General features: G+C 43.8%; 4 protein-coding genes and 3 long non-coding RNA genes across 10 annotated transcripts; 4 read left to right on the top strand and 3 right to left on the bottom strand.

Moving 5' to 3' along the window:
* The first annotated feature begins 23,640 nt into the window (after nt 1-23,640).
* LOC146431202 (uncharacterized) lies at nt 23,641-26,101 on the top strand. The gene is made up of 4 exons (XR_014854828.1): nt 23,641-23,756; nt 24,235-24,443; nt 24,825-25,092; nt 25,549-26,101. It is a non-coding gene; the product is annotated as an uncharacterized LOC146431202 (long non-coding RNA).
* An 11,778-nt stretch (nt 26,102-37,879) lies between these two features.
* LOC146431203 (uncharacterized) lies at nt 37,880-42,343 on the bottom strand. Its single transcript, XR_014854829.1, has 3 exons — nt 42,142-42,343; nt 39,444-39,507; nt 37,880-38,098 (listed from the first exon to the last, which is right to left on the bottom strand). It is a non-coding gene; the product is annotated as an uncharacterized LOC146431203 (long non-coding RNA).
* A 92-nt stretch (nt 42,344-42,435) lies between these two features.
* On the top strand, nt 42,436-56,557 carry SLC25A48 (solute carrier family 25 member 48). 2 transcript variants are annotated; one of them, XM_085073571.1, is made up of 9 exons: nt 42,520-42,584; nt 44,369-44,412; nt 44,761-44,876; nt 47,789-47,860; nt 48,530-48,782; nt 49,979-50,227; nt 51,475-51,608; nt 54,814-54,943; nt 55,518-56,557. In XM_085073571.1, the coding sequence occupies exons 4-8, from the start codon at nt 47,795-47,797 to the stop codon at nt 54,934-54,936; spliced, it is 825 nt and encodes a 274-aa protein (XP_084929697.1). In that variant the 5' UTR covers nt 42,520-42,584; nt 44,369-44,412; nt 44,761-44,876; nt 47,789-47,794; the 3' UTR covers nt 54,937-54,943; nt 55,518-56,557. The 2 variants fall into 2 exon arrangements, with proteins under 2 accessions (XP_084929696.1, XP_084929697.1); XM_085073570.1 differs by lacking the exon at nt 44,761-44,876 and having other exon boundaries at nt 42,436-42,584.
* Nucleotides 56,558-56,614: 57 nt separating this feature from the next.
* On the bottom strand, nt 56,615-59,550 carry LOC146431205 (uncharacterized). Its single transcript, XR_014854905.1, has 5 exons — nt 59,407-59,550; nt 59,021-59,190; nt 58,856-58,947; nt 56,798-56,959; nt 56,615-56,710 (listed from the first exon to the last, which is right to left on the bottom strand). It is a non-coding gene; the product is annotated as an uncharacterized LOC146431205 (long non-coding RNA).
* Nucleotides 59,551-59,678: 128 nt separating this feature from the next.
* Nucleotides 59,679-67,251, top strand: LOC146431206 (uncharacterized). Of its 2 annotated transcripts, XM_085073202.1 has the most exons (9): nt 59,679-59,732; nt 60,632-60,831; nt 63,648-63,767; nt 63,936-64,110; nt 64,935-65,053; nt 65,147-65,191; nt 65,287-65,313; nt 65,971-66,099; nt 67,090-67,251. In XM_085073202.1, exons 5-9 carry the CDS (start codon nt 64,946-64,948, stop codon nt 67,195-67,197), a joined length of 417 nt encoding a protein of 138 aa, XP_084929328.1. In that variant the 5' UTR covers nt 59,679-59,732; nt 60,632-60,831; nt 63,648-63,767; nt 63,936-64,110; nt 64,935-64,945; the 3' UTR covers nt 67,198-67,251. The 2 variants fall into 2 exon arrangements, with proteins under 2 accessions (XP_084929328.1, XP_084929329.1); XM_085073203.1 differs by lacking the exon at nt 63,648-63,767.
* A 13,985-nt stretch (nt 67,252-81,236) lies between these two features.
* Nucleotides 81,237-94,780, top strand: LOC146431207 (F-box/LRR-repeat protein 21-like). Of its 2 annotated transcripts, none has more exons than XM_085073572.1 (7): nt 81,237-81,392; nt 84,649-84,744; nt 86,169-86,309; nt 88,803-89,252; nt 89,986-90,108; nt 90,604-90,775; nt 91,958-94,780. In XM_085073572.1, the coding sequence occupies exons 4-7, from the start codon at nt 88,881-88,883 to the stop codon at nt 92,599-92,601; spliced, it is 1,311 nt and encodes a 436-aa protein (XP_084929698.1). In that variant the 5' UTR covers nt 81,237-81,392; nt 84,649-84,744; nt 86,169-86,309; nt 88,803-88,880; the 3' UTR covers nt 92,602-94,780. The 2 variants fall into 2 exon arrangements, with proteins under 2 accessions (XP_084929698.1, XP_084929699.1); XM_085073573.1 differs by having other exon boundaries at nt 81,252-81,392; nt 84,623-84,744.
* Nucleotides 94,781-95,590: 810 nt separating this feature from the next.
* LECT2 (leukocyte cell derived chemotaxin 2) lies at nt 95,591-99,860 on the bottom strand. The gene is made up of 7 exons (XM_085073574.1): nt 99,752-99,860; nt 99,048-99,180; nt 98,023-98,174; nt 97,340-97,510; nt 96,895-97,009; nt 96,239-96,390; nt 95,591-95,827 (listed from the first exon to the last, which is right to left on the bottom strand). The coding sequence occupies exons 1-7, from the start codon at nt 99,831-99,833 to the stop codon at nt 95,637-95,639; spliced, it is 996 nt and encodes a 331-aa protein (XP_084929700.1). The 5' UTR covers nt 99,834-99,860; the 3' UTR covers nt 95,591-95,636.
* Nucleotides 99,861-128,168: the final 28,308 nt, after the last annotated feature.

Raw genomic sequence — 128,168 nt, forward strand, 5'->3', positions numbered from 1 at the left:
ATGACACAGTGAAAACGAAAAGAGGAATAACAAGGCATTGCTGGGTTTTTAAAGGTGATTTACAGAAGAAAGGAAATCCTAGAGATTAAGAAGTTGTTTAAATACCAGTGACAGTCAAACATAGAAACATTCCAAAGTCAGAGATTAGGGAAAAAAAAAAAAAAGAAAATATAGGAATTGCAAAGAACAAAGCCACAAAAAGGGAAGGTGTATTCAAAAATAAAAGAGTATCCATGGAAAGGAAAACAAAAAGCCTCTTAAAACCAGAAACAAAGCACCTGCTATTCTGGCAGTTACTAGCACCAAGGAAGACTCCACCTGCCAACCCAAATTTTTTAACATCAGTAAATCACCACGAGGGTAAAATAACAGGATGTTGGAAAAGAAACAATTGACACTAATTAGTGTATCAGATACCACTCCCACACACTTGCTGCTCGCAGCACTGAGCTAGAGCTCAGGGTTTGCTCCCACTCAGTGGGGATAACCCTCTTCCCATCCACACAGGCACGTTCCTTTGCCTGGGGCTGCAAGGTGGGGATGCCCCATGGTGAGGGAGGGGAATGTAGTTGCCCATGAGCCACTGTGATCCTCTGGGATCCTCCAGCTCAGGTGCCAGCTGAGGAACTGGTGAAACAGGGAAAGTTGGATGAGAAAAAGGATCTTGAGATGCTGAAGCTAATCCCTTGGCAATGCAGTGAATTTTAAATACTGGAGAAGGAGTAATCAAATCTGTTGAGAAAAAGAAGAGCAGCTTGGTTGTATGAAGATCACCCCCATTAGCATGTCACATATGCTCATACTCCAAAATACTCAACAGCTCAACCCAGGCTGTGTATGAAACAGAAAAGCAGCAGCACATGAATGGAATTATGGGATGGGGGAATATAAATCATAAAATAAATCACCTAAATAGAAAGCTGAATTTCAAGCCTCTGGACAAACATAAAGTGTGTCATGCATGTGGAGTCATGGCTCTTGTTGAATTTAATGGGAGTGTTATAGCTGGAATCCCTCACATTGCACCACATGTGTCAAGCTTGCCCTTGGTAGAAACCATTGATGGTCAGTGAATTTGATTTTATCTTACACCATTGTGACTTAATATTCCCATGAGCACTTCTGGCCTGTGATGTTTGCTTGGCAAAGCGTGTACTGAGCTGTGGCCAATGCTGATGTGGAGAAATCTCCCTAGGAGTCTGTGAAAACCCTAGGATTTCAGAAGGAGGGTAGGAGAGCACTTAGTTTTGCAGCGTTTGAATATCTGAATTGTGTGCCAGCACTGAGTTCAAGTTTATTTGTGAAAAGCAAGAAAAGAGGAAATAATTGCCTAATCACAGTTGCATACTGATGTTGATGCAAATTTGGTGAAGGTGCCTAGTGAGAATCATAACTGAAAATCTCTGGTTAAGTTGTCCTTCAAATAAGTGCATAAAAATGAAGTAGATCTCACAGGTGTGTTTAAGGGAATTTTTGGACATTTTGTCTGCCAGTCCAGATTGGGTTGAACTAGGCAGACAGCCAAGCTCTTTTCCTTTTAGTGATCACTAATGGTCCTGCTCCAGTGAACTTGTGGCTTGATATTTTAATTGACTGGTCAGAAAGAAGCCTGGAAAAGGTATCAAGGGCCTCCATCTCTTTGATCAGTGATCAGAATCCCCTCAATGTATCTCATTCATCCATATCATCAAAGCCACGGTAGAGACCATATGAAAATTACAGCCCTGTTAATACAAATTAAATAGTGTTTCTTTAACAGATGGGAAACCATAAACAGTTTCCTAAGATGCATAAACAAATTAAAGACAACTTCCAGCTTTGACATCTTAATAGGCTGTGATGAATAATTTGGCATCATGACAATATCTCTGCCAAGATAAGGAGCCTTTGGTTGAAATTGCTCTTTGAAAGAGTTATTTAGTAGCTTTCCTATCTGAGCACAGATTATCTGCTTTATGGAGGACAGTGGAAGGTCTTGCTAAGGAAGTTTATCTGATTTGGCTCTCAGGGCTTTATCCTGTCACCAAGATGATTACCATGATACCTTTCATGTGAATCAGCTCTGTTCCTCTATTTTTCATAAAAAACAATGTCTGACTCATATCCCACAAATAAGATTGGTACAACAGGAGAAGGGCTTAGTTGTGTGTTGAAGGAAAAAATATTGGCCTCTTTTATTATGGCTAGGTTATTTTCTATAATAACCAAATAAACTTACCAAATAAATGTTGCTACCTGCAAGAAAAAAGACAGTTGTAGCTGCTTACTGTTCACCAATAATTCATTAAAACCAGTGGCAAGAATAAATCCTTGAAAATAAGGCTTCACATATGCACATATTTCAGACTGCGACTGAAGTAAGCAGTGATTCATGGCAAATGAAGTTGGAATTAATTAGCCATTCCCTGGTCTGTGACAGTCACCCTGCTTTCTCTAGACATTTGATGATTTTGGGAAGATAAAGGTTATTAGCACACACAGTGGTGCAATAGACCCATGACCAGGTTTTTCCACTTTCTCCAGAGATGAGCACTGTGCTGCAGCAGAGCAGGGCATTGTAACCTCAGGAATAAGGATGGGATGTTTCACAATGCAGTTTCCATCCTGCCCCCTCTTGGTTAGTAATTGCAATTTTCAGTGTAAACAGAGCTATATCTGGGCCAAGGCTTGGCACAACTTGGCTGCTCACATCTTGTATCTCAGGAAATTGAAAATGCTCCAAGGCCCAGCCAGCTCAGTGGGGCTGCAGCTGCAGGGAGTGGAAAGGGGAATCCTGATAGAGAGGCCATGTAGATGTCCATGTGTGGAGGTGGCACTTGGGGACATGGGCCAGGGGACTCGGCAGTGCTGGGGGGAATAGTTGGGCTTGCTGATCTTTGAGGTCTTTTCCAACCACAGTTAAGCACAGAAAGGTCAGTGGCCTCAATCATTTGTGATCAGAGCTCAGGCCCTGCCCATACCCTGCTCCACCAGGTAATATTAAGCAGATAAAGTCCCTTCTGGGACAGGGAAAGCTGCAAACCTGAAACTGTTGAGCAGCTCAGGCTTTAGGTGCCATTTCCCTGTGCATCCATAATAATCCCTGAAGCTGCTGTCTTGGTAATAATCTAGCAATTAAAAGAAAATATTGGTATTTAATTAAACTTGTCAATCAACCAGGAATGAGTTTTCCTTATCAAGGGGAGCTGGATTTGATTTTGCCACTTAGAAACGAATGTTAAAGACTCTTGTAGAATAAAACTTTAATTAGGAAAGGAGATTTGGATTAACATGTAAGGCAGTGAAAGAATGAAAGGTCCTCGAAAATCATCTGAGTATGATTCACAGGAAGAGAAGAACCTAAATATGGGAACAGATTTTTATTTTTTTTAAGAAAAGAGCAGCTATATGGTGATAAAGCTCATGGATAGAAGAGGCACAGGAGGGATTTTGATGAGTCTAGGATGTCTCTATTCAATCCACTTTCCTGCTCTTCATATGTAGTTATTTCAGATTTTCAAAGTCCAGTCAGAAAGTACACACATACACTGTGGGACATTAGAAAATCCTCAGGATATGAATACCTGATTCTCATAAATTTAGATATCAGAGGAACAAATGTCTGTTCTGAAATATTTGAAAAAGGTACACTTTTTTGTCACTTTCTGGCAGTGCTGGTGACAAGGTGGATTCTACCACTTGCACCTCATTCCTAAGCCCACAGAGCCCTGGTTCTGCCCTGGCACATCCACAGCAGGATCTTCCCCAAGTTCCTGTGACTGTGCCCTGATCAATACCAACATGCTAAACTCAATGCTCAGCTCCACAGTTTTTTCAGGCTTGTTCCCAAGAAATACTGAATTTCATGGAATTGACTCCTGATCCTTGGATGGCTTCTTCATCCCCATTCAGGTATGTCTCCAACAGTTGGTGTCTCAAGGATTCATAGTAAAATCACTTGCATTTTTATTTTCTTTTGGGTACTTTTATTTTATTTCCGGTTTCAGGGGAAACAGGAAAATGTTGAAAATATACTCAGAGAAACCAAAATTCATGAAAGTCTGCTCTGCTCTGTACATTGGCTGAGAACAAGGCTGGATGCAGGGAGATGTTGCCTGGAAGATGGCAGTGCTGCTTGCTGTGTAGACTGGAAAACAGCTCTGCTGTGACTCCAAGATTCTTCCAGCTGAGGGATGTTGAAATCCATGGTCTGAATTCTTGGGTATTTCTACAATGTGCCCAAAAATTCAGTTCTCCATGGAGCAAACTGGCAAATATCACAAGGCAAGATGAAATCTCATAAGAATGTACTGAATGGCCAATGTCAATGGAAATGTACTTCATACATTGCCAGAGATATTTTCAGGCAGGAAAAAAATCCCAACCTCCCAAACAAATTATTTCCTGTCCATTTACAGTTCTTTAGTGCTTCCCTCTGAAAAAATGGCAGGAATCAGACCCAGAAGATATAATTAATCCCACATTAGGAATCTGGGAGGATGCTGCTGGAGCAGGCAGGGGTAGGTGTTCCACCAGCACACTGACCAGGATGAAACTGGGCTGGAAGGTTTCTGCCTCGTTGAAGAGTTGCTTTTAAACTTTCTTCTTGAAATACTCTTCTGCTCAGTCACTGGTTTCTCCATTGAGTACATTACCCAACACCCTCCCCCCCCCCAAAAAAAAAAAAAAAAATCATGTTTTTTTTTCTAATCTGTCCGCCTGGACATGTTTCTGGATATTTGTATGATAGAATACAAATGGAATAGAATCACACCTGTGATAAGCATAAAATTTGCCTGTCAAAAACCTATGAGAAATATTCAGCTTTACAGCTGAAAGAAAAATGTTTGTCTCTTGTGTGATCTAGCCTGGACGACGGATTTTTCCCTGCAGGAATTTTGCTCTAAAGTCTATCAATAATAGTTTAATGGTGTTAGTGGAGACCTTATCCTGAGCCCTCAGGCTGCTCTTCAAATTCCTCTGGACAGAGAGCTCTGGTTTGAGGAACAAAGGCTTTGTTTTTTTCTCATTTTTGTTGCGTTGCTCACAATTCACCTCTCTGCTGGGAGCTGTTCCATGCACCAAGATGCAGGAGGGCTCTGGGGTTGGCTTTTTGAAGGTTCAGGCAATTCTCCGTGGTTCACCAGCCAACAAAACAGGGATGGGAGAAGCTCTCCCCAGCCACAGGGAACAGCAGCTCCTTTCTGTTCTCATCTGGAAAAGCAACACCCAACACTCCCCCCTGGCCACTCATAGGTTCAGCTTACAGAATCACGGAATCATAAAGGTTGGAAAAGCCCTCTGAGATCATTGAGTCCAACTATTAACCTAGCACTCCCAGGGCCACCACTAAACCATGTCCCCAAGTGCCACATTTGCATATTTTTTGAGCACCTCCATGGATGGTGATTCTACCACTTCCCTGGGCATCCCATTCTGATGTTTGAGCACTCTTTCTACACAGAAATTTTCCTTAATATCCAAACTAAATGTCCCCTGGGGGCAACTTGAGTCCATTTTATCTTGTCCTATCTCCCACCTGGCTATACCCACCTGTCAGAGAGTTGTAGAGAGCAGGAAGGTCCCCTTTGAGCATCCTTTTCTCCAGGCTGAGCTCCCCCAGCTCCCTCAGCTGCTCCTCACCAGACCTGTGCTCCCAACCCTTCCCCAGCTCCATTGCCCTTCTCTGGACACACTCCCATTCCTATTGCTAGATGTTGCCTCTTCATATGCAAAGCCTGGAATTTAATCCCACAGCCTGGATGAGACAGCCATTAATCTGCAGGCAGATATACTTTCCTTCTTGCCTCACACTTGTTTTCCTCTGATGATTGTTTTAGATGCATCTGTGTTTGCTTTAGGACTCAGGCCAGAGCTATGTACTCTTCAGCAGACACTGGGGCTTTCCTGAGGTCTTCCATGTGTTGTTTTCATTAGCATCCTGGTTGAATCCTGCAGAAAAAAAAATTCAGTGTTGGAAATACCATTTGGCCAACAGGATCATACATTTGTATTATACAACCCAGCAGTGGGGTTCCCTTTTTCTGGGAATTCTTTGTTCTGGAGAAGTAGTGCCAAGGCAGTGAGATTGATTTATATCACCAACAGAAACCAAACACTCATCGCAGCATTTCACAAACAGCAAACAGCTCCAAGGGCCTTGGTATGGAGGTGACTAATGCTGCTGTCCCTGAACCCCACAGCTCCCTCCCTCTGCCACCAGACACAGGGAACAAAGTCTGGACACACCATGCTGCCCTGCATGGGGTAGGTGCCTGCTGGGCTGCTCATCCCACCTGCAACTCTCTCCTTTGAATGCGCTGCTGAAAGAAATGACCCAAGCTATTTTTGGGAAGCAGAGGAACACAACAGATTAAAGGATGTAGGGTTTTTAAATAATTAAAAAAATCCCTACCTGTAACCTGGGAAAGTAAACTGGGGGCACATAGTCACCTTGTTCCTGCAGTCAGGTCTGTGGTCCTCAGACATGTGGGGTTGGCTGCAGCTGACCCCAGAGTAGTTTGACCCTCAGTGCCCACTGTAGCCTTTCTTACATTTTTACATTAATCCATTTGTCTTACTGCCAGGATGAAATACATTTTCCCTGTCCTGATTTTCCTCATCCTGGCTGTTCCATGCCCTCAGTCCCTGTGTTCTTTATCTATATGATGGGACTCATGCAAGGCTTTTAGAGTGGTTGCCTCCTACTATCTACCCCAATCTACATTCCTGGGAAAAACCCTCTGCAAGTCCAGTGTGTGGACATGCATTTCAGCAAATGGCTCTGCAGCACCAGAGAGGATCAGATCAAAGTGCACATCCTGGTCCAGGGCTCCCTCCCAGCCTGCTGCTGGTGAATTAATGCCCCATGCACAGGCACTGAGCTCCACCTAACTCACTCAAGATGTGCTGCCTGCATCCTGCACCTTGAGAACACCACATGTGTTCATTGTATTTAATATAATCACATCTTAACTCACAAGATCAGGGGTCAAAATATCCTAGGTGATCCCAGGGCAGCATGAGGAAGCTGTTTACTGCTGGCTTTCCATTCCCTGTGTGCAGCAGTGTCTGTTGTGTGGCCAAGCTGACATCCACGGTCCCTGGAGCCCTGGATCTGCAGATGGAAGGGGTGGGCAGAGCATCCCTGATCCCTGCATGGCTGGATCAAAGCTTTGAGCACATCTGCCGTGGGGCAGAGCAGAGCATCCCTCCTCACCAAGCTCTGGGGCTGCCTGCCCTTGGCCACCATGGAAGGGAAGCACAACCCAGCTGTGCATCTCAGGCATCAGGAGGATATTCCTGGGATGGAAAACATAAGGATTTAAGTAACAGGTGTTGGCTAGGGAAGCATTATACAAGCAAAACTTCAGAACACAGAGAAGCACCTTTCCTCTGTTGGCACTTATTTTTTGGGATCTCAAATTCCTGCAAGGTTTTCTACTTGAAACACAGAAAGGTAAAAGAACAGCACCTAAACCATCATTTTGTTTGCTTTGCTTGCACTGACGTAGAGGTCAAGGAAGTGTCATAACGTGATCTAATTCACTGGCTGGCGTGACTTCCACAGCTATAATAAATATCATATAATGCCAGAAGAGGATGTAAGCTATTAACCACACTGAGGTAGGAAATCCAGGGATAAGGAGTTAAGTGACTGTATTAAACATTAAATTAGCTCATTTATTTGAGATTCAGATGTCTCATGGAAGAACAGAGAGCCTTGAAATGAGATCCAGACCAGCTGATGGCTTGGATGGGGCCAGGCTGGATGGGGCTTTGGAGATCTGATCTAGAGAGAGTCATCCCTGCCCATGGCAAGGGGGTTTGATCTTTAAGGTCCCTTCCAACCCAAACCATTCTGGGATTCCATGGTTTCTGTGAAGACACCAGTTTGCACATCACTGGAACCACTCTGATTGCTGCAACAGGGATTGTGGCACTTACAGGTGTGGTTGTAGGAAATGAAAATAAGTGTTGCAAGAGATGCATATTCAGCATTTCTGATCAGAACAATGTGAAAAGAACAGAATTCCTCTCACACACCAGCCTGAGCAAAACTAAGTGTCTTTTGCACAATGCTCACCAAGAAATCTGCAGAGAGAAATCCAGCTCAAGGGAAATTTCACAAAGGAAGATCATGACCCAGTAAAGGCAAAGGCATATAAAAGGAAGGTGTATTTCAGCAGTGTTCACAAGTAATGGGAGCGAGACAGTGCTGCCCATTTATGTGCCAGAGGCTTTTCTTCACTTCTGAAGCAGCAAAAGAATAGTTTTAGCATATTCTGACATTAATTGAAAATGCATTAGTGGCTGAGAGCAAACATTAGCTCTTGGTCTTGAGAAATTTCCTTTGTCACAAAAATAATTGTAATAAAAACTGAAACACCAAAATAAATGTTAGAACATTTAAAAATCATAAAGCCTTCCCTCTTTCCACTTTTCTTCTGCAATAAATTAAAAGCATGAGAAATTTCCCCTGAAGACACAAACATTAAGAAATCATTCGGCAAATGACTTTTTTCAAGCCTGGCATCTCCAGCCTGGGGAGAGCTTTGGAAAGGTCACAGGAATTTGTCCCATGAACGGCCTCTCTTCAAGCCTGGGGGAGTAAATCTGTGGATCTGGGGCATCGAGATGTTGGTCTGGCAAGGAGAAGATGGCAGATTGTGGGAATGTTGCCTGTTCTTTGCCAGGTGAGTTGTGCCACCTCCCCACCTTTATCACGTGCATAGACACCTTTGCTCCAGGAGGCATCTGAGGTGTGTTTTAGTCTCAGTTCAGAGGAATGTAAGTCCTTTCCTAGAGATCTTTCCTGAACAGCGGCCAGGAGTGATGACATCAGTTGTTGTGCTGCCTTGGGCAGAGACAGGAGCACCTCGCCAGTGCCAGGATGCCTGACAGTGCCAGCAAGGCTGGACCCACAGGCTCCTGAGCCCGAGGATGGACAGACTCTGCCCAGCAGGTCAGGAGGAGGCAGCAGGCTTCACATGCTGCCTTCTCAGCACACAACCCACAGATCACAGTGCCAGCCTTGGCACATTCCCCTTCAGCAGGAAAACATGGGATCTGCAGGGCAGACAACAACGAAGACGTTCAAAGCTCACATTTGGCTTGCTACCTGCAGATCATGGAGCTCATCTTCAGGTGCCTGAGTTTAGAAAACCCAGAATCTCTGAGTGTACTATAATTTCTTCAGACAATAAAATCTGCTCTGTTTCAGTCTCTGTACTCCATGACAGAGCGCAGATTCTGCATCTTTGTGCACCTAAATTGTTTCTCTCTCACAATAAATTTGGGACGTGCAGACACATTTTTATCTCTGCTTCTCATGGGTGCTAGGCTAAGGACCCAAGACTGCTGTGTTTCATGGAAGATAAGTGTTGCAGTGTGAGAAATAAAATACCCATCCCTAAGACACTGCTCGTTACACCCTTCTTGTGGCTGGCTCTTTGTTATTGCTACCACACATTAAAATGCTGCTGGGTTTCTACCTTGTTCACAATTGGTGTCCCTCAGAATCCTAAAGGCATGTGGAGTTCCCACTGTAAAGTGAATTTTTATGGGGAAAGTATTAAGATGAATTATTATGTGTCCAGCCACCAGAAAGAATATTCTATGTCCAGAAGAAAAAGAAGTGCCATTTCAAAGAACTAATTACCAAACTTTACATCATCGGCAAACGCACACATTCTCCATGGGATGAGGGTGGAGCTGCAATCCCCCTGAGAGTGGCAAGTGTGGCCTTCCCTTAGCCAGCAATCATGGGTCCAGGTTTCCTAAAAGTCATCTGTTTTGCCATTTATGGCTTAGTGTGAGCTAGAAAAACTGTTGCAACAAGCTGTTGTCATCTCTGGGGACAATGCCTTGCTCCTGCCCTGTGTTTAGGGAGGGTGACCCCTGTGAGGCTGGGAGCCAGGGGGTGACACCACAGCTCCCAGAGATGGCCACCATGCAAAGCAGCAAGGTGGAATATCTTCCCATAATCCCCAAGTTCTGGGATTCTGTCTTATTTACCCACCAGGCAGGAGCTGCAACCTCAACATGTCACACTGGGGTAAGAGATGAAAACCTTCACCCCAGCAGATGAGGTCCAGGGTGATTCAGTCCAGGTGTGATGTGGACTTTGAAGCTTCCTTGCACAGGAGGACCTCCCTTCTTGCCTAAATGGAAGGACAAAATGAAGCAAAACTAGAAAAAACCCAGTCCACTCTGCAGGCAGAAGGGAAGTGTCACAGACCCATGAGACATTGCAGAAAATGGGTAAATAAATAAAAGGTCCAAAGATGCCTTTTATTTTCTGGTGGAGCAAGATGGAATCAAGTGTTTGTGCAACCAGAGTGAAATGACATTTGAGCAAAAGCTCGTTTTATATCCACTCATGCTAAAGAAAGGATTTAAGTTCAGACAAGGTCTGCTTCTGGCTCTCTAACAGTGCTGATTTCTACTCAGGGAGAACAAATACATCTTTGCTCACATAACAGTATCTTGGTCTTTTCCTGAACGACTTTGCCGCAAATTAGCCAGAGGGAGAGAGCTAAAGCTTGAGATAGAAATAACTCTCATCAGGAACAAGTGCTCAAGGGGCTTACAAATGTGATTTTATTAACTTTCTGTCAGTTTTCAGTGCAGGATAAACGTCCACTTAAGAGCATTAGCAATGCATTGCCTCAGAAGAGAAATTTGCAGGACCTCATTCTTCCCAAACTTCTCACCAGCTGCTCAACTTGCTTTGAAAGGGTGAAAGAACAAGCAGTTGGAAGGGCTGGGAAAGGATGGAAGTGGAGACAACGTGCACCAAACCTATCCAAGGCTGCATTCCAGCTCCTTTGGCACCAAGTCTTCAGCAGCTGATGCTTGGAGCAGGAAGGGGAGCAGCAGTCAGGGCAAGGAGGGGCTGTGGAAAGTCCCAGGAACAAGCAGGTGCTCACTTGAGAGTTCCGATGGTTTGTTCTGAGAAGGAAGCAGGAACCTTGTTTGCACACTGGGCATGCAGCAGCTCACCAGCAGGAGTGCAGGGATTGGCATGGCACAGGCAGAGGTGGCTCCCACCTGCAGGATCAAGAGTCAAATGGGATGAAAAAGTGCTTTTAGCAGGCTAAGCTTAACACTGCTGAGTTAGAGCATGTGTCAAAGCTCACTGAGAGCCTGGACACTGGTAGAAAGGGAGAGTCTGTTCATTTATTGTGCACCTAGTTGATTCATTTCCTGGCTGAAGAACAAAATAGGACCTGAACTTCACTTGGGGCTTCTGGGTGCTGGGACTGACCCCAACATTGAGGACTGTCAGCTTGTAAACTGTAAATCAGTCTGTAAAATCTACATTTAATTAATGCTCACCACTCCCTACTCTGGCCAGCCAAAAGGACAAGCTGGTGCCCCAGGAGCAAGGGTGAAATGCTTCCTCACAGCATCTTTGGAAGCAGCATCTGGAAGATGCACCTGATGCCTGCTGTCCCACAGTCAGGAGATCTTCCCTTGGCATTGAGTCCATGTCCTCATCTGCTCTCAACAGCAGAGGTTTTGTATTCCTAGATGCCCCTCTAGGAAATCCATCTCTGCTCAATTTCCAGAGTATCCAGCAGACAACAAGGAATATCACTGGCTCCTAATGCCAGAGAACAGAGAAGTATGGGAGCATGCCATGCCAAGCCCTGGAATCTGTTAAGACCTCCCCAGAGATTTCAAAATATAGCAGAAGTGAATGTCCATGAGCCCACTGTGATGGGAGCACCAGGGCTCTGGGGAGAGCATGATCCATGACAAATCCCCACACAGGAACCACAGAGGCAAGGGAGAGCTGAAACACCCAAATTCCCTTCTCCCCTGGTAAAACACCCTGTTTTTGAAATACTCTTCTGACATTCAAACCCCTTCATCTGTTTGTTTTTAACAGCTAACATTTTCTGAACTTAAATGTCAACTCAGCTGTATTCCCAGAGCTTAAATCATTCTGGTCCTATAACCATTCTTTTATGCTTATAGCATGTATTTTGAATTAGCTAAATTAGATTTCACTCTGTTGTCAGTGGCTGTCAGTTGTGATGCTTTTGACTTCCAGTTGCAAAATGTGTGCAGGTTCAAGAGGCAGCAGAGTAAGCAGATATTCAAAGCATGAATTAGACTTTTAATAGACAAAAAAAGTTAGGAAGATGGAACTCATAAATTACTTTAGATATATGGCCATAATTATTACATGCATTTGGTTTCTGTATACATATATAGGGATTTTTAGGAGGCTGGTTGCTATGGTAACTTCTTTACTGCATAGTCCATATGTTGCTTCTGAAATTCTTTTTCCTCAGTGGAAAATTACACCCATGGACATGGATGGCATTTGTAAATCTCCTAAACAGGCGGTAATTTTCCTTTTCTTCCTAAATGTCATCGACTGTGTAATGGAAGTCTTTGAAGTTCAGTTCTCCTCCTTGTCAGTTCACCAAGCAAGAGACGTGAACTGCATCCAAAACTTACCCCCCTGCTTCCCAACCTTCGCCTTGCCTTGCTGGCAGACTGACTGATAGCAAATGCCCTGACTTTGTCAAGGGTGAGTGTGAACTCACCTCACCATGAATAGTTTTGGACTGGAGCTTGTCTGCTCTGGAAACAGGATGAGAGAACTGGGGGTGTTCAGCCTGGAGGAGAGAAGGCTCCAGGGAGACCTTAGAGCTCCTAACAGTGCCTAAATGAGCTGGAGAGGGACTTTGGACAAGGGCCTGGAGTGACAGGACAAGTGGAAATGGTTTCAGACAGACAGAGGGCTGGGTTAGAGTGGATATTAGGATTAAATTCTTCCATGTGAGAGTGGTGAGGCACTGGGACAAGGCTGTCCAAAGAAGCTGTGGCTGCTTCATCCCTGGAAGTGTTCCAGGCAAGGTTGGATGGGGCTTGGAGCAACCTGGGATAGTGGAAGGTGTCCCTGGAGTTGAAATTAAATAGTCTTTGAGTTTACTTCCAACTCAAATAATTCTATGGTTCTGTGGAAGGAAATCAGTGTTTCTGAATGCAGAATGAAAACTGGTTCTAAAAATTGCTGTGGAGTAGAATTATTGTCTTCCATGTAGCTCAGGATACACTGCTGTACAAAGCCAAAGAGTGGAGAGCAGGATCAGCTCAGCTCCAGGGCAAACACAGCTGGGAACACCATGGGCCTTAGTCTGTGCACTGTGGTCTGCTCTCACGGTGGACAGGGCAGCAAATTAGAGCTCTCCAAAGGCCCACCAGCACTTTTTGGTGTGTTTTTTGTTGGCTCTGAACCTTCAGACAGTTGCTCTGAAGTTGTAGCATTTCTTTGTTCATCTGCTGGGTTTAGGGGAAAAAAAGACCCAAATCTGAATACCTGCCCTGTTTCAATCAATTGCTTTGCCTGGTCTGTTTTTGAAGTTTAGGAATCCACAATAAAAAACTCCAGCACTGAGGCTGAAGGAGCAATTCTCTGAGCCAAGAGCCAGACTGCCCTGACTGACATGTCCATGCTCAGGCTGTGCCTCAGCATTTCATTGCTACCATCAGCCATGAACACAGACACATCTGTAAAATATGGATTTCAGTGAGACTGGATTAGGGGTGGATTTAACTTTGTGTATCTGAAGTTTACCAAAAAATCCAGAGACATTTAAATGTATTTTTAACCTTATTTTTCACAGCAATTCTGATTAACGACTGTGGCTTGGAAGCCACCACCTTTATATACCTAAAGAGTCTGTGAATATTAGCTTTGCAGAAACCTTTTTCAGTGCCTTACACAGCTGCACTTCTGTTTTACATTGGAAAGCTTTGACACCTCAGCAGTATAAAGTTATAGGTTTTATCCCTAAAACTTCCCAAATGCAGTTTCCATTATTAACACAATTGTGACAGCTAAAGTTTGTTTATATTGCTTCACCTGGGGCACATAAACTTAAAGGACTGAAAATACCTCCATGCAATAAAAGAATTTTATATAATTGCTACCTCTTGCTGTAAGGGACAGCTGGCCTTTGAAAGTTGGGAACTCATTTACGTCATTGAAGTGAAATGTAAGCCTGGGGTTTAAATGACTGTAATTTATGTTTCTGAAGCTCAAAACAAAAATATAGCTGTCCAAAGGGCAAATACCTTTCCAAACAAACTAATGCTCATAATTCATCTTGGAGAATGTATATGTCTACAATCTCCTTATAGGAGGCTTTCAATGGCAGTTGCTGTTTTCTTTTGATATTTTTTCTCTTATTACTTTTGGTTTGCAATCCCCAATGTTAAAATTTCTATTGACATTTTCCTAATTCAGTGCTTTTTAATGTTTCCTAATCTGCTGTGCAAAGCTGTGCCACATCCCTGTACAGTCACCAGGGAAACACCCCAAAGCTGTCACAGGGGTGACAGTGCAGCTGTCTGACCAGTGCAGCTCAACAGGTAGATGTGGAAATGGCTGGGTCACCAAAGCCTCTTGAGAGAACTGAAAATGACTGATTTCTTGTGGCTGCACAAATCAGTGCCCTGTGAGCAGAATAGCTATAAATGACCCTGCAGTTCTTGTGCTGAGCATTTTCTTGTCACTGTCTCTCAGCATGTGTCTGAACATCATTTATATATTTTGGGTTTAGGGCCCCATTCCAAACAGCTGTTGCTTGTTTAGCTTTTTAAATTTTTTCCCCTTGTTTTTAATTTATAGTACTGAAAATCTCTGTGGAATGGGCTGACACCAAAAATGTTTGTTCTAGTCCTTGGATGAAAGCACCCACCCATGGTCCCTTCTTTTATAATTTACAAATTCACCAACATTTATTATGGCATTGCAAAACAACAGTGACAATAAGAAATTCAACCACAGCTCCCTCACAGCAAATTCCAGGCCCAGAGCTCCTCTGAAATCTTGCAAGACCATCATAAGGGGGGAGCCTGCATTCATTTAGATGATTTATTTCCAAATCTCATTTGGGGTGTCACCCTGCTCTGCCTTGGCTCTGTCCCACATTTGTCATTTGATTTTAATATATGTTCAGATATACCCACGACTTAAAAATAATTAATCTAATTTTCATGGTTTTTAAAGAGTTTGGTTGTGCTGCCCAGTATAGCTCAGCAGAGAGGAGCAAATAGCAGATTTTGTCAGTCCTGGGCTGTGTAAGTGAACATGGAAATCAGGTTTCTAGAGTAAGAAGACCATGACAGGTGAATCCAAATTTCACCTGAGCATTGTGCTGGTGAACTCAACTCCTTCCCTAAAATCACCTTTTCGGGCAAAAGTGAACTGCAGGCAAAGTATATCCAGTGAAAATGAGGCTGGATATTCAGATGCTGCTCTAGCTGCCCTCCTCACATGGGGAATGTGCCCATGAAGCTGCTGAGAAGATGAGGCACAGCCAGTGGTGTCCAGCTGAGCCACATCAGCTCCTTTGCCCTTCCTGTGGGTGGGACTGTTGAGGGGTTTGCGTAGCACTGGAACTTTATTTAATGTGTTAGCCTGGTGTTTGGGAATGCCATGGCTCACTGGGGACCCCATGTTAGCTGCTGTGGAACAAAGCACCCCTTTCCCATGGAGGTTTTCCCCTGACATGGGGAGATGTGAGCACACACACACAAATGAGGCAGGTGGGACCCTGACTGTGACACAGGTGCTCAGCAGTGTGCAGGCTGACCCTTGATGATGGATTATTTTCCCTTCAGAATCACAGTGGAAGTATTGAGGTGGGAGTTTGGGAAAAACACAGAAGTAGCTTCAGAAAATGTGTTCAAACCCTGCTCCCAAGTGAGAAGGGAAGCCTGAATGCAGGCCCAGTCCTTCCTCCCCAGCACAAGTGCAGCCCCTAGGATGTGCTGTCATGCCCCGGGAATGTGTTTCCTGGACACACTGCCTCCATCTCGCCCAACTCGCTGTCCTGCTCCTGCCGGGACCATCCTCCCTCACTGCTGGCTGAGCCTGCTCCGAGGGGACACCTTGTGCTGGGGATGGGGGAATTGCAGAAGGACCAGCACTCGTGTTTTGGAGGAGCACAGCTGCCTGCAGCTGCTGCTGTGGTAAATAGTGAGTATGGATCGGACACTTGTGTCAAAACCCCTCAGTCTGACTGATCTGACACTGCCCCGAGGGCAGGAGTGGACCCAATTCCCAGCTGCACCATCCAAACTTTGTCAGAGGCAAAGGAGTGAAGCTTGAGTGAAACTGGATTGTTGCTGCACCCACGGATTGTTCCCTGAGGGGAAAGAGTCACAGATGCCAAACCACAGAATCCCAGAATGGTTTGGGTTGGATGGAAGTTAAAATCTCACCTTGTTCCAACCCCCTGCCATGGGCATGGACACCTTCCACTAGGCCAGCTTGCTCAGTGAAGAATGTATTCTCAAAATAAATTGAATGGTGACCAGAACCATCAGGTATGAGCCACTGGTCACTGCCATGAGTGCACAGAGGTGGTGATGGAGCTGGCAACCCAAAGAACAATTTCCTTCCTTACTCCCCTTCCAGAGCTGGATGTCACAGGATGCAGTGGAAGTTTAATGTTTCTAAGAGGACTATAATGAGGAGGTTTGCTGCCAAGCAGGAGCTTGTCCCTTCCCAGGGACTAACTGATGGAGATGATTGCCAGGATCAGGGACTGCTGTTCAGGTCTGGACAATTTTTTCCAGTCTTCCCTCTGTGTCATTGGCACCTTTTTTTCTCTACCTGCTCAGAAATAGCTGCAGATGCTGAGAATTTAAAGTGTAGCCCTTAAGATCTAACGTAGTTGAAATGTCTATAAACACCTTGAGCCTCTTTAGAGAACTCTGTGCCTGCCAAACTGTGCAGATTTTTTAGGATGTCTCATTATTTGTGGTGCTTCCCCCCTCCTGCAGCCCAAGATTATGTGAGAACTCCAGGAAAAGTACCTTTAAAGACTTCAGTACATCCTCAATGCCTAGGATTCAGAAAACAGAAAAAGTAGCCAAGGAAACTAACTTAATTAAAAAGTTGAAAACCTTTCATATTATTTAAGATGACCTCAAGACTTGGAGCATATCAGCCTTTTTTCAAGCATTGGCAGGTAGCAATATTGAAATATTATCAGAATATTTTCTCCTTATTTCTTTGTATTAACGACCCAGATTGGTCAGATGAAATCTGCTGAACATTAATCACCCGATTCTGTTTTATGGCTGAAATAAATCTGATTAGAAAACAGAAAAAACCTAGTAAAACTAATGGCATGATTCCCAGTGATGGAAATTCACTGATGGAAATAGGTTGCTTATAGAAGTCAAATTCTGGTTAGGAGTAATACATATTGCACAGCTGCCCAGGGATCCACTAAAATGGATCCAGGCTACTAATCAGTAGTTATCTTCTCTGTGTAGGTGTATGTTAAGAGGATGACAAGGTGCTTGGTCTAGAAGAACTCCAAGGATATACAAGAGGTAATATTTTTTTGTATATTGGTCTAGAAAAGACATTTCATTGTCTCTTCCTTCTCAGGGCTGGGTCTCCCACAGCATGGCTTGGTGGCTGCAGAGCTGCAGAGCATCATCCATCACAGGAGCATCCTGTGAGCAGGTAGGTGTTGCACCCAGGTGGATCTGTCGCTGTTGAACTGCTAACAGAGAGAGAAGTCCGGGTCTTCAGTGTGGCAAATATATATATATTTTATTAATTAATTTCAACTTATATAGACTTTCAAAAGTCACTCAGATTGGTCGGTTCAAAACCTCCCCCCAGGCCAATTGACCAGGCTTGAATCATTCATATCTTGAGACACTGTTCCAACAACATCCAAACTTTATCTTTGTTTATAAAACACAGGAAGAAGAGAGAAAGATTTCTCACAGGAAAGGTCTGTGCTCGCCACATGTATCTATGTAAGGTTTGCCATTAAGATCAGAATCTGGAAGCAAATCTCCCAGCCATCTCCACTCAGGGCGATTCGGTTTGTGCCATGAAGAGGAGCTGCAGCACCTGCACTGGATGGGACACTAAAAACCCCTCAGCACTGGGAGCAATCCCCCAAAACACCCAGTGTGGGCACTGGGAAGAGCAATGCTGCTGCAGCTGCTAATCCCCTCTGCCCACAAACGTGTCAGGCAGCAACAACCATCCCCCAGCTCAAGAGTGAGGTTACTCCTGTCAACACCAAACAGATTTTAGGGACTTTCCACCATTTATCTTCTCATTGCCTCTCTCCTCCCCACAGGTGTACACTTGATACAGTCACTTTTCTCCAGGGAAAAACCTGTTTCCCTGGTGGACAGGAATGATAACCCACTTGCCTTCTGCTTCAAGCATCCATCAAACCCAGCTTTTGTGTCCCCTGGAGTCTTAATTTTCCCCTTGACAGCAAAGACAAATTACTCCCCCGGGGCTGTTTGCTCATGTCTACTCAAGGTTCCTGTGACATTTCTTGAAGATGACCTGTTTTTTAAACACACAATGAGTTTTCTTTCCACTGCCACATACCACTGTGAAGGCAGAGATAGATTTGCTTTAAGAAAACCTAATGGTGCCAATCTCTGACACATCCTCCCTCTTAGCATTCTGCTTTGGGCTTCTTCTTGTTACCAGATGTTGCCAGTTGTAATATTTTCCCATATTTGGGGTTGTCCTGCACAGATAAAGCAATATTTCATTGAAGTACAACAACCACAAGAAAATATATTATAATTTTCAATATTTCTTCAAACCAAGTTTTCCCAAACTCACTGTGAAATCTGTCTTTTGGGTCCCCCAACACCAAATCCATAGCTCCCAAATGGTGGGGAGTATTCCTGTGGGGAATATTCTCCTGTCTCTAGGATTATCCCACTCTCTCTGACCTCCTCTGAGTCCACACCATGAGAAGATGGGAGCTGCTGCTCGAGTCATAAACCAAAGGAAAGGGGTGCTTTGTGTCTTATTCAGGACAATGGTTCAACTGGGATGCTCCAAGAGATGCAAGCAAACATTACACTGAGAATATTTGCTGTTAAGACAGCACATAATAATCACCAATTTTGCCAAAAGACAGTTGGGTAGTTAATCTCCCTCATATTTATTACCTTTAGGCTTTAAGTAGATTTTAATACTTTTTTTTGTTCCTTATTTATAAGATATTTCTGGAAATGACAGCCATGTTTGTAAGTGTCTCAAAGACAATTTCTTTCCCAGTAAGGTGCCCTGGGAACAGTAAAGCAATGGCCACCCACCTGCCAGCCCCTCACCTGCTCACAGGTAGTTTATCCTGTGCAGAGCTGTGCCCTGAACACCATTGTCCTTCTCTGTAGCCACATGGAATGAACCTGACCTCTGCATGCCACCCAGGGGAGGCAGGCAGGCAACACAAGGAATCAGAGCTAGTTTTGTTATTGAAACCTTCATGATGAGGCATGCAGAGAAATAGGGAAAAGGCACATTTAATTCCCCCATTTTGTCATTTTGGAGAGCTTGTCTTTGCAATATAGCTCCTTAACGTCATCCTTGATAAAAATGTCCTTCCCTTTTTGTCCCTCTTCCCAGAAAAGCTGCCCTACAGTATCATGGGATGGCCAGATCTTGCACTGGAAACACCAAACACCCAGATTTGCAAGGAACACTGCCAGCCCTGGCTATGATTAAACCCATTAAAAATGAAGGGACTCTCTGGCCAGATCCATCTGGATGTTGAAAGAGAGAAGAATGTGATTGCCACTTCCCAGTTTCCCTTGGCACAAGGATTTTCCAATCATCCAGCACAGGCTGGAGATGGGAAATGGTGTTGGACCACCTGCGTGCTGGCTGTGCTCAGCAGGCACCACATCCCTCTGAGCATCAGCAATTCCAAACACAGCCCTGAGGTTACACAAAGCCTTTTTGATCCCACCTCAGTGACCCCAAGGCTACAAGTGCTGCCATGGGACCTTCCTCGTATTGGAAGGAGCTCCTTGTTCCCATAAATCATAGAATCATAGAATAGTTTGGGTTGGAAGGGACCTTTAGAGGTCATCTAATCCAACCCCCAAATGGAAATGTTGCAATTTGGGCATGCTACCATGCAAACTCTCCCTGGCTGTTGAATGCAATAATCACACTCTGGATAGCTATGAGTTACTGTGCAAAGGGAAAAGGTCTCTCTCAAACCCCCTCTTTGTCCTTTTACCATTTGTGTATGTGGCTGCCTAATATATATTGAATAATTTAAACAATCCACATGCCATAACATGCCCCCAAATGTTTAGCTGAATGTCCCCAAATTTGTTTTGCATGTTTATCCTTCCATTTGTTAGGAACGTAAATGTTCTTTGACTTCACCCTGCGCCTTTCAGCATTATTTTATGGAAATTCTGATTTCCTGCGCTGAAAGAAACCCTGATGATAATGAGAGGCTTGAATCATTTCAAACAAAGAAAAAGCAGATTGAGTCAATTCTTCATTTTGTTCTTAATCAAAACTAGTTGTGTGCATTTGCATCGACAATGAGCTCAGCACACAATGCTCCATATGGGCTTGGCTGCTGGCATTCAGTGAATGGCAGGAGACACTGAAAAAGCTCCCTGGTTTTAAAAGATTTAGGGATGACCTTGCAAAAGTGTCATTTGTCACTGCCTTCCTTGTCCAGAATCGCCAGGAAAATCCCTGGAAACAGGCTGTGGAATTGTAGAGCCCAGTTCTCACAGGTCAAAGCAGTGCAGCAGCACTTGCCTATGGAGAAACAGAGGGAAATGAGAGACTGGAAGCTTTTAATGGAGCCCCAAAAGATTTTTTTTTCATTATTCTTTATCTGGATATTGGTCTTCTACTTCAGCTGTTACGATTTTTTCAACACACTATTACACCAAATCTGCCATAAATATGAATACAAACAAGCCATGGTCCATTAATCCGGACACCTCTTTGCAATTCCGAAGTGTCTAAAACACTTGGAAACAACCCACAAACTTTTACTGCTCCCCAGTTCAGACCTGATCTCGCAGAACCTCCTTCACGCTAATTCCAGTTGAGTTACACCCAGGAGTATCCACATATGTGCCATTTTAGGACCAGGTCCTCATTTCTGAGCACATTAACAGCACCCAGCAGGGCTGTGGTGCACAGACATTGCAGGTCTGTTCTCCAGAGCATGAACAATTAGGAGAAATAGGGATGGAGAGTCACAGAGGCATCCCCAGTTGTGCTGTCGTGAGTGGCTGGACAAGTTCTGCTCAGGAAGGATTTATTTCCACTCATTTTGGTCTTGTGGCTGTGAGAGGCTTGCAAAACCTTTCACCTTCTCTCCCTGGAGTCATGTATATTTTATGAGAAATTTAAGAATTACCTCTTATTAAAATGGGGATAGTGTAATTACCAATAAAAAGCAGATGTTATGGCATGACTAATGCTTGAAAATGTGTATGTAGCAAGTACAACACACGAGCACATCCAGACTTTTCACTGAGATAATAAAAATTGTCTTTGTTGAAACAAACTGGCCAAGTCGCAGAGGTCTGAAGTCACAGGGAAATCATTGCAGAAAACACTGAAAGGCTCCACAAAAGGAGGTTGAGTCTGAAAACACCATTGCTGTTCACCTTGCCCATATCAATAGGTGTTTGGGAAGGTGTCCTGTTAAAGCACCAAAACTCACTGTGCTGAGAACATCCTTCCCCTCTGTGCTGTAATGAGCCATAATTAGTGAGCTCCCTGACACCTCCAGCACCTCTCAAGGGTCCACAACCCACCTGCAACAGTCAAGATCATTCCCTTGGATCACTCCCAAGGATTTTGGCAAGGCGTATCGGGAGCAATCCGCGTAGGCTGACTTTTGAAACGGGAATGTGCAAATAGCATGTAAATGGAGTTGTTCAACAAATCTGTTCAGGCAGTCCCAGGGTTCAGAAATTTCTGCTGAGCTGAAAACTTCCTCTCCCTTCCTTTCCTGAATATTTCACTTATTGCTCTCTACAAATACCTGAAGGGAGGTGGTGGTGAGGTGAGGGTTGGCCTCTTCTCCTGGGGAACTAAAGATAAGACAAAGGGAAATGGTCTCAAGTTGCACCAGGGGAGGTTCACATTGGATATTATGAAAAATTTCTTCACTGAAAGAGTGGTTAAACATTGGAAGAGGTTGCCCAGGGAAATGGTGGAGTCACCATCCCTGGAAGTGTTAAAAAAGTGAGTAAACGTGGCATTTCACAGCAGGGTTTTGTGGTTATTCAATCAAAGGCTGGACTTGATGATCTTGAAGGTCTTTTCCAACCTTAACAATTCAATAATTCTACTGCCTTTTGCCATAAAATAATCTTTAGAGATGCACTCAGTTTGCAAAAGAGCCTTTGCAGCTCAGGAGGTGTGTGGACAGCAGCATGTGGGTGTAAATTTGGGGGTACAGGAGGCTCTGTGCCTTGGCTGGGGAAGGCTTCAAGGGCAGTGGGAGCTGGAGGTGGAAGCTCAGCATGCAGGGCTGCAGGAGGGCCTGGAACACCACAGCAGCCCTGGGCTGGTACTCACCCTGCCCACTCATCTCCACATCCCAAGTCTGAGTCTGTGAGTTGTTCTCTGTCCCGAAGCCCATGTCCTGCCCAAAGCCCAGTGATTCAGGGTGCACTGGAGGCAGCAGAGACCTCCCCATTTTTTCCCTAAGTCCCTTCAGAATTCAGTCACTGTTTCCTCAGCACACAAATTCCATCTTTCGATTCAAAGGGAAAAAAGCACATCCAAATCCTCAGACTATTCTTGGCCCTGCCAGAGTGTCATCTCACCAGAGGAACCTCCAGCTCTGTGCTGGGTGTGCTGCAGGCTGGAGGGGTTTGTTCATGTGGGTTTGTACAGCATTAGCTCTGTCATTCTGTGAAATGAAACTAAGACGAGCATAAGCAGCCTTGACAGCAATTAGTTCTGGCAGAATCTTTGTGGTAATGAATTTCAATGATGCTGGGTTCTGGGTGCCTGAACACTTCATTAGCTGCTGGTATATCATACTGATGCAGCTGAGAAATCACATTATAATAAACCACTTTTTACTGCAGGCAGCAACCAGGATAATATATGGGATGAATAATAATAGTCCATTCAAAATCATTCCTGTGCTTTAGAACTCTGGAATTTCAGTAAATAGATCAAATACTATGCAGGGATGAATCTTATTCAGAATTTCTCCATTACCCAGGTATTTATGAACATTTTTTAATGTATTGTCAGAGGAGTTGCTCCACTCTATTACACTTGCCAGCTAAACTCTGAAATACATACATGTCAATGCAGTAATAAGAGAAAGCATCTATAATTTAGCAAAAAATATTTTTCTTCTAAATGGAGGAGAATACATCATAACTTTACAGTGTGAAATATCATTAAGTTTGTCTGTTTCTATATATTTACAGGATATATTCCTTTCTTTAAGTATGGAAATACATGACTTAGAAATACTTTATAAAGCAGAACTGAGGCATTTTCATGCTTTCTTTTATGTTTATAAACCAGAAATGCATTATTATAAGGGCAGATATTGGGACAGCAGCTTCTTTCCCACACCAGAGAAGAAAGAGGTAGAGGAAGGTTCTCTCTGATTTATCAGGGCTTGTCTCAGGAGCTCATTACCTCATTGGCAGGGACAGAAGCAACTGATGTTTCTGTAGAAAGAAGCCAGACCATCTGCAAGCATCCCAGTAAAGCCAGGATGCCCACAAGACCGTATGGGGAGGAGGAAAGGACAGCTCTGCCAGCAGGCAGCTGGGGTGGGTGGGGTGCTCTCCCTTTGTGATGCTCCCCCGGAATCCCATCACCATGGCAGCCAGAGATGCAGGAGGATGATGCTCTCCCTGCTGGCTTTCCCCTTCTCGGATTCTTCTTGAGTACATGGTAACTATAAAAATATCCTTTGTCTCACCCTGGTGAACAGGTGGGTGGCAATTACATTATCCAATGTGTAAATTCAGGTGCATTTGAATGATATATTTGTTAGATATCCTTAAAATGCAAAAAACCTTGGAGACACGGCTTTAGATAAGAAAAAAGCAGGAGAAGGTCAGTGTGGATGGGGGAAATAACAGAACCCGAGTACTATATAGCCAAGAAGCAGACAAATTTTCCAGTACAAAAAATATTTCTTTGTGTTTATCTACAACAGCCAGATGACCATTTTTGCAGTGAAATAGTGTCTAATAATAGCAATGATTGTGACATTAGCTTTTCAAGTAAAGACAGAGATAGAAAAAGAATTTATTTGAAACATCAAGTTAAACTCTTTTAAAGACCTGAATAGCATATGCCCATCTTAGTTGTACAGAAAACTCAAAAAGAATATGTCTGGAGGAGAGGAGGATTCTACAATATTTTTTTCAGGCTCTACCCAAATTTCAATGTTCTTCCATTTCCAGAATGCTCACAAGCACTGCTGATCTACCAAGATTTTCAGGAGACCACAAATCACCCTAAGTAGCCCAAGCCTGTGGGATTTTGTGTCTTCAGCTTCGAATCTTTCGAGGCAGCTCATGAAATCTGATGAAAGTTTAACCTCAAAGAAGATAAAAACACCGTCTCTGCCATGGATGCATTCAGTGTTGAACAGTAGCCTGTGAAATATCAGGTAGTGAAACTGGGGGCTTGTTTTTGGGCTTTGTTATTGCTGCTCTTCATCAACAGGGAGAAAACATCCAATCACATATTTTTCCTGTGTTAACTACTAAAGACTGCTTGAGAGTATGGGAACTGACCTGGCATTTAAATTTAATTGAAAACTCTACTTGAGAAAACATTTCAAGACTCAAAAAGAAAGAACTGAAAGACAATGCAAGATCCTTAGGATCCTCAGTTGTTAGCTGGCCTGATTCTCTCTCAGCAGTGGCTGAAGTGCCATGGCCTGGGTGTACAGCAGGACAGATTAACACTGGTGACTGACTTTGCTTGTGCATCCTGCCTGTTGATAGCATCATTTTATCATGTTTGATCAAATACAAATTTATTTCAGGATGAGGAGACATACCAAAACCACAGCCCTGTCATCCTGCCCAGGAGCCTTGGAAAGCATCCCTCTGACCACAGCCAGCTCTGAAGGCTTGAACAGCAGCCTTGTGCATTGCAGTGAGCAGCTGGGCTCAGACTGCCCGGCGTTTGGCCTGGAGTATCTGCCCTACTACAGAACATCCCAGACCTGTGTCTGCCCAGCCCCTCACACCCGCACAGAGGGAGAGAAAAGCTTCAATGAGGGCAAGGCTAACACTAAGCAGGATGAGAATGTGAGTTATTCAGCCACCTCCACAGGATATTTTCCACACTGCAGGACATCTGAAGAGCTTCTTGGCCAACCACTCACATACAGGTTACAGATGTGGTTAATATATGCAAAGTAGGTGAGGTGAACTCAACCTTTAATGTTTCTAAAAGGGGTAGGAAGGGAAGAAGAGAGGCAGGCACATCTTACACCAAAATTAGGCCCTTAGGAGCAAAATGATGACTTGTGCTCTGAAAACATGATGCAAGAGCAGAGCTATCTGCAAGGAATGGGTACCTGAGGCAGCCCTGGCAAGGTCCCTGTCCCTTGAAACAACCCCAGACTCCTGCTGTGTAGGACACTGGTGGCTCTGGGTGGGATCTGTCCCACTGCTGCAGGGGACTGCTGTGTCCCCAAGTGTTGTTGCCAACATCCCACCATTGGACACCTCAGCCCTTGGTCCTGCACATATGTTTTTCAGAGCATCTCACTGAGTCTGGAGTTGAGCAGGAGGACAATCTCTTCTACAAGCAAGGAAGAGCCCCTAGCCCAGCAGCTCCTGGGAGCCAGTAGCCCTGCACTCTGCCTGCCCATGGCCTCCTTCTCCAGCAGGATCCCTCCCCTGGAGCAGCCCTTTCCCTCCTGTGGCTACTTTCCTTACTACAGGACAGAGGGAGGGATTTGCACTGGCCCAGCTCAAAGAAATGGGTCCTTGACCAGGATAGAAGGTCTGGAGAGCAAAGAGGGAGGACAAAGGGGAGGATCCAATCTTTGGAATCTCCGTTCCAGCTGCTTGGTGTCCTGAGAAGAAAGCAGGGGGGCTGTGAATGCAGGCGTGAAGGAGGAACTCCTGAAACCTACAACAACATGAAAATCTGCATGAGTTTGAATAAAATAAAAATATTCACACTCGCAAACAAAGCAACAAGTGATAACCCAGACTGTGTAAATGACAGGAGAAAGAAGCAGAGCAGGAACTGGGGAAATCCAATAAATTTCTTTAGAGGTCAGGAACAGAACTGTGCTTCTCTGTGGCTAATCCCAAAAGCAAGCTGCTCACTCGAGGGATGTGCAGCCATGGGAAATGGCCAATGGAAAAAAAAAAAAGAATTATTTAAATCTAAGATGCTTGGAGGAATTAAACAGAGACATAATTTCCAGTAGGGATTGGGAAATACATTTCCTTTCCCCCTCACTACAATCCTTCCATTGTATTACTGGCATCTGTTAGACCTGGTTACTGTGCACAACAGCCATACACAGGAGAAAAAAAGCCATTTTTATTTAAATTCTTTGTCAATGTTTTTTTGAACACATTTCCATTATGTCTGTCTTCATTTCACTTGCACAGTAAGTAATGAAAATATTCTTGATTACTTTAATATGTGCAACTAGGAGCTTCTATAGATGTCGGTTTTGACACTGGAAAACTGGGAAACAGCATCCAGAAACAATTTGGCATTGGTGAATCTTGACTGATTTACACCAGATGAGGATCTGACCAAAAAAGTTCAGCTCAGTTTTTTTCTTTGCAGTTGTGAAATCTTGCAACATCCTCTCCTTACTGCCAACTATATCACCTCCCCAAGACATCACACAAGTTGATGAAACACGGCTCTTTCCCATCCCTGCATGGTGCACAGGCAATTTCTGCTCAAAATACATGAGTTTACTCCAACCACTCAGTAAATCTTCGAGTGGTTGTGTGATGGTTACACACTAGTATGACAGTGTATTGACAGGCTGTGTCTAAATGTACCAGGGTTATCTATCTTAAGGATTGAAGAAGAAAAACACATCACATTTCACTATTTCACATCTCCATAGGTAGATCAGTTTTCCCTGTGGTGACACTGGGATCAGGAATGCTACAGTCATGCAAGGCGCATGATGGTTTTAATGACAATTTCTGCTCATACTGTACTTTGGTGTTTTTTGACCAGTTGGGAAGGGATTTTGGTTGGATGCTGGAAACCAGCAGAGCTCCCAGACAGGAGCTTTGATCCCAGTCTTTCTTCCAGGCACTGCTCAGGATGAAGTGGTGCCTCACCCCCAGGTTTTGAGAAAATGTTAAAAAACCTGGGGTCAGCCAGACTGGTGAAAATTCATCCCAATGCCCTCACACAGCTGCCCCAGCTAGAAACAGAAATGCAACTAGACCAACCAGCCCACCTTCTGCATCCCTGCATTCCCAGGGGCATGTCAGTACCATCCTGCCACTTTCCCACTGAAAAACAAGATAAATCAGCTTCCAGATGAACTAAGTCAGACTGCATGAAACAGCTTCTGGTTTTAAGCACAAAGAAGGCTGACATCTTGGGTACGTTGAAAGAAAGCCATGCAAAATAGAGTGAGATTATCCAAACTCAAGGGATCAGGCAGAGGAGGGAAGGAATTCTGTCTGAAAAGCAGGTGTGGATTGTTCTGAGAATATTAAATTCAGCATTTCCATAAATTTGGCACATTAAAATACTTTGAACTATGTTGTATCAAATCCACAAATCTGCCTGATTTTTACTAGATAGAAATTAGCTGCTTTCTATTGGCTGTACTTGATAATTTATGGGAACAGTGAATATCAGAAATCAAGGATTTGAGAGATGAGAATATTACAAGCTTTATGCTTATGGATCAGAGAAGCCTAATTTTAATCAAAAGCTGGCAAATATCATATGTTGCCATCTTGAAATCGGAGCTGAGCAAGACTCATGATTCTAATGTATTTTCCATACAGTTTTGCTCAGAGGTAAAAAGAAAAGGATGGAGGGCAGTGTTGGAAGCTTCTGTGTTTCTCTCTAAGGTTTATCCAACTTTATTACTTTTCCACATAGTTAACATCCTGTACACAGGCAGCAAATGATTTTTCTCGAACTGCTCCCTGGATCAGATTCCTGCCTTAGTGAGGACATCATGTGCCTTCACCCCAAGAATGGTCCTAACTCAGTTTGGTTCATCCTTGTGTACTGATAATGTATTTCCTTTCATCTCTCTATTTGAAAAATTCATAATTATTGCCCTAAAGCTTCAGAACTTCAACACTAGCAGTCCTCTGGAGTTTAAAAAACAATCTGCAATTACTTTGATGCCTGCTGTGTAGTCTTCATTGATCCCGTCTAAGCTTTTAATCTCATGAATTCACAAAGTTAATTCATAAAACAAACCAAACAAACCATGGCAAAATATGCCCTTTAATAACAAAAGTGGTGATGATCATAGATGTCTTTGGGGATTTCTGACAATGCAGGTTCTTCTTTCTCAACAGTTGATGTCAGATTTCATTTGGACAGGGGGGGAAAAGACTTAGCCACAATATTTTTTAATCTGTGTGTCCCTTGGGAAAAACCTACTTCAAAGTCAATTGAAAGATTTGCAGAGACATGGCAGGGCATGGAATTTGTCTCTGAAATCAGGTACAAGAGGCTTTCTTAGCAAAACACTGCAGGACTTAAGATCTGGACCCAAAGATTCCTAAAATCAATAAGAGAACTCCTTTAGCCTCAGCGAGGTGGAGCTTGGACCTCCAGTCTTCCCACGTGGAACAGAGCAGCACATTCCTTATATAAACCTGAACCCCACTAAATGCTGTTTTAGGGAGAAAATTAGCTCCCCAACATGTAAATGTATTGGTGTGCACCCTGCCCCAAGGACTGGGGTTAGCTGGGCTCTCTTTTCTCTTCCAAATCTGGACTCTGTCAATGTATATGACTGAATAACTTTATTTCGAACTCTGTTAAAAAGAAGCTTTTGACAAGTAGCATTTATCACAGAAGAGCAGAACTCAGCATGAAGTAAAGAAGCTTAAACAGGTCCCTGCCCAGCAACGTGATGGGAAGGAATGGAAATGAGTCATTAATAGGAGACAACTTGGCTTCCTTCCAGAATTGTATTTACAGTGAATGACCAGAGAATACCTTAAATATACACCTCCATGTGAACACCAGAACATGCACATCCCTGGCTAAGCCCAGGGATGGGGGAACAGCACAGCTCTCCTGCTGGGACAGCCTAATCTAGCATTCAGTGTTTGCCAATGCAATTTAGGAACCACATCAGAGATGAGGGACTGCGTTCTGCAGAGCAGGGATGGGTTGAAGGCAGTGCCTGAGGGCTGTGCTGAATGCTAACCATCAGCAGGAGCACATGGAAACATGCAGCAATGAAGAAGCAAGGGATGCAAGGCTCGGTTATCCGCAGGGAAGCTGATGCAACATGAGGGGAAGCAGCTGTGCCTCTGTCACACCTGGAGCCTGGAATGGATTCCATCAGTCTGTCCTGACTCACAGACGTGTTTCTGTATCTACCTACAGCTATATCCTAATTCTCACCAGAATGAACGTGTTTGGACCCCAGGTGAGGTACCTGCCCAGAGGTTCCCCAGAACATGAAAAGGTGGGCTGGGGTGAAGGCACAGCCTGGCCCTGTCTGCAGTCCTTGCTCAGTTAATGAGGCAGGTGGGAAGGGATGATGAAAAAGCAAAAAGCCTGCTGACCTACATAATCCCCCATAAATCTATCTGTCCCTACCCCAGTGCTACCAGTTCCCATTAACTCCTCCCAGGTTCCTGGGGGCAATTTTGGCTTTCCAAGGAACACCAGTTGATGGGATCTGCAGGTGTGGGCAAGGCAGAAATGCCAGCACCTGATCCAAATTATGTAGTCCTTGACTTCTGCAGCAGTCATTAGAGTCTCACATGTGGAAAAATGCATGTGCTATGTATTTTAGTTTGCAGCCTTTTGTCAAGGCTGGTGTCCTTGGGCTAATTTCTGCTGCTGGTAAATAGAAACAGAGAAATGCATCCCCAGGGATGGCTGAACATCAGGATCACCTGAGCTGTGGACTCCTCCAAATTCATGTTTGAAATATATCCACTGTGCAGGGGAATGACTGTGCTCTGCTTTTCTGAGCACCTACCCTTGTGCACAAGGAAGAACTTCTGTACTGAGGACAACTGAGCACTGGGACATGCTGCCCAGAGGGGCTCTGGAGTCTCCTTCCCTGGAGATATCAAAAGCCACCTGGACACAATCCTGAGTAATGCAGTCTAGGGGATCCTGCTTGAGCAAGGAGGTTGGAGAAGATGAGTTCCAGGGGTTCCTGCCAACCTGAACCATTCCCTGACTCCTGTGCATTAGTTCCTGCATGGGGCACAGCCACCTCCCTGGCCAGTGCCTGTAGTCTGGGGGGAATCTGGGGGGAAACCTTCTCATGTTATTAGCTCAGAAAAGATATTGCCAAAGCCTAGAGGTCGCACACAGCTGCTTCCATTGCAAGTACACCGAGGAGCAAGCACACTCTGTGGTTGGCCTGTACTGAGCAAAATTACCAAAGGCAAGGAGATAAATTGGAAATTCTTGCAGGAGAAAGACCTGAAGGAAACTGGCAATACCAGCAATGCAAAGGGAGTGTGGTGGAGAGTGAGGAGTTAAGCTTGTCTGGCTGACCAGAGCTGTGAAAATAGACACCAACCTGCCTGGGAGGAGGCAGTGAACTCTTTCCCACTCCAAAGCTCTGCAATGGCTGAGACATCAAAACCCCAACACAATATAAACCTAACAATAGGGTCTGACAGCTGCAGAGTGTTTGAACAACGCCTCAGATGGGGAAGTTTGTGAAATCCTCTACATCCCACCGGAGCATGGGAGTTGCAGCTTTTCCTGGTTTCTCTGGCTGTATTTTCCCTTAAACCAGAGATTGTGCCCCTGGTCCCACCACATGCTTTCGGGGACCCAACTCACACCCACAGCCACCACACTGGATTTACTCCCTAAATACATCTCTGGCAGCAGAGTGCTGATCACTTCCTTTGAAGAGCTCACTCTCTCATGGCATCCTCAGGAATGGGGGCTCTGGGATGATGTGAGGGGGTCTCTCTCCAAGCAGCTGCCCCGTTAGCACCTGAGGATGGCTAATAATAATGATTAATGAATCTTAATCTTCCTGTCGCAATTCCCTTTCATTAATATTTATATCTGGCAGATGTACCCCCAAGGGAGAACTTGAGCTGCTAAGTATTAGCATGCTATGTACAGCTTGTATTTTCTCCAGAAACTTTGAGGACATTCTTTGAAAGAGAATATTATGTGCAGTTTTATTTTCAATTGTTAATGCTGTCACGTGTCAGCAGAGAGAAGAATGTTTATTTTAGGCCTCCTTATCTGATGAAGTAAAGAAACTCCCTTAGATATCAGCATTTTCATGAAAAAAAGGGATCTGATGTAAAGGAATGGTTACACACTTAAACAACTGGCATTATCACAGAGGTCAAGCTCAGCCATGGATACACCACTAAGCCTCCTAATTACAACAGGGTATAATTTAAGGCATCTTTAGCTGTCAGTGGTTTAAACGTGTGCCATTTTTCAGTTAGATGTATGTGTTCAGCTGCTAAAAAAAGCCTTGTGAAGCACTTTTGGAAGCATAAACATTTAATTAAATGATCTAGTTGAGTCCTCATAATCGGGCTGAAGTCTGTTTATAACTAATTCATGAAACAGCATAATTAGCCAAATGATTAATTGGTAATTGCTCTATGAAAACAAATTAATCACTGTGTTTCCCAAATCAAGATCCTCTCTGTACACCACTGCAAACCATTTGGCTCTGGTCTGGGACTGTTTTGATTTATTCCTAGTTATCCATCTAGGTCCTGACTATTAAATTTGGAGGAATCTCCTCCTGGCTCTTAGCAATGCATTGTCAGCTGCAGCAACAGGCAGCATCAAAAACATTTTCCATTTTCTTAACATTTTATTACCCTCCCCAGACATGCCTGAACCATGGCTGGCTGGATATGACTTCTTTGATGGTGCTCTCATTTGAAAGTAGGAAGGAGAATCTTGCAATTACATTCATATAAAGTCTAAGAAAATGAGCAGCTGAGGATGTGAAATACAGCCAGCCTTTGTGTCTGAAACACTCCTCAGCCCACAGGGCCTTCAACCTTAAAGTTTCCAAAATGAGTTGTTAAGCCGTGTGGGCACAGGGAGAGCACGAACAGGTTGCATTAAAAAAAAAAAAAAAAAAGCTGCTTGCACAGTTGTGAGTTTTCTTCAGGAAGTGATGGGGATGCCCTAGCCTTTGGGAAATGTGGCTCAGCATGTCCAGCTAGGGGAGGAACACCTGAGCTCATCCTTTAGAAGAGTCTGAGGACAGCAATGGGGAAGCAAAGGAGCTTCACAGTCAAACCAGCCTCAAAATGGAATCACAGATAATATAGGTCAGAAAAGCCCTCTGAGGTCATCGAGTCCAGGCATTAACCCAGCACTGCCAACTCCATCACTAACCCATGTCTCTAATGCCACATCTACAAGTCTTTTAAATCCCTACAGGGATGATGACTCCAGCACTTCCCTGGGAAGCCTATTCCAATGCTTGACAACTCTTCTGGTGAAGAAATTTTCCCTAACAGCCAACCTAAACCTCCCCTGTGCAGCCTGGGGCTGTTTCCTCTTGTCTTAGAACATTACAAAAACGGAAAAATAAATCTTCAAATGGCTGTTGGACAATTTTGTCTTTGCTTGTTCTCAGAAAGAGAAGGAAAATCTGAAATGCTTCAAGAGAAAGTACACCAGCAGAAAGGGGATGTGAGCTCTCGGGGAGGATGCTGGTGCTCTGGAGGAGAAGGAGCATCAGTAGGGAGCACAAAGATCCTGAAAGTCACCAAAACTGAAGGTTGTTCAGAATTTCCTGAGGAAAGATTTCAAAGGATATGCTGAAACAAGCAGGGCAGGCAGATGGGGTGTAAAACCACCCAGGGGAGGTGGTTGGATCTCATGACTCGAGTGCAATGGAGATGTATCCTGCTGGTGCCACACTGAGCTGGCAGCCCCTGCAAAGCACTGTGCTGACTTCAGATGTTCAGCCAAGATTAACCACAAAGCCCCCTGCTGTCTGATGGGCCATTTGCCAAACAGATCCTGATTAACCAAAATCAGATCTACCTGAAGCCCCTGGACAACAAGTCAGATTTCTAGACTCAGTTTGTTCCAGCTTTTGCGAAACCATGGAGTGAAGCTGATTCCTGTAGCAGTCAGAAATTGGGTATGGTGCTGACTTTGGGGGATGACTCCATGATAGTGCTTACCAAGTAATTTTTATTTGCAAGGAAGCTGACATTACTAGGTGACACTGAAGCCATCAGCTTCTTCATGCTCTAAGTATGATTCCCAGCAGTTTTAATATTTTAGCAGAGTAAGTAGCTTCAGTGAAGTGCTAGAAATCAGGGTTGAGCTTGGTTTTCAGCTCGGGTGCCCCAGGGATTCTGTGCCGATTGCCAGACTGCTTCCTGGATGAGAGCGTAACTCGGACGTCAAAGGTTTTTTTACCCTTTGCATTCAGCTTTATGCATCCAAAGCTGCTCCTAATGGGGTGCAGATGTTCCTCAGACTGAGTTATCACACAAAGTGGGCAGCGGAAGAAACTACTGGAAACTTCAGAGGAAGCGAAGGGAAATCGCGGCACTTGTGAATCACCAGCAGTGAAAGAGTTGGGAAAAAACCACAAATAACCTTTTTTGTTTTTTCACTAATCATTGCTGCTGTCTCATGAGGGAAAGCGAGGACAGAGACAAGGATGATGCTTCCTATGGACAACTGAGGAACTCTGAAAGTTAGTAAGACATAAAAACTCACAGAAGGAAAAGAAAAGGAGACAACAGAAGCTGCAGGTCTGCGCTGGGGTGAGCTGCAGTGGGAGCAGCAGCTTGGGAAGCTCAATCCTGGCCCCAGTGCTGCTAATTGCATTAATTGCACTAACTGTGAGACTTTGGGGACAGCAGCAAACAGGCACAGCACTACCTGCTGCAGCTCTTTCCCTCTGGGCTCGCTGGGATCTGCTGATGAAGCTGGGATACCTGAGAAGGGACAAGGATGTAGTCACAGCACACCCAGGCACGGTGCCTACAGCTTCCAGATTTGGGTCACACTGACTAAAGGAAACTCCATGCAGCAGCAAGCAGCTGTGGGGTAATAAAACAAGCTGAAAGTTTCTGCTTGTCTTCATGCACAGCAGGTCTGGACTAGTTTTATTTATATGATTTTTCCACTGAGCAGCAGCGGCAAAGGATGGAATGGAATGATCTTGGAATAATTTGGGAACGAGTCTTCTGACGCTTCTTCTAAGTCCCTCACTGAGAACATATTTCTCCCTCCTGTCTTTCTTTTCTGCATTTTTACAAGCAAAACACTGTGGTTTGAGAGGCAGGGCTGATACCACATGTCCTGTTGAGGGGGATGCTGAGGCTGGAAACAAGAGCTTTCTGCCTCCTCCCTGCACAGTCCCAGCCTGCCCTTGGGAGAACACTCACTCTCCAATGCCTATTCCTCACCACATCCTCATGCAGCAGTAGTAATAAAAATTCAATCAGCTTTGGACTGACTCCTCTGATATTACTCCCCCTGATAGGGATAGGCAGAAAGCTGGAAAAATCATGCTGAAACTATTATTTTAAAAATACATCAAAAATAAAAACAAACCCGGAAAACCTGAGCAGGTAAAAACATTCCATCTGTAAAAATGTCACAGTCACAACTTGAAAGGTCACCATTATCTTTGGCCCATTCAGACCAGTCTGTTGGCTGCATCTGTTAGCTGGCACCTGTGAGTATCCACTGAATGGAAAATAATTGCATGGGTGATGAGCCAAATGCTGAAAATCACGGTCCTCAAGGTGGTCTGGAGGCGTGGGAGAGCTGCAGCCGCCTTTGCTAGAGAGGCAGAATTAGAGGAAACCCAAGAGCAACCAGGAGCAAAACCACGGGAGGAATTTTAAGGGAAGAAAATAGCTTTTTAAACCATTGTGTAGCTGATGATGAGGAAGGCATATGCACCTAATGCTGAAATGAAATGGATTTAAAAGCCATTGTGAAAAAATGTCAGCTGCTGAGTTCTGTAAAAGCTCCTCAGGATGTGTCATGGCTGGAGAGGGCTCACAGTCCCCACCATCACGTGCCACCTGCATCCATGTCCTCACCCCTTCCCCATCCTCGTGTCCCCTGCAAGCACCACGGTGAAACCTGTGTCATGCTCCTCTGAATTAGAGAAAATCAAAGGAAAGGGCAGAAAGCAGCATTTGGTAGTTGCAGCACAACCTGATTCTATTATTATTTAGGGCAAGAAGCTGCCTTTGAAAACAGAAGATGAAGTTTTGAGTCATACCAAAGGAGTGAATGACTGACTCCTGAGATGTGATGCTGCAGGAGAGCTCCAGCTCTCAGCCCCAAAGGTAGGACTGACACAGCCTGACTGTGCCTGGACCATTCCTCAGGAGAAAATGAACATATTCAGCTTGGTAAAACAGATAGCAGCTTGTGTTTTCAAGTGCTGAGAAGAGACAAAAATCCTTAAGACTGTGATAAAAGACTATTTTTATACTTCATCACTGCAGGGAGGCCAAGTCGTGGTTTCCTCATCATCGGGTTAAAAAGAAACAGGGATATACATCCTTCCCCCACAGCAAGGAAAATACAGATTGTGCAAAGCTCATTGATCCTTCCTGCTCTGCTCCAAGCAATTAGCCCACTAAATTCCTTTCTCTGGGTTTTCCCCCTTCAAACACACCAGTCTGGGGACATCCAGGGTGTGCTGACACCCAGCAAGAACTGCAAGATCCTGCCATGCTCTGTATCCAAACTGACAGTGTTTTTTCCAAGGTACCAAATCAAGGCATCTGGGTGGGATGTGCCAGCAGGACCCAGGTTTTCTCTGTCATATTAAATTGAAGCCTTCAGATGCAGTTGTAGCGTTCATGTCTGTGCAGAGCCTGAACTGACATCCTAACAGGAAAATCCTTTTCCATCCCTGCATGATGGGGTTTTCCTGCTGTGCAGAGTCCATCTCGGCGCTGGCGTGTGCAGGTTAACAGCACCCTCTGCAGCCACCCTGGCTGCCACAGCTGCCAGAAGCCAGCCTGGGAGCAGCATTTTAATCCATCTTCCCCTGGAAATGGAGACCGGGAATTCTCATCAAATTAAGATAAACTTGCAGTTGTGATATCAGCTTAATGTGAAGCCCATCAGATATGCTTAAGCAAAGTTAGCTGCGGCAGTGGGAGCTTTAAAGATCCAGGGAAACTCTAATGTGTTTAATTTCTTGTCATAGTGCCTGCTTGGAAACCAAATTATAAAAGTATTCCAGTTAACCACTAGCTAGTAAAGTGTTATTTTGCAGGATATGGGGAATATGTTATCCAAAAACAAAGAATAAAATTTATCCATGTGGTGCAATTTAGCATTCAAGCAATTTTATATAATTGTATGGAGCTGGAAATATCTTTAGCTGCTAAAAAGAGAATGATGCTTAGCTGAATGATGAAACCAATAATTTCTCTTTCCCGCTGCCTCAGGAGGGCTATGTGTGTTTCTGATAGAGGCAGATGTACCGAAGAGGGGGTAAAGCAGAGATCTGGAGGGAGGGCAGTCAGGGAAACTGCTCTACACACCTCGTCAGGAGGCATTGCTAGGATGGGAAGTTTATCCTGTTTCCTTTTGGTGGCACTGTCGGCCCAAATATCAGCTCCAGGTCCTGGGGGTCTGGCGTTCTCCAGGTACCAAAATCCCACTCTTAGCGCTGTGAGAAATGTATTGCAGCAAATAATTTCTGTTGCTTTCAGAAGTTTTGGAGGAAAGGTGTTGATATTTGCAGAGAGGTAATTACACAGCATTGTATCTGGGACAACTATCAGGCTGGACGTGAAGTTTTTGTGCATAAGCTCTTTTTGGTGGTGATCACACTGATGGTGTCTCTGGAATGGCAGCAAGGATGCACAGGAATGAGCCACTGGCAAAAATAATACATTTTGAAGAATAAACACGTTTATCCAGAAGGTGGGCAACTCTTAATGTGCACTGAGGGGGATGCACAACCCCTCAGTGAGCTCCAGGGCAGGTCACACACAAGTCCAAGGGGAAGGAGGCACAAGCAGGCATTTGTTCTTGAGGCATTCCTCATCTCCAGTAATTCCTGGAACCAAAATGCAAAAGGACACATTCAGCCCCAGCTGAAGGTGCAGCATTTTTCCCTGCCTTACTGGACATGGAGGAGCCTCCAGAAGGACCTTCCTGGAGTCCTGTTTATAATGATTGATTTTTCCTATCCAAGATTTTTCTTGATTTCATCCTGCTGATTTTTCCTATCCAAATCTTCCCAGCTTGATGCTGTCTTGATTTTTCCTTTCACTACAATGATGCTGCAAGACCTTCCAGGAAGGATGAACACAAATTCTTCCTGTAGACTCCACAGTGAATTACTGGAGCTTAAACAGGACATTGTGAGCAGGGAATCAGTGAGACTGAACACAAACAAAGGATGCTCCTCCATTAACACAAATGAGAAACTGTCTCACTGTGCCTGTTCAATCAAAGTATTGCCCACAAAGCAGTGGTGGTTGCTTCTCTCATGTAAATTTTCCTGCAGCCTTCAAGCACCATGGCTGGTATTTGCAACGTTGAAATCTCCATTTAACTCTGTTGTTTGCTATTCCTCTTCCTGGTGTTATTGACTGAAGAGATGTTTCTATGCAAATAGGGTGCTCACCCTGTAAAATTAGCCTACTCCTCTTTCCCCCGTGAAGAGTTTCTACCCCAGCCTGGCCTGGCAACCTAACAAAATCCCTTTCTTGCAATGGAATAATAGTAAAAAAGGTGGAAGGCTATTTGGAGGGATAAACACAGAGGAAACTTTTTAACTGGATATGATCATAAACATCCCCCCATCCATAATTTAAATTTAATTTTAGAACTTAATACTGTAATTACTCATAATTACTGAGATTTTCAAGGCAATTTAAAAAAGCCAAGGTCCAAATTGTAATTTATTTTTCCAGAGAGTAAGACATCTAGTTTCCACAAGCTGAAAAGAAAGGTTAACTCAAATTTACAATTGTCAGTGGAGTTTGTATGTGGTACTGTGTATTCACCTGCTGGTATTTAGCAAATGCACATTGGCAGAAGGGGTCTGATCACATGAAGCTGGAGCTGAAATTGAATTCATGTCACCTCGGGAGTCTCTGTCTGGTGTCTGACTTGACACAAGTCCTGAAAGACAAGAATGGGGATTATTTTACTTAAATGTGGATGTCTGCAGTGGGAATGTGTACATCTGACCTTAGGTTCCCACTGGATCATGAGCCACAGCTAATATTGGATATCCAAGAGGACTGCCATGACCAGCTCTGGCAGAGAACTGAGAAGGGAAATGTAAAGCTCAAAGGGACAAATCCTTTCCCAAGAACATTTCTCCTGGCCACCAGCCCTTCTCCTGGGACCTTTTAATTCTTTACTGTAAGGTTACAACAGGTTGCCCAGAGAAGCTGGTGCTCAGCCAGGCTGGGATCTGGGGGATAGGTCAGATATGTTAGACAGATGAGATGCTTGGTGCTCTGGGCAGTCAGTCCCAGGAGCTCTGAGCAGCACCATGGAACTACATCAGATGGGTCTTGCCTGTAGGTGTGGAGATAAATCTTCTCATGGCACATCAGCTACTTCAGGCATTTCTCACAAGTGTTCCACATATGAAAATGATGATAGATAGATAGATATGGTATAGATATAGAAGATATAGATATGGATGATGAAAAGACCAGAGGATTCCTTTCCCTGCCTAATTCTTCCTGGAATGCTTCTCCTTCAGTAAACCCTACCCAGGTCCTGGGCAAGGAAGGGCAGAGAAGAGCTTTGCAGCTGTTCATAGTGGGGCCCTCCATGCCTGTTTCTGCTGTGTTTGTAGCCCCTAATTCATCTTCCATGCACATTCCTGCGGAGCAAGCACTCATATTTTGCTGCCTACAGAAACAGGCTTGTTTGGGATCTCCTGGAGGGGAAAACTATTTCTGCTATGTGCCCCCTGACATGTCTTCCCACAGCCTGGATTTGTCTGGTTGCTGTTGCCATGAAGTTGTCTTCCTATCATCACTTACACATTGCTCCAGGCTGTTTGTACATTGCTTTTTAATTTACTGGGCTCTGCTCATGCTACTCACCCCTCAAAGAGACACCAAGCATGAGACCCTGATATCAGTGACTGGCTGCAGCAGTGAGGTTTAATGTCATTTTACTTGTATCTTGTCCAGCAGCTTAATCCATTATCTGTTACTAACAGGTTAATATCTTAAAGGAATTTAAAGGGAACATTTAAATGGAATTTAAAAGCAAATTTAAAGTGAAATGCCTCCTACCCCAGAAATCGTTTACAGATGGATAAGAAATTAATAACTCCTTTCTGTCTCTAACATACTCTATCCCTGCTGAGTTGATTCTTTAATTCCCAGAGCAGTTAAGCGTGAATCTACCATGAGTTCCTGAGTCTGCTCCAGTTCCTTCACTGCAATTCTCTACCAGAGAAAATACACAGCTCTGGGTAAGACAGTGGGAAATTTCTTACCTTTTATCAGTAACATTATGAACCTGCTCTGGAAAGGATGTAAACTGGTCAAAAGAGTGTGGTACTGTAAAAAAAAAGGGTTTGTGCTAGAGGAGGAGGCAGAATCCAGAGTGTTCAAGATGACACAATCTCCCTGTTCCCCCTCTTGGCAGGAGGAAGAGAATTCCTCATCCCTAATCGAAACCACACTTATCTCCTTCTGACCAGCACTTGTGAGTGGCTACAAGCCCAGGATGGGACTCAGAGCAGCAGAAAGGATGGATCCCTTCCCAGTTTTCTATACATCACTACTGCCTGTTACCAGTAAAAGGAGATGTCCTGCCAACTGGGAGATGGAGATATGTACACAGATCTCAACAAACAGTTCTGTATTTGACACTGTCAGGTGAAGGTAACAGCCCTGAGCCTCTCAGCCTACAGGCAGGATGTGGCAGAATTCTGAAAAGTATTTCTGAGTGCAAAGATGCTCCTGCCAGTGCCACTGCCCAAAATTAGCTTTGCTTTAGTGGTCCCAGCTCAGTCCAGTATAACAGCAGTTTGGCAAAATCATGGAATCATAGAATCCTGGAATGGTTTGGGTTGGATGGGATATTAAAGCTCATCCAGTTCCAGCCTGCCTGCCATGGGCAGGGACACCTTCCACTCTGCCAGGCTGCTCAGAGTAGCAGGAGGAGGAGCAGCAGCAGCCCAGGTTCAGCTGTGCATGACCAGAGGTGCTTCAGCCTGGCTGGGAGTGACTCACCTGCTCCCCATCCACAGCTGGCACTAAGGACAAACTCTCTTTTGGAGGGGAGCCACCACACTTCAGGGGCAAACACCCTCACAAACCACAGAGGAGCAGGGCTGAGCAAACACTGACTGACCAAGCTCACACACAGGTCTTTGCCCAGGATCATCCACAGGTTTGTGGGCACTGCCATCAGCAAGAGCCACAAGTGTCCTGCACCCTGGGTGGGTCCACAGGCACAGCTGCAAGGGCATCTCTGCTCAGCTTGGTCCATCCCATCCTCCCGGCTTCCCTCCCCTAGGCTAGGAGTTGTTATACTAACCTCTCCATGATGTGTGGTTTCAGCTCCAGGTTCAGCATTGCACAAAGACCATGTCCAGTATTCTCCCTGAGTTAGCAGATGTTCTGAATTTGGCATAGAAATGTGTTACTCACAGTTAAAGAGAATTCATATGATTAATGATTAATGCTGCTATCTGAATAATTACCTCATTCAGCCAGCTTTTCTTCTGGCTTTGCAAGAAAACATGCATGAAAAATGAGGACAATGCCCTTTTTCTGTGTTAGTGTATATGTGGAGTAACATGTTTTCTAGAAAGAAGAAGACAAATTTGAGAAAACAAATAACTGACAAGTTTCCACAGTGGTTGTGCACACATGTGCTCTCCAGCATTTATCCAGGACCACAGTCCCCCACAAAACCCATTAGAGACCTGGTGCTTGAGGAAAAACTTCCTCATGGAGAATGAGCATTGTTATATGCATTGAAAAATCTAAAGTTTCAGGTGTAGATTATCTGAGCTGATAACCATGCACACAATATTAAATTTCTATAAGCAATTTCTAGACAAAAGCCCCCTTCAGCAAACTCAGTGATTAGGTTTCCTGTGTATATGTGCATGGACATAAGGGAACATTGTTTTAAGGTCTTTTTGTGGAATATATTAATTCATCAATAGAAATAAAAATACCAATTTTTTAAGAAAAAAGTTTAAATATTTATACTTTCGGTCAGTATTTTGTCATTCAGGAATTCTTGCTCATGAACTTCCAACATTTTCTATAGTTACCAGAACACGTAGACAAAATACATTTCAAGAAAATCCAGTCTTGCATTTCAGGAAGGCAATGTAGCAAACCTGATGTCAATCTTTTCCAAAAGCCTCCAAAACTGACCCAAGGAACTGTCATCTGCAAAAATCCAGCCTCGAGAGAATAAAATCACTTTGGGCTGTAGCATAAATCTCAGCCAGATGTATATGCACAATGGCCAAGGACCAAGACACTTTTTCAGAGCAGATGTGCCCCTGAAGTCCAGGAGGACATTTCAGATGGAGTTGGTGAGCACAAGGAGAGCTGGTTGAAGATCATGGGGATGTCCTGCACTGAGTGGCCAGGTGCTGTTCAGGTGTAAGACATCAGATGTACAATTTGAAAGTGCCACACAGGAGGCACAACAGCCAGGTTGTGCTCAAGATCAGGTAGTCACCATCCAAGAAAGAGAGCCCAATCTTCAGTGCCAATCAGAAAGGTATGTTAGGAATTCCCAGAAAAGGGTTTAAGATCAAAACAGAAACTATCTTTTTTTTTGCTGAGTGGCTCTTTCCTATCACTCGTGGTTCTGGCTGCACAGTTCAAAGACTTCAAACAAAAATTATTTAGGAGGGTGAAAATGAGCATCTTGCATGAAAGGGGAATAAACCAGACCTGGAATCTTGACTCTGGGAAAGACAGAACTGAGGAGAAGTATGCAATAGATGTATAAGAAAATTGTGACTACTATGTAGAAGAAATGGTGTAGGTGCTAATTGTTCATTACTTGCCAAAATACAGAATTTGGGGTTATCTCCTGGAAAGATAATACAGAAACTGGGGGTATCTCCTGAAACGATGAGACTGTGATTTCGGTGAAGGGAACAGAGATGTTTCTCAATTGACTAAGGGTGTAATACTCTTTATCTCTGTACTTACATCTTCAATTTGCAAGTGTACAGGATCCTCCCCAACTCCCTATTTTTGCCCCCTTCCCGCCGAGCCCCCTCCGGCTGCCCAAGGAGGGATGCTGCTCCTGCCGCTCCGCAGCCCCGGGGCGATGCGCAGCCCTCTCTGCCCGCATCCCCCGACGGACGAACACCCCCGGCTGTCACCCCCGCCCTGCCCGCGACCCTGCCCGCCCCTCCGGGCGGTGTCTCCGCTCCAGCCCCTCCTGCGCGCCGCCTTTAAGCTGCGGTGCGTGATGTCACAGCGCTTGGAAGCCGCGGGCGCGGAACGCGGAGCGCGGAGCGGCGCAGGGACCCCGCAGTGCTGCCCGCGGGCATCCGCAGCCCCCGGGGACCGCAGCCCGGCGGGACGGGCTGGGCGGCACAGCATGGGCAGCGTGCAGATGCAGGACTTCGTGGCGGGCTTGGTGGGCGGTGAGTGATGCCGTGAGCGCGGCTGGGGAGCAGCGGAGGTGCCTGGGGTTAAAATCCTCCCTGTCACCCACGGGCTGTGCCTCTGCCCGGCGTCTCCCGCGGTTTAATCCCACTTCCACGGGCGGGAGACTTAAAATTCAAGTCTCAGAATGTGTGATGCTGCTGTGCGGGACAGACTTCCAGAGGCTCCCGCCGGTTCTCCTGTCCTTGTCCCCGGGGCTGGAAGTGCCACCGGGCTCAGAGGGCGCTAGCAGATGTCAGCCCGGGGTTCCCCGTGTCCCCATCCCCGGGAGAGGCACTGCCGGGCTTGGACCCCACTGTTCCATCACAGTCACGGGGCTAATGGCCAGGGCAGGGATGGATCCTGTCTGTTGGGAATTCTGATGGCAAACACCGGGAAGCAGATATTAGAAAGAGAAGGAAACCAAACGACTCGTGGAGGCAGCAGTAATGGGACAAAGTTTACAGAACTGAGAGATGCCCGCTGGGTTTGCCAGCTGACAGTGACCAGCTCCACTGCCCCAGGGGCTGCAGCAGGACTGTTTCACCGTGACACCAGCCACCACAGAGCAAACCTCTGCCCAGTGACCCTTCACACCTGACACAGGAGAAGGTGTGAGGTGGCTCACGGGTGTCCTGCCAGAAGAGGTTAATAAGTTAGCTGACTATAAACTCCAAAACCTCTGCCAAAAGTTTGCATGAGCCACTGGTTTTTGGATCTCTGTAGCCTGTGGTTGGTCTCTCTGCCCCACTGCCCTGCGCTGTTGCTGCACACCCCCTGCAATGGGACAGGATGTCCCAGGAGGTGAACAGCCACCAGTGCTCAGCCACAGTGACAGCTGAGAGCTGTCATGCATAGCACTAGACTATGGGTGGTCTCAGGTCCAGGAGGAGAGGGGATATTTTTTACCACATTTTTAGTAAAGTCATAATGTGTCGACCAAGGACATGATGCTCTTTTCAGTACTAACCCACTATGAGTGAGAAATTGCATGTAGTCCCCAAAGCACCTGTGGGCACTGGTTTGCACAGAGACTTGCTGGTGAGGATGCATCACAAACTACCCACTGTCTCCACAAACCCTAAAAACTGCCAGTGTTGCTTGTAACAAACACACAGAACCATATCCTGGCCATGGCACACCGATTGTTCCATTCTCCTGGAGAAGAGGGAAACCAAGCTGTGCTCTGTCCTGCCATGAGAGCTCCTGGCAGTAGCAGTGTGAGTAGGTGGGTGGATGGTAAGAGAAAATGGTTTCTTACCAGAGAACCATGGGGAATAAGGTAGGATGGCACTGGAAAGATCTATTCAGAGCAGGATCTTCTGTACCTGTATTCCTTCTGACAGGTATCTCTATAAACTCATGTTAAACCAGCAAAGGATGAGGAGCACCCATTAGCACTCAGCTCTAGGACATCTCCCTCCGAGCCAGGAGAAAGAATTTCCTTGTGTCTTACAGGAATCTCATCATTTTGAGAGTTAAAATTTGGGCTTACAGGAGCGCAAAAGGGGTTGGTCATGGACAGGACATAGAAACATGACTTCTCCTTCTCTGGTGCCTTTGAGATGTAAAGCTGAAACCTCCAGGAGAGTGTACTCAGAAAAGTGTTTAAACTCAGCTTTTAGCTGCAGTCAGGGACAGGGCACTATGCTGGTCATTTCTCTGGCTGGGCCCCTTATAACTGTTCCTGTGGAAATGTCTTCTCTCCTCTAAACCCATTGCATCCTGTCCTGGCACAAAAGCTTCTTCGATGTTTGGCGTAATGCTTTGCTTTCATCCCCAGGAATTGCCAGCGTGGTTGCAGGCCATCCCCTGGACACGGTCAAGGTAAAACACTTTGAACTGTGATCACATGCCCTCACCCAAACCCCCACCCATCCAGACCTTCTCTCTAGGTGATGCTTAAAGGATTTCCGCTTGGAATTTGGAATGTTTTCCCAGACTTTCTTCCTCTCCAATGCTCATTCTGAATGAGAAACTAAAAGAACTGATTGATAACGTGCGAGTTCCTCTGTGGAGAATTAATGCTGAAAATTAACCCAGCCTTACTTAATGTGTGGTTCATTGAACAGTTCTGCCAATGTTTTATTGAACTTTGCCACAGACTAGTATTCAAAGGGCAATGAGGGAACTGTATTTGTTTTGCTGCAGGCATATTTTTATGTGTTTCCCTAGTGCTGGCAATGCTGGAAGGGCAGAGTGCTGAAATTGTTAACCCAGGGCTGTGACACACAGTGTTTATGATTCCTGCAAGATAATTATTCCTCCAACAGAAGGATTTAGTGAAGAAGGTACTTGTTAGCAAGACGCAGACAAGCCCATGCACACACCAATCCATCCTGACTCAACCAAGTTGACCATCCCTACTGATGAAGAGATAGAGAGGAGGATCCCGTTCCTTTCTCTTTTTGTACAGGCATTTCTGGGCAGCTTTCATCACTTCAGCTTCTCTGCCCTTGTTGGAGTTGTTTAGCCTGAAGAATAGAAGGCTCCAGGGAAATCTTATTGTGGCCTCCCTGTACCTGAAGGGGGCCTAAAATAAAGGGAATTTATCACAGGGCCTTGCAATAGGACAAAGGGTAGTGGGTTTAAATGGAAAGAGAATAGGTTTCAATTAGATATAAGGAAGTCTTATACAAATAGGTGATAAAACACTGGCACAGGCTGTCCAGAGAGGTAGGGGGGATGTCCCATCCCTGGAAACATTCAAGGACGGGATGGTTGGGGCTCAGAGCAACCTGGTCTAGCTGGAGAAGTCCCTGCTCACTGCAGGGAGATTGAAATAGATGGCCTTAAAAAATCCCTTTCTACTCAAGCTATTCTATGACTCTGTGACTCTGTTCCCTGCTCTGGTTCAAGCCTGGTTCTGGCACCAGGCAGGGCTTCCAGTTGTGGCAAACCCAAAAGCCACTGGTCCTGTTTGCACCTTAAAGACCTTTGGAGGGTGATGAAGAGGAGGCAGGGCCCAGCACAGCTCACACCACATCCCTCCCCAGCCATCACAGCCATCCCCTTGCCCACAGCAGGCTCTCCTGGGATCAGAGATTCCCGGCCAGCCCTATCCTGTCTGAGCTGCTGAGGTGATACGAACCCCAAGGGCATCCCTGAGCAAAGGTGGGTGCAGACCCCACACAGGAGGAGCCACAAGGCTGCCCACCCCACCCAGCCATGGGCAGGGCACGGGCAGCAAAGGCAATCCCCATTTCAGGCTGGTGGTCATGGCAGCATTGCCACGTTTGGGGGAGTTTGGCAATGCGAATCCTGCTGGGAAACATTGAGTTTCTGGATGCCAAGAGAGAGCAAGCCCATCCTTCAGGGCTTATAAAGACAACTGTCAGGCTGCCCCTCTGTTGCCCTCGGCTTTGGGCAAGGCTTTGCCTCAGGAATACCAAGCAGGCAGACTTGTTGTCTTTCCAAATTTAGGAGCAGCAAAGTGGAAAAGAGTTTTTACACAGCACTAGGCCAGGAAAAGGGCTGCTCAGCAGCATCTGCAGCCTCCAGGGAATCAGGGGTCCTTCCCCACCTTGGGGAGGAGGCAGAACTGAGTGTAAGGCTCTGTGGGCTAAATGGCATCTACACCACCGTTCCGATCAAGCAGGCTTCCTCCTTCATCCACCTCTTCCCAGCACTGCAGCTTCCATCAAACCTCAGCAGCTGTTTTTTCCTATGTCCTCACAAAATTTTAAAAGTTGTGCTTTTACTCACTTTTCATCTTTCCTGTCACATTAATTTCCCCAGAACTTTCTTCAGCTTCTGGTTATCATCCAAGAGCCCTATCTAGTCAAAACATAACAAAAAGGAGAATTTTCCAGAGGAATGTCCATACTGGTAGCAGCTGACTTTGTTACAGATATCAGCAGGGATTTCAGTGCTGGGTGTTAACAGATTATCTAAGGGACATGTGTGCAAGAACCAGATTGTGAGAACATTCAGTTGCCCTCAGTTACTCAAAAAATATATTAACTTGAACCTTTTAAATACCGGGTTACTGTGTAAAGAAAAAAACAAGCCCATAGAGACAAAGAGGAAATGTCTGGGCTAAGATGAAGCCAGGAGGGAACTCAGGGCTGGGCGCTGTGGTCAGTTGGGGTGCAGCCACCTCCCCCAAGTCCTCCCCAGCCCCATTATCCCCGGTGTAAGTCACACTGTGCCCTCTCTGCACCCCTGAGCCTGCCTGCATTGCACAACGTGTGCTGCATGAGCCACAGCAGCATCTTCATGTGCCAGCTTGTTCTGAGGGCTCAGGAAATATTCTACTTTTGCAGAATTTTTCTTGCTTCATCCCAGTGTAAATCAGGATCCAGCGGAGGGGATTGGACACTGTCCCTGCAGACCTCATTGCTAGCAGCAATGCAGATGAATATGGTCAGAAACGCTGTTGCCATTCCTTAAAAACATTCCTGATGGAGCACATGCGAGTGACTTCCTATAAAAAATGAGCTCTGGCCTCAGCCAACCTCTAAGCACCAAAAATCCATCCCTTGTTAGGATGTTTCTAGTGCAACCTTGTGAGCAGATTGAATGAAAGATGATCTACACATTACGTATGAGAAGATGAAAGTATGCTGAATCCTGTAGGCTTTGGTGTGACTTACATGCTATTTCCTACCTCTGCTGGAAAGTGTATAACCAAATTGTTTTCTAGAAATAAAATGTCATTTTTTGAAATTATGTGAAAATGTATTTTTGAGTGAAGCATGGAGAATTTCTGAGATAGTGCTGAATTATTTTGGCTCCATTTAGTATCTCTATGCCTTAAAATCCACCTTGGAGCAGAAGGGCCCCAGAAGTCTCCCAGGCAAGCCCACCTCTCCTCTCTTCAGCAACACATCCCAGCCTTCCCTGAGAGTCTCCAAATGGAGAAGACCACATCAATCTCCAATTTCCACATTAATCAGGCCCTTGCCAATGACAGCACTGCACACCAGCAGCCTGCTGTGCTGGGTCAGGGTGGCTGGTCCAGACTGACAGTCATCGATTCCAGATGTTGCAGCAAGCTTCAGGCTGTGAGATCCAGCTTAGCCTTGCTTCTGGCAAAGTTCAAGGGGGTGGATGCACATATATCTTATTTTATTGCTCAGTTCCCTTTACAACTAAGGAAGAACTTGCTCTCAAAGCAAAGTACACATTGTTTACGTAGCATGAGCTTTCACTGGACTGGAAGCATGGGATTTTAATCGTGTTTTACAAATGTCTTTTGCAGACTCGTATGCAAGCTGGACAAGGATATGGAAATACACTCAACTGCGTTCTCACTGTGTACAGAAATGAGTCTGTAAGTACTTCATCTTACTTTAAATGGTCTGGTAGAAACTGGAAGTCAATAAATAGATAAATACATAAAAAAATTATACAAAATGCTGTTGACACTAGCAGTTATATAAAGGCCAATAAAGTTGATTCAATTGAGCCTGAAAATCCCTACAGCCTTGTCTTGCTGAACTCTAAGGTAGCTCTCTTAGTGACTCCTCTAGGGACAAGACAGATCCCTGGCATGGAATGATCAGTGTCTCCACATGGGTTTGGGTGTTGCAGCCACAGTGACTCTTTTGCCTGATCCTGATGGCAAAGGTCTCCCAGGGGGATTTTGCTGACTTTGGTGAGGCCAATAAGAGGAACAATACTGTCTATAAGAGGAACTTCTACATGGGTTCCTGTGCTTTCAAACATATCCTGTATTCTGCACAATCTTTATAAGCCTTTAGCAGCACGAACCAATTTCCTTCGCTCAGCATGTGCAAACAGTTGGTTCCAGGAGACATCTGCTACTTGGATTTGCATTTCATCCCTGTCTGTGGCAGGGGATTGGAACAAGATGACTTTCAAAATCCTTTCCAACCCAAACCATTCTGTGATTTTGCAATTTCTAACCTGCTAGACAAGCTGGGGTTTACGCTGCTCAGTCCTGTTCAGTCCTCTAAGCCCTGCTGCCTTTCCTGGGTAGGTGGCTGGCTTCTTCAAGGGCATGGCCTTCCCGCTGGCCAGCATTGGTGTCTACAGCTCGGTGGTGTTCGGGGTGTTCAGCAGCACGCAGCGGCTCCTGAGCCAGCTGCGCCACGGCGACCCGGCCAGCGCGCCCTCGCTCACCGACATGACTGTGGCCAGCATCGTCACAGGGGTCATCTCCGTGGGCATCGGCACACCCGTGGAGCTGGTGAAGATAAGGCTACAGATGCAAACAGAGCCGTACAAAAAAGGTAGGAAGCGAGAGTTCCTTTGTGCTGTCTGTGCCAGTCCATGGTGCGTACACAGGGCTTTATGACAACTGTTTCAAGGCCTGGCTCTCTGCTGCCTTGTGCTGCTGCAGGTGGGCTAAATATTCCCTCTTTTGCCTGAGGATGGACTCCATCCTGCTCAGCTCAAGGGGAGGGTTTTTATCAATGGTATTTCCAGCCAGCTGGTATCTATGAGGAACATGAGGCAGATCTGTCCAGGAGCAGAAGCTGCAGGAGCTGTGAGTCCCTGGGCTGTTGGGTCCCCAGAGATCCCAGCAGCAGCACCACAGTTCCAGCAGCAATGCCAGCTCCCCATCTCCCTCTGCACACTCTCTGTCCACATTTATTTGCCCATAAACCTCTCTCTGTTATCCCACCCTTCTCTGTTCAAAGCAACACTTTCCCATTTACATTTGAAAACCGCTGACTTATTTTACACAGGGTGCCAGGTAGCCCAGGTGTGGGCAGGATGGGTCAGGAGGGGACACCAGCACTATGGCAGTGGGTGGCTGCTCCCTGTCCACTAGCTGCAGGCAGAAGGAGCTGCTTTGGCTCTAGACAGCAGCTGAATTTCCCTGCAGGCTGCCAGCATGGAGCAAACCCCACCAGAGCACATGCACAGCTGAATGAAGACATGGAGCAACTTCAGAGCTGAACAGCTTGGATTTCAGCACTTCACCTTTCTCATAATTACAGTCACGGTGTTTTACTGTGAAATGCTGGCATTTTTGTGCTGCTTTGATAAAACAATATTATGTCCATTTTTAAAGCCTCCTTGCAGCTTAGCAACCTTTTGTTCTTTTACAAAAACAACTTGGTCTGCATGGGAAGCGCCAGACTCTGAAGATGTCAAGGCTTTCAAAGATGTGACTTGGCATAAGTTGAAGTTAAAATCCATGAAAATTGGGCACATGGCCTTAAACTCATTTGGAAATCTCAATATGCACACGCCTATTGGGAGGCATGCCATGCATCTAAGAAAAATCTGTCTTGATTTTTCTAAATGTCCTCTGAAAATGGACCTAAGTACTCTCTCCTAAACTTTTTTCCCATGCTATATGTTGACCCTAGCAGAAGAAAAGGGATGGCAGCAACTTGTAATCGATGGCAGTGGGCTTTGGAGAGGAATTCTGTGGTAATATATCTATTCTAACGGTTGTACTTTTTTTTTTTCCTAGCAAACGTTAAGCTAAAATCCACAACTCCTGGATCTCCTGTGTACCGAGGCCCAATTCACTGCTTTAGGACAATCCTACAGAAAGAGGGGATAGCAGGAGTGTACCGAGGCACAGTATCTATGCTCCTGAGGGATGTTCCCGGGTACTGCGCCTATTTCATCCCTTATGCATGGTTCTGTGACTGGATAACTCCTGACGGAAGCATTTCTCCTAATGCCTTCTCTATCTGGATGGCAGGGGGTGTAGCAGGTAAGCACCTTTACTCCCTCACAGCAAAACAAGGACAGGAAGGTTCTCAGAGCAGATTATGGGGATGACTCAAGGGCCAACACATCCTCCTGAACACCAGGAGAGGACCTGGAACTGAACGACCTTCCTCGCCCAGGGCAGGTTCCCTGGCACCAGGGCTGCACTTTATGGCTTGACAAACTTTATGGAAGTTGTGTTATCAGACCTTCCTTGGGCTCAGTGTCAGTGAGGAGAACAGCCAGCGCCTTCACTTCCTCAGATGCCTCAGGGCAGCCTGGCAATCACACTGCCAGGGATTCATGGCAGCCAAGATGCCTGCAGAAGAGGACTTCAACCTGTTGGCTGCCCACCAGGAGGGTGTGCACCTACCCACACCTGGCAGAAGACAAGTTGACTGTTACAGATCTTCTTCTTTCTTCCATGTGCACACCTGCCAGTCAGACTGGCACGTGTGTCCCTCACTACATGAAATATCACCCCTACACCCACTCCCCACTTCTTGGCCGTTTCTAAATTGCAGATCCATAAAGGCAAGTCAATCCTCAGGTATACGACCTGAGCCATTAGCTCAGGTAATGATAACAAGATGCCTTCTCCGTTTCTCCTCAAATAAAGAGGCACCTGGTGCATCTGGACAGCTTTTCTAGTGTGTCCCAACACTCATGCAGCTCCAGACAAACTCTTGTCTGTCCAGCTGGACTGTGGATTGCAGTTGTGTGCTGATCTTTCCAGAGGCCAACCATCCTGCTCAGCTGCAGGCTGATCACTGTATATAGACGTTTCTCTAGAGGAATGATACGGTTTCTCACTGTGGGGATCCTAATCCTGGCAGCCTGAGATGCACCTGCCTCTTACATGTATCCTCAGCTCAAACTGTGCTTTACAATGGAATTATCAGAAGACTCCATTTTTTCTGAAATCGTCCCAAGAGGCAGCTCAGGCTCTTCCCAAGGCATGTCTGTATTCCACCAGAAACATGGCAGAAGATGTATTTGCACCTGGAGAAGACACTTCTGGGTTGCCTGCATCTGGTTAGCAGCATAACCTCCAAAATCTGAATGATTCCTCCAGAAACAGGGAACTCTGCTCCCAGAAATGCTGTTTCTGTGCCTGAGCAGGCTGGATGCCCTGACATGGAAATCGCATGAATATGGTGTGATAGATGAGAAGTGAATTTCTGAGTTCACTGACCTGCAGCCAAGAAAGTATACAGAAGGAATTATTCAAATACTTCTGCATTTTTCTAGGAGCTGTTTCCTGGGCAGTATCTACTCCAATGGATGTTGTGAAAAGTCGACTTCAGGCAGATGGAGTTTATTTAAACCAGTACAAAGGGACCCTTGACTGCATGTTGCAGAGCTACCAGAATGAGGGCTTAAAAGTAAGTGATATTTGAAGTAAAACCTGGTTATTAGGTATTTATTTTTCAATTGGAAAATACGGTGGCTGTTAAAAACCTATCTGCAGGGTTGAGAGACAGCTAAAGCCAGTTAGTGGTAAATTATTATAATGGCAGTAGGTAATTATAATGTAGATTCCTTCTAAATCACAATAGTGTCAGTAATAATGCATGTTACACAATGAAGAACTGAATGACTGGGGGTCACACACTGCTGCTGTAATTAACTTCAAACAACACTTCATGTTAGTGCACTTAACCATGGATATAATTTGACTTACCATAAATCAGAGGTAAAAAGTCTTACCTCCATGATTGCTTCTACAAAATGCAGAGGTCAGATGTTTCCCACTTGGTGTCAATTAACTCATTCCAGTGGGACTGTGCTGGCACTCTGGGTGTGCCTGGTCATCTGGGCAATGCTTTGGTGCACCAAGTGCTGAGTTTTGCACTTCTCACCCTCATTTGGCACCAAGAGACAGCTGATTGTAAGCATTCTGAAATCAGAATTGCTTTAGTTTCAAAAATGAAGAAGAACTGCATGCCAAAAAACTTATCTCCCTTCTCTGACTTTGTTAGTGTAATAAAAGATATTTGTTTTACCTGCAAACTCTGTTCCAGTTAAATTGGAATGGCAGAGAACAAGGGTTTGCAGCTTTATTGCATTGCCAAGGCATGGTTGTGGAAGTAACAAATTTCTGATATTGAAATAAATCTGTATTTATCATTGGAACATCATGTCAACTCTTAGTTCCAAAGTGTTAATTTCCACATTCAGAGAGAAATGTAACAAGTTACAAACAGAAAGATAACCTGGAAAATTACAAGTCAGTGTGGTTTCAATATTTGTCAGCATGCCACTATGTTATGCCAGCTGTCACAGGAGCCTGTGGTCTGGTTCAGATTTTGCCACTGAGTGAAGAAAGTCTCATTCATGTGAAGCACAAGCACCTGGAGAGATGCTGAGCACTGTGCTTGGACAGTCAGAGCAGGGACAGGACACCCAGGCTCTATGGTACCTGCCTTGTGCAGTCCACTTGGTGTGCACTCGCGCTGTAGGGTGGCTGAAATGGGAATTTCCATGTCTTTTCCCTTCTCTCTCCATCCTCATCCTCATCCTCATCCTCATCCTCACCCTCACCCTCACCCTCACCCTCACCCTCACCCTCACCCTCACCCTCACCCTCCTTGTCCTGCCTGAATCAACAACTAAAAGGGTTTTCTGTTGGAGTTCTGAAATTCTTGCAGTTTTTCTGCTGTTACACCTGGCAGCCATCAGTAGGACTGAGTAATAAACGATGGCAAGACTGGATCCTGCTCTTGTGAGGAAAATATTTTAAATGTTGGGAGACTCATGACTGACAAATGGCAAACCAGGGCAAGATGTTTTCATTCTGGGACAAAGGAACAGAATTCTCAGTGCTGGAAATAACTGCCTGATGTACACAGAGAAACGTAACTATAACCCTTGTCTTTCTCCATAGCCAGGTGTGTTCATTCTGATGAGAAAAAATTATGCCTCTAGACTTTTCATCCTAAATCTTGATTATTATTTAACTTGGCCCTCTTGAGTTACTTCGTGGATAGTGCAAAAACATTGAATTTCCTCCTAGAAACTTCTCTTTCCTTACAAAATAAGACATCCCAATAAATCAAATAATATTCTCAATGTTCCAACATTGCAATTTCACATTGCAAGCTCTATCTAAATTATGTGAACATATTTTGATTCTATCTCATACAAATCAGTGCTATGCTTTGGATTTATTTGATAGAATACAAGGTATGATGGTGTTTAGTAGATTTCAGTAATTTCTGGGGGAAAACTGGTTAGACACTTAAATCTATAGGTTTCTGGTCTTGGAGCCAAGGTTTTCTATTGTTTCTTGCAGTAGCTGTGGGAACCTTGCCACTGTAAAGGGGCTTGATTGATGAAGTTCATTTTCATTTCTCTTCTGATCTTGTGGTATTTAGATTAGTGAACGTGGCACTGAGCTTTGGTGGTGAATGGAGTGATTCTGTGAGAAGCAGGCCAGCAGAGATGCTGCCTGCAACCATCATTTTGTGAGCAGGCTCACCCCAAAGAGAGCAGTTTGTGCACATCCTTGCACACACGAGGGTGTGGTGTTTGTAGCAAGGGGGCTTCAAAGAGACACCAGTCAAGGCCAGGAGTCAGGAGTGACAAGACCCCTCTCCACTTCCCAAGCACTTAAAAAGCCTCATAACCTTTCACTCTTGCACATGCCAGTGCCTTTGAAAAATAAATATATTGAGCTGAATAAGGAAAATCTGGAAGCTGGTATTTATTATCTTAATGAAAGAAAGCCCTGAGCTAGGTATGGGTACCAAAGTTTGTCCTTAGGAAGACACGTGTGAAAATACCAGCTTCTATCAAATATTTTTCCCAAAGGCAGTAGTGAGAGAGTTCTCAGCAAGGTACAGAGGACTGGTTTTCATTTGGTTGAGAAATTCCTTCTATGCTCAAAGGTGAAACCTGAAAAACAGTCCACCTGGTACAGAGCCCACACAGCTGGGCTGGCTCGCAGCCACACCGCTCCCTCTCTGCTTGCCAAACGCCTTCTGTGCCCACAGACCCAACCCCAGGGCTCAGAGCACTTCCTGTATGAAAACAGAGCCTTCTTGTACCCTGGGGTGAGCACGATCCCCACATGTTTATGTATGCAAAGGGAAGGAAGGGCAGGCTGGATGAGGCTTGGAGCAGTGTGGTCTAGGGAAGGTGTCCCTCTCCATGGCAGGGGGTTAGAACAAGGTGAGCTTGAGGGACCCTGCCAACCCAGAGCACTCTGTGGTTCTGTCATTCCAGGATTGTAGTTAGGTAGGACAATGCTGGAAGACATGTTAGATTTCTTGCTTTCCATGAGAACAGTTTTTACCCTTTATCTTGTAGCTCTGGCTACAGGATGGAGATGTACAGATCTGTACATACAAGATGGTATGTACAGATGGAGGTCCATAGGGAGCACAGAGCACAATGACACCAAACCAGAGACTTCTGGATTGCATTCCCATTCTCCAGGGCAGAGCTCAGCAGTGGGAGCGTATCTTCCAAACAAACGAAAAAGATTTGGTTCTTCAGAATCCCACCAGGACTTCATCCAATGTTTTCTTCCTCTTCTTAAAATAGCCAGTGTATTCCTATGCTCTAACCTTTCTCCAACCCCAACAGGTCTTTTTTAGGGGCCTCACGGTTAATACAGTGCGAGGATTCCCATCGAGTGCTGCCATGTTTCTTGGCTATGAATTTTCTCTCAAAGCAATGAAAAGATGGCAAACTGAGACCAATCCCTAACTTCCAGGTCAGCACATAAAGACCCTCGAGCTTTATTAAAATTACAGAATTAATCTTTGAATCAAATAGAACTGTAATTGTATAGATCCTCTGAAACTCATATAACTTACCTGGTTATACACCTGAATAGCCAAACATGATTTGTGTCTGTGGGATTCAGAGCAGACAGCAAATGTGCCAATGGATTTTAGTTTCAGTCCACATCTCCTGGAGCTTCAGTGTAATCTGTTCTGGTTGTTTTGATTATTTTAATTAACATCAATCAGAAATGAAAATTTGAGAGGAGATTATTCTCTAATATTTTACAAGTTCTGAAATACCATTTTTACTATAGTCCCTGCACAGTATTCTTTCCTCCCTTGTTCCATCCACAAAAATATGAAATTAGGCTCTTTCAAAGTGCCTTGACTATCAACTCACTGTTTCACTCTTTCTCTCATTAACTTAGATTTGCATAAAGGAGCAGCATTAAAAATATCTGATTAAAGAAACTTTTTTAGCAGCTAGATACTCAAGATTTTTCTTGGTGGTCTTTTCTCTTTTCTGCAGTACTTCATAAATCTCCTTTCTTATTTCAAAAGTGTTGCCAAGAAGACCAGAAAGTCTCCTGCTTTCCTGAGCCAAATCAGCAGTGTGGTGTTGGTGAGAGCTCAGCTGCTCTGACTGAAGACTCCCATCCTGCAGCTACAGCCACTGCTGTGGACACTTAGTCTGTGGAGGACTCTGAGAATGGCACCATCTCAGTCAAAGACTATTTTATTATCAAATCTTTCACTGTTAACTAAGAACACCTTAATAATTCCTGTGGTGCTGGTGGGCTTTTTCACCAATGACATTTTACCTATTGAGCCAGGAAAACAACTTCCTTCCCTTTCCCAAGGGATGTACCCTCACATCACCAAGGGAGCGTCTTTTGTACAATGGTGTTACAACACTCGTCTGTTTTGAGAAAAAGGAAGGGAGAAAATGTGGTGGATACACAGGTGCTTTTTCTGTGGGAAGGTCTGGATTCCCACCAAATCCTAGCTGGCTTTCAGGTTCGAAGAAGTGGCTGACTCCTCCCATACAAATACTTGTGTTCTACATCAGAGTTTGGCACAATTTAACAAATTATCATGAAAAATGTGAAGGGCTTCAACAACTTCAGTCTGTTATCCAAGGTATAAATTAAATTGGGACACAGGAGGATGTTCAATTCAGAGATTAGGCTGCTTTTTTTTAATATAGAAAACAATAAAACAAGTCTGTATTTCATACAGAAGGCTGCCTATTAATTTACACAGCTTGCCTGGTGCAGCCCTCCAGGGCCCTGCAGGTATCTCATTAGACCTTCTGAGCTTCCTGGACTTGCCAGCTGCCAAATCCTGAAGGCATCACTCTGTAGCCTTGAGCAGACCACCACCAAAGGAAGCCTCTTTAGGACACAGCAGACTTCAGACCTCCAGCTCTTTGCTGCAATCCCACTGAGACCACTGGGGCAGGCCCAGTCTCTCTTCGGTCTACCTCAGCCTCTCAATTATTCCAACATCTTTTACATCACTATTACTTCTGTTTATGCTGTTAAATATCCTTATTATTTATTTTCCAAGCTTTTGATGCCAAATCCCAGGAAGAACCAGCTTTGCTGGGACAAGAGGACTCTGGTGGCACTGGCAGGAGAGGCCAAGGGGTAACTGTTTCACATGCAGAGGGACACGTGGCATGGGGGAATAATGTAGGACAACACTGTCATCTGGGAAATGTTCTAGAGAAAGTTTGCCTCTGGAGAAGAGCTCTGGGGGAAAAGCCCAGCGACTGCAGTTTTAGGAGATGCCTTCAAAAATGGTTTCTGAAGACAATGTGGAGCAGCTGTCCAGCTTACCTTTGTAAAAGGAGGAGAAGGAAAGAGGAACTCCTACATCCTCTTCCCTGGATGAATGGAGGAATTGGTCACAACACTTGAAGATCTCAGCAGAAAGTGCCTAAAACTTTGGGTCTGGAGCAGTGTTTGGAAATGGGGTCACCTACTTTGGGCTTCTCATCACTGGGGCCCAGATTAAAAAGAGAAGTGTGCTCTCAGAAGTGACCTTAAAATGTGGAGGGAACAGCTGGTGTTGCTTTATCTCAGGACTTGCCTGTGTGATGGCTCACAGTACCTTTGACCTCCATGAGAACACAGGGAACTGTTTTTGATAAACAATATGGACAAAATTGATGAGCCTTCACACAAGTATTTGTTGCTGTCTGCACTTAAGGATTTATCTTTTCCATGTTGCCTATTTTAATGCATGTATGTAAAACATGCTTTTTAGATGAACAGTATCGTGTCTCCAGGGATAATACTTGGGCAGACTACATTTTTGCTGCAAATAAAGGGTGTGTTTATCAGCCTGCATAATGTAAAATGGACCATGAATTAATTAAACTGATGAGTTCACAATAAGCTGTGTATCTGCATGCTCCTGCCCTCATGGTGCCCAGGTCTGATCCATTCAGTGCTCTCTGGGCAGAAAGCCCTGAGACCCACGCTGGAGTTGCATGGTGATATTGCATGATATTATTCATCCAATTAAACCAGTCTTGAGGTGGGTGCCCAGGATTTGCCTGGACAAAACTCTTGTGTAACACACACCTGCCAGAAGGAGCTGTCAGGGACAGCCATGGGCAGCCTGGTGTGGAAAGGGAGCAGAGGGCTGAAATCTACTCTATATAAATATATATAATACAACTATATATAATATAAACTTATATAATATAAACATATATAATATGAACATAATATAATATAAACATAAAACCATGAAGAGCAAGTGGGAAGTGAATATAAAGCTTTGGCCACTTGATGGCATCCTCATCCCTGGCAGGGCATTTGCTGCTCTCTGGGATTGCCAGGCAATTGCTCCGCGCCTTGCTCCATTCAACCCTGAGCCCAAGTCTGCTGCCAGACCAGCAAATATTCCCTTCCCCCCGGGCAGCCCCACACTGGACAGCCTCTAGATGATTTTGTGGTGACCCTGCCCTGCCAAAGGCTGCCCAGTCTGGCAGTACAGGAGGCAAGCCCCCAACACTCTGGTTAATCAGTGCATCACCCTGCTAGTCTTCACAAGTGAGGAAAATCATGAGTGAGGAAAATCAACTCCAGGCTACCACACGAGGGTTTCAAGGGTGGCAGCAGCACAGGCCACCGTGAAGGAGATTAGGCTGCCTCTGGGTCACTGCTGGTGACACCTTAGGGTTGGGAGAAGCAGCTTTTGAGGACAGCACTCTGTGATAGCCCTTGCTGTGACTGATCACATCCCCAGAGTGCTCAAGGCCAGGTTGGACAGGGCGCTGGTTCAGTGGAAGGTGTCCCTGCCCATGGTAAGTGGGTTGGAAGGAGATGAGCTTTAAGGTGTTTTCCAACCCAAACTCTTCTGTGGTTCTATGATCCCTGCACACAGAGTCTGATAGTTTAGTCCTGCTTTTGCAGTAGTGAGTGTGTGGCTGCGTCACCAAGGAAAGAGGTCCAGTGGTGCTGGGGTTGAGTGACACCACAGGGGCTCAACCCCATGTCCCTAAGCTGAGGGATCACAACTACAATTTATATACACAGAAGACCAACTACAATTTATATACACAGAAGACCAATTTATATACCAGAAGACCAGGTCTGCATCTTGTGAATAATCTTCTTTATGATATACCAAATGCATTAATTTTTGGAAATATCAGTATCATGATCCATGCATAGAAATTAGGATTGCTAAAGAATTTTTCAGGGACCTGGTGCTGGGAGTGTAAAACACACCCTTGCCTGGCAGGCAGACAGACACATAGCTGATTCAGTGGAGCACTAATTACATATGTCGATTTTGTCTCTGAATTACAAAAAAGAAAACCCCTGTGTCAACAGTATTCAGTGTATGGACCAGCTCCCTGTCAGGGCTGTATCCATACTGACCTGCCCTCAGTGGCATGTTCCACACACATGCTGGAGTGGTAGAAGTCATCTGCTTGGTAGCTTGTTCAAGGTGTTTACAGAGCCCCTCATTTCTGAAATAAATACAGTAAATCCTGAAATTGGCAAAAAATGGGAAGGGGGACCAGAAGGACCAGGGACACCTACTTCTGTGTGTTTGTTGCCTGGATTACGAAAGCATATTCAGACCTGTCATCCCTCAAATAAGTCCGTAATTGCTGAACTTTCATGTCTCTGATCACATTCCAACTCTTACAACAGCCTATATTACTTAATGAGGTGCTGGCTGTTTTTCACACTTTATACACTATTAAGTGCTATGGAAGGAAAGAAAGATAACCGCAGCTTAATTCTCTAATTGAAAAAAATCAATCAAACAGGAACCAAATTCCCAGTGAAAACAGTGAAAAGCTGTTTTTCTAGAAAACAGCCCTGACCTGGATGAAAGTCTTTGTGGCTGGGAGAAGCTTTGTGATGTCCATGGGGCGTGGGGTAGGAAGAGGCTGGTGCTGCCCAGCAGCTTTAGCACCTACTGAAACCCTGCCTGCATAGGTGTTTTCCAATGTAAATGATTTTTTGATGGCTCTGGGCCAGGCTGAGATTTTCTCATGCCTTGGGAGTCCCTGCCTGGTGTGTCCCCACCACAAGGGAAGGCAAGATCACAGTCCACATCTCAGTTTCTCTTTTCCTGAGACAGAGGAGTAGGTGACGTCTTTGCAGGCACTAAGATTTATCTCCCTGGTTTCTCTGAAACTCTTTGTTTTGTCATAGAGGCTGTTATAGTGGAGATTCCTCTCCTAGACATGGCATTCATGTCATCCAAGAAGGCAGTGCCTGTCCTGTACTTGTGAAGAAAAAGGTAAAGTGTTGGGACAGAAAAATTATGAGATCCAAGGAGACAAGTGGGAAGAAGCTCAAGTGCTAAACTGAATGTACACTGCACAAGAGCAGCTTCCTCTCTCTAAAGCCATCTTCTTCCTATATATGCTCCTTCAGAAATGGCACAGACTGATCACTGCCAGCTTAGATAAGCAGGATGTAGAGCATCCTTCCAGAGACAGGTTCCAAAAGGACTGAAGCCATGAAGTGAGGGGAAACTTAAGTAGTCACACTGATTTTCAAGGCAGTTTTCCTAAGCTGTAGATCCTGTGACAGCTCCAGAATCAGACACAAATGGAACAACCAACCTGTCAGGAGCCATACATGCAGCACAAGGAGAGTATTTTTTAAGGGAGTCTCAGAGGTCCCATGTACAGTTTCACTGAAAGATATAAAGTGCTGGATACAGCAATAAATCCTTGCTTAGTAAGAGTGAAATTCTAAGGCTACTGGGCTGTACAACACCCAGTCTCTGAAGAGAATACAAAGGTCCTATTTGAGTGATGAAGAAAGCAATGGATAACCTTGGGTTACTAGGAGAAAGATTTGGAGAAACCAGAACTTTGCAAGTGGTAAAGAATATGCTGAGACTGCCATGCCATCACCTGCTGCATCAAAACTGGCACCTGCATGGCCTCACCTCTCTGAAAGCACCAGGACTTAGCTCATCTTCATGGTCTGCTCTATTCTCCCATGTTTCAAAACATTCTAGCACTAATGTAGCCTACTTCACATGCACTGTAGAAGCACATGGTATAGAAAATCCTGCCAATTCTCATGGACAAGGGCCAGCTTGCTCTTACTTATGCCACTACGTGGGAACCAAAATCCATATGTACGTCGTTATTAAATTACAAACGCTGTGTTTCCATCAAGCAGCCTGCAGGTGGATTTTCAATACTACCAGCATGAAAAGCGAGCTGCAATGTGGGGCTGGCTGGTGAAGAGCTCTAACACAGCCATGGAGTGAATGCCTTGTGCTGTCTGTCTGTTCTGCATGCTCAGCCTCCCTCTGCACTCCGTGCTGAGTGGGAAATCCAGCACTCAGGGTCATCGCAGAGTGGGACAATCAAGGAAGGGTGAGTGGAACTCTGATGTGAGGGTGTTCAGTGTTTCTCTTTCCAGGTGTGAAAGTGGTCAGGCCACAGAAGACATTAGGAGAAGACATCAGGAAAAATCTTAAAATACAAGAGGAATGGTGACCTCTGTGGTCAATTCCTACCGCCTTCTACCTGCTCTTAGAGATGGTTGGTTGTGGGAAGCATTTTCAATATGCACGACATACAGCATGGGTGGCATGTTGCTGTCAGGGCTTTTTTCTTTCAGATGCTTCAGCTCTTGCTAAATATTGCAACATGGAAAGCTTGGTTCAGCCCAGGACAGCTCTGGTGACTGTACTATTGTGTGAAACAAGGAGGACTTGCAGCTCTGGAGGTCTCTCTCACATGCTCTCCCCTCTCACAGCCCCTGAATGCCACCAGTTTTTTGTTGATTAGCTTAAATGGTTTCAAATTAGTTACAACTTTTCTGAAAGTACTGAGAGCTCCACTACCTACAGAAGCTAATGTGAGTCCCGAGGACATCCTGTGCTCCATCTGCTAGGGCAGAGCACATCTCAGGGGATGCCACTATCCTCTTCAAGCTGGAATCAGAAATGTTCCCTGAATTCATCAGGATTTTATGCCTTTCTGTTACAAGCAATCTTGCTATTACTATGCTATGGTTTACCCTTTCAAGAAGGGATTAGAATGCCCCTATTTTCCTTTTTCTCTACATTAGCATATGTCATCTTTATCTAAAAGAAAGGGAAAAAAATACTCCAAGCCACCTTATCTCTGGAAAATGAAACTATGAATAGCATCTCTTCATTTGTGGTCTTTGCATCTCTTCTATCTTAATCAGTGCACACAGCAAATGTAAAACAAGCTGGTTTGTTATCTGGGTGTTTTTCCTCTGCAGGGAATTGCTTTTTCTACATTAGAAAGTCCAAAATGTACAGACATTCTTAGAAACTCTACACTGGGATGCAAATTCTCTCACGAGAACTCAGAAGGTCTGGAAGTTTATGCAAACCAGGTTAAAATATCCATCTGGAAATTGGATGTTTTGGGCAGCATTTTTGGTAATTCAACCTCTCATCAAAGTAAAGGCATTAAAAGGAAATAAATATCCCAAAGTATTTACACATAAACCAAAAATGTGCAGGTCATTAGAATCTCCACAGGAGCCAGAACAAACTGCCTGAAAGAGACCACAGAAATACACTGGAGAGTTTTGTATATTCATCTTTTCCAAATGCATATTCTGGGTTGGAATCTTAATATCCCATCACTTGAAAGTTGATGGGTGGCCCTGGTGCTGGCAGTACCTGTGGTGTGTTTCTATGGGCTATTGTACCCAGTACCTTTAAGGCTGGTGATTTTTATTTCATATTTTTGAGCAATGGATGAAAAACTTCCATTTCCTCTCCACATTTTGGTCTGCGTTGCTGAAAGCGAGATTAAGGGAAAACAGTGGATGATCAGCTACCCATACATGAGGACAGAAAATTAACCAACAAATGACAACCTATTTGGGAAAATATCTTGCTGTAGTTTGTCATCATAATGAAGACTTTTAAGATATCAAAGCTAGATGTTTGAAGATTCTATTAAAAAGTCTTTCTGCTGGGATGGCATCAAATATGAATTTCTACAGTTTTGAATCAGCCTCTAAATGCTAGAAAAGAGCCTAAAGAGAAGCTGCAAGTGGTGCCACTCTCTCCTGTGCATCATCCACCTCGGCTCTCACCAATACATGCAAAGACCTTTTGCTGCCAGTTTGACTTCTTGTGATTTCACTTTCACTGTTAATTGAATGCAGCTTCTCTGACGACTCATTTGGCCTGGAGGAACAACAGTGTGAGACTGATCTCAGCACGCAATCAGATAGAAACGCAAAGATATAGAGATAGTGCTGGCACCACTGGCAGAGAGTGACGGCAAGGAGGAGCTGCCAGCTTGGGAGCAGCTCAGAAGCACCTCTGGAAGCTCTGCTGTTCTGATTTTCAATTAGCAAAAAAAATACAACAATTAGCAACAAAAAGACCTTGCCTTTTGGGCTGTAGGCCTGGGAAGAAGTTATCTGATCTGCACACTGCCCAGTGTCCATAATCACATCCCATGTATGGAAAGGTCCTAATTATGTATCTTGCGTATGATTTATGCCAACATTGCTTTGATTTACAGAACACAGCAGCTGCACTGAGGTATCATTCCTTAGGCAATGAGGCCCTAAAGACCTTGCTAAGTACATCAAATTCTGTAAAATCCTTGCAAAGACAGCATAGCAGTTACTGGGAAAAATGGGCTTTCTAATGAACATATTTTCCTTAAAAACACACACAGTAGAACCTCCTGGTTGTCACGAAGAGCCCCTTACCCCTCTTCCATGACTTCTTACCATATTCCTTGCACAACCTTGGCTTAATCAAAGATGCTTTTGAACTCTTTCCTTTAAAGAATGTAAAATCTTTCTTTCAACCATCTGGGAAACCAAGTGTCTCACAAATGTTACACATAATTTATCTCCCTTGGAGATTCATGCATTTAACTAATTGGGGCTTTACTGGCTGAACAGAGAGCAGCATGCCCGCTACTTTGCTTGGGCAAAGAGCAGTTTCCTCGAGGGAGATGTACCTGTCTGGAAGGCTCTTTATTGCTTTTTAGGGAATCACAGGCCCTCAATCACAAATCAATGATTTTATTCCTTTTCTAACTGTCTAGGGTCTTGAAAGACACCACTGCCTGGCTCATGGATGCCAGTAATCCCCATGGTGTATTTGTGCATCTGTTTATCATAACACAGACTGGTGTCAGCTTTAGCTTGCCAAGGGAGGGTCTCTGGCTTTTTCTAGGTGTTCCCTGGGGCCTGAGTGCGAACTGTACGTGCCTGATGGGATGTGTACATTTTCCACGCTGAAACACCCAAGGACAAATTTCAATGAAAAGCAGGAAGCATCCAGCCCAGCCCAGAGGTGATGCTGCATGTGCAGGCAGGGAGGAAGGGCAGGAGCAGCGGGCAGGTCCTCCTCTGCTCCCCTTGCTGGCAGCGCAGCCACACTCAGCCAGGTGAACCCCTTGCTGGATGGCAAATGCCAGAAAAAAACCCCAGCTAATTGCAACTTAGTGTTTTCTCTTTCCAGGACAGCTTCCAGAGTGATCATGCTTATCCTTCAGCCAGACTAACCAGAAGAAGTCTCAAGCTTTTGGAGAAGACCTTTAAGGCATAATGGAACTTATGGCAAACAGAAGGGAAGCTTAGAAGTCAACCCTGGGGATTTAAAAGAAATCTGAAGGGCTACCACAGGCTCTGTTAAGGTGTGCAACTTGCAAAAAGGAAACCTCTGTGGCCAGGGAGGGCTTTCACCAGCATTCAGCCTTTTTTGGAGATGCCACCTGAGAGAATTTCCAAGTTAATACCTTTTGGGTTACCTAGGACTCCTTTTGCATCCAGTCCTTTCTGCTCAAAAGGCAATGGGTGGGATGTGACCATGTTTGCACTCTGAGGGCTCCACACTCAGCCAAACTCTGGTGCATGTGCTCTCAGCACAGGTGGGAGCACAGTCCAGGACTCTGGGATTGCTCTCTGGATGCAGCAGCTGTAATTCAGTGCGACAACCTATCATGGCACTGCTCCATGACTTCATCCATCTGTCTGTCTGCTCCACAGACTCCTACAGTGCCACCAGCTTTCTTTGAGCAAGGTCATGCTCTGAATCTGGGGGGAAGCCACCCTGCACCACATCAATTTGCCTTCTCAGGAACTTTGGCAATGCTGAAACATTATTGTCTCTTTGCTTTCATGTAACTGTAATTTACATAAGTACAGGAGGCAAACCCCACATCTGAAAAAAAAAAATGCTTTCGTTGATTTTTAACCATTGTTTCCTGCTGGGGTGTGATATCATAATGTTTGAATTAATCACTTCTGAAGAGCTTTTGTGAATTTCCACAGTAGTAAAGTCACTGAAGTAGGTGACTCAATTCCACATTTGATTTCTTTAAAATGCTGTCCCAAGCTATGGGAAAAAATAGTGGGCACCTGGTATCAGTTTTATAATTGGGTTTTTCCATATTAGAATGGGAATTTTGTGAAGACTCAATTAAAAGGAGTGTCCTGCTATTCTTCTGTCACCCATCAGACTAAGTTGACATGAATGCCAGCATGCTGTCATACATACTCTTCTCTTGTCTGCTGCTCTCTGTGCAAGCAGAGTACTGTGGTGTCCGGGAAATTATCCGTTACACAAAGCGTCTGCTTGTAAGTGGCTTTTTAGCATCTTACTTCTGAAAAAATGCATGCTTGTACAGGAGATGATAACAAATACTGATTTCTCACTTGCTCTTCCTCCAGGATGATAGTTCTCTGAGTTGCCCATGTAGGCAGACAGCAGTCAGTGTGAGTACATGGCTTTTGAAAATATAATGAGACTAAACAGATCTGTACTGGTACATTGAATGCTGGATTTTAACACTCACTGTTTTTGTTTTCAGCCATGTTCGTGTCTCCCCATCCCTGAAGTAAGTATATATTTTTTAAAGCTATTGTAGATGTTAAAGAAATTTGGTATTAACTGTTAGGTTTGTTCACTTTGCTCCTAAGGTAACTTTTGCTTTCAGTTATGAGGAAGATTGTAACACACCAATAGCAGCAAAACTGAGCTTGGTGAATAGGGAGGGAAGCAGAAGCCCTCCCACTACACAGCAATCAGAATCAAGCCCAGAGTCCTCTGTGGGCTTGATTTACAAATCAAGAGATACAAGCTTTTGCTTTGAAAATCTCTGCAAGACCTTGTTTTATGGCTGGGTGCCTAAATACTAGTGAACCTGGGCCAGAGATGTCAGGCCTCAGACTTAGCTCTAGGTGTATCCAGTACTATTTCTTTGTCTTAAGCCTCCTCAGATGTAAAGCCCCAGCATTGCTGAAACTATGCTTCAAAGAGGTAACTTTAACAGTTTGAGGTTTTCTGAGAGATGGGAGAGGTGTTGCTTACGGCATACATGAGAATTTAGTGTTTTACAGTCCCCCCAAAATTCTTGTACCAGTTTTCAATATATTGCAAAATACATTGCATTTGACTGCCACATGCTGCCACATTTAGGAATACAAATTTCTTCTTTGTGTGCATAAACACAAAATGCATTCTAGGTTTTTCTAATGCCTTCTTTGTTGAACAGCCTGGCCATGAACTGGCATGCTTTGTGGATGGAACCAAACACCTGGAGGAAAACAACAAATCTTCCAACCTAGTGATTACAAGGCTTCACCTGACCTTTCAGACTATGCTGGATAGAAACCTCTGTGAGGTAAGACTTTCTTACTTTTCTACAGATTTTTGTCTATCTTTTACAAATGAAAGGGGTTTTTTAATATAATTTAAACATTTGTAGATAAGTGTTTCATTAATTTCAGATGTGTTCTAAATACTCATTTTGTGCAGGAGACAGATAAAACTGTAACATGTGTGAGGCACTGAAAAGCTTGTTAAGTTGGGAGAGATGGACTCTGCCCCACTGTGCCCTTTCACTTCTCGAAATGCTTTTAGCATGAGGACCATTGAACTTAGATCTCTGGGAGAGGAGCTTTATTTAAATTGCTTTTCTATTCTCCTTTCTCAAAATGTGTTTTGACATTAAATAATAATGATCCAACACTGGGGAATGGATGTGCAGGAGTTGCATGGCTGGAGCCAGGTGAGCAGAGCATCCTTCCCCTCTGCAGCTTTAATTCTACCTAAGCAGCAGTTTCTCCACTGACTCTCGGTGTGAAACACTGCTGTGACCTGCAGCATCTTCCAGCTCATCATGATGCCCAGGATGGCTCTGGGGTCCTCCCTCAGCTACCTTTGCTGAGCCTTTATTTACATACTGAGCAAAGCTCTTGAGTGATTCAATGAGACACAGAAGATGCTGACAATGCAGTGTCTCCAGCACCTTTAAGCTGTCTTCAGCCTTGCAAGGAGCAATAGTCAGGGTGGCCTTGTGACACTGGGCAGAACCCTTGCCCCTGCTCCTCACAGTATCTGCACTATTTTCTGGGTTGAAACAGCCTAGTTTGAGTGACTTCAGCTATAACTGAATATGTGAACTGAATATAATTATTGGACAGTACACCTGCCACCTTCTTAGTCAACATGAAACGCCACTCTTACAATCACTGCTCAAAGAAAATTCTCTATGAAATGTTTTTGGAATCCTTGCCTAGCTCCAGATAATGTATATTTTTACTGGTTCAACTAAATTCTTTATTTTATTATAAAATCTTTGCTAACCCAATCTTTGTTCTTTCTATCGCAGAGCCTGGCACAAGGGGATCAATGCGAGTACAAGACCAAGGGGAATGTGAATGAATTTCTGAATAAAATCCTGACAACCTATCAAGCAATGAATAAATACAATGCTTAATGGGTTTTTTTTTAAAGATTTTTAAAAATCCAAAGTCTTTGAAAACAACAGGGAACAGAAAAGTTATTTATTGTATTTATTGTCTACCTGAAATATAAAAGGTAGAAATAACCATTAATAAACCAATAAAATTATAATTTACATGAGCACCAAAAGTATTTGAGTCTTCATTTTATGTTCTATACTTGGTGAAAGATTTGAATGTCCTGTGTTCATACCAATACATGTCAAAATGCTTCTGCAAAGCTCCAACCCAACAATTTCACTAATATGAGATGCTCCAGCAAAATTCACGCTCTGCCCATTGTATAGCGCAAGATATATTTGTGGACTTGAGAGGGAAACAAAAAATCTGTGTTTTCTTCCTGCATCATTTATTTGTTGACAATAGCTACACACCATGAATAAATCACTTAGCTTCTTCCTTGCAAGGTTGCAGATTTTCCTGCCCACAGCCACTTTTTTCCTTCGAAATATTCAGTAGTAGAGAACTTATGAACATCTTCACTTACAAAAACAAGACCAAACCCAGCAGTAATTACAAGCTTTTAATGGGCTTGTGCATTTGGAATGTGCTGTGGACAGCTATTTCTTTCTCAGGACATATTTAATGCTGTTTTTTTTTCCATATTGCCATGAGCCCAGAAATGCTTCTCTATCACTGCTCCACTCAGCTCAACAGAGGAGTCAAAAAGGGAGCTTTATTGGAAAAAGAAACCAACCAGTATGTAAGGGGAGATGCTTATCTCAGCCACCTATTCCAGCCTTCTCAGCATCTTACTTAGATGTCTTCACAGAAGGGAAACTCCCAAACACGTGAGAGGTCAGATTTCATCTCTTTAGTGGCTCAGAGAGGAACAAAAGCATTGTAACATGGCTTTTGAGATGGAATATCTTAAATACCTCCAAGCGCTTATATCTTCACCACCTTCAATGGAGTGGGGTGGATTTTTCAGACTTCAAGAAAGAGACACAAACATACCATTTCCTTTCCTTTTTTTCATTGATGGGATGGACATGTTTCTGGGATCAAAAGCATGATGGAAATGCTCAACTACTCTGTTGTTCTTAAGCTTTCCATTTGTATAGACTTGGGGAAAAGATTGAACGAGGTTATAGAAAATGCATCTGATACAACTACATAAAAGGAGTTAAACTTTTTTAATATATCAGAAGCATTTTCTCATATGTTTCTGCCACCTGTTTAAAATATGATAAAGGAATAATAAATATTAAAATAGAAAATACTATTTTCTGGTAACACCTACAAAGATGAAACCAAGAAATTAAACAACTATTTCATCTTTCTCACATTTTCATATCTTCCTACATTTTCTATACCATTCAGCTCCAACAGCTCTCTCCTAAATAACCATTTGTTTTTTGCATTCTAGTGCAAAGAAAAATCATGATTCACCATTTCTGATGAATCAGCAGAATGCTTATGAATGCTCCTGGCCCTGAGCAGAAGAAAACGGTTCATTAACATCCATCTATCTTATTGAATCTATGATGTCAGATCTCAATTTTCTAAATATCATCTCTACCAAATCAAAGTGCAGTCTTGTTAATATTTTCCAAGTGCAAATCTAAGCTACTTTAGTCTTCCTGTGACATTTTGCTTTGTGTGTGCAGCTCACCAGCACAGTTCCTAGCCATATTATGTAGCAAAAGGAAAATATGAAAGTTGTTGATAGAGTTTTATAGATAAGCAAAAGACTTCCCAGGTCATGGGACCGCAGACAGCAAGGAAAAATAAAATTCTTTGTCTAGTATTTTTATTCCCAAAATTATGTCATTAAATTTATGAAATATAGAAATGGTGAAACTGCGACATGAGCAAAAGGCAGATAATAAATTTAGCTTTGTCCAACAGAAGCTGGCAAGAGTGGAATATAGTCAGTCAACTTCCAGTCAAGAGACAATAGGAAACTCTTGCACAGAGTCTGAAAAAACAACTAACTTACAAACTGCAGAAGATATAACTGCAAAATATCTATTATCTGATGCCTCGGTTTGCATCTGCATGAAAGAAATGATTGCTGTGTGCTTAAACCACCGAGTGCAGGATTCTGCAACCTGAAATAAGAGCTCCACTGCTGACTGTTACTGAGCCCCTGCATCTGTGAGCTAATGCAAAGTGTTTGCTTGCACTGGTGACCTCCCCAAGCTCTGTGAGCTCAAGTCCAGGAATGACACAGTCCTTCACCCTCAAATATTTTCACGCTCTGCCTCCCTGCATATTCAGATCTTCTCCGTGGGGCTCGTATGCCCTGTGAGGCCTTGCAAACCCCAGGGCAGGCTGTGGAAGGGCTGGATGTCTCTTGGCAGGTCAGAGCATCCCTTCAGCCAGCCCTGGCCAGCCTCTGAGAGGACATGGGACCCAACAGACATTCATGGGCCTTTTCTGTCTCTGGTTTTTGGCTCTCAATAGGATTGGAAACCCATCAGCTGAAAACAAAAGGCAACTAATCCATTGGGTTACTTAATTACCGCAACAAGTACCTGACTTGTTATCTCAGTTATCTTTCTCTTGCAGCTCTCTAGCGAGATGTGTCATATGCTCTGATAGAGAGGATGTGGCCTAGGGCAGTGGGGACAGGAGGTGAAGAAGGTCAGACATTCCGTGTGCAATGTAACTTGCCTGCACAAGCCAATGATATTGTGGAACAGATTGACAATTATGAATTGATAGTCAACAGTGACTTTGGGAAAGAGCCCTTCTACCACCCATTCAAACCTGTCCAGGAGCTCATGGCAAGGTGTGTGCTTGTTTTCAAGTATGCACAGTTCCACACTTGCCTTGCTTCTACACCTCACATCAGATAAAAGAGGCTTGGAGATAATTGCTTTATGATTTCAGAAAGAGAAACCCTTGATAGCTGAGGATGCAAGGCAGGAGTGGTTGCTTTCAGCAAACTGGAAAGTAACACCATGATCTCTGTACAAAGCACCTCTTTCTCCAGGAATGCCTGCTCAGGGGAGTTAAGTGCTGGACATACACAGACCAATTCCATATCTCATGCCACCTCAGCTATAGTACTTTCCTCATTAGCATGAAGTAATGCTATGAGTGACCCAAAGGCACTTGAAAAGCTACTTCACTCTTCAGCAAAGAGCAATTCTCCCAACCCTGCTAGAGCAGCCAGCACACAACTCTTTTTTTGAAGGGTTTTGTTGCTGTCAACACTCAGCCAGGAACCCATTCACAAAATCTGCAGTGCCACAGTAGAATTTCCTTAGTTCAGGCATCCACTTAGCAGCAAGAATATTGCAAAACTTGTGGTGTCGTCATCAGAAACATGGCTAGGAGAGTTTTGTACGATGGAGTCTCTGCTAGGACACTTACCAGGGCAGAAGTACATCAGTATAGCCAAAGCTCTTGTGCTTCAGTCTGTTATCCCTGATTTTACCTAACTCCATTTTACCTAACCTGCTCCAGGACAAGACCAAGTCCTACACAGTGCCAGTGGCCTAATAAGAAGCTGTTTCCAATGACAAATAAATGAAAACTGGTTTTGAAAATAATTTTTGGAGGCACTAGAACTGCCCCAGTGCATCCGGCATGTGGTTGTTTTTTCATTAATTTCTTGCACCCCTGTAAGAACAAGTCTGGTATATGCCTTGCTTTGGGAAGAAGAGGCACAGGCTGCAATTCAAATGCTTCCCAGCCATAAATCATAGCTGGTATACAAAAGCAGCTTTACATACTTCTGAAAGAAAGCTGATCTTATCTGGGTTGTCCTCACAACACCCTTCTGAAGCATGTGGACAAGCCATACTCCTCTAGTTATAGAGAAAAGTAAGGAAATGAGTTTGTTGAGATGGAGAACTCTTCTCCAAAAAAACTCTGCATTTTACAATTATGTGAAGACTAACAGTGGTTGCTTGTAGAGCTCAACACACACCAAGGTTAAACACTACTAAGACTCAAGAATATCATGTGAATTGTATCATATTAACAATATCAGATGGTGCTACTGGGAAGAAAAAAGCCAAAGGAATTCCCAGTCCCACTCCCAGATAAGCCTCTACCAGCCCATAGGTAGTTGCAGCTCCCTTCCCATCTTCTCTATTGATCTCCCACTATTGATTCAATCAGTTGAACAATCTCCAAAAGTTAGAACTAAAGATTCCCAGGACCTCTTCATGGAAGCAACTATGGTGATCTATAAATTATAGCATCTTCATGGACACACTCCATAGCAGAAGTTGCATGTGTCTGAACTGTAAATCCTTTGTCATCTTTCATGAACTTCTGTAAATAGTCCTGAATTTTCACACCACTGCTATGAGATACAAGCTAAAAGCTGTCTTCTTCCTGTTGGAATACAGAGGGGTTGTAGTTCAGGTAACAAAGATGTAAAAGAGCTAGAAAGAGAAGGCAAAATACTTCAGTAATGCAACACCATGATTGCTATAATTTTTTTTTTAATTAATCACATACAAAAAATCAAAGATGCTTATGAATGAGCAATGTGTCTGAATTGCTTCTGCTACTTTAAATCTAATAGTGAAGTAATACATGATACAATCCTACATATCAGGTCATAATCTAGAAAAAATATCAATAAGTAAGAAACTACCTTAAAGATAATTTTCCATGTAAAATACCAGTAATATTCTTCTTACTCAGAAACAGCATCATCAAGACGCTTCACAAGAGAACAGATTCCTTTGATTTGTTTATTGTGTTCATATCGCTAGTTTTTAATTTGATAGCTTTCAGACTAAATAAATATTTCCCAATAAGTCAACAAAAAAGCCCAGGAGTGAGGGGAGTTCCCCTTGACTCCCCACAAACTGGAATTGTAAAAGAGCAGAAGAAGAGGGAAATCATGATTTAAGAGATGCAGATAATGATCAGCCTAGTTCTGACTTTGCAAGCAGCCTGTGGGAGAGGAGAGACATATTCTGTCTGACATCAACTTCAGGCAGGATATAAATCAGCCATTGAGATACAAGATTGTTCCACAGTGGCACAAACTTTCTCACTCTCATTTTGTCATACTACCACAGGTCTGACATCATGCAATTAAGTAAAATGGAATAGAAAGGAAAGCCCGAAGACTGAAGATTCCTACTGACCACAAGGTATTTTCACCAATATAGTACACTTAGAAATAGAGGCTGTGGCATTCACAGGGATGAAAAAGTGCAAACATCCATTTAAATGTTATCTCCTACTTAGAAGCAAGCACCCTAGACTGTTTGCTTTAGTAAATCTCACAAAGATTTAAGAGAATAGGCATTTAGGGCCCAGTGAACCCTTCACTGGTGGCTGACTGAGGCAGCAAAAGTTGTACAACAGTTTCGGGGAACAGGGAAGGGAAATTTAAGAGTTTTAAAGTACAGTCCTGCTGCTCCTTGCACACTCTGTGATATTGATGGGTCACAGCGGACATGACAGGCAAGTGAAGGATAATTGAATTCAGCTTTCATCATTCCAATAATCCACTTACTGTTCTATGTGTAATTAAGAAAAGCTCTGAGTATATAGCACATATTCTGCATATTTCAATATAGTGCCCTCATTAAGAAAGAGCACAAGGATGAGAAAAAAAAAGAGTAGAAAGAATCACAGAATCACAGAACTGTTTGTGTCAGAAGGGACCTAAAGCTCATCTTGTTGCAACTCCCTGCCATGGGCAGGGACACGTTCCACAAGTCTAGATTGCTCAGGTCCCTGTCCAACCTGGCCCTGAACACCTCCAGGGATGAATCAGACTTCTTGGTTTAAGTGGGAGCTTCCACTCAGTGCTGCTGCTGGAATTGTTCTTGGCCCTCTGCCCCAGCTCAGCTGCATCAAATCTTGGGACAGCCCAGAAGGCCGGAAGATCTCAGTGACTGCTGAAAACTTTGTTCCTTGCCAATTACCTCCTATAGATGTCCAGTAGAAAAAGCTTGGGCACTGGAAAAAACTGGTTCTGGGGAGCCAGAGATTCCTAGGCTCTGAGAATTCCCCTTGTATGAAGAGAAACCATGAGGGCAGTGGAGCAGTGTGGGTGAAGGAGGCACAAGAGGTGCAGGAATGCTCTGCTGCTATCCCCACAACAGCCAACAGCAAGGCAATACCAGCTGCAGAAATGAACAGACAACATCATAATACTCTCGTTTTATACTTATTTAATATAAGGAAGAGGAACTATTACAAAATTAATGAGGAAGATCTCTGTCTGAGTGTATAGGGGAGAGATGCATCAGAGAGTAGCCAGTGGAGGCATATGGAAGCCTAGTTTGGTGCTGGTTTGAAACTAGAGATATTCATCAAATGACATCCTAGCAGAAGTCATGTTCTTGAATACAAATACCTTATGAAGTAATTTATAATGTACTCAGTGAAAATGCAGACATAATTCCTGCTATAAACAAGGTAACTGAAGTTACTGGCAGGTAGGTAGACTATAATACCAAAAGAGAAGCTCCAAAAATTCTCCAGGAAAGCAGTGATTACAATAAATTGACCAGTGGTGACACCTTTGCTACTACTGACCCAGGAGGTGACGGGGTGACAAGAAAAGGCTTGGGACTTTGGAACAATGTGTCTGTACCTAAACAATTTTGTATGCAGGAAATGTGGCTGTGAGGGATGGAAAACTGTCCCACCTAAGTAATCTTCTCATCGGAGGGAGAGGGCAAAGAAGAATGAGACTGCACCCGCACTGGGTGCCCTCAGTTAAGCAAGTGTATTTTGAAATTGGATTAGCCATATCATTAAATTATACTTGGACAAGTTGTCTGTTTTTCTATTCACAAAGGCCAACTCCAAATACAACACCCAGGTTAGTACTTGTGGCAGCAGGTTTTATCCATTTAGATTTATCAGTAATGAAAGGCAACTTGGCAGAATTATGACTTGTCTGACATGGTAAATATAATGGATGGATCTGTGATGAATTTTTTCATCCTAAATGTCTGTGGCTCAAAACAAAACTATTTTCAAGCATTACTTATCCATTCTTACTGGGAAACTATATTCATACTGGAAAGCTTTCATAAATGTTGTTCATTTTCAGCAACTGAAAACTGTGGAAAAACTCCTATTTTTCCATGAGGTGTTCTGAGAAAACCTTAGGAGAATAAATAATGAAGAGTACATGCTTTTTCTTCCCATTCAATTTTTTCCTCCAAGCTTTTTGGAATCAAGCAAACCCTGCCCTTCTCAAAGGGCCCCAAATTCATTGCAACACATCAGTGATGTGAAGCCCAACAGGGCAGGGGTGAGACAAGGTAGTCAGCATTCACACAGGAAGGTGACTCCTATTCCTAGCAAACCAATCACCCTGAGCATCTACAACTCAAATATCAACAAATCCAGATCCTCAACTGCAAGCTGTGCATGGGCCATCTGCTCCAGGAGCTGGGCAGAAACAGCAGCAAGGTTTCAAAGAAAAGTTACCATGCTGTGCTCAATTTATGAGGGACAGGTAACATCTGCTTTTTTGGAGGAACTTGAAGATACAATAGCAGGATTACCAGGAAATTGCTTGACCACTGGGAACATAATATAGGAAGATGTGTGACACCAAGTTCTGAGGACAACATTAATTGTCAGGCTAGAAAGCCCTGGATTTACAGCTTTTTTATTTTAGAAAAAATGAACCTTGGACAGATTGGATACAATCCATGATGCTGCCACTAGCATCTAGCAGAAAGTGAAAATTTGTATTTATGACTTCTCCTTTTGTGAATGCAGTTAACAATCAAACAATATTAATGTACATTAAATATCACAAATTCTGGAACAGATCCCAAGTCCTGTCAAATATTGGTCACCTCTGAAGAGGTGAAGGGCAGACTGTTAAAATAAAGGGCTTCTCAAAGGTTTCAGTGAGAACAATCCCTGCTGGTCAGGCTCTGATGGAGGCAGCATGTTCTGCTCCATCTGTGTCCTGGTACCACAAGTTAGCACTGGTTTTGAGATTTACAGAACTGCAGAGTGAGAACAGAGATAAGCAACAACTCATGAGCATATGAGTGTAAAATATATACCCATGGGCCATTCTAAGGCTCTTTTCTACAGCCATGCCTGTGGAACATGCCTGTTCCTAATTTCTGAGTGGTTTCCCTTCTTTGGTAACTAAAAGATATGGGTATATAAATAAATATAGATTTATATATGCACATTTTCACCCCTGGCACACATGAACATCCTAGCATCTCTTTATTAGTCTGCAGAGTCCTCAAAGTTCTAATGTAAAAATACATCCCAGAGACTGATATGCGAGTTCCCTCTTGTGACCAAGTGATGTTATAGCAATACCTGAAAGTACACACAAAACATGTATTTAAAAAAACAGACATTTAGCGAGCAAAGAAACAATGCAAACTGCAGAGAATCTGTCGGTTTTGCATTTTTTGTTCAACAGCCATTGGTCTAATATTAAAAAGAAATATAAATTACACCATCTGTGCATAGTACAGAGAAGAATGAACAGGAATATGTCTGTGGAGAATGTCAGAAAAATGAACTAAAAAGGAAGATGAGGTTGCTAAAGCTAAAATATTATACATGAATCCTAAGGCCCCACAGATAAAATCTAAATAAGGTGAAGGAAAATGGTTGATACCCCTTCTATAACCTTTATTGTTAGAATTTCCCTTCCTGGCAGACGAACTGCAACAAACCCACTTCCTCCTCCTGCCAGTGAGGTGAACAGATTTTCTCAAATCTGTGAAAAAAACCCAGCACTTGGCAATGGCAGAAAAATCAGATATGGACATAAACAGAGCATGAATGATGGAAATATAGGGTAACTTGCACAGTTGTTTAATCCCTTCCTCTGATCTGAAGCAGGGTTTTGTATGTCTTAGACCATCCTTACCCAAAATTTTCTTACCTGCTCTGAGATCTTCCAAAGAGGGTTCTGGAGGCTCCATAGGCAGTTTACCATGCTGTAACTCAGCTATAAAGTTTTTTTCTGATATTAATGCTCAAAACGTTTGCTGCTACTTCAGGCACTGACTTATTATTGGGTATGTCTTTTATTGGCTGCTTTTCCGATCAAATCAGACCTTAAGCTGCCTGCTTTGGACAACCTTAGTCCTCAAAGGTTTCTGTTTTCTTAGTGTGAAGGGTATCTATTTGTTAAAGCAGGTAATCAGAACCAAAAGTATTCCAGATGACATCTTAATGACAATTTCTCTTGTGCTCAACTCAAACACACTTACCAGAACATCAGCAGATACAGCCATTTCAGAGGATTTCATTACTCAGGTTAGACACACTGTAATTTATATGCCAACACCAGTAAACAGAAGCTGAATTAGCTGGCAAGTTATTTTTAACTCTGCTTAGATAATATTGAGTCAGAGGATCAAGTAGCCTGTGCTTTATGGATTAGTGGGCAGAGTTACCCATCGAAAGTGCCACAGCACTAATGCATTAATAACTTAATAGGCACTAACAGCTCTAAGCAGCCCAGGCCTTACCCTCAGCCTTGCCCCAGGGCCCTAAGTGACCCCTTAAGCTCAGCCCTGGCCTGTCAATCCCCCCCTGAGCAAAGCAGGAGCTGTGCTGGGCCACCCCTGAGCCTGGCCAGGAATCCTGACCCGGCCTGATCGTGGACCTGCCTCACCCCCAGGGACCTGCTCCACGATGTGCTTGAACCTGGCTGTCACCTCTGGACCTGCCGTGCTGAGCTGGGTGGTGACCTCAGCCCAGCCAGCTGCCAGAACCCTGGCTCCCAGCCAGCCCTCGTTGCACCCACAGTGGAACCTTATTCAAAAAGTTAATAACTGAAAAACTGGTCTTTCCTAGGTAGTGATTATTTATTTATTTATTTATTCATGTTTAAATTAGAAATGAAAACACATTGGCCCAATGGGGTCTGAATAACATGCCTACACTATATCACAGGAATACAGCATCTCTACTGTATTTATTTGCAGACAAGTTATAAACTATTAATATACCTTTGTGGTGACTCCCTCCATAAAAAGGACAAACAGCACCTGTATCAATAATTTTCTTATCTTGTTTTGCAGTTTTATGGGCACTGTTAACTGTAAGAAACAACAATTTTGTCTAAAACATATGTCCAGCATATATATCTAGCAACTCTAATGTACCATCTTATAGAATCACAAAATTAAACAAAGGGATTGGATTGCAACACACTTAGAGTTACTCCCTTGAGTGATTCATGCCTATTTCTGGAGACAATATTAGACTGCTGTTGCATTTCTAAAAGCTCATCTCATAAAGATTTGCTCACATAAACTTATGTTTTGCCTCATTATATAAAGGAAGGCACTTGCAAAAAGGCATGTGAATAAACCATTGTTTTCCTAATTGTATTTCAGGCTCAGTGTGGACGCTACAAACTTTTACAAAGGCACATGGTGATTTCTATTCCCAAGACATGTTGTTTCTTGCTGCCTGCCTGTGCAGCAGCTGGTGTCTGGCAGAGCAGCTCACGAGCTTTCAGCAAACACGACATACTAACCCAGTTTCTGGGCACAAGCCTCATTCACTGCTCCAGCTTGCACAGTTCGGTTTAAATTGTTAAAGCTGCAGAGTTTGATCACAAAGTTTGAGTGTTTGGGTTTTAAATCAGAATTATACTTAGACTTTTAAAGGGAATGACTACAATATTGGCCTTACTTGGCTTAGCACACTTATACAAATGCAACTGCTTTCAGACAGGTGCAAAGACTGACCCTGAATATCCGTCAGCAAGGAAATGATGGGGCCTGTGTAAAATTCCAGCCAAAGCCCAGCACCATGGCCTCCTCCACGATCTTCCAAAAGTTCAAGACAGCAAACACTCAACCAACTTGTGTCCTTTGGTTATGTGGGTTTCTCAGAATCATTATCATGATGAAAATGAAGCAGAGTTTGCATTAAAATGTATAAGTCCGGCTATGAAATTCAGCTATGCCAAAGCAAGGGTGTCAGAAAAGCTGGCAGTGAGTTCTTTTTGGGAAGTCTGTGAACTGACTTTGTACAGCACACTATATTGTATGGCTTCCTACTTGATATGATAATAAACATCCTTATTTCCTTACTTCTTTTTTCTGAACTCCCTCTTCTCACTTTTGCAGTCTTTCTTTTGAAAACTAGTTCAGAAATGCCCAATAATTCCTAGACTTTTCACAAAGTCTTTGTAAAGCTTTTGAGGTCATGGCATACTGACTCTGAATTTACACATGTTCATTCTTTGGTCTCAGGGAAATTTTGATTTCCTCAATGCTTTCTTACCCTAATTAACTCATGGCTTTATTAAAATTGTTTTTCTTGATTACTACTTCAAAGCTCAATGATAAAAAAATTTAACACCACTCTTGACCAAAGTACAGAAAGAGTATGCATTATGAAACCTGTGGGAATTATTATGCAAAACATTCCCGTAATCACCACAAACATGAGAAGCGAGTAGACTGTATCTTTCTGTAAATCTGGTTGCAGGAGAGACAAGTGCAGGGGGAAGGCTAAGCTCGACTTTGAGAGGCTCTATGACGTGGGCAGTAACGGCTCAGATAAGCAGGGCCTGTCTGCAGTGTCCCAGCCTGTATTGGGGCCAGGCTGGCTGGGGATCTGAGCAACCTGGTCTAGGGGAAGGTGTTTCAGCTCATAGCAGGGGGTTGGAGCAACATGACCTTTAAGGTACTTTCCAGCTCAAACCATTCTGTGGTTCTATGATCCAGTGGAGCAGCTCCCCTTCATCTTTGCATCTTGCATGTGAGATGAAGGATTTGGAGACACCAGCAGAAGCTCTGTGCCAGACACCTGTGGGATGAATAGAAGATAGCATCTCCTGGGTGTGCCCGTGTTTGTGCCTATTTCCTTCCAGGACTGTCAAATCTATAGCTGATTTTTAAAAAAATTCACGTATACCTGTAAGCATTTGAGCAATAACAACTACAGCTATAAAATCCATAAAATTCTTCTACACTATTTTATACTTGTCCATTTTAAGTTAGGTATAAAACATGTTTCTGCTAGACTAGATCAAAACAGGAAACTCTTCTATACAGAAGGCCTCAGAGATTAGCCTATATGAATCTTTCTAAAGTACATTTGAACCTGTTCCTGCACAGCAGCCCAACCCAAAGGTTATTGGCAATGCACCAGAGAAACCCATGACTGGTGGATTTAGATAATAGCTGCAAATCTGCATTAATCTCTGTTTACAATCTATCCTCTACTACTGTCTACAGAGAGTAACTACTAAGCTAAAGGTGGTTTTCATAGCAGTATTTACTGGAAAAATCAGTTTAAAACCATCTACTAGGGACAAAAGACTTAAAAAATTTACATGGAACTTAATCTCCTGCTTCCTGTAAGTTCTGAATAAAGCAATCAAGAACCATATAGGCAAGATTCATTTTGGTAGATTTTCTAAACTATATTGATTTTAAGTGTGCAGTGCATTTTGTCTCTCTGAGAAAATTGAAGACGAACAGAAGAATTGAGGAATTTGAAGATGTCATGGTGACTGTACTATAAATATTCCTTTCAGTTTGTTTCATTAGCCTTTCAACATGCTAATTTTCTAGGTTTTTAGATGCATGTGAATAAACTGTATTTTGATGTTAACTTTTGCCAGCTTTGGTTTTATGTAGGGCAGATACAATCTATCACGGAAATGCTGCACGTTTAGCATTACCTCTTCATAAAAAGATGATATAAAGGCTTATTATTGGTAAATAATTGCTGTAAGAGCCAGGAAATCCATGGCTGCAAGTATTTTTCAGTTGGTAATAAAAACTCCATTGTTCAGATATAGCCACACATAACTAGGATAACAAAGCAGCACTGACTAGTGATGAACTGTTATGCAGTGTGTCTGCATAGATTAAATGTGCAAGGTTTTTAAAAATTAAAGTTTAGATAGTAAATTAAAAGGTAGTAAATACTTTGGGCATCTGCAGTTTGGACATGATGCAGCACTCAGCCCTCACTCCCTAGTGGGGTGCTTTGGAGAGGCCCCAGAGAGGAATCACACAGCAAGCAGGGAAAGCCTTGCTGCTCAGAAAGGGGTCATTTTTGGCCTACGGATTGCTTGAAATCAGTAATAGCTGCTTGTGCCCCATCCTCCATTGAGTCTATGAGTCTACACCTAGCTCCTGAGGGAAAGGCAAGGGATAGCTGTACCTGGAGGGAACAGCCTCTGGAAGAGGCTCTTGTGGCAGTTTCCAAGGCCAGGGCTGCCCTAGCTCACAGAAGATGAGGACTTACAGGCACTTCATGTCAGGAAATGATAGAAAATACATGTGGCAGGGAATGAATGTGAGCCAGCGTGTGCTCAGGTGGCCAAGAACAGCAATGGTATCCTGATCTGTGTTAGCAACAGTGTGGCCTTTGGGACCAGAGAAGGGACTGACCCCTGTACTTGGCACTGGTGAGGCCACACTTCCAGTGCTGTGTCCAGTTCTGGTACCCTCACTTCATGGACACTGAAGGGCTGGAGTGGGTCTCAAGAAGGGAAATGGAGCTCGGGCAGGGTCTGGAGCACAGGTTTGGTGAGTAGCGGCTGAGGGAGCTGGGAGCTCAGCCTGGAGATCAGGGACTCAGGGGGACCTTCTCGCTCTCCATGACTCCCTGACAGGAAGGTGCAGCCAGGGGGAGTCAGGGACCTGGCAACGAGCAACAGGACAAGGGGATATGGTCATACGTGGGACCACAGGAGGTTTAAGTTGGGCATTAATAGTAATTTCTTCTGAGAAAATGTGATCACTGGAATGGGCTGCCCAGGGAGGTTGTGGCGTCACTGCCCCTAGAGGTGTTAAAGCTGGACATGACGCTCAGTGCCATGGTCTGTTTAACAAGTTTGGCCACAGGTTGGACTCGATGATGTCAGTAATCTATTCCAACCTAAGTGGTTATGTGATTCTGAGATGGAGGCCTGGTGAGGGGGGAGCAACCGCCCCTCCTGCCCCGTGGGGGACCGGGCGGGGGCAGGACCCTCTCCCGGTGCCGGGGGTGTCACCGCCAGCCCAGAGCCCTCGCCTCGCCCCCCGCCCATCTTAGCCGCGGGCCGCGGCCCGGCCGGGCCCGAAATGGCGCCGCCATCACGTGCCGCCGCCCGGGGCCTCGCCCGGCGCCTGCGCTGGGGCGGCGGGGCCGCGGCTCCGCCCTCGGCGTGTCCCGGGCGCTGCGGGCTGAGCGCGGTGCTGGCCCTGGCCCTGCTCTGCCCTGCTCGGCGCCTCGGCCCGGCCGCACGCTGCGAGGGAGCCGCGCACCGGCGGCGGTGAGCGGCGGGGCGGCCGCGGGGAACGGCCCTGGCGGGGCGACCGGGAGGGGACAGGCCGCGGCGGCGGCCCGGGGTGCGGAGACAGACGGGCGGGCGGACAGATAGACAGGCAGGACAGGCAGAGGGATAGGCGGACAGGCAGAGGGATAGGCAGGCAGGCAGACGCACTCGGCGCCTGGAGCCTTCAGTTCTCCTGAGCGCCAAGCCCGTGCGGGGCTCGGAGTGCGGCAGCCGCGGTCTGTGCCATCCCGGGAGCTCTCACCGCGGGGCGCGGGAGCTGATTTTGCCAGCTGAAGAGCTTAAATGGTTTGTTAAAGTGGGGGAGGAAGGTTTCGGGAAGACCTGAAAAAATAACAATTATTGTTTTTTCCTGCCGCAGGTGTGTAGGTAAACCCTCAAGAGAGCTTTCCGAAAGAGCTGTACAGCTTCAGATGTGTTGTTGATAACACGAGGGGCGTTGTGCGCGGGGGGGTGGCTTCCTTCTAAAAATAATGCATCACTACAAGTCCAATATCTAAATTTCGCCACCTAAATAGCACTAAAAGTAGCAATGCGTTTGTATTTCTTCAGTTAAAATGAGTGCAAGAGTTAAGATGTTCAGCTGAATGTGGTTATTTTTAGAACTCTGAGGATTTGTCATAAACATACTAAAAATGTGGTAAATTCCTGGAGTCAGAGGCTCAGTTTTGAGAAAAGTGAGGACTGATTTAAAAAAATAAACAATCCTCTTCAGAAGCAAAAATGCCATCCATTAAAAGTCTGATGTGCCCTAGATGAAGAAAAAAGCTTAATCTCAGAGCTCATCATCCTGAAGGACTAGATCTTCTGAGACTTAAGCTTAAAATGTGTTTTTTCCTGTGTTTTGCACCATGCTCAGTGGCTGAATTTGTGGTGGCACCACCTTTCCAGGGCTGCCTGCCTTGTGCTGCCCTTGTTCCCCAGACAGACTCTGAATTCTGAATTCCTTCGGTGCTGTCACTGAACTGCGATTTCTTTAAAGATACTGTGATTAATGGGACTGGTATTTCAGCCGTGAAATGCGGGTCCGTAAACATTAATTTCCAAATGTTAGAAAGTTAAAGCTTAATTATCAAGATGCCTGCTTTATCCCAGAGGATTTCCATGCTTGGTTATTTGAAAGGTTTTTTATTTCCCAGGAACTCAATTTCTGCTGTATTTGGTTTTGGTTGCTTGCTAATGTCTGCTAGAAACCTGATTTTACAGTGTTTTATAGATTCCTGCTGAGTTCTGGTGTTGAGAACTGGAAGGGAAATCTAGAAATCGGAGGAAGGAGTTATTTTTTTGTGGCTTGAATCTGTGATATGTTTGGTTAAAGTAATAAAACCTTTTTTTTGAACTGACATTGTAGCCTGGGAAGTAGTGAACAGCTGCTTGCTTAACGGAGCCACTGCTGACTGCTTCTCAAATCCCCCACCAAACCCCCGTGCCATGGAAGAGATTTTAATATCTTAATTTTAGCAGAAGCTTACAGCTCCGTTGCCAGGATAAGTTGCAGGAAAGTTATTTAACTTGATTTTTTCTGAATTGTGTTGGGTTTAGTGGATTTGAGATAGGTTGAGTAGGATAACGTGCAGCTGTCAAAGTACTCGATCACAGGTAGAGCTGTATGGGAGGCTGCACCAATTTTTGATACTTTGCTTTATGCAAAGGAGGATATGAATAGGTTTGATGAATTTCAGCAGTTATGAAAGTGTTTCATTCCAATGACTGTGTTGCTGCTGTTTATCTTTGATAATCATTTGGATAACTACCTTAGATAACAATTTACTGTTGTTTGCATAACAAGCTTGTATTTGATTGAATCTCTGATAACTACAGTATTTTATTATACACATTTCTGCTTACATAAGCAAACATGATTTATATTGCTTTGGATGGTTCTTGTGGCCTTGGACACTCAGATGTACATTAGTTGTACACCTGATTATATTTTTATTTTTGTTGACAGTCACTTTCAGTAACTTTTTTCTTTAAATGTGGTTTCTAAAATTCTGCTGCTTCTTATCTGCAGTGTAAAAGTATGACCCTCTTTCTGTACTGAGGGGTCTTGGGACAGTCTGTTCAAAAGAAGCTCTCTTCCTTAGGGGTACTCTTGATTATTTGGCTGTTAAAGGTAACCAGTCCAATCTCTGTGAAATTCAGAAGCCTGCTAAGCATTATAGGTAGTCTTTATTGGCAACCTATATTTGATACAATTATTACTATAAAAGGATATTAATGTCCTTTTCTTAATTTTCGGATGTCAGTTTACTATTAGTAATTATTTTTGCCTGTGACCACATGAGAAGTGTTGGGAAGAATACTGAAATCCCAGGTTCAGAACAGGTGGAAGGGTACTCTTCCCCCACCCCCATGATGGGGTATGTAAAGGCAACATAAAGTTTATCACAACACAGATTTCAGGTTTTTGGTGTGTTTTTATAAAAGAAAACTTAGTGATATTCCTGGGAGTAAGGCTTTGAATGGCTACATATGATGGAAGACTCTGCTACACAAACTTAGCAGCAATGTAGTATTAAAAGAAAATAGTGTGGAGGGAAGCAGGGGATTTTCAATCTGAGCCCCTTGATGTGGTGCCTTGTGATCCACCTTCCCAGGCTGTCACCTGGACTCTGGGAGCTCGTAAACAGGGAGGTGGCTGCGGGCTGGGTGCTTTGTTGTCGGGAGCAGCTCCTGCCGTGTGACTGCAGCCAGGCCTGGGCAGGTGCTGAGCGAGGGCTGCGGCACGTTTGTGCTGGGAAGCTGTGCCATGTGGCTCTGTGTGTTCATCATCTGTCACACAGCTCCCCAGGCCATTAGGCAGACTTGCCATGGAAGGGAAAAAGGCATGAAAACCATTTTTTTCCCCCCTATGTTTTTCATGGCTCTTAGATTACGTTAGTAGCTACAGTGTTGTTTACCAAGATTTGCTGCTAGTGGTAATGATAATGCAAATAGTGAATAACTTGCTGTTTACATTGTACTGTTGACCAATAAATGTAAATGCAGTTGCAACATTTGTTTCCCATCAGTTTTATGCTTAATCTGACCTTACGTTTTTCCCAGTGACAATATTTGCATTGTGGGATAAGCTACTGTGTATTAAGATGATCCCCTCAGGCTCCTTTACTAAAGCGAGAAAATTTACAAATTGATGTCACTGTATTTCCCTATCATTTTTGCATTGGATGTAATATGAAGATTGGTTTTTTTCAAAACTAACACAGGTTTTTGTGGCCTTTTATCTGGACAGGAGGGGAAAGCAGACAGATGCATGTGAGTGCCCCATGGCTGCAGCTGCCTCAGTTCATTCATTTACTGCCTGTTGTGACTTGGAAGCATTCTTTAGGTAAGAAAGTTGCTTGAAAATATGTGATTTATAAATTTAGTGCACTTCTCTGTTTAATCTCTAAATTGCAGTTTAGTGTTCTGTGCTCTCAATTACAATGTTATTTATGTATGCTGTTTTTATGTCGCATTATAAACCTTTTATTTGTTAGAACTTAACAGTACTTACGAAAATGAATTCCATGTGCTGTACAGACTCTGCTCACTTCACAGGAGAGAGGACATGTGATACTTGTAGACTGTGCAATACAAGGCCACCATAAATGACATGATTTCTTCAGGTGCCACCCACAAACAGAGTTACTAATGAATATCAACTTTCTCTTTATAGACAAGCATGACTACTGAGCTCTTGAATTTTCTGGTGTGTGAGCCGAGCAACAGCATTACTTGTACAGATTGCAGTACTTGAGTTTGACTTTGTGTAGGAGATGGGGGCTACTTCTCATGTTTTCATAAATGACGTGTACTACACCTGTGTTACACTATACATCTACAGAGTTGATATTACCTGGGTAGGTTTTCAAAAGATGATTATATGACCTTGGAGAATCTAAAGCCTTGTCCCATTTCTAAAGAAAAATAGAGAAGTTCAACATTAGAAGGTTTCTAAAGATGTTGTTACTGGTTGAACACAATACCTGGTAAACATCTTCAGTTTCTAAATCTGCTTCTAAAATATGTCATGATTTAGGGACGTGGGTGTTGCTGTTCTTGCAGCTTTCCATTAAAACATTTTTAGATAATGTGTAGTGGGTAACTGGATGTGGAGGTTTTGCATCTATTTTCTCATGATGCATCAAGATACTCTGTCATGCTAAGATACAGGGTAGTTTTTTTCATATTAGGATGTGGGAGGATATTTGTACATTATTGGTATCTTTTCTCCAGATGCAGTTTAATTAGCCAAAATTGTTTGTTTACTGTCCAGATTATCATGGCGCAGTAAGCATACCTTTGGAGTAAAAGTGAGTAAAGTTTAAAGCCATGAGTCTCTGAATGTCAAAGCATTAGAGTTCATGACTTTAAGTGTAACTCTTTTGATTCACGTGATTTCAGTATACAGTAAGCTGGAAAAAAATAAACATTTCTTATCTAGGTTTGTAGTTTTCTTTGGGTAATACTCAAGAATTGAGGTGTATTTGTGTTGCATAAGAGTGCTCATGTGACTAAAATTGTAGATAATGCAAAAACTATTTTTTTTGCCAACACACCTTCCCCTTAGTTAAATGATACTTTTCAGATAATGTTTGGTAAAACTAATTTGCTTGTTGCATTCTGTTGCTCTGCTTCCACATCTGCTCTTCAGAGCAATGGATACTATTCATCTTAGTCTTTGTTCCAAAATTGATGTTAGTCTTTCCTGTGGGTTTCCCAGACACTGCAGAACAGTTTTCAGTTTTTCTTTGGTTGGTGGTTTCACAGGTTGGTTCATCTTCTGGGACCCATCCCTGCCTTCTGGTTAAGGAATCCATGCACACATACAGGATGACTCAACAGTGGGATGGATGTTCAGATACCAGAAAGGTGCTGGTAACTTGACAGGAACCTCCACATTCTTGGGAGGTATGTGTGTGTGTGTGTAAACCTGTGCTTTGAATACTACTTGGATTATAGCACGTGGAACTGTAATTTAGCTAACTTCAGTTGTGTTTTACAATATATACTGTTCATAGTTTACGTATTCAGAAAGAAACAAGCATTCTTATTTTTGCAATAAACTGAGGATTCATGTTTGGTAAAAATGTTACTATGCATAACCAATGGAACCTTTTTCTGGCTTTGCATCCCACAGCAAATAATTGCAATTCATTTTGCTAGATTTAAAGGACTGGAGTATAGAACACTAAACATAGAAATTCTTGAGATACCAGTTTTTAAAGGCTGTAGCAACAAGAACACGTTCTGGCCGAGTTCCAGCAGGCAGAGCATAGATACTGTATATACCAGCAATACCTTGCTGCATCTCTTCCTACATCTGAAGTGGATGTGCTGCTTCTGGTCTCTAGCCTGACCTGTAGTTTAGGGGAGTGCCCTTTCTGGTTGTTCTCAGATGCCAGAACTTCTTTGTGGGACCCAAACCAACATTGATGGAGTTCAAGTAAATTTCAAATAAGATAGGAAAAATTTCCATTTTTATCACAAACTTATCTTTAACCAAGATGTTGTAGATCTGCATGAGAATAGCAATAGCAAGGAGAAGCTTCTCAAACAACAGCATTTGTTTGATTTCTTTTTTTTTTCTTTGTTTTTTTTTTTTGTTCAGGACTTTAGTTTTAGGAAACACCCAAGTTTGTAATTCCTCTCAGGCAGGGAGGAGAAAAATCAATCAACAGGTATATTTGACTCAAAAGGTATTTAGCCTTTGCTAAATTTAGCAAGGCTATGAGCAACTGTAAAATAGAGTTTTGTAATGGTTAATTACTACATCTGTGCTTAGTAGTTCAGAATGCCCATTTGTTGTGTGACTTAAAGTCATGAAGTCATAAAATATAGTTGTGTGGATGATGACTTGATGGTCTAATAGCAAAATGTTTGTTCATGCTGAGCCTGCATCTTCATTGCATTACTAACACTGTTAATGTAAACCACATGTCTATTCAGGGAAGAAAAACTATTATTTAATGTAATTTAAAGAGTGTTGCTGGCTTATCCTTCTGCATATATTGCTGATTCCAGTCATTAATGGAAATTTAAATAAACTGGGTGAATATTTATAACAACTGCTAAAATAAATTCCTTTGTGATTGAGATAATTTGTCAGGAAGTCAACCAGTAGTGATGCTAGTTGTATGAACAGCTCTTAATTAATTGGCTACATTGTTCTTTCCTGCTTCTCAAAGAATGTTTTCTTTTCATAAAAATGGAGTTTGTCAGACACCTCATCAGCCAAACACATCAGGTTTTATAAGTTGGGGAAAATGCCAGGTAAATTTTTGATAGGATAGATGTATTTTGGCAGCTGTTTTTGCAATACAGGGATTTTTTGAGGTTTTTTTTTTTTTTCCTTTCCCCCCTTCTCCCCAGTAATGAAGATACTATGGAAAATTTTCAGTCCAGAAAAAGCAAGCTATGAGGGTTACCATAGAAGTTTGTTCAGTAAAAAGAGACAGTTTGCTCTGTTCATTCTTAAAAAATGCATGGCTGCTTTGAAAATACTTCATACAGGTTGGGAAGAGAGAGAGTCTGGCTGAATATCTAATCAGTGGGACATTTGATAAAGGGCCTCAACCTGTACTAAAGTGAAGCAGCACAGACAGTTGTTGAAAATTGACTGAACAACAGAATTCAGTCCAGAACGAACTTGGTTAAGTTGCACTGCTTCAGCCTTCAGAGAGCAGAGCTTTTCCTTGTGCTGCTCTTCCCTGAGCTGTGGCTCATGTAGCAAACATCCCTCACTGAAGTAGATCCATGCAGTTTGCTGATTTCTAAGGTCACTGTCCTTTTCCTGCTGGAAAACAGCGTGTTAACCTCACTTACTTTGCCCTGCTTTGATAAGTGGCCTTTGAAGTTTTTTAATGTGAGTTGTACAAACATTTTTCTTCTGCTTGGCATGATTTGGAAAAAGAAAACAAGGTGGGCAAAACTTTCCAGTCTGGCTCTTCTGAACTTGTCTGTTCCAGGATTATCTGTGTTTAAACAGGGAGTTGATTAATTAAGCTTCATAGTTCATAAACTTCTTTTAGAAATCATGAGTAGATTCCACCGTTTGTCAACTGAGTTTAAACTTCAATTGATTCAATTTTTTACTTCTGACTTAAATTGCTGTTAAATACTTCTTGTTCCTTACAAAATGCTTTATGTACTGTGAAATACTGATGCATGGAACTACACTTGGTAAATTAGCAAGTCCAAGTTCTCCAGATTCAAATCAAGCTGTACAAAATAAAAGGTACTGAGAGAGAAGTCCTTGCCGATGTGTGTACGATGGATATTGACATAGGGATATGTTTCTTCTCAAAGTAACATGCTATATTTAAATTTTATTAACTTGTTATCTCTTACTGTGTTTCCACTGCCCCGTCTCCCTTCCTCCCCTAATCTTCTGTATTCTCCTAGAGACCTGTTGTACGTGGGACCTTTCAGGAACCTGTGCAGTTTGAAAAAATCGGATTGTTACATTCTGAACCTTACACAATGAAGAGAACTGGGCAGAAGGGTGTGGCTGGAACTGATGCTCCTGGAACATCACAGACAAGCAAAAAGCAGAAAACTAGTTTACATGGCTCAGGGTTTGGGGAATCTGACCCGTGCACCTCGATGGACTGGGGCAGCCTTCCACACCACGTGATTCTGCGTGTTTTTCAGTTCCTGACTTTAGTGGATCGAGCCAGGGCATCTTCTGTTTGTCGAAGGTGGAATGAAGTCTTTCACATCCCAGATCTCTGGAGGAGATTTGAATTTGAACTTAGCCAGCCAGCCACTTCTTACTTAAAGTCTACACATCCGGATCTCATTCAGCAGATTATCAAGAGGCACGCTGACCATCTGCAGTACGTCAGCTTCAAGGTAAGCCGTGGATGAGCAGTGGCTCGGTGTCACGTCACTGAGCATGGGGGATGCAGCTGCTCTGTGTCTGCTGCCTTAAGGGTTGTACCTGGCAAGTCTTAGGTTTAAAAATGCAACTACTGCAACAATTTATTTCCACACGTGCAGACAATTTCATCCAATTTTCTACACTCTAACCTCTACAGAGAAAAGAAAGAGCAAATGTCATGCAAAACAGAGGAGGAAGGTGAGGTGAAATAGATTTGTCCAAAGTTAATCTTTAGGCATGTGAACTGAGAATCACTTCATTATTTCAGGTGCAGAGGTGTTGTTCATGCAGATAAAATGCATTCATTCATTTACTGGAGCATATCTAGACTTTGTCAAGCCTTTTTTGGGCTCTAAGAATTGGCATTTTAAGAAAACACATGCATATCATTGTGTATTGTAGCCCCAGTACTGTTACAGTATTGCAATAACATGGGGTTATTTGAAAACAAGACTTAGATTTAAGGTCTCTGTTCCTACTAGAAATGCGCAGCAGTTACACTTAGGAAAATTTTCTAGTAGTAATTTCCCTGAGCTCTTTCTGGTCTTGAAATTTCCAGTCAATGTTGCACTTTGTCCCTGTGGTAATTGCAGTCTGGAGCAGTACAGATGAGTACATGTGGATCCTGCAGTCTTGGGTATCCATGGTGCTGTTTTCTAAATAATACAAAAGAATCACTTCACTATTTTTCAATTGCTTTTATAGGTTGATAGTAGTACTGAGTCAGCAGAAGCAGCCTGTGACATCCTTTCTCAGTTGGTGAACTGTTCTATCAAGACACTGGGTTTGATCTCTACAGCAAAACCAAGCTTCATGAATGTCTCTAAGGTAAGGGTCTAGAAACTGTAATTAGCATATTTTAATTCACTCCTATACTACTTTAGCTTTCCTAATGTTCTGTTTTTCAGTTGATGGTAATTTTTATGGAATGGTCTCTAGTTACTTTGTAGTAACAGAAGAGTTACTTTCTATTATAGTAAAGGCCATTTCTCTTTTTCTGCAGAAAAGTTCTATATACTTCAGGATCATCACTGTGTCTACTTATTCCTTTAGCTGTCTCTGTATTACACTGAAGTGATAAATCAGAGTGGATGAGTTAAATAATGAGTGTAAGGTTAACTTTTGTCACATGCAGCAGCATGTTTTTAAACAAAGATCTTTTATGTTCATGTTAAAATAAACCTTTCTTTGTTACGCAAAGAAGGGGATGCCTGGGAAGTGTTTATTTTTGTACTTTCTATGTGTGTAGAATTTGAGGTTAAAGCACTGAAGTTCTGCCCATCTTTTCATAATATTTTTCCCTCCTTCAATTTCTCCAAATAGGCTCATTTTGCATCAGCACTGACAGTAGTTTTTGTGAACTCCAAGTCATTATCCTCAATCAAGATAGATGACACACCACTTGATGATCCTTCCTTGAAGGTTCTTGTTGCTAACAACAGCGATACTCTAAAACTCCTAAAAATGAGCAGCTGTCCTCATGTTTCACCTGCTGGTGAGTAGTGAACAAATGTGAAAAATGAAGTCATAAAGCATCATAATTGACTTAGTCTTGAGTTTGGACAGTTGGAAAGTGAAGAAGAAGGTGGTTGTTGTTAGTGAATGAGTTGGATTGGTGAAGGTGGGGGTGCTACTCACTTGACTACATCTTCTGGAATCCTGGGGAATTTTTTTACATTCTCTCCAGCTGCTGCTTGCTCTGATGAAAGGCCTTGAGGAGGAAAAGCCTCCAAAGTTAGTTCAAGCCCTTCAAACGTGCTCAAAGGACATGGTGTTCATTGCTTTACTGTGTAAGAGTAACCAAATGTGTGCCCCTTAATGTGTGCAGCTTTGTAAACTTAACTAACTTAACTTAACTGTAGGAACACCACAAAATCCCTGATCCATGGATCAGCTACTGCGTGGTGGGATAAAGGAGATTAAAACAGTTGTCAGTAATTGTTTTGCAAGGTGCTGTGAGTGTGTACACATTTCACAAACCTGTGGTGTAAGACTGTGAGTGTTTGCAGTTTCTGGAGTGCCCTCGTGTGTCCAGATCTGGGACTGTGAACTTCCTCATCGGTTGGTGATGAGCTCACTCCCTTCAAGGAACATCCTTGCTGAATGTTCAGAAGGCTGTGGGGTCCCTTCTCACTTGCCTTTCTCCTGAAACCTCAATGCTGGGGAAAGTGAGTCTGGGTCTGATCTATTGCTGTATTTCTTTGTGGAGTCCACAAAATGTGACTTAATCTGTGTACTTCATATTCCAGCAGGTTATAATGAGTTACCTTATTTAGGTCTTAATTCACAGGAGGTTCTAACTGTTAAACTGTGTCTGATGGTGATTTAAACAGTTGAAAGTTGAAGGAATGACTGTTAGGGAAGGGAATGGTGGCAACTTCAGGTGAATCTGATGTGACTTCAGTTGCTTCTTCAAAGTTGAGGAAATTCTGCATAGGGAGAGGCAAAGAGGAAGATATGCAGATGCAAGATAAGTGTGACTGTGTCTGTTACAGTGAAGTGTTAATGGCCACAACCCTGTAAAAGGTTGTGGATATCTAGAACTTGGGTATTTCCTGGGGTTTGGATATAAGCATGAAAACTTAAGCCAATAGAATCAGTACTTGGTTGAACTATACAGCAAATGACTGTGCTTGTATTCACTTTTCATATTACAGAGTACATTTTTTTTCCTCAGGCATTCTTTGTGTGGCTGATCAGTGTCATGGACTTAAGGAGCTGGCTTTGAACTACTACATATTAAGTGATGAACTGCTGCTGGCTCTTTCAAGTGAAAAACACGTTGATCTTGAACACCTTCGCATTGATGTCGTGAGCGAAAATCCTGGACAGGTTCAGTTTCACACCATTAAAAAGCAAAGCTGGGATGCTCTTGTTAAACACTCCCCCAAAGTCAACATTGTGATGTATTTCTTCTTGTATGAAGATGAATTTGATGCTTTCTTCAGAGAGGAAACACCTGTTACACACCTGTACTTCGGCCGTGCAGTGAGCAAGGCGATGTTGGGTCGCATTGGCATGAACTGCCCCAGGCTGATCGAGCTGGTCGTGTGCGCCAATGGACTTCAACCTTTGGATGATGAACTCATCCAGATTGCTGAGCGCTGTAAGAACTTAACGGCCATGGGGCTGGGGGAATGTGAAGTCACCTGCAGAGGTTTTATCGAGTTTGTAAAGATGTGTGGGGGCAGGCTTACTCAGCTTTCCATAATGGAGGAGGTGCTGATTCCAGATAGTGATTACAGCTTAGATCGGCTGCATCTGGAAGTCTCCAAACACCTTGGAAGAATGTGGTTTCCTGATATGATGCCAACGTGGTAAATTCTCTGTGTTTGTGGATAAAATGGTAGAATTGGGGTGTTGCTTTCTATGCAAATAAAAAAGTTAAAAATCAAATGTGAAAGTTTTCTTCCAGATTTGAATTTTTCTTCCTTGAGAACCTCTAGTAGACTAACAGCGAAACACTCTACAATATAAATTGTACATTGAAATAGAAAATAGATTTAAGTGTACTTAACAGTTCTGAAAGTATGTCTGTGGTTTACAGGTGCTTCAAACTTCAGCGAACCTGGGCTTCTCTGAGCTTCAGTTTAAATGTTCCATTTACTTCAAATGGTTTTGGGCTTTTTCCCCCATATCTTTGTTTAGTCTTTTTGATCTAGTCAGGAAAAGAATAGAGAAATTATTTTCCTTGACGAAATCTAGTTGTGGAAAGCTGGATAGAACTCTGAGTACAGTATTATTTGTCATGATGTTTTATATAACTATTTTTTAAAAATTACTCATGTTTTAATTGTAAAAGCTTGTATAATAAAATACACTAGCCCAGGTTAATCAGATACAATCTAGCTTAAGTTCATAGCAGTATATTAGAATGTTAATAAGCTTATGCTTACAAAAAACTTTCCAGTTTTATATTGCACTTTAAGAAATTTTGTCAGATTACAGAAACTAGAGAATGCATTGTACAGTATGTTGTTTTTTTGTCTTATGCATTAAGAGGATGGGAAAGAGACTTTGTTAAAATTACTAATTTTAAAAGTTTGGATCTAGATTGCTTGAGTGAGTAATAAAGCACTTTGGAAACTGTCAGGACAATAAGAAATAGCTTTGGATTTGGGCTCAAGTCTTTGTAATCAAAGACTGATGTCTGAATGGTGTTCCATGCTTTCATTACCAAGAAATAGGAAGGATTTCATAAATGCAGCTAGTAAGAAGAAAAGATCAAATGCAATACAGTTGTCTTTGATCCATTTCTATTTGGAATCAAAGATTTAGAGCACTTAAATTTGTCACTTAGAGGCCAAAATGGACTGTAGTAATCTTGCCTGTATCTCACAGAGCTTTGTGTAAGCCCTGATTTCTAGAGAAAGGCTTGCTGGAGGTAATCCTGAAATATTTAAATCAGGACTGTTTAATACTTGTTTGCTATTAATTGTTTTTTGAGAAAGATTGTATTATATTTATTTTCTTAAAAGGGGAGAGGCATGGTGAGTTGATGTAAATTAGAGTATGTATTTTTGTGTTAATATTTTGCACACTGTAAACTCAAATGCATTGTATATAAATTTTGCTGTAAGTATTTTGATGCCATACTTGTTTTATCTTCCTACTGATAATGAGAAGTCTACAAGAATTTGCTGATGATGTTGTCACTGTTGTGGTTTAACCCTGGCTGACATCTGAGCCCCTCGTAGCCACAGGGGTGGGGGAGAGAATTGGAGGGTAAAAGTGAGAAAACTCATGGCTGGAGATAAAGAGTTAATAGGTAAAGCCATAGCCACACATGCAGGCAACCCCAGAAAAGGGAATTCATTCACCACTTTCATCAGCCATCTCCAGGAAAGCTGGGCTCCATCACACATAAACCTTGCCCCAGCTTTATATGCTGAGCCTGATGTCATACAGTATGGAATGTCCCTTGGGTCAGCTGGGCTCAGCTGTCCTGTCCCTGTCACCTCCCAGACTGTGCACCCTCAGCCTCCTGGCTGGTGGGGCAGGACAAGAAGCAGAGCAGGCCTGGGCTCTGTGAGCACTGCTCAGCTACAGCACTGCTCAGCTACAGCACAGACATCCCTGTGTTATCAGTGCTGTTTCCAGTACAAATCCAAAACAGCTGCAGTCTCACTCCCATTAAGAAAATGAGCTACCCCAGTCAAAACCAGTGCATTCATATTAGAAAATACATGAGTTTCTTTTCTTCCCCATGTCCACAAATAACAGCTAAAGGGTTAAACCACCCTTTGCCTGGACACACTTGTTCCCAGCTGGAAGCCCAAGGATTTAAGGTAACACCCAGACCTGAGTCAGTAATGCTTTATTGCCTGTTGCATATTTAAAGCAGCTGACTGGTTAGTAGAGCCTGTGAGCTGAGCACTTCCATAATGCAGGGGATTATAATTTAAACACCAAACTGAAATATTTCCAAACAGTATTTGGTTTAAGATGTGTGGCTCGCTTTAAATGGAAATGTAATAAAGTGGTTTAATCCATGCACTGATACTAGACTCATCCATCTGTTGCACTGTGTCCTGTTAGGGATCTGTCCTGCTAGAAGCCATGTGTGTGACAAACCTTGGGAGAAACTGGAGAATGGTGAATCAGTCATTGTCATTTCATGTTTGTGCCTGAAACCTGAGAGTTTCTGATGTACAAACCCTAAAAGGGAGTGTGGACAAAGCTTGTTGGTTTTTGGTAGGTCCTGGAGTCCTCGTGTCTCTCCAACCAACAGAACAGCATTAGTGTATTTATCAAACACTGGTGACAGAGTTACAGTTCAGGGGGAGCTCTTAAAATGCTTCTTTGAATATTGTCCCTTTCTCAGGCCCTATCAGTAAAGCAGATTTTCTGTGAAGCCACAAACCAGAACTGCTAGGGTTGGAAAAGATCTTTAAGGTCATCAAGCCCAGCTCTCTCATGTCAGCTTGCTCCAGCGCCAAGCTTCCAATTAAATAGGCCTGCATTTGTAAGTGCTGGGATTTTTGATGTGCTGTTTTTTTGGAGCATTTGTTCTGTTCCCTGATTTGACCAAGTGAGGCTAGCTGCTGCTAGGGGGAGAAACTGTCAGGAGTGCACCTTCTCTGCCACAGGAGGGAGTAAGCACTTTGCATTTCAGCTGATTTCTCAGACTTTGAGAAAGCTTGTAGCTAGTCATTGCTAATTTCCTGATTCTCTGGTAAATGTGAATTCCAACAAAAATCTTTTTCCTCTTGTGGGTCCCTTTTGCCATCCAACAGGTACTGCTTGCATAAAGTTAAAAGTATTGAATAGGTGATAGTATAAAATGTTGTGAACGGGAAGAAAAAACAACTTTGGATGCTGAGATGGATTTATTTGGAATTTACTGCCTTTCCATTTCACTCTCTGTGCCCTTTCCCCCTTTCAAGATTGCTTGTAGGATCCGAGTGATCGCAGTTCTCAATATGAATATGAGATGTGATCCCAGGAAATACTCTTTGCATTGGCAACATTCTCCCAAGGACTTGGCCCTTGGAAATTGCACCATTGTATCTTACAGGGTGGATACAGAGTAGTTTTACACAGAATCCTGGTGAAAAAACAAGAGAAGGGAAAACATGACTGATGAAGCATTTGTTCTTCTGTACTAACTCCTGTTTCAGAAATACTAACAATTTCTCTCTTATCCTTTCCACTGAGGTAGCAATAGTAGAAATACCAAAACAGCAAAGATGCTGTGGTCATAAAAATAGGTGGTGGTTGGAGTCATTGGCTCAGTAGAAGAGCAAAGATGGAAAGCAGGGAGAAGGTGGGAATTCCTGCTTTAGGAAAGGGAAGAGCTTGAAGACAGAACTCCATTATTTACATTGCAGCAGGAACAAACAGTTCTGCAGGCAAGTGGATAGAAGAAAATGTGGCTGAGCTACTTGGCCAACTGCGAGGTAATGCATCTTGCATGATGTCAGGACAGAGAAGTGTTAAATGAAAGGTAGCTGTTTACCTGATCCTCTGATTTGGACTCCATCATCAATGGCATTTCCGTTGTGGAAGAATTTCACAGGCCCAGAGAGCTGGCCAGAGAAGGGAGCGTACACAGTCGCCCCATCGGCACAAATTACATCCACTGCCCGGTGCTTCCCTTTGCCATTGCGTCTGGAAGCAAACACATCATTACAGAAACCTCTGCTCAGGCCCAGGGTCACAGGGGGAGAGCAGGCAGCACATGGTGAGGTCTGGAAATGGGTTGTTAGGACAGAAATAGTGTCAGTAAACTGGCTGAAGAATCTGCAAAGGTTTTTGATGTGGGTGATGTAATGCCATGTAGGGTGGATGACCTGGCAAAGCTGGAGAAAAAAGGCCTTCCAGGTCTTTAAATAAAACTATAGAGTCACAGAAAGTTTGGTTGTGTGAAGGACATCAAGTCCAACCTTCCACTTGAGTCAGGAGTGTTCCCAACACTAGCTCAGGTCAGACATGGCTTAGTCTGATAAAATGCTCTGAGCAGAGAGATGTTATGAACAACGTGGGCAGCCTAGAAGTTTCCTCATGTCCAATTTAAACCTTCAAATCTGTAATTCTTATGTGACCTAAACAGAGTTCAACTCGTATTTGAGTAGAAGTACAACAAAACCCCATGTGTTCCAATTATTACAGTACCTTGGAGCTCCATAGTATCCACAGCCATATTTATCACAGCCTCTTATCTCGTTGGTTGGATTCCCAGCACACACAGTGGCCCAGCGTCCCTCTTGCTGTGGCAGTGGTGGAACATCTTCGAAATACAGAAACACAGCACATCCAAATTAACTTTTAAATTAAGTCTTGCATGTTTGCAACTACTATGCTTGATTTACAGTTAGGTAAGAACATACTGAAATTACAGCCCATGTGTGTAGTTGGATTTTCCTCCAGAAAATTTGTCATGCATTAGGAAATGTAAATAGAAGGTAGACCTAAGCTGGATCATAATGTTTCTAAATTAGGGGTTGTTTCATAGAAGAAACATGCTTTAAATACAAAAATTCAGAAGGAGTATCACAGGTCCTAGAGTACAAATCTACCCTTGTTCTGAGTTGCTTCTTTTGTTGTTTGGGTTTTTTACCAGGCGTAAGCAGATGAGTAGGATCAGAGTGGTCACAGTTCTCAACGTGGATATGAGAAATAATGCCAGGAAATACTTTTTGCATTGGCAGCATTTTCCCGAGTTGTTGCCCTCTGCGGACTTGGCCGTGGTACTTGAAGGGGTGAATGCAGACGAGCTTCACACAGTAACCTGGGAGAGACAGGAGAGGAAGAGAGGTCAGGAAACATCAGCTGCATCTGCTCCTGGGGTGAGCAAGAAACATTGCCTGCCAGCCTCTTACTGGAGACCTTAAGGATGGAGCAGAAACGTAGGCAAGGTACCAACAATGGTGAAATTAAAATTACTGTATTTGCCAGGACAAAAAGGAAAAAGGGTGTTAGAAAACACGGACAGGAAAACATCCTCGAAGCAAAACCGAGGAAATATTTCCGGTGCTTTATTTTTACTGTTTCCTATTTTTTGATTTGGGGTTGTTATTTTCCTGCTACCTGTTTTTCAACTCCTTTCTTCCCTCCTCTCCAAAAAAAGCGTAGGGAAGGACTACATCCTGCCAGTGCTGTCTTCCAATATTTCAACATGCTAGAGAGGGTGTGAGAGTAATCAACACTGCGCTTGAGCTGAAGAACCACAGAAACCTTGCTCAAGTCAATGAAGTGATTACCTGTGCATTCCTCACGGCACACCTGCTGTTAATTACTTGCCTGATCCCCTGATTTGGACTCCATCATCGATGGCGTTTCCGTTGTGGAAGAAGCGGATGGGTCCCGAGAGCTGCCCGCTGAAAGGAGCGTACACCGTGGCTCCGTCAGAGCAGATGACGTCCACACCGACGTGCTTCTCTTTGCCACCGTGCCTGGAGGCAGAAATGCATAATTAGGGACATTTCTCGGGGTTAATGTTGTGTATCAATTGGTCACTTAATGCAGGGCGATAGCTGAAGCTTGTCTGACAAAACTTTTTTAGCTGCAATGAAATTGGACAGAAGTAGCAGGTTTGAATGGGGTTTTTTTGGCTGCAAATTGTTCACATTATTCTGACCTTCTTTAGAGTGGGATGAAATTTCAAATTTAAGCTTATTTTTAATTATCCAAAGTTCAGGAGGTATTTAAAACTGTTATAGAAAAGTATCATTTTTCTATCCCAAAATATATCTGTGCCCATGTAAAATAGAATCTTGTGTTTAGCATTTTCTCACTCAGAAATTTGGAAGCTGCATGATGAAGATGGACACTTATAGAGCCTGGAGAGAGGAGATAACAGGAAAATACAGGAGCCATTTCACATATAAAAGCACTTTTTCAGAGAAATATAACCTGTTGTTTTATGAGGTCCCTACTTAAAGAAAATTATGCTGACAGAATTTTATTTTGTGTAAATAAATCTACTCAGCTTCCTCTAAGCTGATGCTTAATGCTAGTTAAATTTCTGGTGTATAAGCAACAAGGATAAATGACACCAATCCTAGAAATACTTCCATTTCCTTTACTCTGTCTGTAACCCATACAACAGTCCTGCTCCTTCACCCCTGCATCTGTTATCAGCAGTGGCATCACTGTGCTTCTGTGAGATTGCCAAGGAATATCCCAAAAACGAGTAAGATGCCCTGCAGACAACACTATTCTTTCATTCTGACTGTCAGCCCTGTTTAACTGTACTCTTTCTCCTGCCTGAACATTTACCTTAGGAAAGCAAAGTGCACCCCAGCGCCCAGGCTGTGCTGGGTTACCTGTCAGCACCGAAGCTCCCGCAGCCGTATCTGTCGCAGCCCCGGATCTGGTTGGTGGGATTCCCGCTGCAGATCGCTGCCCAGTGCCTGTGCTGTTGCTGGGGTGGGTGTGTGTCCAGCTGCTCGGTGAAAACTTCACATGGAAAAGAGGAAAAATTGGAAAAATTCAACCATGTTCTCAGTCCAATGCAACAGGAAGTGTTAAGGTGCAAAACAGGGAGTTTAAAGTGGAAGACATGAGCTCAAAGGAGCTTGTAATTTCAGAAACTGTAGGTAAAAGGACATTATACAACCTGCTCTATAGACTAGATCCATTTTTTCTTGATGTTTTACCTTAAGGTATATACACTAAAACCAAAGCAAAGCTATAGATAAAGATTTTTAAAAATAGTTTGTCAAATAAACTATGTTTACTTTCTAATGGTGCCAGGTTGATGGTTGGACTTGATGATCCTTGAGATCTTTTCCAGCCTTAATGATTCTATGATTCTTCCTGAAACTCCTAACTACTTCAATATATGACTCTTAAGGCACACCTAATTCCATATTTTATAATAGTCATAACTGTCTCCATTACCATCATTCTTCATAAAACTAGAAGGAAAAAACCTCAGCATTATTTATATTCTAGTGAATTTCAATAATTCATTATTGCCTGTCTAAACCCAGTCAAGCCCAACTGCATTACAGCAATCACAACTCACCAGTGGACACCAAGCTGACCAGAGTGACCAGACTGAGGGCTGGCATTTTGTCACCCGTGTTCTTTGATCCAGTCAAAGACATTGAACAGTTGCCACTTGGGGTATTTATGTGTTTTCAAAAGCCCAAGTCTGTTGCCTTGGCCAATCAGTCTCGAGGAAAGTATTACAGCTCCAGGCAGGTGGTGTTGCCAAACTAGGCACTGTGGATGTCTACAGGATCTAACTGTTGTTAGAGCTGTTGGGAAAGATGGAGAGAATAACTGGGGCTCTTAGCACACAGTAACTGATGGAAATGAAGAGCCCCACATTTCAGGAAACTCTGGTTGAGCTGTTTCCTAACACTTTTTCTTCCCCATCCTGAAGTAAGTGTCCATATTGGCCAAAAATGGTAGGAACCACAAATATGGTTCAGAGGATTGAGCTGGAGGGAAAAGGTGGGCAAAGCTCCAGAGTGAAGGTAACCAGTTTGTCCTTTGCTGCTCATTCCTTCCTAGATGTTTGTGTCCACCAGAGCTTTGTGACCGAGAACACAGGAACTGTTTGGTGGTGCATGAATGTTCACTTAGGCTAAGAAATACAAATGTTTTTGCATTGAAACATCTCTTTTTTCTGGTTCAGCTGAAATTGTCAATTATTTCACTTAAATCCATGAAGTTTGTTCACTGAAACCCTGTTTTTTGACAGTGTAATACTTATTAAAATATCCTCAAGTTCTGAAACAACAGTTGCAAACCCAAGCTGCATGGGCAAAACTGACCTGGAGTTCAATAATTCCAGATTTTAAACTGATGCCTTTAGTACCTTATTGGTTTCAGCTATTGTGGTATAAAGCAGACTCCTTTGTGTCTTGTGTCTCTTGTAATCCTTCAGTTTGATTTTTCTGCACTACTTACAGAAAAGCATTAGATTTTCTTTACAGACATGTCTTGGTTAAAATGAAATTTTCATGAGTCACAGCACTTTCACACAAACCATCTGATATTTCAAGTTACAGAAACCTCTGGAAGTCCCACAGCTTTTATTCAGGGAAGAATAAAATAAAACTCTGCCCCACGTCTAGTTTGCAAAAGCATCTGTACATTGTGTTTTCTGAAAACCTCCATGGAACAAGCAGTTGGAGACAAATTTTTCACTTGCATTTCCAAGCTCCTCTTTACAGCCAATATTTAATTCCCAAACAATCTTTTAGCCCTCCCTGGGGTTATGACAAGTGGTTTGGCTCATTTTATCCCTGCTGCTTTCTTCCCCATCCTGCCAGGAAGAACTGCTGGTTTCCACACTCTTAACCACCAAACAGATATTTATATAAAAGTTATGTCCCTTCAGTCCAGTTTGGATGGGGTTTTTGGTTGTAATTTGCTCAATATAATGGAGTCTTGGCTGGTAAATGTTATGATGTCCTGGTAAGAGACCTCAGTGGGTATTCAGAATTTGGGGATGCTACTTATCCATGAGCTGGAAGATAGGGTGGGTGGCTTTGTGTGATCCTTGCCAGAAACAACTTTCATTGCTTATTCTCCGTTTGACACAAGCTCTCTGCAAACCCCCTCAGCTCTCCTTAACAGCAGGAGTCAGCAGGGGAGGTGGTATGGGTGGCATTTTCAATGAGGATTTCATAGCAGAGAGGTAGTGAAGTGTTTCTGAACTTGGCTAGCTCCATATTGGCTGCTGGAAGATTTTTTCCTACTGCAATCAAAACCACTTAAAAGTAAAGACTTTTTCAGGGGATGCCTGGCCATTCCCAGCTGAAGGGTGTCCAGTGGGATTTCTGCAATAATGATCTCTCTCAACCAGATTTTATTTCTGATTTATTTCAGTTTGAAGTCGGAGAATTATAAATACCTCATTAGATAACTTTAGCCTGGGGCAGATCTGCGTTGAAAAGCTACTGATTTTTATAGACTCCTGTGAACTCACATTCTCCAAATTTTACCAAGGAAAGAATTACAGCACTTCAATCTACCCTACAAAGAAGAAGATGCTTACTGTAAAGCCAGCCAAGCTGGTAGGCACGAGAAAGGAAGGTGTTACAGGTGTACAGACACTGAAGAAACTTTTCCTTGAGTCCTGTTTTGCAGTCTGGTGCTTTGTAAAATGACTGTAAGCTGCCTGTTATTGGCAATTTTTTTCCCATTTCCCCCGTGTGCAGGGCTGATATAAATTGCTCATAACTGTGCACATTTATTTTTATTTCTTCTCTATAAGAGACCCTAACAGCATTGTGTCTTTGTGTGATCTTCGAAAAACATCAAAATGCCATTGCAACTGCAATATATCTGATGCACTTTGGGTAAAGCACTCTTAATAAAACAGCTTTCAATGTAGGATGATGCAGCTGAGATGTCCCAGTGCATTGCCCATCTTTCCTGGGTGAGCTGACAGGTGCAGACCTCTCACCTTGGGCATGAGGGAGCTCAGAACCGAAGCTGGAGGGATTCCTGTGTTGAGCAACCACAATAATTTAACAGTTGGAAGGTGCAGTTGTGAAAGACAGGAACTGGCTACTTAGCACCCAGGAGCAGGAGGATATAGAACAACCCCTGGCATTGCACAGTCCCGGGAGCTGCAGTTGCACCATTTCCTTCCCTGTGGTGGAACAGCACAGAGATGGAGAGAAGCCAGAAGGGTTAAATTGGGAAATGCTCATCCTTTACTCTTGCTCAGGGTGTGAGGTCCCCATTTTTTCCCTTTTCAGTCAGTAGTAACTTACCCAGCTGTGGAAGAATGTACTTGTGCCACTTGCAGTGCAGGCTTTTATGGTGAAAATCCAGCGGGCACGAGGTAAAACAAATTGCACTGGCTAATTCTTCCAGCTTGTGCTCATTGAATTGAGAGGAATTTTGCTCCCGTGATTCACTGAGCCCTGTGCACACGGCTGAGAATGCAGCTCTGGTGGGACACCAGCAGGTTGTGCTCCTTGACCAGCAAAAGGGAGGCTGGGCTGGTCATGCTGAGGAGAACTCAGGCTGTGGGAGATGTGAGCATCCTGCCCTTCTTCTGTGCTATGTAAGAGCTGAAGATGAAGCTGAAGTTGTGATACTACACAATTCTGGTTGAAGACTCCATCTCTATTTTGCTTTTCTTAACAAACATACCTGAGCCTGAGGTAGGCTGGTTTCAGTAGGGAGGATCAAAGAACACAAAATATATTTTTGCTGCCTGTGTTCTACCTGCTGAGGAGGACAAAGCTTTGGCTGAATCCTCTAACAGTCCTTTAAGGCTTGAAGAAATAGAAGGGTGTAGTAGGGATTTGGGTTGCAACTTTAGGCAGTTAGTCTGAGACCTTGTGATACAAGCATAAAATTAAAGGGATGGGAGGAAAAGAATCTCTGCAGAACTGGTGCAGAAACAAAGCAACTCAGCATGGCTGACTTTGCTAGCTCTGTCCTCAAAGGCCTAATGGTCCCTGTTTCTTCCCCCAGCACCCCTTCCCCTCTCCTTAAGTATTTCTAGAACTGTGTATTTTACCAGTTTTTTATTTCCTTTCCAGAGTCAGCTACACATTGTACTTTACCTTCCTCTAGACTCAGTTAATGTTTAATAGACTGAGAAGATAAAACTGGATTTATTTATGCTGTTTGCCCCAACTGGTCTGCATCCTGAAACAGAATGTGATATTTACTTGCTCTCCTCTGCTACTGGGTGACAGCCCCAGCTACAACTGGAAGGTTTTATGCAGGAGCATCCCTGTGCTGTTGGGAAAGCTCTGATTATATAATGGATCCCTGAAAACGTTTGTGAAACCAATTTGTGGAAAACACTGGAAAAGTGCTGAGCTGTGGTTGTTAATGTACAGGTGAAAATGTTCCTTGTGGGATGTTGCTGGAAGCTCAGAGTCCTGCTCAGTCACAAAAGTCAGCTCAGTTCCCATGAGGGTTTGCATGGAGAGGTGTGGGCTTGAGTGGGATCTTCTCTTTTCAAATATAAGCTGACAACTCTGTTAGAACCTGGAATTTTAGACAAGTGAGTCTTAGGTGGGAGTCTTTCTTTCCTGAAGGCAACTAACTTCATGATAAAAATTTTGAAAAAGTTGTCAACCTGGAGAACATCGGAGACTTTTGCTGAAATTTAAGCAAAAGAAGGAAAAGTCTTGGGGTTTTTTTCCACAACAAATTTTCACAACTCAATTGTACTACTTGCCTTCACTGTCTGGTCCCTATCTGCCTCTGCAGGTGAAGCTGAATATTTATGCAGACATGCTGATTTTTCACTCACAGCAAAATGAAAGTGTTTCCTGGGGAGGGTGAATGAGACACAGCAGGTTAAGCACCTCTCACAGGTGCAGCAAACACCTCTCTGTAGTCAGAAGAAACAAACATGCTGCCAGGACATACACAGCCCCCCCGGGAGCAGCTTCCCTTCTTCTCCAGGGCAGGAGTGGCGCCTGCAGCACTTGCAGAGCATTTTAGCCATCGACACTCCCAGTAGCTTGTTGGCAGCCTTGGCCTGAGAAGCCCTGTCCTGTTAACAACAGCTTCTTGTCCCAGAAAAGTCTTCAGCTGATTTACTAATGGAAAGAAATGCCTCACTTGGACAAAAAGAAACCTGGGTGTGCCAAGGCAATCCTGAGGCAGGAGTCTGGGGAAAAGGAATGAGTTACTTCATCAGTGCTGTTTTATGGCTTTGGTGATGGACCCCAGGGAAGATTTGGGTTTCAGCTTTATAGAGGTTTTTTCTCCCCAGCTGCCTTAAGAGAGCAGAACCCAGCCCAAACTCTATGACAGCACCAAAGAAATCCAAGGCAATTTGTAGTGAAGCAGCCTTTTAATAATGTGATTTTCCATGTTTAAGCACAAGTGAAATTTCTGGCTTATTAGAGAAATCTTCATTTTTGGCTGAAAGAAAGCAGTGAAGTCCAAGAGCAGTGAGCTGCAGCAGGGCTGAGGCTGCTGAGCATTGAGGATCCACCTCCTGCCTCTATCCTCTGTCCCTCCCCTGCATCAGCCCCATGAGAACAGTGATGGGCAGGATATGGCAACAGCTTTAAAGCAGGTGCTGTACCTTACCCCGAGTCTGGTCTTGCACAGATAACCACCAGTATTTTGTTCATGCAAGTGGCTGAGGCTCAGTGGTTTCCACTCTGCTGGAGTGACCACCTATGCCCTAGCAGTGCCCCACTAGCTGGGGGCTGGAGGTTTGACCCTGATGTGAGCCTCCTGCTTACAGCTTGGGACAGGATCTCTTAAGGCACAGTTTTGGATATGGTCATGGGTTTAAGCCCCCACTGTCTTCCCACACCCTGCTCTCCCGTTTGGATCCCTGTGTGACTTTTTCCTCAATAAGAGACACTCATGGTGTGCTGTTTTCCTGCCTGTCAGATGTCATGCATAAAGACAGGAAAATCTATTTGACAGTAAAATTTTGAAACAATATGTTTAGGCAGAGTATGTAAGCAAAAAACTACAGTAGCTACTCCTGTGCAATGTTTCTTGTGCCCAGGGCTCAGCTAAACCAAGCCAGATAACATTGCATCATCTCAAATTCATTTTGTTAATTACCAGTTTTGTTAGAGAGATCAAAGTGGAGAAAAGAATGAGTGAAGTAATTTTGTACGTTTCCTCCGAAGCTCAGAAAATGAGTGTTTTTTTCCTAATTATGTTAATAAATACCCAGAGGGCCAAATACTCTCAGTTTCTTGTTGTACACTTGGTTTAGAGCTGTGGAGGTGAACACACCATGGTGAGATGCAACAGGGAAACCCAGCAGCTTCAAAGGCATCCTTCAGACACAGCAGCAAGGTCACCAGCCCAGGACATCTGTGACATTCCTCTGACCCACAGCAGAGCAGCCACCACAGCTGGCTTCTGTCCTGTCCCCAGAGAAGGAGGTCACAGTGTACTGGTCTGCAGAAAAAGTGCACCAGCTCTGTGCCACACTGGGAAACTTAGGTTAAGTGCTCTGGAAATCTGGATTTTCAGGCTGCAGATGGGTTTCTCTGGAGTCTTTTAATAAACTTCTGCCTGGCTGCCACTGGTGTGGGACAGGGGAAGATGGGGAAGGTCTGGAAGACATGGTGCCTGGAGCACCTCCAGAGCAATTGTTGACTTTGTTTTGATTTTGCTGAGAAGATTTTACATTGAGTGAATTAAACACGGAAAAGACCAAATTACTTGCTGACATTTTGCATTATACCCTGAGACAGAGATCAGGGGGGTAAAGAGTGATTGTGAAGGTTTTGTGTGAGCTGTGCAAGAGCAGTGGATGCTTTGTTCACCTTCTCTGCATTCCATGGGCTGACAGCCTTTTTCTGTGTCTGAGCAACATCCCAAGGGTTGGAGCAATGCACATAACCAACGGATTTCTTTGTGTTTTGCTTGTTCCTAACTGGATCCAAAGGTGGGGTTTTTTATTCAATTTTCAGAAAAACTGCAGACAGGAGGCAGTGATTGGCAATTACCTAATTTTGCATTGATGGCAGGAGTGTGGAAGAGATAAAGCAGGACAAGGGGAGCAAAGCAAGGGTGGGGACTGTGTGATGCAGGCAGTGAAGGGGCTTTCAGTGGGCAGGAGGTGGGGGAGCTGTGTGGGAGGTAAATGAGGCAGAATGGGTTTTTCCTCATCTCACATTGTGCTGGGAGAAGCTGAAAAAAGGGGGAAGATGTGTGTGAGGCACAGGCAATGCTCTTCAGCTTTGGCTGCAGAGCCTAGATAGTGCGTGTGTCTGAATAGGAGAAAAATATCACAAAAAAGCCCTAAACACTGCAGCTGTGTAGGCTTTTCAGGGCATCCTGTGGTGCAGGAATGCCCACTGCTCTGCATTTGGGGGTCACACCAGGCAGAGTGGGTGCCTTGCTTTGCAAAGAGGTGAATAAGTAGCAAAATGGTGAACTGTTCATATGCAAGTAAGCACCACAGAGCAATCAAATTAATTGTAATTCAAGTGAGATTAAATTTAAAAGACAATGGCATTAAATTCTAGCTCTAAAACTCATAAAACTCTCTAAAAGCAATTTCCAAAATCGTAACCATGCTGAGATCTAATAAAGTTTTCATTAAAGAGGAAGTGCTTGACTCAGTCTGTCACTTAGCAATAGGAGAGTTGTTTTCCCCTGCTATGGAAGGGATGCAAATAGCTGTAATAGTTTCCTTTCTGTTTTACCAAGTACCAAGGCATGACTGAAGTGGTTGGCAATGCTCTCAGGGCTGCGAATTCCCAATTTATGCTAAAAATGCTCTTTTGGTAACACAAGTGTCTGAAAACTCAGAGCCTGCTCTCACTTTTCACCCAACAGACAAGATCCTTCTTGTTTTCTTCTGTTCACCAGTCAGTACAACCTGATAGACTTCAATGTGCTTAAATAGAGCACAAATAGAGTCATATCCATGGGTATGGGTAGATTGCAGTGAGGGAAAGAGGGTGATTTGGCTTCCTGAATGTCAGGTTTTGGAAATATCCAGGTTTTGTAAGAATTCTAATTTAATTTCTTACAGGAAATAAGCCTTGAGGCATAGCATTGCAGATGCCAATTATCAATATCTTATTTTTCCTCACCTTTTTTTTCTTGATGGTGATAAATGCCACATGAACCGTATGAGATGACAAGCTGTAATCCCATGTGCCAGATGCTTTCCCTCTGAGTTGTGTCACTCTTATTTCCTAGAGGCTGCAGAGTGCATAAAAGAGGGCCTGAATTAGTAAAAAAAAAACCAACAAAAAACCAAAAGCTGTCTGTGGGGATTGTAACTTACTGTGTCTGTTAATTATGCTTATAAAAATAATAATTTGGATGAACTAGAGGGGCATTCTAGAGAGCACTGTGGTGTCCAAAGGCAGATTTTCCATTTGCCTCCCCTTCTCTGATAACACCTTGGACCTTCAAAAAAACAGGACATTGTTTAACATCAAAAAGTCTTTTCAAAATAATTTTTTTAAGGCAACATTGTTGTTAGCATGTAATAGATTCCTGAAATGCAGCATCCAACTTGTGTAATGGGCTCTGAGGAAAAGGATGGTAATGAAACCCAATTTAACTAATGAGTGTAATTTAGAAAGAGACTTTACTGCAGACTTTCACAGGAAATCGTTAAGAAACATTCTGCCTTTGGAAAAGAAGGGGTTTGTGGTTCTTCAAAAAGCCTTGCTTAAATCTGCAGAAACACACAGTGTTTTTTTATTAGTTAATGTGAGCAACGGAATTGCCATGTGCAATCCTGACATTGCACTTGTCTCTCCAGTGCTGCCCTGGCTGTCCCACGAGATGCCACTCCAAACCCAGGCAAGGGGCCATTTGGGACTCTCTGCTCCCCATTGAGAACTTGGTCCACCATCAGCTTAAAATCTTGCTGTTTTCTGTGCAGAGCTGTCAGTTGGTTTTTGCAGAAAGAAATTTCTTTGGGGTCCTGGGTCCCCACCAGCATGGCAAGGACGAGCTCCACAGCCCCAGGATGTCCCTCATGTCTGTGTATAGGTGGAGATAAAATGTCTCTGTTGTATAAATATATATTTGACACCTGTGCTGCTCCTTCCCTGGTCAAGGAGAGCTCAGCCCCGGCGTTGGGGCTCAAGAGGATGTTTGTCAGCATCTGCCCACTGGGATGTGCAGCCCTGGGCTGCTCAGAGGTCCTGGGATCCTTTTTTCTTTCCCCTTCTGCTTTGTGTGTGCTGAGGAAGGGATGTGAGGTACAAAATGACTCCCTTGCCTCCTCTGGGAACATGAAAGAATGACCTGGTGCTTGTTAATAGCAGAGGTTTGTGGACAAAATGGAAAAGTTGCCTTTGCTTTCCTTCATTTCAACATCTCTTTATCCCTGTACCTCCTGCTGTACAAGGTTGTGCTCTGGTACCTTTGTTTTCATTTGGAAGAAATAAGAGATATTTCTCTCACCTTGAATATTTTAAATCAAAACCCCCAAACAGGTCTTTTGTTGCCTAGGATCCCAAATCTCTCTGCTGTCCAGGTGCCTCAGCATCTGAGATCAGTCCACAAACAACTTCTCAGTGCTTTGGCATTAGCAGGGTGGAGAACTGCAGTATACTGAATATCTAATTATGAAAACACATAAAGAAGGCTATAAAAATAAGCCATACAGCTATTGTGGTGACTGCTACTCTTTTGTGTTCAGCTGATTGCTTTTACCCTCTAAGAGGAGCTGTTGATGGATTTTGAAAAGCTGCAGACAGAAATGTGGTGCTGCAGTGGAGCTGGTTCTGCTGATAGACAAAGGCAGGTACCACCTTTCCCTTCACCTTTGGGCTGGCAGAGCCCTGTCCTCCGTAAAACACAGACTGGGTGGGAATGGCCTCTTGGCAGGTCTCTGAACGGAAACCATATAATTATAAACCACTGTCTAGCCTAAAGTGCTGCTAAGTGTTTAAGCTATCACATTTCCACGGCTCATTCAGGGGTATTTTTAGTGTTGGTGGAGAAAGTTGCTGACTCCAGGTCAAGTAATCCCTCCCAAGGACTACGGTCCTGATCCAGGGAAGATTAACCATTTGTTTAAATGTTTGTTATGGTGAAGCTTCTCTCCCTTCCTCTGCCCAAGCCTTCCCAAGGGAGAGCAGTGGCCTGGATTGCAGGCATGAAGAAAAAAGACCAGCTTGCATTGGCATTCAAAGTAGAAAAGTCTGATACTGCCAAAATGTAGATTATCTCTCTAAATGTCATTTCTCTTACCTACTCCCATTGCTCATGTCTTATTTTCCCAGAGTGGAGGCAAGCAGCAAGGAGCTGCTTCCATACAGTGCCTTGCCTGAGGCTGTTTGGGGCTCATGAATCCAGCTGTGCAGCACAGCTGCCTCAAGAGCTTGAATTTGTTTGTTTTACCCAAACGTCTCTTGCTAAGATAATGGGGGGAAGGCATTGTTAAGCTGTCACTCACACAGCAAAGAAAAGAGAAGTTGGAATTTTTCATGGCATTTGCTGTGTTTGTGTGTCTGGTGATTCATTCCACAGCCATGGCTGATTGTCCCCTCTGGTCCCTCCTGAGCAGGGCTGTGTAAAGCCACACTGAAGGAGATCTGAGCCCAGGGTGAGGGGACAGGAAGGCTGAACCCACCGGGGGGAGAGAGCAGCAGGGACAGCACAGTGACCAGCACCAGGGGAAGGGCTCAGCTGGATTTTCCATGCTCCATGGAGGAGCAAACTTCCAGGGAACAGCTCAGGAGGGGTTTGGGTGGTGGAGAAGAGTTCCTCTACATGAGGAGGATTGCTGGATGATGGAAAGGAGCTCTCCTGCAGGCAGCCAAGCAGGGCACTGGCTGGAGCTTGCCTTTGGCACCAGAGGTGAGCAGTGCTGGCAGATTGGAGGTGGGTGGTGATGGTTTGACAGCACGTGGGAGAAGACCAGGGCTGGGATGAGCTGTGAGGAGCCTGGAGTTGGAGATAAATCAGCATGTTTGGCATAACAGGGGGGAGCCATGGAGAGAGGATGTGCTGACAAGCCAGAAAATGAGCCCAGGCTGCCCTGGGTGAGGAGACATTCTATGGCAGAGCCACAAACACTGGAGCCAGAGTGCATTATTGAAGTCACCCAAATTCTAGTTTAATTAAAAATTAATCCTAGAAAATGTATCCCATTTAATTTTAGCCTGCCAGTGAGTATTCACAGCAAATCTTTCTTGTGGCTAACAATCTCTCAGAGCTGAGAACATGGGTAGGGTCTCCCTCGATACATTTGAGGGATCACAGCTGCTTTGTGATACTTTAAATGCCACTTCCAGTGGTATCAGCACCCTGCTGATGGGATATATACTCCAGATTTGATTACTACACTGCACCATTAAGAGAGGGTTTGTAAATAACTTCCCACGTACCATTAAATTCACTGTTCATTCCTTGTATTTTTATTACCTTTGTGCTGATAACTTTCCTGTATGGCTTCTCTCTCAAAACAGTCTTTCCTGCTAAGAATTTCCTTCCACTGGTATGTGAGGATTAATTAAAACATCCCTTTGATGCAATGAGGGCTAGGGCAGCTTTTTTCTTTTCCCTTTTAAAAAACAATAAATTGTCTGCAGGTAGCCTGCATGTTCCTGCAGCTCTCCTAAGAAATTCCTGCTTGCTTGCAAAGTCCTTCTTGGACACACAGCTTTAGATAAGTTGGTCATATTGTGAAATGGGGGAGACTTGTGGCTCTAGAAAACCTCATGGACTGATGGTTTGTTAGGGAAACTAGGAGTGCTCTATCTCAGGCCATGGTTAAACAGCTCTAGAGCTGGGTGATGCCTCTGCTTTGCTCTGTTGCCCCTCAGAATTTGGCCATGTCCCACCAAGAGCAGTGGGATGTGATCAGCTCACACAGGGCTGAGGGTCCCCAGAACCTGCCCCAGTTTGGAGTATGCCCTGGGCTGTTCCAGCTGACTGGTGGGTGCTCCTCAGCAGCAAGGGATGCCTGGCTCTTCTCCAGCATTTCTGACCCAGATGTTCCCAAACCAGTAGTGTTTGATCTCCTCCATCTGCTCCTGGATGCTGCTGCAAGGCTGTCCCTGAGCCACTCTGGACACTTAGGCTAAAAAGATGTTTAATTTTAATTATTGCTGGAAGCAAACGTGTCTGCTGTCCAATTCACTTGTAGTTGTGGCTGACACTGAATTTATCATTCCTCCTATCTAGAGCACCATTTGCACCACTGTTCATCCCTAATTGGGATGAGAGCTGCTTTGAGCCATGTTGTGCTTTCATCTGTGCTTTACAACTGGAAAGACATTGTTAGGAAAAATTAATTTCTCTTGTACAGGACTGCACATAATGTGTGCAGATTGCCTGAAGTCAGTCTCTATGAGTGCCCTCAGCAGGCTCCAGCAGAGGGTGCAGTGGCTTTTTGTGTCTGCAGAGCCAGCTTTTAGGAAAGGTTGTCTTTTTCCCTCACTTCTCTTTGATTGCAAGGCCCTTTTGCTCCCTGGAAACTGAAGCTGTTTAATACCTATTAAAAAACCAATTTCTACTTAATCTTAGAGAAAGATAGAGCAGTATTATAGTCCTTTCAGCAAACACTCTGGTATCCAACTGTATGATATCTTTGTCAATAGACAACAGATGGGAGGTTTATAAGAGTCCTCTTGTATTTAATCTTATATGCTTTTATGAAGCCTTTCTCTATCAAATTGTGTCGGGCTGTTACAATTTTGTGATACTTTCTGGGGTGTGCTGTTCCCAGTGTCTGTAGAGAGGGCAGGATATTGCTCTCCCCAACTTTACCAGTTCTCAGTTCACAGGAGAGCATTATCCAGTGGATCATTTGAACCTTTAGACTCCTGCTTTCAAAATGCAAATACTGTGCAAAATCAGCCCTCCTTTAAATCAAATACAAAACCTCTCCCAGTGCTCAAAGGCTGCTCCTTCCAGCATCTCTGTAGACTGATGTGAGATTTTTCCCTCTGAACAACCAGTTTTAAAAAGCATCCATGCAATATGCACAGTTGGGCAGGAGGAGCCTGATACCACAGTGGTGAAGGGCTTCCTTGTGGCTCTGGGCTCAGAAGTCTCTTGGTTATGATCCTTATAACAACCAGGCTTGAATAATTCCTCTGCCACCAAGGGTCAGCCAAACTGTGCTGGAGAACTGCTGGGGATTGAGTTTTGGTCAGCAAAGTCTGGTTCCATGCTTTTTGAAATTAAAAAAAAAAGAAAGAAGAAGAACAAAAGAACAACAAACCCCAAACACTGGTCCTGCAAAGAGCCTGCAGGCCTTTTGCCCTGGTCAGGCAGGAGAAGCCCTGGTGAGAGCTGGGCAGCCTCACCACACGCTCGCCCAGGCAGGCTGCAGCCTGTGTGTGCAGCGCCTGGTGAGAAGGGACAGAGGATCATTTCCCTGGATTACAGAGCAGGGTTTGATGCTGCAAGCTGTGTTGATCAAGGCCTTGACATTCTCATAGCAAGGAGTTTCTGTGCCAAGTTCCCCCACTGGCGAGTGGTGTGACATGAGTGCCAAGTCTCCAGAAGGTTCCCAACCCCTTTGCAGTGGTCTGGGGGCTTATTTATTTCACAGTGCCAGTTATGATTGACAGGAATTGGCATGGGGATAATGAGGACTGCTGCAGAAATGATCAGTGGGTTTGCAAAATCTGCTCTTTGAACACCCAGCATGTAAACTGTACATCTCCAGTGGGGTGGGGCTCTTGTGGTCTCTTTCAAACCTGGAACATGGCAACTCAATGCAGCCTAATTGGATTCAGCCTCCTAATTAAAGCCTATATTCTCTTCATAATGAGCTGAAGATCTTACAAAGATTATTGATGGGATATCAGTGTGAGCAATGCACCAAATTTGTTCTTCTTGCAAAGGCAGAGAGAGCCAAGAGAGAGCCTGGACAATGCTGCGTGTGCTGGTGCACCCAGGCAGAGCCCCCCTCGCTGCCTGGCTGCTGTAGCAGCCGTGTGCATTGATCTCATGAGGGCCAAAGAGTGATCTAATTCCTGCAGGAGCCACACTGAGCAATTCAGCTTCCATATTCAGACCTGCTGCTCCCACTGACATCTTAGGGCCATGCCAAGGACATCAGCTCCACTCTGGGTACAGCCTGGGACCATGTGCTCCCCTGCTTATGGCTTTTTGACTGATCTATTTATTCTGAGCTGTCTCTAGACATCACTAAAGGGCTTGCTAACGTGTTTGAAAAGCCTATTATTTCCCTAAATTCCCTCATTTGAATGTGACATTTCTTTGTGTTTATATGTGCCAAAATGATCCTTGTTTGTACATCAGGCTTGGAAAGCTTCCACTGAACCTGCTCAGATGTGATGGGGTCAGATGATTTGGCTGTAAGTAAGAGGCACAAATTCAGCAGTTCCTTGTCACTGTTCTCCTGGTGAAAAGAGTAAATGAGTAATTCCCTTTCCTGATGAATGGTCTGAAAATTTGGGTAAACTTCCCACATCTGTCAAAGAGGAAACCAGCCAGTTGCTGGCCAGTATTCCAGCTTCCCCATTACTTGTGCTGTGGGTCAAAGCTGACCCATGTGAAGGGGAAGCATTTTCATTTCTCATGGTCATTTCTCTGTGGAAGGGCTGAGAGCCCCCATTTGCTGCTGAGGATGGCCTGGAGTGCAGCAGCAGAGAAGAACATGATCCCTCTAGGAGTGTGGTGTCAGGGCAGGTTGGGATGAACTGATAGGGAGAGTGAGATGAGATCCTTTCACCTATTTCTCACATTAAATCATGGAATGGTTTGGGTTAGAAGAGACCTTAAAACTCTGGTAGTTCCAAGCCCCTGCCAAGGGCAATGACACCTTCCACTGTCCCAGGTTGCTCCAACCCCCATCTAACCTGGCCTGGAACCCTTCCAGGGATGGGGCAACCACAGCTTCTCTGAGAAACCTGTGCCAGGGCTCACCACCTTCACAGGGAAGAATTTCTTCCTAATATCTGATCTAACCCTTCCCTCTGGCAGTTTAAAGCCATTCCTCTTTGTCTTCCTTCTTCCTTGGCTCAGGGTGGAGACATGGTGGGTGGGGGACTCAGCAACTCTGTTTCAGAAAATTTCCAGTGGGAAAAAAAGGAACCAAAAGGAGTATGAAGTCCCCTGAGAAACCTTCCTGTGACATTTCTTACAGACTTGAGTAAAGTCAAAATCTTACTCAGACATGGGGGAAAGAGAAGGGGAATTGCTCAGGTTCTTCTGCAATCAACAAGACTTGTGAGCTTGCCTCGGGCAAACGGCTGCCCACTGCTCTGCTCTGATGATAAAAGTTCTGGAAAGCTTTCAGCCAGCTCTGGCTGGCAATTAGGAGGTGACCAATTAATATGATTCCACAGTGGGTGTTTCTAATAGGGTATTCAGTCCATTTCTCCATTATGGTATTTCCCTAATGACCAAAGCAAGCTGAAGCCATGGTGTGCAAGCTGAGCTGCATCCTGTGCTCTGCATCCCTTCAGGGAAGGAAACTTTTCTCCCCCAGCTCGATGTGCTTCCTAGCAAACAGCTCAAATCCTAACCTAGCTCTCTATATGTTCTTCAGAAATGATGAAGCAATATTTTCCTACTGAAAAGTTATTCTACCTCCCCTCCCCTTTCAAGTGAGCCTTAATTTTTATTCTCCTTGAAAAAAAGAACATCTTGTTTCAGCTTTGTCCTGGTCTCAATTTTTTTGCATTTGCAGTCAATTTTCTACTTCAAAGTAAAACAGGAAAGTCTTTGATTTACTAGATTGGCTAAATTCAATATCTTTTCCAGAAACAGTGGCTCAGTGTTTCCTAACAATAAGTTCAAACATTTGAGTGATATAATTTCCTCACTTCTGACACTCATCAAAATCAGCATATTGCATCCAGTTTGGGCTCCTTCATCTCCCTGTGGCAAGCTTAGCATGAATTTTATCCCCTTTAAACAATAGCTGTGTTTGCCACACAGTGTCCGAAAGCTACAAGGTCTGATTCGTGATACGAATAACATGCACAGTTGGATACCTACATTAAGTATGTATGATGAGATCACTTCCAGTAAAATCTTGAAATGCAGTAATGTGAAAAACATCTGGTTGTTGTGCATTTGATTTAAAGTTGGAAGTCTTGGACAAAGAGACTATACATTTATTAATGAGTTCTCTGCTTTATGGAGGTTTCCGTGCAATTTACTCATTAGACTTCAAAAGCAGGAAATTATACCACCTCTTGATTGAAATTAGCTTATTAGACATCAAAAGTAGGAAAATATATGATCTCTTGGTGGAAAATAATTATTGCATTGGTTTGCTGTTTTTTAAAAAAAGTCTGAATCTAACACAGCAATTCCCTCCAATGAACTCTCCACTGATGCAATATGTCTGTGTTTGTTTATGTACGCATATGCCAAAAAAAAAAAAAAAAAAGGATGTGGAAAAATATTTGTACTCTGGCAGTTGGCCACCCTGAGCTGTGCTGATGCCTTAGCTGGGGATTCTGGTGGATATCTGAGGGGTAATCCCAGAGCAGAGACCCAGGGCACAACCCTGCTGCCTTGCCAAATGTTTGAAGCCACAGGAGGTGGCTACAACATGTCTCTACCCCAGAGCAAGGAGAAGCAAGGACAGAGCACCATCTCCCCATCACCTCTCACCTGGGTTAGTGCCTGGCACCCCCTTTGTGCCCGGCACCCCCTTTGTGCCCCAGCAGGGCTCTGCAGGGTCTCAGCTGCACCCACTGCTCTGGGTGCTCATGTCTGTGTCCCCAAAGAAAATGTGCACAGTGGGTTTCAGTCCTATCAATAGCAAGCTGGTAACCATGGGAATCCTGCTGTTTAGCAAATTGTAGGGAGGAAAATTCAACAGGGATGGCCAAGGGGATGAATTAGAGCTGCCCCTTGGCAAGCACGACAGAGAAACTAGTGGGTTTGGGGTTTCCTTTATTTTTTAAAAAAACATATCCACTTATGACTCTTCTAATTTTTCATTCACTGCTGACTTTCTGCTCTGAGATGTGGAAAATACTTGCAGGGGCATTGCAAATCCTGCCACGATTCTCCTGCAGTCCTGCCTCTCCTCGGTGGGCTGGCCTCTCCCTGTGCCACCAGTGCTGCTGTGAGGGGTGTCCCTCTGTCCCCTCCACCTCACAGGAGTGTGCTCTTGACATCCCCAGATCCACGTGCCCTGAGGTAAGATCCCCAAATATTTAGGAAACATTGCTGGATATGTTGCCAAGAGCCAAAATGGCAAGCAGAGGTGCTGGCCCTTTGTGACCCATTCATTTGCCCATCAGCTCTCTTTCTATACTTAAGTCTTTGTATTCGACCTCTCTGTTGCTCTCCTGTTGTGCTCAGTTCCTCACAAATGCCCAATTATGCTCATTTTTTAATAATTTTTTTCAAAAAATGGAAGCTCTGATGGCAGATTAACTCTGGACTGGAAAAATCTAAGAAATGTGTATTATAAGATTTCAGTATTACTGAAAGTGCTTTGTGCTACAGTCTTTCTGATGCTGCTTAAAGGTGCATTTGTTTCTGTATTTTGTTTGCTACTGCTGGGGATTTTGCTCAGTTTCTTATAAATTGTTAAGTATCTATAGAGAGAATTACTATTTTATTCCCTATAACCTCTGCTGTAGGGAAACATGGATGGCAAAGCAATACATCTCCGCAGCAGTTACTGTGCTGTCCTTAGAAATGTGGGCAGTGAGCCAAGCAGAATTTAAACAGTTTATTCAGAAAAACAGTTATTTAGATCTTCCCTCAGGCTGCCTATTTGGGATGTGGATATACAAATCCTTTGGCTTGGGCACAGTGGGGATAAACTGGACTAGTATTCACACAATGTGCAGCTCCCCATGAGAAAGAAAGATGGAAACCTCAAGAGTTTTTGTAAGCCTTTTTCTGACCATTCTTTTTTAACTCGTTCTGTTCTGGCTGCTCATCCTTTGGGTCCAGCAGTGTTTCAAACATAACTGTGGTTGACTGCATACCTGTGCATGGGCCAGGAAATGACTGAAGGAACCTGTCCTCTGGATGTGCAGACCATTACAAATGACCCATCCCTGGAAAGTATTTTTTAATGAAACCATCTGCGTACAGCCTGACTCATCCAAGAGCTGACGAAGCAGACAAGTCACCTCTCGTGTTTAAAAAACCAGGTTAGCCCCATGTATAAATATATAAATGTTCTTTTCCAGTAGCACCATGACTTTATCCAGCAGGCATGTCCTGCTGAGCCTGCTGTGGGTTGGCTCCCAGGAAAGCACAACCCAGGCACGATAACCCCTCCAGTACAGAACATCTGCTCTAGGTTTTCACATGATTCATGGTAACATGTTGAAAATATTAACACAAGTTGTGTGTGTATATATATGAACGAATAATACCTTATCACTGATCAAAAACCCTGCTTAACACTCTAATGCCAATAAATGTATTTTTTAGGCTTCACAAGCCACTTGCTGTCCAAACTCCTGCATGGCATGCTTGCATAATAAAATAAGAAGAAAAGAGCAACTCCATTGATCTTCAAAACCAACTGCACTTCATTTTTCTATAAGAAAAGATGATGGAGAGATTTATATTTGATATTTCTATATTCCTACAGTTAAGACTAGGGTACTTAGCAGGAGTATGGTTCAGCTTTGGATGGTATGGAATCATTTATCTTCATGTAATACCAATGAAGGTCTCTAATTATTTAAGTGCTTACAGGGTTTATAACATTAGCTCAAATTCCTCATGTTAGGCTCTTCATTTGCTTTTTATTCTGAAAAAAATGCGATAGACTTTGCAAGGCAGAGAAATAGGGTTTTTTTCTAGATAAAGAGAAATCAGAGCTATGACTTGGCAGGGAATTTTCTGGATGACTTTCTTACAGACTAGATTTCACTATTTTTATGTTTTGAGTTTTCTTCTTCCCACTCTGCCTTTCTTTTCTTCTTTTCCTTTAAATGGGAAGGATCCTTTCTTCCTTCTTTTCTGCTTTTTACAGACTGAGCAGAGCATGAGGCAATAGAACCCAGGGTCAGTGTCAGACATTTCCCAGCGGGCAGACAAAACAGAAAAGTCAAATTCTAACTTGAAAAATATGAAAAACCCTCAGTGAAGATGCCCAAGGGCCTAATGCAGTGCTTGGGCCAGGTACTCAGCTATCATGAGTGTGTGTGGATCTGAGAGCAGCAGTGAGGCATCCCCACCCCAGGGCTCATTAGTGCTGGGATTTCACCAGGATTTACAGTCTAGTGAGCTCAGAGAGCACAGGGCTGGCTGGTGCTTGCAGGTGACAATTTGATATAATAGGTTAATTCCAGATGTTGCATAGCAATGAGCAGCTGTGATATTTTCCTATGGATGCTCTCCCTGCTCTTGCTGATGAGTTCATCCTCCCACAGGTGACCCCCAGAGCCCCAGGTCCCCTCCACGCCTCTGCTGGCAGCTGGGAAGGCAGAGGAGCCCCTGATGGCAGCCAGGAGCCTTCTGTAGGTAGCAGCAGCATGGGATGAATCATGGCCTGTGGTTATGTCAGACTCTGCAATATGTTTCTCATTTGCTGAACTAAGGCTTTTATGGGACAATAGTGCAGTGTGTGCTCTGTAAAAGGCAAGGGAGGGAAGGATAGCAGGGAAACCACAGCAATGAGAAATAAATAGGCCATGGCAGGTAGGGAACCTGCTTTCTTCTCTGAATTTTGGGTTAAATTCAGTATGTAGAATGCATTGGACTCATTCTCTTAGTAAAATCAGTATTGCCCCATATCCTCCCTTTTCCTTTAGGCTCCTTAGAGCCTTCCAAACTTTAGGGAGAAAATTATTTAATTAATCATTCTTTAAAAAATAACAACTGGCAATTATTTAATGCTGTTGTACATTAATCCATTAATCAGGATATGTAGGAACATCAGGCTTTTCTTGCTACAACTGAGCAATCCTAAAACCTTTGCCTGGTGGATGTCATCAGCCCTGTTTTCAGTGCTGGGCACGGGATGAGGTGTGGTGCTGCTCAGGGTCCCCCAGGGCTGCCACCCCTGGTGACAGTGCTCCCCATTTGCAGGCTGTCCCCAGGCCATGGAGCAATCACAGCCATGGCAAGGCTCCCCACACATGAGTGCTCTGACATAAACACTTTGTGTAAATCCTCAAGGGCTCATAATGCCATTTTTTTGCAATGACTATTTTGGCTGAGAGCACTATAAACTTACTGGAAAATGAATAACCAGTGGTAAAAGAGTCAAAACTAAACATTTGCTCTGCTCCCTGTGTTCACCTATCTCCTTTTTCCTCAATGTCAGTGTGTTTCCATCCCACCTTGCTCCCCAGCCTGGAGCCAGAGCCTGGGGGTTCCTGTGTGTTCTGGACCAACCATATCACTTACTGGAAAAGAATTGAGTGGTTTTTATTCCTTGTCGGGGAGGGATAAAGTGACAATTGTGCTTTTTCTTATACTTATCTGCATCTCAGGAGAGTTGCAGTCAGACTCCAAGGTCTCCATCACTGAAATGAGCTGTGGGAGGAAGAGGAGGAGGTGGAGGCAGCCTGAGCTGGACAGGAGGGAGGGACTAGAGGCATTAAGTGGCAGGTCTGCTATATTAGCACAAGAGACCCCACTTTTGCAGGTTTCTGGGGATTTGGTGAGAGTTCCTTTCTATCCATTTGCTTTAAGGAACAATTTCTATGAGAGGCAATTCCCCAGGGCATTGGGAAAAGGAAAAGGGAGCATGGGAAGGGGCAGGGGGATGGAAAGCAAACCCACCTTCCAGGGGCAGAGAGGAAGAAAAGGGCTCTGGGAGGAAAGGGCTCTGGGAGACAGGTTTCCCCAAATTTCCTCAGGGAAAACACGAAGTACCCAACTTCTGAGGTCTTGTTCTGGAGAGAGCCAGTGGACCTCTCCTAGTGACAAGGATCTGGTAGCAGTGGGGAAAAAAAGGAAATAAATCATTACTGGGAACTGTGTGAGAGGCAATGAGCTGAGTCAGCACCTGTGGGCTCACTGTCACACAGACATATCTTCTAGTGGTTTTATCTGGGGAAGTTTGGGGGACTGGTGCCAAGCAATGCTGGCCATATTGGGCTCCACTGGCTGACGTAAATCTGGGAAAGGTTCAGCCTCCAGCTGCTTTTCAAATAGATGTGATGTGAGATATCCTCTGCAAAACTACTGGATTTGACTTAAAATGAGGCACTAATGTCTCTGAGGAGATATCTGTGTGTTCTTTTACAGCACAAGGTTGTGCTGTTTTGCAACCAAACCTCATTGTTTGGGATTTTTGCTGAGTTGCTCTATTTTTTGCTTCCCCCATTTAGGGTGCATTGCTGTGGAAGTGATGTTGATGGTGAAGATGGTTTTACAGCAGGCAGAACATCTCAGCCCATGACATCTCTGCAGCACAAAGAGGTGAGCAAGTGCTGGGTTTTTGGTTTATCTAGCAATTATCTGGTGCTAGTTCAGAGGCTGCACTCAGGAGCAGTTTCCAGAGGTGTTTGCCAGCCTTCCCTGGTGCTTTGGGTGTCCAGATCAGGCACTTTCTACCCAGTCCCTGAGGGTCCTGTTGAGTTCCAACACAGGCTGTGGGTTGGGCCCTGCAGAGGTCAGCTTTGAACCCCACAAACAAGGAATAAATCTCCAGGAGTTGAACATTTCGTCCTGTCAACCTGGGAGAGATTTGCTCAGATGACTTACGTTAATTTTAATGGAAACTGTGTGCAGAAACCACAAGCTTAAATCAAGAAGATTATGTCAAAAGAGCAGACTTCATATTCATAAATCAAAATGACAGACTCCAAGTGGGTTTTTCTGTTCACTGCAAAGAACCCATCACTATTTTCAGCTCCTTAAAGCTGACACAATGCCCAGCCTTCATGGGGATCAAATTTTGGAATGGTTTTCGTAATTCAAAGGATAAAGGAAGAAATCTCCCCAAGTAGGGTCATGTTAATAAGCAGCTGCACTAAAGGAGCAGTTCTCAGAGACTTCAGCATAAGTTCTGGCTTGGCACTCCACTGCAGACTCTGTGCCAAGGTGGGATGAGCTGCTGAAGAACATTTCCTTGTGGTGCTGTGGCTGGGAGCATGGCAAAGGATGTTGCATCAGCCCATCCTGCCTGCCCATCCCTGCAAGGAGACTGGCACTTTCCATGGAAGAAACAGTCCTTCCTGGCCAGCAGCACTTTTAAAATTCTATCCATTAACTGAGATGAAAGGAGGGAAAAATATAACCTTCAGGAATGTCCACAATGGACAGTATTCATTTTTTTGAGGATAATTTAGCTTGGCAAAGTACCTCTTGAACTTGTGTGGAGATGGGGTATAAGAAAAACCCAACACAACAATCACAAACTGATCAAAATACAAGTGAAAAAAGTTATGAAATTTAATGTATTGCAACAGGTCAAGAAAACAGTGACATGTCTTTGGACAAAGGAAAAGAGCTGGCAGCCAGGCTTGGAACCAAAATCCCATTGTGTCCTGTGCCTGACAGAGCCCCTCAGCACAGAGCTGCCAGCCTTCTCCATCAGCAAGACACAAACATCTCCACACAGCTCTCCTTGCTTGGGTGGAAGAAATCAGATGATTTCCATCTCTTCTATCCTGAACAGCTCCCAGCCAACTTTCCTACCTGCTCATTTTCTCCAAAGCCATCCTGGCCTCCATGCCTGCTCGAGTTCATCCCTGGCTTTCTGGGGCTGGCAAAGCCAACACAGGCAATGCCTGTCTAGTGCCACCAAACTTCTGCAGAACCTCACAGCCTGGGGTTGTCAAACCCCACGGGCCAGATAGAGATCTGCCACTCGTTTCCTCTCTGCAGATCCTAGAGCTCCTGTGCCATGTGGTTCCTGTGCCAGTGTTCCAGCAGCAGCTCTGGGGGAGCCTAGGGCAGCTCTCAACACCTCTGGGATGGGGATCTCCTCATGAGCCATCAGACAGCAGCCCTGCTTTTGGGGAAGGAAGAAAAAACTCTCCCTTCAAACCCCACTTTTGGAGACAGGGCAGGAAAAGCTTTTCTGCCAGGAAACAGTAGCCATCACTAATGAACAGGGAGCCACTTGTCATTAGGCTCTTGTCAATGAGTGACATGTTTGTGGCTCTGGACATCTGGAAGGAATTTAGCAGAAAGGTCTGGTTCCTGTGACACTGCTAATCTCCCTGGCTGATGTATTCGAAGGGAATGAGTTAGAAGGAGAAAACTGAAGATCCAAGGGCTGATTCTTCCCACATGTGAAATAAATAAAGGACCTGCTCAGGGAAGAGGGCAAACAACCCCATTCTGCAGCATCAACCATTTTCTCTTGCTTTTCCCTTCTCTGGTTACTTATTGGAGTTGACTACAATGTGCCAAAAGCAATACACACTCAGACCCACAGGGTGTGGGTTTTTGCAGGGTGCTGGAGGCCCAGGGACTCTCCTCTCACTTGCTCCCCAGCCACCTTCCCCTCTTGTATGGAGTGTTTGGGGCTCAGTGATGTTTGCCCTGCAGAGCTTGAACTACACCCCAGACCACCTCCTGCTAAAACCTCTCACCCAGATTTTGTGGGTATATTTGAGGCTCAGCCTGTGACTCTGCCTTGTGCATCGTGGGTGTCCTTCCACTGCTGCAGACCTGGGGGAGAGACACAGGAGCCCAGGGGTTTTAACTGTTGGTTTCATCTTCATGGAAAAAACTGGCAGAGAAAGAGAGATTTGCCAAAGCCAAATCTGGGAATTTCCCCATCTGGTGGTTGGGACTCACCTGGTCTGTGGGAGGCCTGAGCTTGGCTGCAGGTAAAGGGGCTGCTCTGGGTCAGCCATGCTCAGAAATCACTGTCTTACAGAAAATTGCACAGCTAAAGTCTGGCTCAAAATAAGGGACATGATCTGCCTTTACAATCCCCTTGACTACTTGGCTGTCAGGTTCTTCTGGGAGTAAGTAAAATTTCATCTTGTCTGAGGTTTGGGAAACCTTCCAGCTGAAAATGCCACCCACAATATGTTGGTTTTGTTCTTTCCCTTGGCTCAGCCTAGTGCCTAGACATGGTGCTGCTATACATTGTGTACTGATGAGCAACATATTTAAAGTTGTTTCACTGAGTATGACACATTATTTGGACTATTATCTTAAGCATGGCATTCCTAAAATACACCATGGGATGTCTCATGGTTTTGAGATGGTCTTTTTTTAGTACCATCTGCGCTAAAATAATAAGGGTCTGTCCAGGACCCATGAGCTCAGACCTCAGTATGATTCACATACAATTCCTAATTTGGACAATTTCGGATTCAGTCACTGGAGGAAAATGGTCAGGGAATTCCCTGGTTCTTCAGTTTAAAGTGTAAATCACCAAAGGCCAGTGAAAGTTAAAGAGCAAACAAAAGATACTTTAGCCACTGAGTTCCCAGCAGTAAACAGCTCAGAGAGCCTTTAAATGACCTTTGAAAAATGTTTTGTTGTATTCTTTTCTTCACTTTTGAGAGCAGTTTTTGCTTAAAAAGCTTTCAGGGAGTTTGACAATTGGATTTTGACCAGTTCTGAAAACTTAGAGTAACAGGTGCCCAGAGGTGGTGCTGGAAATTTAGTGTTGGCAGCCCTGATGCGCTCTGGAGCAAGCCTCTGTGCGTGTTCATGGCTGTGTATTTGCACACCATGTCCCTAAACCCCTGTGGTTTTTTCCTGGCCAGCCCCAGGCAGGGATAAGTGTGCTCCATCTTCCACCTACCTGACCTGGCCTCTAGAAAAAAGGAGAGTCTGGGATTCAACAGCCATGACCTCATCCGGGGAGTTTCACATTACTGCGAGGATTAGGACCATATGACTGGAAAGCCCATCTGATAAATATTTGTTCCTGCTCATGGATGAAGCTTCTCTCCTGCAGCAGCTGGAGGAGGGAATGTTGTCTTGCTGCTCCTCGTGGCTCTGCAGGCACACTGGGCTCCTGGTGTAAATCAGCCCATCTCTGTGCTATAATAAAAGAAGCAAATGTGTTCTCTTGCCAGCATTGGAGCTGGAGAGTGATGAGTGTGGACAGTGCCAAACCATTGTGAAAAGCAGGCTCAGAAGAATCAAAAACTAATAATGGAGAAATTAGTCGGTCTTGATTGTGTTACAATTGCCAGACTAATCCTACTGGAATCCTCCCAGGCCAGAGCATCACTTACTCACTTTCTCAGTAGCTGGCAACTCTGCTTTTTAAAAGTGGTGGTGGAAACTACTTTGGTTTCAAGAAAATCTTTATTTGTAGTGAGGTTTTGCTTCATTTAAATTCCAGATTTCCAGGCGCTTGGGGCTAATGGGAATACAAACTCCTCTTGCATCACACCAAAGAAATCACTTCTCTGATTCTTCCTGTCAATGCCCAAGGCTGAGTTTGTTGACCCTTCCTGAGTGAGAAGCCCCATCGAAATCAAGAGCTGTTTGCCTAAAGAAGAGGAACTGGATTTAGCCCAAGATGTCTTGCTTTACAACGTGCTATGTCTCCTATAAAATCCATGTCTCCACTTTCTCACTGCTTTGGCTATGCCAAAGTCGTGGTGCATGTTCAGACATCCTCTATGAGATCTATTCCCACACCTGCATCTCTTGTAAAAAGCCATAAACCTGCATGCATGCGAGCCTCAGAAATGTGCATGAGCTTCACAGGACAAATCAGAGCGTGCCTGCTTCAAACACTTGACTGAAACCTGTAGAAAATGCTGCTCCTTGTATTTTATGGAAAATAAGCGACATGGACCTGGCTGGCTGTAAAAGTGTTTTATCCAGGAACATATGTCTGTACATCGAACTTGCACAACCCAGGCAATTATTTTCCATTCAGCCCTCCTGACACATATTGCAACATTCGTTCTCCGCAGTGGTAAGGAAATGGATCCAAACCACTCCAGCTCTCCCTGGCCCTTTATCAAGGAGCCTCTCTGAGCACTGTAGATTATATTATTAAATCATTCCCTCCAACAATCGCTAGCCTTGTCATGTTATCTACTCAGCTGGAACTAGAAAACCACTGCAATTAAATTAAGGCACATGTTCCCTAAAATTCCTCAAGGTGACGGAGGACTTGCAATATCTAATTGAGAAGTGCATGTCCATACAGTTTTGGGGTTTCTAGGTGCAACATGGCCTGGGGGGAAGCTCTGCTTGGCATGCAGCCCCAAAGCAGACAGTGGTGAATGGGATGTCCCTGTCTGAGGAAACACAAGGAGAAGGTGAAATCCAGACACGAAGGAGCTGGTGAGGTATAGAATCACCTTCAGAGTGTCAAAGCTGAAGGAAAGCCTGAGGAGGTGTTTTGCTGCTAATGCTGTGATGCCAGGCAGGAGAGCACATCCAGTGGGGTTGTTTTGCACTTGTACCCACACAGTCCAGCCCTGTGGGGATCAACGTGGAAGTGGCCAGTGACATCCTTCCAAGCTGTTACAGAAACCAATAGGGCAAATTGCTTGGTTTTCTCCCTCCCAGCTGTTCAGGGTCTCTCCAGTTACAGGTCTGTATCAAACAGAATAATTAATGTTGGGAAAGACCTCTAAGATCATCACTTCCAAACATTGCCCCAGCCAAACCCACCACTGAACCATGTCCCTAAGTGCCACAGGGCCACATCTACACATTTATTGGACACTAGTATGACTCTACAGAACTGGGGTATCAGTGATGTGCAAACTCTACATGCAACAGATACCAATCATATTTTTAATTTTCCTTATTATTTCAAGCCCTATTTCTTCTCTCAGATGCAGCATCTCTTATTAAGGTGTGACTCAAACAAGGCAATGCAGCCCTGAGAAACACTCTGTTGTTCTCCAGTTTCTTGACTTCCCAGAATTAATGATTCTAAATATTTTTAGTATGGTCGTAACTGCAAGAACTGACAGGGTTTGGATAAATCATTGGGATTACTTCAGAGGTATGGATAATATGTTGGAAAATGTACAGCAGGGAATGTGCTGGAACTTTCATGCTTTCATGGCTCATTTTCTTTTTCTCAATAACACATGAAATGCATTGAGAGGTTCTTGTGCAGAGGCCCCAAGATCTGTGGGCAATGCCCACCTTGCCACGTTGGGTGTAGCATAATAAAATGTGAAAATCTGAAATTATTGTGCTGAGCCACATAGAGACTTTTTGAGGCTGGCCTTGAAGTCAGAGTTTTGTCATGTTTTCAGGGAGCTGAACTTCATCCAGAGTCTGTAGGCCAACAGGAGCAGCCTTCTGGCTGCTCACCTCCAGTTATGAGATGGTCTATGGACATAACGGGGTTTGTGTATCTTTTTGGCAGGCAGTGCCTCCTTCTGCCTGTTCCATTTAACCAGAATTAATGAGTATCTTGGGTTTTGTTTTTTCCCTCTCTTTTTTTTTTTTTCAAGGAAGTTCCAATATATCATAATAAACTAAATGAATTCAGATTTCAAAGCTTAGCGTCCCAAAATAACAGTCAGTTGTAATTTGGCTCAGGATGCTCCAACGTTTGCTCTCTTCCTGCATTACAACATGGCCTAGGGCCAACCTCAGCAGATTACTGTGCTGACGCTGGGCGTCTATCAGACCTTTAAATCAGATGGAGCAGGCCAGAAAAAACTTGCTTTTATCCATTTTAAGGTCTGCAGTCTCTGCTCGTCAAGTGGTTTGCTCTCCAGTGATGGCCCAGACTTTTCCATGGCTTATGCAGCTATGCATGGAAGGGAATACTCCCCAGAAAGATATGTCAGAATAAGATTTCTTAGGGGTTTTCTACTTCATTGCTGGCTTGCTGAAAGTAAGAAGATAAATTGCAGGATAAGGAATAAAATGAGAACATGTGGGAGCAAGAAATGCCTTGTGGGAGCTGTTTTCTATCTCTCTTTTTTATTTTTCATATATAGACGATATGAATAAGTGACACTGAATTATTCCCTGAAAGTTGAATTGCTACTTCTTGTGACTTCCTGCTCTGTAAATCTACTGTATCATATATCTACAATACTGGGCAGTGGGAAGGAGGGGAAAATAGAAAACAGATGAGGAGATATCAGCTTGGCCCATAGCTGTGCTCCTGACATTCAGTGGGTTTGGTTTGTGTGTGTGTCTTTCAGAGAATGAGAGAGCAACAGCAACAGAGAGGTGTTCTTAAAAAGACTTTTCTCAAAGTATCTAATGTGGGAAGATAATTGCAAGCTTATACGATGAAGTAAGAGAATTGTTTTGTTTATACAAGAGAAGATAAAGCACATACTTCCATCACAATGATATATTAAAAGGAAGCAGAATATTGTGTGTAATTGCCTTTTTGGCCAGCACTCCCGAGGCCCCTGAGGACAGGACAAGAGGTGCCTTTCCCATCTCACTCAGGGCAACAACCCTCCTTAAATGCTTGGGGGAGGCACTTTAGCACTGCTCAGGGTAGATTAATTGGGCCAAACCTAACAAGACCTACAATAATATCTTCACCTTTAATCAGAAGAGAGACCAAACAAACAGTAACTGTACAAATGCATGGAGTGACAGGACAAGGAGGAGTGGTTTTAAACAGGCAGAGGGCAGGGTTAGGTGGGATATTAGGCAGAAATTCTTCCCTATGAGGACATTGAGGCCCTGGGATTGGTTGCCAGAGGCTATGCCAGAGCAGCTGTGGCTGCCTCCTCCCTGGAAGTGTTCAAGGCCAGGTTGGACAGGGCTTGGAGCAACCTGGGATAGAATCATCTTGTTCCAACCACCCTGTTGTGGGCAGGGACAACTTCCCCTAGTCCAGGTTGCTCACAGCCTCATCCAACCTGGCCTGTTATGTATGTTACTGCATATTACTGTTGTATTAGTATGTTACTGCACATAATAACACTTTAAGCATATAGAAGGCCTTTTGGACAGAGTTTTGAGTGTAGCTGGAACATAAACCCCATGAATTCCCTGCTGTGTGTGGTAGAGGCAAGTGGGATTAGCTCTCTTCCTTTTCCAGCACGCTCTGGACACATCAAATGGAGCTGTCTGCAAAGGGAAACGAAGAGGATTATGTGATCTTTATCGGGATCTTTTTACAAGACTGATGTGTGAAAACAAGAGCATGGTGTGAAGGAGCATCTACCACATCGTTAACACATTGGACATGGAAAGCAGAACCACAAGGCAAATGAGGGAGCATTTGGGGTGAAGAAGTTGTT

Source organism: Lichenostomus cassidix, chromosome 13 (assembly GCF_008360975.1).
Source record: "Lichenostomus cassidix isolate B80296 chromosome 13, HeHo_3.0, whole genome shotgun sequence".
In the NCBI taxonomy this organism is placed as follows: domain Eukaryota; kingdom Metazoa; phylum Chordata; class Aves; order Passeriformes; family Meliphagidae; genus Lichenostomus; species Lichenostomus cassidix.

Excerpts from the sequence above, each read along its gene's own strand:
- LOC146431206 (XM_085073202.1), top strand. The coding sequence starts at position 64,946 with ATGAATGCCAGCATGCTGTCATACATACTCTTCTCTTGTCTGCTGCTC. Across the intron at positions 65,314-65,970 it reads CGTGTCTCCCCATCCCTGAA|CCTGGCCATGAACTGGCATG; the intron begins GTAAGTATATAT and ends TTTGTTGAACAG. Across the intron at positions 66,100-67,089 it reads TGGATAGAAACCTCTGTGAG|AGCCTGGCACAAGGGGATCA; the intron begins GTAAGACTTTCT and ends TTTCTATCGCAG.
- SLC25A48 (XM_085073570.1), top strand. The coding sequence starts at position 42,539 with ATGGGCAGCGTGCAGATGCAGGACTTCGTGGCGGGCTTGGTGGGCG. Across the intron at positions 47,861-48,529 it reads CTGTGTACAGAAATGAGTCT|GTGGCTGGCTTCTTCAAGGG; the intron begins GTAAGTACTTCA and ends TTTCCTGGGTAG. Across the intron at positions 48,783-49,978 it reads AACAGAGCCGTACAAAAAAG|CAAACGTTAAGCTAAAATCC; the intron begins GTAGGAAGCGAG and ends TTTTTTTCCTAG.
- LECT2 (XM_085073574.1), bottom strand. The coding sequence starts at position 99,833 with ATGTCTTTGACTGGATCAAAGAACACGGGTGACAAAATGCCAGCCCTC. Across the intron at positions 98,175-99,047 it reads GGGAGCTTCGGTGCTGACAG|GCACGGTGGCAAAGAGAAGC; the intron begins GTAACCCAGCAC and ends TTCTGCCTCCAG. Across the intron at positions 95,828-96,238 it reads AGTCCAAATCAGAGGATCAG|GATTCTGTGTAAAACTACTC; the intron begins GTAAACAGCTAC and ends TTTTTTCACCAG.
- LOC146431207 (XM_085073572.1), top strand. The coding sequence starts at position 88,881 with ATGAAGAGAACTGGGCAGAAGGGTGTGGCTGGAACTGATGCTCCTGGA. Across the intron at positions 90,109-90,603 it reads GCTTCATGAATGTCTCTAAG|GCTCATTTTGCATCAGCACT; the intron begins GTAAGGGTCTAG and ends TTCTCCAAATAG. Across the intron at positions 90,776-91,957 it reads TCCTCATGTTTCACCTGCTG|GCATTCTTTGTGTGGCTGAT; the intron begins GTGAGTAGTGAA and ends TTTTTTCCTCAG.